Below are 116,678 nucleotides of genomic sequence, written 5' to 3' on the forward strand. Positions count from 1 at the left end.
GAAAGGCCTGGAACACCCACAGAGGGGGCATTCTCCTGAAGTAGAAAAATCAACCCTTTCATGCTGGAGTAGTTCTAATCCTGGACAGTGAGCAAAGGTCTCTGGAAACAAAATACTGGTGGAGCCACGGCAGCCTCGGGGTGTGGAGGCGGGGGGTGGGGGGGAGTTGTCCACCTGGGCAACCAAGTCTTTCCTTGCAGGACTGCAGGCTTGTTCATGGGCAGATCTGGGACATCCCTCAGAGACCTCCACCCCAAAATACTTGGTCCTGCACTATGCCAATGAGGACAAGCCAATACCACTGCGTAACTAATTCTTGTTCATATGACTTTGCTTGCGCCCTCAGGCTGGGGAGGCCTAGAGACATTCTGGGGACAAGAGTAAAACCAATCGTAGACATCAGTTACAAAGTCCCCATGTGCCATGAACTGTGCTGCAGCTTTACTTTCACCGTGTCATTGAAGACACATGAAATTTATACTGGGAAATAAATGTGTCCTTCAAAACCATTCTTCCACACTTCATTTGAGAGAGATTGGTCTTGAATGACAATCATAATTGGGAGTGGGCTATGGGGTGAACACATTTGCACAGCTCATTACGTCCTCAATTAGTATTCCGCTTTCCAAATGAGGGCAGTGAGACTCAGAGAGGTGAAGGAGTTGGCCAAGGTCACATTGTTGGCCAAGGTCACGCTGCAGGTGGGCCGTGACCTGGGTCTGCTGACTAAAGCTTTAGTGCCCTGTTGAGTACACAACAGCCTCCTTGCTGGCTTTCTCCTCTCTTTTCACCTGTGAGTCACCCGCTACTTCGCCCTCAGCTGCTTCCCTCTTCCTTCCTCCAGACCCCACATTTTCAGCGCCACGCTTTTGGGGGCCTATCTTCTTCTCCCTCTTTTCTCCTCTGCAGCATGGAATCCAAGATCTTGGGAAGTTACTTTGAAGTGCTTGGTTGCCTTTGGATGTCTCAGGGGTGAAACGGAAGGAGTTCCCATGTGGAACTCCCCGCAACCTTTCTATTTGAAAGAGAAGGCATTTGGTTAATGGATTGGTTTTGCTTTCAAGGGACTCTGAACATTCACAACTACTAAGTATTGTACATACAAGTTGCTCTGGAATATTCGGGATAATCACCTTGAGGAAAAGCCAGTTCAGGTCTGTCAGGGGCAGTCTCCAACTCCAGGCTCCAAGGTAAAAACCTTTCTGGTATCTGCTTCCTCCCACAGAGCATAATGTGGTGGCTGCTGTGGTGGCTTGTCAACAATAGCCCCCGATCTAAGGCCCGGAAAAAGCGGAGACTTGGCTCAGGGGAAGTTTGAGAGCCGGAGGATACAGCCTCTAGTGAACAGTGGAAGTGTGCTCCGCTGAGGTAAAGGGGAGGCAGCTTTTTATAAAGTCCGCGCCCTGGTTCCTGATTGGTCCGTTTTTATGTAAATAAGAATCCCTAATCACACAATTCTGATTGGTCCAAATCGCAAAGTTCTAACTGGTCATAATCGTGCATTCTGATTGGTCCTTCTGGAGCCACTCTGATTCGTAAGGTGTGAAAGAAACTACAGCTAAACAGTTTTTTGTTTTTTTTTTAATTGTTGTTCAGGTACAGTTTTCTGTCTTTTACTCCCATCCCAGCCCATCCCCCCAGTCCTCCCCACCTCCTTACCACTTCCACCTCGCCCCCTAGTTTTTGTCCTGTGTCCTTTACACTTGTTCCTGTAAACCCTTCCCCTTTTCCCCTGAAATTCCCTCCCCTCTCTGCTCTGGTCACTGTCAGTCTGTTCTCTATTTCAGTGTCTTTGGTTATATTTTGCTTGTTTGTTTGTTTTGTTATTTAAGTTCCTGTTAAAGGTGAGATCATCATATAATATTTGTCTTTCACCGCCTGGCTTATTGTACTTAACATAATGCTTTCCAGTTTCATCCATACTGTCGCAAAGGGTAGGAGCTCCTTCTTTTTTCTGCTGCATAGAATTCCATTGTGTGAATGTACCATAGGTTTTTGATCCATTCGTTTACTGATGGGCACCTAGGTTGCTTCCAACACTTGGCTATTGTAAATTGTGCTGCTATGAATATTGGGGTGCATAGGTTCTTTTGGATTGGTGTTTCAGGGTTCTCAGGATATAATTTATAAACCCAAGTCTCTAAACAGTTCTTATTAGAAGGGGCAGGTGTCAGCCCATTGGTTAAAAGAGGATGCCAGGAACTCCCTTAGAAGGGTTGACTCAGAAGGCCAGTGGACAGTCCCAGAGGCTGACAGCTGTCTGTGGCTTTCCTCTGAAATGTAGAGGGTGTGAGAGGCCTCTGTCAGCAATGGCTGCAGGATGCTAATTATGAATTTGAGCTCAGGTACCCATGAGGAGTCCTTCTTAGTAGATACATTCCTTCTGGAGTTTCACAGGCATCATAGAGGCCACATGGACAAGGCTCAGGAGCAGTATGGCCAGTCTTGTTCGAATGCCCCAAGATCATCCAAAGGACAAAGCAATGTAGACAGTTTCAGAGGAGCTGTCACAAGGCCTCTGAATAGCCTCATGTCAGAATAGCCTCATGAAACATTCTTTTCAGCCTCCATAGTTTCAATGATGCCTAGGACTTTCCTTCTGGCCCTTCCTTTGGGTTCACCTGCTGCCTATGATGTGAATTCACCATCCTTTAGAATTGTTGCCCCACCTCTCATGTTGCCTGTCATCTGGCCCCTTTTGCTTGGCATTGTCCTGTAGGACAAGGGAGCTGACTTAATCCACTTGGATCTGTTTTGTCCTTACCTGCCAACTCTGTTGCACAGAGGCAAGCCCACCTGAGCATGGCAGCAACCCCTGTTGCATACAGAAGGTCCGGCCACTTGTCAGCAGTTTGTTCTGGATGCCCTGGGAAGTCGTCCCTGCCACAACAGTGTCTCCCAAGAGGTTTCTGAATGCACATTCACAACCATCCAAGTCCTAGCCCAGTACCCTCCCCCAGCTACAAGTGGTCTGCCAGTGACTGGAGAACTTTTTCTTACTGCAGAACAAAGTGCAGAAAAAAGAATTCCCTTCAGATCTATGAATGCTCACGATTAATCACACTGCCTTCACCCCAGTGCTGCCCTGAAAGCCTTTGAGGCTGGGATGGTGGATACGTTTTGCCAGCAGATCAGCTAATAGTGACTGTCTGAAGAACTTTATGAAGAAAGATTCTGAGGCCAAGGCCCTCACAGAAATGCTAAAATCAATGAGTAATGTCTGTCAAAGCAGGGGAAGGCAGGTAATGCCAGTTCTCCCAGTTGGTATTTACCCACCTCTGTGGTTTAGGAGCAAGGCTGCATCTTGAAAAGCACACTTGGGGAATTAAAAGAGAGCTTTCTTAGTTTTTCCTCATGAATATGGCATTACCTATAAATTTACTTAAATCTATTTTCTAGAAAAAAATTAGGACTGGAGAAAATTAGTTTTACTTTCATTTGACTCCTTTTTAAAGGTTTCTAAATAAATCACCTGGAAATATTCAAGTTATGAATGTTTCTAAACCAAGAGGTCTTTGTAGTGTTGCTTTTGGTGCCTGAGTCCAGGCTTCTCCGCAGTGAAGTTTGCCACTGTGATCTCGGCACTGTCAGCAGCTGCCTAGGTTTGCAGGAGTGGGATGAGGAAGAAGGGAGTGGAGAAACTGGCCTCCCGAGGGGCTTTTGTGTGTCTGGCACTGTCTTTGGGGGGCTTAATTGGGATGACAGAGGAGAAGACACCATTTTTAGAGGGAGAAATCGAGACTTGGAGAGGTTAAGTAACTTGCCCCACGGTCAAACAGCTGATGTATGGCAAGTTTAAACCCACGTCTGTCTCAGAAAAAAATTACTTAAATAAATGCAATCTGATTTAAGTAAATGCAACAAAATCATGCACTAATATTTTGGTGAAAACAACAGTTGTGTAAGGTGTAGAAGACAACAGAAAGCCGATAAGCTAAGAAGCCCTGGAACAAAATTAAGTGAAGCTAGGAAGAAGGTTCGACTTTATAAATTCTGAATCACATGGAGTAAACATGAAAGAAGGCTGTCTAAAAAGTGAAGTCAGAGATATAGAATTACTTCCAGAAATACTGTTTTAGAACTCTCAAGTATATATAGAAACTTCTGAAATGGCTAGGGAAGAACAACTTTCCTAGAAAGAACAAAGAAATCCTGTGCTTTTCCTCACTGAAGAATGCATCAGGCCTCACTTGATTTTGGAATTAGATCAGCTACCATATGCAGAAAAGTAGTATTTCTCATTACCCAGAGACTTATACTGTCATTCTCCCTGGGTGTGAGGAGGTGTGGCAAGACCCCTCCTAGACCTGTTCAGGCAGGAGCTTGTCTGGAGAACCTGCCAGAATAGCCTCATGTTACTCATCTTCTCAAAACAAAACAAACAAAAAACAAACAAGAACAAAACAGCCTGTATTTTCACTGGGGTTTTTTTTTGTTTTACATTTTGATTTCTGCTCTTACTTTTGCATTCTCTTTTGTTTGCTTCCTTGGGGTTTCCTTTATTCTTCTTGGTCTAGTTTCTTAATGTGAAAGCTGAGGTCACTGAATTGAGTGCTTCCTTCTTTTCTCCTACAGCAGTTTGGTGCTATAAATTTCTCTAAGCATTCTTTAGTTGCACCCCACAAATTCAGGTATGTTGTGTTTTCACTTGCTTCAGTTCAAAATAATTTCCCACTAGTATTTTGTAACAGACCTTATTTTTAGAGAGGTTTTGCATTCACAGCAAAACTGAGCAGAAGGAATAAGTGATTTCCCATATATCCTCTGTCCTCTCCCAGCATCCCCCATGATCAACATTCGACACCAGGGTGGTCCATTTATTACAATTGATAAACATACATTGACACATCGTTATTACCCAAAGCCCATCGTTTTCAGTAGGATTTACCTTTGTGTTCACCCATACATTCTGCAGGCTTGGACAAATGTATAATGACGTGTATCCACCATTATAGTATCACACAAATAGTTTCACTGCTCTCAAATTCCTCTTTACTCTACCTATTCATCCCTCCCTCCCTACCAGTCCCTGGAAACCACTGATCTTTTTACCGGCTCCATAGTTTCCGGAATGGAATCTAGTTAGAATCACACAATACGCAGCCTTTTCAAATTGCATTTGAGTTTCCACCATGCCTCTTCATGACACATTTCTTTTCAGTGCTGAATAATGTTACATTGACTGGATGTGCCCCAGTTTATTTATCTGTTTGCTTACGGAAGAACATCTTGGTTGCTTCCAAGTGTTGGAAGTTATGAATAAAGCTTCTATAAACACCCTTGTGCAGGTTTTTGTGTGGTTATAAGCTTTCAACTCAGTTGTATAAATACCAAGGAGCATGATTGCTGGATTGCGTGCTAAGAGTAGGTTTAGTTTTCTAAGAAACTGCCAAACTGTCTTCCAGAGTGGCTGTAGCACTTGCATTCCCACCAGCAATGAACATTACTGTTGCTCTACATCCTCGCCAATCAAAATACTTTTTCATTTTCCTTTGACTCATTGATTATTTAGAAGTGCTATTTAGTTTCCAAATACTTGGGAATTTTCCAGACATCTTTCTCTTATTGGCTTCTAATTTAATTTCACTAGTCAGTGAACATATTTTCTATTATTTGAATCCTTTTAAATTATTGAGACTTGTTTTATGACCTAGAATATGGTCTATCTTCATAAATGTTCTTGGCACATGAAAAAAAAGTATATTCTGCTGTCATTGGGTGCAATGTTCTATAAATGTGAATTAGGTCAAGTTGGCTGATAGCGTTACCTAAGTCTTCTACACCCTGACTTTGTTTGCTTCTCCTACCAATTATTGAGAGAGGAGTATTGAAATTCCCAGCTGTCATTGTAATCTTGCCTATTTCCCCCTTCATTCTATCAGTTTTTGTTCCATTTACTTGAAGCTCTGTTATTAGATGCTTAAACTTTTAGGGTTGTTGTGTCCTCTTGATAAATTGACGCCCATTATTAAATGAACTTCTTTATTCCTAGTGGTAATCTTTTCTCTGAGATCTATGTTGTCCAATATTAACATAGTCACTTGAAGCTTACTTTTGGATGACGTCTTTTTCTGTACTTTTACTCTTTAAAAAAGAGACATTTGTTGAAGAAGATACAAGAAACACTGTACATAGGACAATGACGCCTCAGTCCCCTTCAAAGCAGGGCCTTGGGACCTCACACAGTTCCAGTCTCCATCAGCTGCCCCGTCTTATTTTCCTGAATCCATCGAAGTTCTGAAATCTCTTCCCTTTCAAAGGTGATTTTAGTTTTGGGAAAAAGCAGAATTGCAGGGTGCCAACTTTTAATGTATTTGAGTCTTTATATTTAAAGTGACTTTCCTGTGTACAGTATTTCACGTAGGTAAGGTCTCAGGTGTTTGTGCCTAATCTTTCAATCTCGCCTTTGGTATTTAGACATTTATGTTTTATGTGATCTCTTACATGGTTGGGTTTAATATTATCATCTTGATATTTGTTTTCTGTTTGCCATATCTGTTATTTGTCCTTTTTCCGTTTTTGTCTTCTTTTGAATTGGATATTTCATTGCTCTTCTATTTTGCATTCTTTGTTGGCTTATTAGTTATTTTTTTTAAGTGGCTGCTCTAAGTTCAATAGTATACATCTGTAACTTATCAATCTATATTGAATACTACACTACTTCACATGTACTACAAGAACAGTATAATTCTATTTACTCTTTGTAATTTTGTCATGTTTTACTTATACATTTGTTTTATAAACTTCTGTATATGTTTTTGCTTTAAACTATTCATTATCATTTAAGGTGATTTTAAAATAATCTTTTTTCTATTACTAGCTGATATCAATTCCACCTTGTATCAATTCCTGATGCCTGGAAAACTTTCTGTAATATATCAGGTATCTTGCATGTCTTTACCTTTATTTTTGAAAAGTATTTCTACTGGGTGTAGAATTACAAGTTGATGGCCTGGCTGGTGTGGCTCACTGGATTGAGTGCCAGCCTGTGAACCAAAAAGTCACCAGTTCAATTCCCAGTCAGGGAACATGCCTGGGTTGCAGGCTGGGTTTCCAGTTGGGGGTATGCACAAGGCAACAGATCAATGTTTTTCTTGAACATCGATGTTCCCCCCCCCTTCTTCCTTCCTTCCCCTCTCTCTAAAAATAAATAAAATCTAAAAAATATATATTTAATAAAAAGAATTGCAAGTTGACAAAATATTTTTTTTCTTTTCAGTATTTAAAGATGTCATTTCATTGTTTTCTGGGATATCATTGCAGTTATAACAACACTTAAATGTCATCATTTACTAGTTCCATCGTATGTGTTTTTGGGGGTCATCTTAAATTTATTAATGTTTCTTGCTTTGGGTTGTTTTCTTGCTTTTTTAAATTGGAAGAGTTTTTAAATTAGTGAGAAACTGTCTACTGACTACATCATGAGCCAAATACTTTGCAAACTTCCCAAATGACAGGAAAAAGAGAAAAGTTTTGGTAAGACAATGAGATTTGAGGAAAGGGGAGAAAAGAATTGACGTCCTTCCTTTCCAAAGGTAAGGGAAGTGGAGAAGCTGAGTAACGTACCTACCTCCTCAGCCACTGATCCAGGAATCCTCAGGGGGGATTCTGAGGAAATTCTTGATCCACCTTGAGTTTCTCAACATGCCATAGGGAATTGAGTGTGAAAAATGAGTATTTTTTTTTGTTTGAACTGTTCACCATTTATGATCATACAGCATAGTTAGTGGAGATTAATTTTGCCTGTTTTGTCCTTTATTTAAAGAAAAGCATACAGCATTCTTTTATACCTGGCTTTTTAGGCTCAACATAATGTTTCTGAGATTCATTCATATGTTGCATGTAGTTATAAACTGTTCATTCTCACTGCTTTAAAGTAGTCCATTGTATGAATGCACAAAAATGTATTTACTCATTGAACAGTTGATGGATATTTAGGTAGTTTCTGGTTTAAGGGTATTGATAATATTGTTGCTATAAATATTCCAGAACATATCTTTTGATGAACATATGTCTGCCTTTTATTGGATGTATGCTTAGAAGCAGAATTATTAGATTCCATGATGTGAATATTTCACTTGGGTAGTTCTTGCCCAATGGTTTTCCTACATGTTTGAATAAATTTACATTCTTACCAGGACTGTGTGAGACTTCTGATTACTTCCACATTTTGCTGACCTTCATAATTTCTTATACCTACTAAGATAGTCCACTAAGGAAATCTGTATCTCTTATGAATATGCAAGCTAAAGTTCTAAATAAAAGATCAGCAACTGCAATACTGATTTATAAGAAAAGAATAACACATTATGACCAAGTAGGTTTTATTCCAAGGACACAAGAGTGGTTCAACGTCAGCAACCCCACACACAATCTAGCTAGTCAACAGATTAAAGAAGCATAATATATGACCATACCAAAAGATGCTGACAATTCTGCAGCTGTTTCTAATGAAATCTATTGGTAAAATAGAAAATAACTTATTTAATAATATTCTTCACTGAATAGCAACACAAATATTCTAAAGAACTAAATACTTGAACTATTTCAACTAAAATCAACAACAGAAATACCTATCACCATTTTCACTCAACACTATAATAGAGTTTTAGACAACAGAGATTCTAGAAAAGGATCTGTCACACATTGGGGAAAAGTTCAAATATTTTTGTGAGAGCCATCATTACATTACCAGGGAAAGTCTGGAATTAACAAGAAAAATCTAGAAAGTATATTAATAAATTCGTTGTATTCAAGATAAGTACACAGAAAAAAATAGGCTTTTTATTTATAATAAGCTCTTAGAAATGGAAATGGGTTTTAAAATCCATTCACAATAATGACCAAAAAGCTAAGAAACAAGAATACATTTAATAAAAAAGATGCAGGGCATAAATGAAAAAAATGCTCAATACTTACTGAAGATGCAGACAAGATCTGAGCAAACAGAGAGTGGTATGATTTTCTTAGTTCTTAGAAGACAATATCATGTGTCAAATTCCCCAAAGGTAATCTGTAAATTTCATGCAATCTCAACCCCTAATTGGGTAAAATGATTACAAACTTCAAATGCATGAGAATAGCAAAGAAAGGTAGTAAAAAAAAAAAGCAGTAGGCAGGAGTGTGGGAGAGAAAAAGCTTTACCTTGCCATTTTATAGTCACTGTATACAAACATTGTAAGTCACTGTAATTGAATTCATATGATATTGCCATATGTAAAGAGAACTGAAAGTGAAACAGAAAGGTATATTGAAACATCCCATTATATACAAAAATTTAATATATGACAAACTTGGCATTTCAGTTCGTTGGGAAAAGAGAGTTTATTACTAAAGAGTGAGGAAACAACTGGCAAACCACTTAGAAGAAAGTACAGTGGGATCCATCTCTTGTATTCAATACAAAAACAAATTCCAAACGGAGTAAAGACAAGTGTGAATGTCACCAACGGCAAACACCAAAAATAAAATGCAGAAGCTATTCTAGATTATATGTGCCACCTGGGGCTGAAGACCTTAATCAATATAGAATACTTTGAAATTTTTATATATTCACAAATGTCCATATATTGCAAAATAATATAACATACTTGACTGTATACTAATATAAAGTTTTATATGGGAAAAGGAATTATAAATATGGTTAACAAATTATAGATTTGGGGAAAATTTGCAAATTAAAAGAGTTTATATACAATATACAAAGAGCACTTACAATTTTTTAAAAGATTGCAAATATGAAAATGTTAATAAAGTAAAAAAACGAATGAAAAAGTAAAAACTTTAAATGTGAATACAAATATAAATATGCAATTCCCCTTAAGAGTAAAATCCAAATGGCTAAGTTTTCTATGGAAAACATACTGATTAATGCGGTCAACAGGCAACTTACAACAGTTAGAAAAAATGTTCACAACCAAGAGTAGAAAGTCTCTATGTACTATACGAAAAGCTCCTACAAACTAGTTAAATGAAAAAGCCAAACACAATATAAACATGGACAAAAGTATGAATAAAAATAAAAATAAATGTAAAGGCAGAAGCAAGAATATAAATATTTGTGGTAGGCAGAATCTGACTCCCAAGATCTTTTGCCACTGGATTACTCCCTTGACAATGTTACATTTACAGAGTACAGAGACTTGGCAGATGTGGTTAAGATTGCTAACCAGTTTACCTTAACATACAGAAATTATCTAGGTGGGCCTACCCTAGTCACATGAGCTCTTTAAAAGCAGAGAGTTTTCTCTTGGTGGTAGCATAAGAGAATACAGAGGGGTGAGCACAACAAGGGTCTAATGAATCCTTGATAACTTTGATGATGGAAGTGACCACCTGCAAGGACTAGAAAGTGACCTTCAGGAGCTGAGGACAATGCCTGGTGAACAGCCAGCAAGGAAACAGAGATCTCTGTCCTACAACTGCCCTGCACTCTAGACTTGCAAGAAATCAAATTCTGCCAACAAAATAAACTTGGAAGTGAATTCTTCTTCAGGACCTTCGGTTAAGAGTCCCACCTGGCACACACCTTCACTTCAGCCTTGCTGGGCACCAGGGAGCCCAATCAAGCCTGCGTGAAGCTCTAACCCACAAGAACTACGAGGAAACATGAATTTTGTTTTAAGCTGCTAAGTTTGTGGTAATTTGTTATGCAGCAATAGAACACTAATACAATAGTAATTTAATTGTGAGTGAAATTCAAATGACCAAAGAACATAGGAAAAAATGTCCAGATTTTCAGTGGTCAGGAAAATACAAATAAAATAACACTGAGGAATCACTATACCGATTAAGAGGCTTTAAACAAACAAACAAAAAAATACAATAGCTACTGCTGGTGGGTATAAATGGTAAAGACTATTTTTATACACTTACTGAAGGACATAAATTGTCCCTAACTTTTTGGGAAACAGTCTGTCAACATGTGTTAAAAACTTCAAATCTACACATCCCTCAACCCAGCAATCCTTCCCCAGGGACTTTTTAAACCACCATGGTTGTGAGTATGTCCGCAGACAAAACTGCCATCATTGGAAAAAATCTGGTAACAAAGTAAAAGCCCACTGATAATGGAAGTTTAAGTTACCAACACAGAGTAGTATACAGCATTAAAAAGAATGCAGTACGAGCTATGAGATAGACTTGGAGGGGTTTTCGTAACATATTGTTGGATGAGAAAAGATGCAGAGAATATGTATAACCCAACTTATCTAAAGCAAACTGACCCACCAAAAAAAATCCCCACCCTTTATTTATAAAATTGTGTATATTACGAAATTCAAAATGAAGCTATGTATATATGTAGACTTATAAGGTACTCATAATACACATAAAAATTTAAAAGCAAGTTGCAGATTATGGGTAGAAGACAAAACCCCAGCCCCGCATGTAGTATGTGTATCTGTATTACTACGAACAGCAGCAGACATAACATTGGGCTACTACAAGGGAAGTGGGGTGAAATGGGGCAGTGGGTTATTAGCTCTGCATCGTGCCCTTTATTATTCCATTTATTGCTTTTGTGGTCTTTTAATTGTATTACAGTTCTCTTAATTTGCATCATTTTTATAATCTGAAAAACATAAAATCATCTCCCTCTCACGCTTCATTTTTCCTCAGCACTTACCACTAATATTCTATATATTTTATTTATATTACGTGTTGTTCCCCTGCCCACAGGAATGGAAACTGCATCCGGTAAAGAATTTTGTTCACTGCTGACACCAGCACCAAGAACTGTCTGGCACAAAACAGGCACTCAGATATTTGAGGAAAGCAATGCTTTGTGTATAATGTCTTCAGGACTACTCTCCATGTTCATTTAAACCTTATTTCTCTTAAAAACTTGATATTCTAGAAGCTATCGGGAGTGTGACAGAATCACATGGTTAAGAAGTCTGAATTCAGGGAGTGAATAAATTATTTGCTGGATGCTTATTACTGCCTGATTTTATCAGGTGTTTTATTTCTGTTACCTCAAACCAATCTAATTAGGTAGATCTATAATCCCCATTCCATAGACAAGGATCAACTCGGAAGAGTAAGCTTGTCTACAATGTCACAATAAATGTCCTCTGTCTGGGCCAAAATCCTGTTCTTTGCTATGTGCTGTGTTGATTTTAGAAGAATCATATTTGAGTTTTTAAAAAAAAGAGATATAATTTTACATGCTATAGATTTAATATTCTGAGATTTATTTAGTTGACTATTTCATTCTGTTGATTCACTACTCTGTTGATGATTCTATTAAGATTTTAAAAGGCATTTGATTGTGAAATAGAATTATCTACTCTAACTTGATTATTTTGCTCCTGAAGCAGTTAAGCTGTTCAGCTCAAGGCCACAAGCCACCTGGGCCCTGCTGAAGTGTAGCCGCAAACCAAGACAACACTGAACGTACTCCTAGGTGAGTTAACAGACATTAAGATAATTACCATCAAATCTTCAAGATGACCAGCAGCCCTGAGAACATTCTGAGAGATTTTGCCCCAGATTCCTCAACTCCAAAGCAAGCTCCCCAGGGGAATGCCTTTCTTGACAAGCTTCTACTGGAGGAGCTTCCTTCCTCCGTGGCTTGGGGACAACTCCTGTCCCCGATATGCTTTGCTCCAAGGCAGGCACAAGGGGGGCATTGCCCTGGGCACTGTTGCTACCTCCAGGTGAGTCCAAATCCCTCCTCACTTTAAGGTACAGACAGACCTCAATCTTAGACTCAGTTCTACAGATTTAAACACATTTGAGAGTGTCTAGGGACTGGCAGGGTTTGGGGGTTTTTTGGTCTTTGAGGAACTGTATATTTTGGAAATGTATTCTCTGATTACTCAACCAACAAATATTCACTGAGTACTTCCTATATGGTAAGGCACCAGGAGAGGTGCTAAGGGGAATATATATTTAATTAAAAAGAAAAAAACAACACAACACTCTGGTCCCTGCCTCAAGCAGATTATAGAGACTAAAGCAAATAACCATGAACTGTTTCATTTTGTTAGTTGACAAATGAGCAGTACTTAATATGTAAAATCTGAGCTGAGGATAGGGTAGAATCAAGGCATTCTGAATAAAACCCATCACATTATGGGCTACCCATACCTTAAAAAAATTCAATATTTTAAAAGATAATATGAAATAAATTTTTATCTTCCTTGCCAATTTTTGTACTCAAAATAATTTCTAAAAAATCAAACAAAATAAAACTTTTGTGTTTACATTCACGACACAAATCTGCCTGGATCTGCATACAATCCTCAAGTTCAAAAGTGAAATCATTTCTGCCTCCAGAAAGCAAGGTTTTAAAGGAAAAAAAAAGTATGCTCGCCAGCTTTATTGTTTTTTTTCATTGGAAAAATTAAGACGTGTGTTCCTAGGTATCCTACAGCAATGAGAAACGGGAGCTTATGGTCTTGCTTGTTCATAGGACTCTTTGAAAGGAGTAAGCTCAAGTCTGAACGTTTTAGAATTGGGAGAAAGCCTGGTTTCTCCGACCACGAGACAATGAAACTGAACAAGTGCTATTTCATCAAAGAACAAAGCTTTCACTTAAGTAAATTGTTAAAGGGTACTTTGGTTGTACCTGCACACTTTTAAAATCCATGCATGGCAAATAGGTTGAACTTAACCTTAATGTTGTTAGCTCTGAGGGGGACACTATTATTAGCATTGTTAGTATCTTAACGTTCCATTCATTTTAATGGACCAAATGCATAAGGTTCCATGTTTACCTGCAAGCCACACACAGGACTATCGCTTTTCCTGTCAGCAAAACGCTGAGACATTTACCGTATAGAAAAGCGTCCCTACATAGCAGTTGGGTATTGGGCGCGTGCATACAGGAGTGTTATTGATCAATGACGGTCAAAAGATATGTGAGATCATTGAATTTCTTCTTAAATATACCTTGAGTGAAATTACTCCATCAACAGGATATTCTGAAATATGTAGGTTCAACTCTGTAGAAAAAGATGTAAACATCTGTTTTAAATGCTTTTAAAAGCACTCAAAGTCATTCAAAACAGAACTGATCCAATAGAAAGGACTCTCCCATCTTTTCATGCGACCATCACGGACATCACATGTGGATGTTTCTAACACGGCTAGTCTTCATTCTGACATGCAGGTGGCGTGGCCTTCCTGGGCCTATGTCAATATAGCTTCCTAAAGTGTGATCAAAGCTGTGTTGTCTGACACTTGACCAGGGGGCTTCAAGAGAATTCCGATTATTTCCTAAAATCCTTTAGATAACAGGAAGCAATGACAAGTCAGAATTGGAATCACTCACTTTTAGAGGTCAAAAAGACCTCAGAGGTCAGGCTTTCCAACCCATTCAGAGAGAAAGGGAGACACTGGGTGGTGGGCCTTTCCTTCTCAGTGTGGTACTTCTTTCCCCACACCCCTGCCCAAGTTAGCCGGCACCCAAAGTAAACTTTCTGATGAAATTTCTTTTGCTCTAAGGTAAATTAATCTTGTTCATGAAAAATTTCTGCCCTGGTGCCACTCCCATAAAGAAGTAATTAAATGTTAATATACTTCAATATTGCAGCACATTTTATATACATCATGAACATTTTTATAACTCATGCTTAACATTAAATTTTGTTCTCTATGAAGCTTTTAATTAACATTTTTCAGTACGGGACTCTCATTTGTGGGTGTCCTTACCATTACCCTTAATTTGATGCTATTACATGAGGTAATTCAAAAATATCTTTGGTTTGAGGTTATAGATTGGGAACCTGGTATACGCACTGGATCTTACAAGGGCATGAAAAACTTTGGCACATGAATTAATAAATACTAACTCTAGTACTCCAAGTGCTATTTAACAGATGTTTTCCTGTGGGCTTTCCTTTACATCACTGGATTAATTATCTCTTTAAAGAGGCACATAGGGAAAGTAATGTAGAGTTAGGCATCTGGACCAGTCTTCATGTAAGGTGAATGGCTGAGTCACCAAGGACAGGAGAATTTCCTATGAAATAATCCCTTCCAATTAGCAGTATATCGCTGATACTGTTTACCCAGATAATCAGATCCGTCTTCAACTCTGACCAAACCACCATTACCTTTGGTCTAATAACAACTAGGACTAACACAGGGGTTAAGGGTTGGCAGGAACTAAGTGAAATTTGAAGTGAGTCATTTTTTTTTTTGTTTAGTGGATTTTGGACTGTTTGGTTTTCAAAGTAGGAAAAATACACTAAATTAAAATTTGTGTTCCAGAAAATAATAATTCAGTTTTTTTCAGAGCCGTATATCGGTGCTCCTCCTAGAACCAGAGTGTCCCATGCATTGGTAACTAAGAAATAACAAGTCGTAGTCATGTAGGGTACTCCACAGTGGTGGTGTTGGGTTAGACAGCGCTGCCGACTCCCAGGTTTCCTGGAGTACACCCTAAGTGCCATGACAATTGCAGAACCCCTCAAAACCTCAGTGGCTGTATTGGGAAACCCAATCCAAGTCAGAATACCACCCTGAACCTGGGCTGACCCCAGGGGTCCACCAGCCCATGAAAAACTTGGGAGTCCTATTGACCTTCTGAGCTACAGTAGTCTAAAATAGCTCTAGACAAGTATGTCTCAGTTCTCATTAAAAGGAACAAAAGGGACATTTCTGACACTACTGACAAATATGTATACACCAAAGGTATAATACTTATTGCTACAGCAGCATTCAAAACATCGAAGAACACTGGGTAGGTTTCAAGGGCACCAGAAGGGGTATCATTTAGATTCCATACAGTATTGTGACTCCAGATTGGAACAGAGTTTGGGGCAGGGAAGCCTTTGAAAACATAATGTTGATCTGAAGGAGCAAGGGAAAGGAAAGGGCTAATGCTTGTCTGTTAAGTAGCCAAATAAAGAAAAAAATTATATTTATATACATGCGTGTATAATTTTTAAAAATTATATAACTGAACACTTGAAAAAAATAAGCCCGTGTCCCTGAAAGTATCGTTGATCCAATCTTAAGGGGTATTTTTCACTTCACTGGCCTTCCAAAGGTCCAAACTCTCTATCATGATAAACTCCTCCACTGTTCTTACAATTAATAGTTAAGTATGGTTCATTATTTTGGATTCACAGCTACTTTGTCTAACACCCTTTTATTTCTCTGTACCCCTCTAGCAGCACCCAAAATAACAAAATCAGGTTGCATTAAAAGTATTTTTAACTGCAAATATGTTAGATTCCAAATCTGACAAATATTTCAATTCATGAGACACCTATAGCACATTATCTATATTTGTACACTTTATTTAAAAACAAGTAATACACGTAGAGCCACCAAAAAAAGGATATCTTAATTAGCTTATCCATACCCTGAATTTACAAAAGAAACTTCTTGCACCACAAAGATTAGCATTTGGATTAATTTACATTAATTGATATTATAACTGATATTTAAAATACCTGAAGATCAAACAATCTGGCCCAGGGTTCACCAGTTTGGGCGGGGGGAGGGGGTAGCATGTGGAAAAAAGGAGTTATATAGGAATCTGAACTGATGATGCCCTGAGGTCAGCTCTAGTAAACTGAAGTCGAGAACACATAAAATAACCGATAGGTTTCAGGACTACAAATAAGTGGTTCCTCCTAAAAACAGTTACTAGACCATACAGTTGGGATGAGCGTAAGGGATAACTCTTCATGGGGATTGGAAAACCGTGTGGAGAAGAGGGGTTGTATTTGTTTCTCACAAAAGGCAAACTTCAGCCAAACAAGAAAAGGGGAGGGAGGGAGGAATGCGACACACTGAAGACTTTCTGCTCGCTGGTAACACCAAGTTAAGCAGCCCTCTCTCCAAGTCAACTAAAATACCATTCTTGGAGACATTTTCAGAAAGGAGCTAATATACAACCAGAAAAAATCATTCTACATAAACAAGGCACTCACTGGTTCACAGCCTGTTAAAAACCCAGGCAGACATTACAGTTAACCTAAATTAAAATGAACTTTCTAATTTGCATCAGAGGGATGACAAACATGTGGTCCCAGTTAAATCAAATCTAAAGCTTGATCAGCAAAGATCCAGGAAATTCTGACCCCTAAGCACTACTTCAGGAATGCTGCTAGAATAAGTAAGTGGGATCTAGGATCTCTGATTGGCCTAATATTTGTTTTAAGAATAATGAAAAAAAAAAAAAACCCTGATGCAATCTGTTAAATAGTTTGTCAACCTTCTGTTCCTTATAGTGACATGGAGACCCAGTTGGATAACGAATACGGCCAATTAAAAAGCCTTCAGTGGCAAAGGTAAAAATTATTTCAATCATTTACCAATGACCTATCTTCTGTTTCTAAACACAGCTGTTAGTCTTCTGGACCATCCCCTAAAATGAACTTTGGGAACTGATACACTTCACAAAAATATACATATAATTTCTGCCAACAACTATTTTTGTACAACCTGAGTCCCAGTGTCAAACACTTAAAGGTCTGCAATTATATAAATAACTAAACAAGTAACAGTAATGGAGGCAACTGCTAAGTAAATACAACTAATGATTATGTACTTAATTGCCTTGAAATAGTTTCCAAAGAGTAAAGTAAGCTGAAGAAAATTATACTTAGAGCTCTTTTTCCATATAAATTCATTAACAGTTTGGCTCTTGGTTGAAAACATCACACAGACATATATACTAATCAGAGATTAACTATCTTAACTATCAGTATTAATGATAAATTTTAAGCAGTTCTTTCCAAAGAAAATCAAAATTAATTGTACGTCTTTCAATCTGATTTGTGACATCTTAGTTCAATATAACTTAAAATGACAAAGCCTGAGAAAAGCACCAACATAGATTTTTAAATTGCATCCAACCATCATTCCAGATGTCATAAAGGTTTGCTTTCGTTAAAATGGCAGCAATGACAAAGAGGTAGATATGAAAGATGCCATTTAAATACTATTCTTAGGTGGAATTTTAACTAGTTCTGGTGTTTATCTAAAAATAATTTTTACTAGTTGAATGTCCATTACATAAGAATTTCATGACATGATCTTGTATAAGGGGGAAATATATGAAATACTAAAAAAAAAAATGAGTTTTTAAAAATTACATTTACTTATCCAACATGAATGAGACCCCATAATTTTGGTGAGCCAATAATTTCCCCTTTTACCTGAACTTGACTATAATGAAATAAAGAGTTATTTTCTTCACTATTAAAATATTTAGGAATTCACATTCAGAATTCTTGGAAAGTATAAATGGCGCTCAGAAGAGCACAAAGACAGCGCATGAAATGTCCCCTGAAGTCCTAGAAGCTGAGCAGATACATTAAAAAGACATTACGGTCACAAATCGGGACCTTCACAGATCGGGGCATGCACACACACACACATTCCACACACACAGTTGTCCTCGCTCTCTCTCCCCCTCCCCCCCAAACTCAGTCCTCATCCTCACTGTAAGGCTGCATTTGTGTTTTTTTTAAAAGGCACCTCTCTCTCTAGCTATTGCCTTCTTGATGATACCTGTTTTTGTTAAAAATCCTGAATGTTTGATGGAAACAGTTCAGTACTGAGATTGAAATATTTTTCAATTCACATTTAAATAGCCAAGTTTTCTTACATTCAGATTTTAATAAACTAGAATGACAGTCTTTAAAACAAGCATGCTAGCCTATAATGAATATCGTATTTACAGTCATTTAAACATTTGGAACTCTGTATATTATACTGCAGAAGCAAACAGCACAACACCCATCACACTCCTCATTACCTGCTGTGTACACTACCTCCAAAAATGAAAATACAAAACAGTAAAATGCACCTATGGTTTTATATATATATATATATATAGCCTATATATATTATATATATTCTTACAATATATATAATATATATTTATAAAATTTACATACATTTTAGACATTTTCAAATAAATCTTCATCCTCTCCAACAGAAATTTATAACAATACTGAAGGAATGAAAGTCAGCTAAACAAAAAATTTCTCACAAAGTTCATTATCAGTGATGCAGCTCAATTTCTCCCTTTTTAGTCATAACTAAAATGATTATAAAATCTAAATACTTGCATAACGAATTATCTATTTAATGGCAAAAATTGATAAACCTGTTCAATAGAAAAATACTGAAGGTCATTATACCACTTATGTTAAATATCAATCTATGGTCCGAGTAGCAAATGAGCTCCATATGACAGCTGAGTTTTGAGAAGGGTGCTGTGAGCTCCCAGAGATGTACCACGGCATATGAAAATAAGGCAGGAACCCACATCTCTTGATTTTCATACTATTCCAATACATTTCATCCAAAATATTTACAAACCAAGCCCTATGAAAGCATTTCAATGACTGTTCAAATCATGGGGTTTTTTTTCATTTTGTGAATTTTGCTCGCCTTTTCAATAGGCTGAGGGAAAAATCAGACACGTGTATATGCTTCTATCAGACTGGAAGGCAGCTTTGGCTCACTGCTAGGCTGCTCTCACACAGCGCTAGTAGAGAAGAATCTCTGTTTCTATGTACAGTCTCCAGAGGCACAGCACTGGCTTCCTAAGGAACCTTCAACAGGTCCATCACTTGCACTATGGTCTACATATCTCTTGGTTGTTTTTCACTCACTACCAGAAAAATTTCAACCATGAGGTATAAAATGTAGGTGAAGAGACAGTCTTGGCTTTGAGAATTTCAGTGACATAAATAAAGGTGGTACTGAAGACCTTTAATTACCTTAGAAGGTAATTAAAGCAATAACTGGTAGAACAATAACTTTGCAGTTGTCCATCATAAACATGCCAAGGGTGGGCACCCAGCTAGAATTTTCCAGTATCCTTCTACAAATGTTAGGCTAGCAACACCGTTACTTTACTCTGTGAAGAACCAAAGGAGGAATTTACCAGACACAATGTGGAATGCCGTATGTGCCTGGGAATATAAACATTCACCCGGTATGGAGCTCGGCTACGGTGTGGTAGCTCATGTCCAGGTCAATTCATCTGATTACAGAAAAGAGTCCCTTGAGCCCAGTGTTAACCAAAGCACAGATGAAAGGACAAGGTATCGGTGTCAAAATATTAAAGCATATTTGTATAACAACCAAGCAAATTTAGCACAGGTCCTTCACTTTAAAGATACTTTGCCTGTATACTGAAGAATTCTAGAAGCAGACAAGCAGAAATTTTAAAGAAAAATTGTCAATTATCATCCACATCAATGCCAGAATAATTCTTCAAGAAGTACATATCATTAGAAGTGAAATTGCTATGACAATGGAATATGTGGGGATAGGAATGTAGGAATTGTACTAAAAAGTTAAAATATTTATGGACATGTATTTTTTTTTAAAGTCTGAAAGCCTATTATATATACATTTTGCCGAAAAGTTGGACATTAGTAACTTATTTCCAATTTCTAGATTGGTCTCTGACATTCTGAGCAAACAAGAGAGTGCGAGGAGAGGGGAGAGCTGCAGGGACGACGTCTGTGCCCCAGGGTCAGGGAGCAGGGTCATGGGCATCCCAAGAGCCGACAGAACACATGTTGGTCAGAGGCAAGGGGCTCAGGGAACCCTACTCCTTTATGACGTGGTTTTCCCCAGAAACGACACTGACTCACTGCCCATGAAAACGTGCCATGTTTTAAATTAAACAATGGATGAGGGGTAGGGAGGGGAAGAGAGAGAGAAAACTATTTATCCAATATTATACACTGAACTCTTCCATCCAGCTTTTCAAGAGGTTCTTCTTATTGGAGATGCTAATAGAGGACTTCTGGAGTATAAAACATTTGCTTTATTTAGTATGTTTGTAAAAGCAGCTGACTGAGATTAACCATACCCCTTGCACTGTTAAAACATAATTATGAACTATTTTTTGGTAGGTATCAGATCATTTGACTGTGAGAGACAAAAGGAAAGTATAAAGATCATCCGAGATGTGGTTATGTGGGTTTTGAGGAATGAGTACTTGCAAATGACTACAATCTCTTCAACCACTGAAAAGTTAAGATTTTATCAATATGAAATAATCACTCTGATACTATAAATATCATATGAATAAAGTGAATTTTAAAATTAATAGAAATTATTATAAAGATATGCCCTGCTTGCCCTTAAAAATAAACAGAATCTTACACCTGAATTAAGTTAAATCCTTTAGTAAAAGCAGAGTCTATCAACTATTCTTCATTATGTTGAGTGTTTCTGATAGTTAAACTTTAGAATGGTACCAAATGCACTTTCAAAAATGTAATACAATATAGATATCTGCTTACAAACTGAATGTTTAGCATTTCTGAATAATAATATATTTAACATATTATTGCATTTCTTTTTTCTTCCCTAATAGGTAAAATGCTTTGCCAGGTGCTTTATGTGACCAGCTGAAAGGAGAGCTAAATTAAAAACTCATTTTAACACTGCCTGGTCATTATGCATACAGAGATTAGTTCAGCAGATATGGTAAAGATTAATGTTTTGACTACCTAATGTGTTTAACAAGATTTCTCAGGGGAGAACTAGGACTAAATTTCAGCTTTTCCTCTACTCATTCCCAGCCATCAAGGTTTTTAATTATCCTTTATAGTGTGCCCCATTTACTCAATAGGGGACAAGCTAAACCTATGTTCGCTCAGGCCTGCCTAGCGAATTAGAACAACTTTAGAAATAAAAATTCCTACTTTGGGAAAAATTTGAAACAGTTTCAGGCTCACAGATTCAGCTGAGCTTGCAGCAAACTGAACAAACCTTAGTTTTAGAAAACAGTATACGAATTGCAAAACTATACTTTAACAAATGTTCTCTGTGCTCCTTCAGCAGAACAAAAGGGCAAAAGGAGTTGATTCTTGCCCTGGTCTCTTGTATCTCTTTTGTGCAGTCGATTATTTATAAAGAGCTAGAAGGTGAAGAGGATGCATTCTGTCATACAAAGACTTTAGCCAGTGCATCAGCTCCAGCACTGGCTATATAGCATTTGGATGGGTGGAAAGCTACATCATGAATTGATTCTTCAAACTTTTTCCGATGAGCTGTGAACTCTTGGATACATGTCTTACTTTCTAGGTTCCATAAACGTATTGAACAGTCATGACCTACATCAAAAGAAAAGAAATTGAAAGGAAAAATTACATTAACATGAAAATGATAAGAACAAATAAATAATACATAGTTGATGTACTTACTGCCAGACATCAAGTACAGGCCATTAGGATCAACTGCTAAACTTGTAACAGCTTCTAGGTGGGCTACCATCGAATGGATCAGTTTGCCTTTGGAAAAAGAGATCATTACTCTTTATTAATAGCTTTCCTCATCCTGAATATATGCCAATTACCACATTACACTGGTTTCTCCAGTCATCCCTTTCTGTGTACTTACTGCATCAACAGCTTTTTTTCATCAGCTAAAACAACAGTGTCTTTCCCCACTCTAGCCATGGTAATGATGGGAAACAAAAGCTCAAATTCCAGATTATATTTTTGTCTTTCAATCACAATATAAAAGTCAGTAAACCATGTACATTAACTAGAATTCAAACATTAACCATCTATTTTGTATCCTTTAGCTGCAGGCAAATTATATGGATTATGGGAACAGAAGAAGAGACTGAGACAAAGACAGAGAACAGAGAGAAAACCTCGCCACAACTTTGGTAGAAGCAATACATAGAAAGAGGTTGAGAATATTAAATTACTCATCATTCACAGCTAAGCAAAGTCAGTAAAAGTCAACACAGTTACAAAGCCAATGCAGACAGTCAGGTACATCCGGCTGCGAACACAGTGTTGTTCTCCCAGCACAGGTCTTCATGCATTTCCACTGGACTAATGAAATGTAATCCAGAAAAAACCGGGACAGCCCCAATTCAAGTCAATCAGGAACAAACAGGATTATAATGCAAAAAAGATCAGTCCATGGAAAAATGAATTAAATAAAACCAAAGGACAGGGGTTGTCCATCTGAACACTAAGGCTATTCAAAAACTGAATAATTTCAAACAAAATATAATGCTCCTATGCCTTTACTTCTACTTTCCTCCAGTAGTTTCACAGTAAACGATCATTTTTATTGGTATTTGAATGAAATTTTTGTTGTGTTCCTAGGGATAACCTTGACTCCAGGGCCAAAATATAGCATGTACTTACTATTAAATAAACCGAAATAACTCTACAAGCGATATGACAGATAGTCCTTAGCAGATTTGGATGACATACACAGAAACCGAGCTGGGAGAGTATCTGTGCTTCAACACCTACTCCCTGATGATGGAGTCACGAACAGGCACCAAAATCAGCCTACTTATAGTGGAGGGGTTTTTATTTCTTTAACAATAATCAATTTTTAATCAATTTTTACCTGTATTGTTATCATAGAATTTGATGTGCCTGTCTTCATGAGCAGTGATGCTGATGGGAAGAGTGGGATGGCTGATGACTCTATTTATTTGGCAGGAAGAGTTGGAGGCTTAAAAATAAAAAATGAAGGACAATACAAATTAGTCAAAGCTACTATTTCTTCCCACGAAAGAAATGAATACTCCCCTAAGAGACGAGAAAGTAAAGGTGATTTTAATTTGTTTTTAGTTCATTTATTCTGCAATTGTGTTCATAATTTCAGTGCTAGGAAACGAGAGCTGCCTGAGCAATGCTATACTGACAAACCCAGAGCTACCTAAGAAGTAGAATTTCCTTTTCCACGACCTGTTGTCTATGGGTACCACCTATGGCTTAGCCTAGAGCCAGTGCTGTTTCTCTTTCTATAATGTTCTGTGATACTTCTGCTACTTTTAAAAATTCCATCCTTACTTACTTGTACACAATTCTCAAACTTAAATCTCAACCATTTCTAGATACAGAGCTCTTTATTACATGGTTATCATGTAAAGATACACAAGACAGAGTTTCTTAACATTTTAACTTTCTTTTTTCATCATAACAGAAATTCACCATCTAACAATCCAACACATCTGGAATCTTAAAATAGTAAGCACGCCAAAAGGACTTATGCACCACTTAACAGTTTTTGAAAAGACTGCAATTATATGCACAATGGGACAGGTAGGACATATGTCATTAAACACATAATCACAGCGCACGCATGAACCAAGGTCCAGAAAAAGTCGTGACTCGCCCAAAATCATACAACAAACTCAGTAACTATTCTGATTGCTACATCTATCCCAACCAGACAGCTCATGCAAATCAGACAACTGCCAAAACTGGTACCTATACTATCATGAGTTCTTCCTGCAAGTCTTCTAGCAGAAGAAAATCAGTAAGAACTTAAGTTTAATTAGTAATTTATGTTAATATACCTTTTATAAGGAAAAATGTACATAAAGGTAACACTAATTTAACACATGTCAGAGTTACAAAAATGCATTATATGATCCTGGGAGAGGAAGGGATGTCCTTATAAAGTGCATTACTGGGACAACTGGCAAATTTGAATGTAATAGACAACAGCATGTGTCACTGTTAAATTTCCTGATTTTGGCAATGTAATGTGCTATGGCAGAGAATGTACTTGTTCTTAGAATTACATGCTAAAGCAGGAACCCCCAAACACGGGAACGCAGACCAGTACCGGGCCATGGGCTGTTAGGAAGTGGGCTACACAACAGGAGGTGAGCAGCAGGTGAGCAAGTGAGGCTTCGTTTGCATTGCCGCCTGAGCTCTGTGCCTCCTGTCTCCGTTCCTCCACCCAGTCTGTGGAAAACACTGTCTTCCTCGAAACCAGTCCCGGTTCCAAAGGCTGGGAACTGCTGTGCTAACTAAAGGACCAAGGAGTACAAGAGTACGATGTTTCTTAAGCGGTTCAGAATTTTAAATTATACACATATATGGAGAGTAATAAAGCGAATGTGACAAAATGTAGCAAATATTAAAAATTGATGAATCTGGGTGAAAAATAGTCAAAAGTTATACTATATTTTTGAAAATTTTCTGTAAACTTAAAATGAGTACAGAATAATGAGTTTCAAAACAATTTTTAATCAGAATAGATATCATGAATTTATATTCACATAATAGAAAACACAGGTAAAAAAATAGTGGTAATATTAGCCTACTCTATTGGATTTTCCTACGATTCCTAGAAATATGACACCTTCAAAACTGAAGATAGTTTTTCCCCATGCTAACAGCAGGCAGCCACCCAAAGTGTCACCTAAATACACAACGAAAAGTCACCTGACCATGCGGAGTAAGCTTTGGGTCAGTTACATCCAATTTAAATGGTCCTATACAAAGTATTTAGTTTCAAAATTCAGCCTATGGAATTTTTTTTTTGCCTCCACAGATAACACACCATTGAATTATATCCTCTTAAGGTCTAGCAGAAGAATAATGACAAAAAAGAAGCATTTTAATTAAAATATCCAATATAATCTGAAAGAGAAATTTCTGTGAATAGCTTCAATTACTTTGAAATCTGGGAAATAAGTGATAGAAATCAAATGATGGAAGTAGACAAAAGAAAGTTGTTATTTAGCAACTTAAAAGGAAGTTTCTCCACTTGAACAGTAAATCAGACAAGTAAGCAAATGCAAAGAACCCTAAAAATAAACTGAAGGCCTACCAGCCATCATTCTAACAATGAATTAAGACAATCCTCCAAATATATTTAAATTGCAACTCAGAAATGGTTTACCTTTTCACTGTGTTCACAAGCACCCAATTACCTGCTTGGATTACTTGTGACTTTATCACAGTCAAATTACCATTGACATCAATGAGAAGAAAGATAATTTAATCTGATCATAACAACAAAAATCCTTCATTGTTTTAAACTCTATATGAAATTCATTTTCACTCTGAAAAATGTTTGGTCTGAACTTTAATTTTTTTAAAAATCTGCTAAGTTCCAGAATAAAGCAACATAGTCAAATATAAATAGCTAAGGGGTAGTCACAGTAGAAAGAAATAAAAGACTAACTTGAGTTTGTTTTATACAACTTTGAAGTAATAAAACTGATAATTTAGGAAATGCCAGGACATATTATTTAACTCAAAATCATTATCACTTATTCCAATAGTACTGTCTTTGTACAAAACATCATGGGCAGCTTTCTGCAGCAAATGCTTCCAGGTTCAGGAAAAAAGTCATGTGATATTATAGTCACACATTTTGAAGAAAAAAATAGAATCTCACTCACCATACTTAATGTCTGACTAATTTGTAGAAGTCACTGAAAAAGCAACATTTACCACTCAAGACAGTAACTCAAAGAGAGTTACTACTCAAAGAATTAACTACAATCTCTAAAGGTAATTCTAAAAATGTTCACATCCTCCTTAATTTCATATTGGGATTTTACTTTATTATTGTCACTTTAGGTCATGTATTAAATGTGATTTTAAATTCACTGAGAGTCTAAAACCTACATTTATTGGCAAAAAAAAATTCAATTTTTGCTATTCCATAATCTCAATTTTGATTTTTGGTCTCTTTTATATCCAAATGTTCAAAGCTCTGTTCATGCCTTCTTCCCCAAACAATTCTCACAGGACACCAGAAGAAACAACGGACAACATATTAGGAAGAGAAAATAAAACCAAGGTGAAATGTAGGAAATTTGGGGGAGAAAAAGGCAGAAGGAACATACACACACCATAATAATTATTTTGAAAGCTAGCTCTCAGATTAAAATAATAATTTATGTGTATGTAAGTTTTCTTTATCAACTGCAACCTGAACTGTAATTGTCTGGATTAAGCCTAAAGATAGAAAGTAAAGGTTAAAAAGTCCAAAACAAACTAGTTCTGTAATATCTTCTTTACAATCTGTAAAATTATTTCCTGACTTCATATATCCAATAAGAAGCCTCAGGTTTGGGATTTTGAGAGGTACAACTTGACCTATACTCTAATCAGTAATGAACTGTGTCAAATTATATTAATAATATAAAATTTAGTTGATTTAAAAAATTAAATTATGAGAAATGAAAAATATTTTATATTCAGAATATACATTTTCTCTAAACAAAATTAAAAACATAATCTGGCACAAAATTAGCTTGACTCTGGAATAGCTCAAATGTATTTCAAATAGTGTAGTTATAAATGTGCATAAACTTAACCCAAAGACTTAAAACCAATAGTAAATTATTATATCCTTCTAAGTAACACATTCTGTGATTTAGCAAGCAGAAGACTTTGTAATGACAAGTATTTTTCATAGATGACTCTAGTAGTTATAATTTTAATGATGTTTAAAAATTTATCCAAACACAGACTATGGAAATACTATTATACATACTCATATCTACATTGGATTCTAAAGTCAGAATGCGTTGTTGTGTTTCCATGTTGAAGATGCTTGTATATCCTTTGCTGAATGATGCTACCATATGGCTCGGGTCACTGCTCACTAGATCCACAGAGGCAGGGATTCCCAATTCTACAACAGTCAGAACATATTCAAAGAGAATAATAATCAGAGGGTCTATTTAACAATGTGTTTAAAATATAGCAAAACAAATAGCAGCATGATTTCCTTAAGAGTAAATGATGTTTGATATTAGGATCAGAATTTGCTTATTGACACTCAATGTAGATTTCATTACTCTTACCTGTTCAGTACATCTTCTACCTGTTATCCAGCTAATACATATATGGAATGCAAGCGTTTATTCAAAAAATAAATGGAAAACATGTATGGACTACAAGTTTTGTTGCTTCTATCTCAACGTGGGGCTCAGAGTAGCATCGTGGGAACTCTTCCTTCTAAGGGCTCATCTCTTATTAGGAATTCTAACTTATCAAAAACATGGAATTTAAGAAGTAAATTCCAAATTGTTATTGGTAGTCATGAAAATATCAAATGCAGGCAGTTCAGCCTGGCCGGGGAGCATCATCCCAACACACCAATTTTGCAGGTCCAATCTCCAGTCAGGGCACACACAAGAATTAACCAGTGAATGCATAAATAAGTAGAACAACAACTCTCTCTCTCTCTCTCTCTCTCTCTGCCCCTCTCCTCTTTCTCTAAAATTAATCAATATGTTGTTTTTTAAATGCAAGTAACTTATCAAAACCTAGACAAGTTATCACAGCTAAAGAATAAAGGTTTTTTTATATATCATCTAAAATAAGTAAAACTTGGTTAAAATTTGGCACTTATTTATAAACATAAAAAATTGAACAATGTGTACATATGCATATAATCTGACTTTTTCATCTGGTTCAAAAATCTAACTAAAGCAAGCTGTTAAACAGTAAAAAAAAGTGTGTATATTGTAAAAGATATATTAATGGCCAATAAGCACACAAAGTGCTCAGAAGAATTAGCCAGCAAAGAAATGCAAATTAAACCACAATAAAATACTGCTACACACCCATCAGAATGGCTAAAATGAAATACTCAAAATACCAATGTTAGTAATTAAGGATGTAGAACAACAGAAATTCTCCTATATCGCTGTCAGTGATGCAACATGGCAAACTACTTTGGAAAAAATGTATCACATAAAGTTAAACAGATAATTTTACTTCTAAAGCCCAGCAATTCTACTTCTAGGTCTTTACCCACCTATAATAAAAACATATGAATGTTCATAGCAGCTTTGTTCAAAATAATCAAAAACTGGAAACAATGCAAATGTCTGTTAAGAGGTAAATGAATATACACACTGTGGTTTAATGAAATAAGCATTAAACAATATAAATAAAATCACTGATATCACAACATGGATGAATCACAAAAAACATTATAGGGAGAGTAAAGAGCCAGGTATAAAAAGAGTACACACTGTATGATTTCATTCATATGAAGTTTTAGAATAGACGAAACTAATTTATGATGAAAGAAACCAACAGTGGGTCCCTCTGGGTAGGCATGAGGAGAGGGGACTGGCTGAGAAGAACACAGAGAAGCTTTAGGGAGTTAAATAAGTTCTATATCTTGATCCAAGAGTCATGCATTTGTCAAACTCATTAGAACATTTCGTCATAATCTGGTTTTTACTATATACAAATTATATCTCAAAAAAATTTTTTAAGTGTACTTTCATCCAATACTATGTTTTTAAAATTTATACATAAGTTGAACATTCAAATAAACACATTTTCATTACTTCAAAAACCCTTCAAATTAAACTGTAAGAGTCTGCGGAATCCTTTATTTGCATGTTTGTTTTTAAAATAAAACACAATCCAGAATTTTATAAAATAATCAGTAAAATAATTGAAGAAGTATGTACCTTGATTATCATTAAATACACTTAAGGCTGGCGCTGCCTCGGCTGTATTCCACAAGCGGAGAGTGCCATCTGCTGAGCAGGACAGCAAGCGCTGGTGTGCCGCACTGTAAGCCAGACCCCACACTGCATCGGTGTGGCCGAGCAGAGGACCTCTCAAAACAGAAGGATCTACAGAAACCAGCAAGAATGTAAAATCAGGAGGAGAAAACAACTTATAAAGGTACTCAGATTCCAGAGAAAATAAGAGAACCTGATAACAGTATAAAATATGCTTCCTACTACTGTTCATTATTCTTTTTGAAATACTGCAATAATTAAAAATAGGCTTGAAATATGCAAATATAGTTTAAAATTTGTACATTAAAATTACAAAGTGCCTACTTTTCTCTTTTAAAAAAGTTAGGTAATTTGTTCTCCCTCCCTTTTTTCCTTCCACTTGTCTAGATATATTCAAGTCCATGTCAACACAAATCAATCATTTGAATTTAACCTACACTGAGAAATCACAACTCATATTCCCCGAAGAAGTAAACAGAGATCCTCCCCTCCTCTGACCCCCTTCAGCAGCACTCGGGATGTACTCCTTTAGGCCACTTATCCTCCAGTACTATCAATGGCAATTACTCCTGTTGAGGCCTCTGACAAAATGAACATGAACTGAGACCTACAGAATCCCCCAAATTCTCAAGCAGCAGTAACTGACATGAATGATATGCATGGGAAGGAGGGAAGGAAGGAGGGAGGGAAGGAAGGAGGGAGGGAGGGAGGACACCGGGAGTGGGTCACTTAGCAATGTTTCATGATGAAAATCATATTGGAAATTTTAATTATTAATCCTCACAATGATTCTGTGAAATAGTACTTTCAAGACGGCTCACAGATGTTAAGTTTAAAATGTTCTTGTCCTATATCCTCTCTCTGTCATACCATAAAGTATTTACTGAAGACAAACAGTGTAATAGGTGCTATGCTACACGCTGGGGCCACACAGATGATTAAGACACAATACCATCCTTGTCCTCCTCAAAAGGCCATGTGGTAAGTACAGTAATAGTGAGCAACACCAGTTACAAGGAGAGTAACAGGGATGAGTGAAAGCTTCTTAGTGACAATGACACCAAGCATGTGCAGATGTTGGACAAAGAATAGAGGAAAGTCATTCCTGTTAAAAGAGGCAGCACCGACAAAAGCACACAAGAAAAAATAGCCTGATTTGTAGAGGAAACAAGCAATTCAGTATTATTGGAGTATGAAGTTCAAGGGAGGTAGTAGGTAAGATGAGAGGGGCTAGTTTATGGTGAGATTTCTATGACATATTACGGTACTTGGGAATTATCCTGAAAGCAGTAGGGAACAAATGGAGGATTTCCCAGGGGCAGCAGGGTAAAATATGCATTTAATAAGGTAACTTCCCCCCACCTCCAGTGTGAGCCTTTTATTTATTTTTATGGCTTTTTTTATTGTTGTCCAAGTACAGTTGTCTCCATTTCCCCCCATCACTCCCCCACAACCCCAGCCATCCCCACTTCCTACCCTGGATCCTACTCGCCTTTGGTTTTGTCTATGGGTCCTTTATATATATTCCTTGACAATCTTCCCCCTCCCCTCACCCCGTTATCCCTTCCCACCTCCCCTCTGGTTACTGTCAGTTTGTTCTTTATTTCTATGTCTCTGGTTGTATTTTGCTTGCTTTTCTGTTTTGTTGACTAGGTTGCACTTACAGGTGACATCATATGGTATTTGCCTTTCACTGCCTGGCTTATTTCACTTAGCATGATGCTCTCCAGTTCCATCCATGCTGTTGTAAATAGTAGTAGCTCCTTTCTTTCTGCTGTGTATTTCATTGTGGAAATGTACCACAGATGTTTGATCCATTCATGTACTGATGGGCACTTAGGCTGTTTCCAGCACTTGGCTATTATAAATAACACTGCCATGAACCTTGGGATACACAGGTTCTTCTGAGTTAGTGTTTCAGGATTCTTAGCATATAATCCCAGCAGTGGAATTGCCAGGTCAAAAGGCAGTTCCATCTTTAGTTTCCTGAGGAAATTCCATACTGTTTTTCACAGTGACTGCACCAGTCTGCATTCCCACCAACAACCTCGCCAGCACTTGTTGTTTGTTATTTTGGTTGTAATGGCCATTCTGACCAGTGTGAAGTGGTATCTCACTGTGGTTTTAATTTGCATCTCTCTGATGGCTAGTGATGCTGAGCATCCTTTCACATGTCTCTGGGCCCTCTCTATGTCCTCCTTGGAGAAGTGTCTGCTCAGGTCCTTTGCCCGTTTTTTAATTGGGTTGTTTGTCTTTCTGGAGTGGAGTCCTGTGAGATCCTTAAATATTTTGGAGATCAAACCCTTGTCTGAGGTATCACTGGCAAATATATTTTCCCATACGGCTGGTTCCCTTTTCATTTTGCTGATGTTTTCTTTAGCCATGCAGAAGCTTTTTTATTTTGATGAAGTCCCATTTGTTTATTCTTTCCTCTGTGTGCCTTGTTCTAGGGGACATATCAGTGAAAATATTGCTGCATGGAATATCTGAGATTTTCCTCCCTATGCTCTCTTCTAGGACTTTTATGATGTTGCAACTTATATTTAAGTCTTTCATCCATCTCGAGTTTATTTTTGCATATAGTGCAAGTTGGTGGTGAAGTTTCATTTTTTTGCATGTAGCTGTCTAGTTCTCCCAACACCATTTGTTGAAAAGGCTATTTTTACCCCATTTTATGCTTCTGCCCCCATTGTCAAATATTAATTGATCACAGAGACTTGGGTTTATTTCTGGGCTCTCTATTCTGTTCCATTGATCTATGAGTCTGTTCTTCTGCCAGTACCAGGCTGTTTTGATTACTGTAGCCTTGTAATACATTTTAATATCAGGTATTGTGATCCCTCCTACTTCACTCTTCTTTCTCAAAATTGCTGCAGCTATTCAGGGTTGTTTATGGTTCCATATAAATTTTTGAAATGTTTGTTCCAGATCTGTGAAATATGCCACTGGTATTTTAATAGAGATTGCAACGAATCTATAAATTGCTTTGGGCAGTATGGGCATTTTGATGATATTAATTCTTCCAATTCATGAACATAGTATATGCTTCAACTTATTTGTTGAAGCATAATTTCCTTAATTTCTTCATAACAAGGTAACTTTGTACAGAAAACAGACTAAACAAGATCAAGATAAAGGCAAGGACAGTTTTAGTAGACTGAGAGTAATGATGAAGACCCAAGCAAGGGCAGTGGTAAAAGGGACAGAGCAAGAGTAAATTAAAAAACAGGAATAACATCAAAAACACTAAGTAAATAATAAGGTGTAGATAGTAAAACAGAACAAGGAAAAAAGGGATAACTCATAGGCTTCTAATTTGGGTAGTTCTGGTAGAGACACCAACTAATAAATACCGTATTTTGCCATGTATAATGAGCTCCTGTGTATAACTCGCACCCACATTTTTGGCCCAAACTTTTGGGGAAAAAATCTTTCATTTTAATATTTTAATTCAATCATTTATTTACTTAGATACTTGTGTTTTTTTGTATTATAAAGGAATTTTAGCATTTATTTTTTAACATATTATGGTACAAGAAATTTTATGTAATGAATAATTACAAACGCGAGAACAGATACAAGGTATTTCAGGTACTACCCATGTTAATTGCACATCCTTATTTTTCCCTCAAAAATTTGAGTGAAGAAGTACACATTATACACGGCAAAATAGAAAGAAGAAACAGCATTTGAGGGTATTTGTGGACAATGAGGCACCCACTGTAAAATGTTCGACAGGCAAATGTTTAAGCCTGAGGCTTAAAGAAGAGCCTTATGAGTCAACATCACAGAAGTGGATTCGATCTAAAACAGAATAGACTATATGGACAATGCAAAGAATGAGTCAGGGTATGGACCTGGATAAATGTCACTATTTAAAGTAAGAAAAATAAAAAAGGTTTATGATGGACAGGGAACAGAAATTGTCAGAGTTACATTTCAAAAAATCCCACAGTGGACAAATTTCAAAGAGGATGGAGTTGTCCAGTTTGAGAGCCAATATATATCCAGTAAAAAGAAGGGTTTGGAAAGTACCCTCTGGATCAGCACTGAAAATCTTGTATTTAAAATGGCATGACCAGAAGATGAAATACAGAGGGATGGTGGTACACAGGGAAAGGACAAGGAATTATACCTAGTAGTTGTGTTTTCTAGATAATACCACAAAGAGATGCAAATGGTGAAGGAAAGAGCCTAAACAGAAGCCAGAGAGAGAACCGAGTCAGAAAACACCTCCCCTTGCCCAGGACAGGGGATAACTGAAGTTACTTATATGCTGGAGATGGAAAGAGAACAAAGAGGGAAAGGCTTAAGATGAGAACGAGAGAGACTTGGCATGGGGTTTAGGAGGAGGGTAGTGTGCAGCCTCAAAGGAAACGAGAGAATGGGGTCAACAGCAAAAACAGAAGGGGTTGGCTTGGGGCAGAATGAGGACAACTGATTCTCAGATATATAAAAAATTGAGGAAAGGCACGAAACAGATAAATGTGTAAGAAAACTGGGGAGACAGGAGGTTGACTTCTCACAAACATGTTAAATTCCTATTAAATAAATGTTGGGAAATTTTTTTATTTACTGAACTTCTTATCTTCATTTAGGTTTGGCAATAAAATTAATCTAAAGTGATAATGAAAATAAAATATGGTTTAATGAAAAATGATACTTTATACCATTCTAGAATTTAAGAGGAAACCAAAACAGTCAATTCCTAAACCAGTTTTTACAAGGAAATTCATGCTAAAAACTAGTGATAGATTAAAATAAGAATTTGTGCTTCATGGTACTGTTCCCAAGACTAAAGGGCACTCCTTAATTTTTTAAGGCCTTTTAAATATTTTGGTGCCATGGACTTGAAAAGTCATTAGCCTCTATGCCCTCCAATAATTGATCAAGAAGATGATGCCAACGTGCATTTTCCTTCAAAGTTGTCTATTAGAATAGTGATAAAATATTATTACAGATCAATAATAATGCATCAAGTACTGTTCAGATGCCTAAAATGAGGAAAATAGTTGTCAATCAGGCCAGGATCTCCAATCAGTAAGACTCTGGATGGCAGGAACTGTTTTCTCAGGAAGAATATTTTTTTCTTTTTTCTTTTAGCATTATAGATCAAATTAGTTCCTAAATATAGGAGTCCTTTTGAACAATAAAAAGATATGGTTCTTTTTTCTGATTTATTTTTTTAAATATCTCATTTTATCTTTATGTGTGCTGTGTAAGCTGTGTGAAAAGAAAACATTCTATTCCTCTGTATCTTTGGAGACTCACGTACCATAGGAGTCATAGGGATCGATGTTGGGGTTGGTGGTGTTCCAGCCCTGGATCAGCCCGTCGGTCCCACCGCTGTAACACTGCTCGCCGTTGCTGCTCATCACCACACAGAGCACCGGCCCTCTGAGAGAGAAAATCAATTGCTAGTCTCAAAAATAATCTGATAATAGGACTTATTATAAGTAAGAATACTTAATTATCAAAATGCCTTTCTACTTTTCAGTGTTGTACAATGAGTAAAAATACTATCAAAGCATTGTTCATTTTTCTTCCTCTGCTAAACCAAAAGTTGATAAACTATGGCCTGAGGGCCAAATCCAGCCAGTGGTCTTAATTTGAGCAGTCTTCAAACTAAGAATAGGTTTTACTCTTTTTAAAGGGTTATAAAACTAAACTAAAATCAACAATATACAACAAATATGTGGCCTGGAAAGCCTAAAAATATTTACTGCCTAACCCTTTATATAAAAAGTATGTGATCTCTGTGCTACAAAGCAAGTGACTATGTGTGTACACACACACACACACACACACACACACTCCTTAAGCTTAACGGGAAAACAGAAAAAGCAAGTAATATCCTATCACAATAAAAAATTCTTGGATATTTTATATAGGTTATCTTTAAGGAAAAGAGGTCAGGATTTCTAATATTTTAATCTAATTTCCTCAACTTTATGAAAGATATATACATCATTTAAACATCATGCAAATAAAACCTAATTTCAGCAAGAATCCCTATTTGGCACTGATAAACTTATTTTAACAATTATCTGCCAGTTTCTTTTACACTTACAAAAAAAGCTACTAAATACAAAAAATTCATAATATGAATACATAAGTGAGAGAAAATAAAATATCCCAATGAGGCTGACGGACAGTGATGCTGATTTTTTACAAGGCACATACTTACTTATGAGCCCTGAACGTATAGATAGGCTCCACGTCAAGAGAGGTGCTCCTACGTCAGAAAGAAGAGAGGACTGTTACCACCCTAAGTCTCAGCAGGAAACAGTACCACTGAATTATGTCATAAATTCTAGATTCAGTTTCCAGTTCTGTTATTAACTAAGTTTAGGCAAATGATTTAATCTTTTGGAATTTCAAATTCCTCTATGTTTAAAATAAAACAAAAGAAATAGGGATAATACCAATATTCACAGGATTAAATGAGATCCTACAAGTACTGGTTTGGCCAAAAAGTCCGTATGGTTTTTTCTGTAAAATGAATGACACATTTTTCATTTCCACCAATAACTTTATTGATCTGAATATTTTGAGTATGTTGGTTATCTCCCACTATTGGCTTCTAGTGGGTAGGGGCCTGGGGTGCTGCTAAATATCTTCCAATGCATGAGACAGCCCCACAGCAAAAAATTATTTGGCCAAAATGTCAATAGTACCAAGAAACTTCACAAGCCACTTTTGATACATCTGATCAGTCACAGCACCTTCTCCATATGCTGCACATGTCTTTATTTGTGTTTCAGTTGTGTTTTTACCTTTCTTAAAATACAAAATAATATGCTAAAAATGTTGCATATTTTCTTCCATATTCAAAATAAAATAACTGCACAAAAATTCACTTTAAATGCACGCTGATATGACAGCTGTCACAACACAATCTAACAAAATTGTTTTGAATGAAGTTAAAGATAATTAAGCACTACTAGAACCATTGTACGAAAAAACATACCAGACTTTTTGGCCAATCCAATAAAACAGCCTAGGGGAGGACCATGCACAGAGAATTTCAATAAATGGTACTTTAATTCCTGGCATTTCCATGAAGGTTAATATATCTGCCCTCAATACCTGCAGAAACTGTCCAAGTCATCAGTTCATTCACTACTCAGAATGCTGAGTGTATGAGTACTGTATAGCACCTAAACAGGCCATGACTATTAATGGAAACTGGATTTAAAGTCAAATACCATTTTCTATAGTGTATTACAACTATTTTTATAGGTATATGATCTCTCTCAAGTCATTTCCAAAGTTTTAAGTTCAAAGGTAAACAGGCCACTGTTATTTACATGTGAAGGTATTATTACTAAGCTATCACCAGCAAGATAGCTTAGTAATAATTATTTCAATATTTTTCTAAAATTCAGTCAAGACTATATGGTGAGACATTCACATAGTCTCTAGTCTAATGTGGTGTTCATTGTGACCAAAGAACTAGAAAGACAAAAAGCACAATTTATACCCAGGAAGTGATTTTTCTCTGCTGCAGATATCTGATCCAAGTGAGGATTCACTTGGTTTTAGTAAGCTCTAGTCCATGTATGACTCACAGCAGGAATGTCCCTAATCATAGATATCCTCTACCAGTAATAAAACTTCTGTAATCTCCACCATTTAAAATTCATTCCTACTCTTCTAATAGCAGAAATGCCTGACACTATAAAAGAGCCCTTGCTGGCAGCTGCTGGGTTCTGGGCCACGTAACCCAAGGGAAAAAAGAGAAGAGCTCTAATAAGGACCCCAACAAGCAGGATCAGGACTCCCGTGGTGACTGGTAAAAGGGTTTATAGCAACTCACATCTGTCCAGATCCAGAGAGAAACCAAGGGGCCAAAGCCAAGACTAGCAGTTAAATGACAGCAACAACACTGCCTTTCAGTACAGACATATTGGTGGGTATGGAGAGTACCAGAAGGCCAAAAGGCAAGACCAAAGAGAGGTCCCTCACCCCTTCCAACCAGCTTTCCCTCCCTCCCACTCCTTAAGTCCAAGGCTCATAAACAGTGGGACAGGATTGGGGTGTGAGGTTGATGATTAAACATGCCTATCCCTGTTTATAGCAACAACAGAAACTTTCAATACATTCAAAGGGCTCCCTAAATAAGACAAACATTTAAAATACTGTATAAGGATTGTAATTAGGATTCACAAATCGTGGGAAACCATCACATAATACCATTTCTCCCTAAGTGTCAGTTTTCCAACCTAATACTAGATTGCTCGATTTTGAGTATGAAGGGAAACACTCTAAATTACATGATATGGTGAAGAAAAAAAAACACTAGAAGAGATATACAGACAATTTAACAGTAAATAATAAAGTATTTTTCTGCTGAAAATCTGTTAAAAATATGTCAAATAAAGTTAAAGTAGAATATTCTCACTTTTTGGCTGGGGCTGTTTTCTGTAAATTCCACATTTTTAATGTGTGATCCTCTGATGCTGTTATCAAAACAGGCTCAATGGGGTGGAAAGCAAGGGCTCGAATGCCATCAAAGTGACTTCTTAATGTAAACTTAGGGTTCCAAGTCTTCCTCAATGCATCTTTATTATTTGCTATCTATTAAAGAAACAAAAGGAAAAAACACCTATACATTTAGCTCGGCATTGGGAATATAACTACATTTCAACATTAATTTTTGTTGATTTATCATTAAACCATCACATTTTGCAATTTTCAAAAACATTATAATTTTTTAATGTAAATAACCAAACCAATAGGCAAATAATAAGAAAACAGGTAACAATTCAGTATAGAAATATGATCAGATAATAAATCTTCACTAGGATGATTAAAAAAGACAAGTAATGTCAACCTAAATTTTAGTAGAGACTAATTTTGAGTAACTGAAAAATTAAGTTATCTTTAAACATGTTAACATTATAGAATATTATTGTACTTTTGAGATTTTCGATATTTGCTAACAAGAAGTAAATTTTTCATCAAATTGGCAAAAAGGTTTATAAACTGGAAATATAAAATATTAAAATTAGAAGAAACAATTAGATGTTATAAAAATAGATACATCAGTAAAACACACACATCATTATACTGCTTTCCTTCACAGAAACTCCATCTCAACAACTAAAAAAAAAACAAAAAAGCACAATTTTTTCATTCCAAGTAATAGGACAACTAACAAGGTTTGTGTGTCACTTTACACTGGCACCATGCATAAACTCTTCACACTCCAAGGGTAATAATCATGCTAGGTTTAAGCAAGAGTGAGGATAGTACTCGTGACACGCTGGAGAAACAGTACCAATAACAAAAACCAAAAAGGTACTAACAACAGTTGCTATTTTGAGCATTATTCATCATTTTGAATATTATTCAAAAGACTCGGCATGTGTTAACTCAATCTTCATAAACTCTATGAGGTTGGAATTAACATTATCCCGACTTTACAGACTAAATATGTAAGAAAAAGATAAATTAAGTGACTTGCCCTCTAGTAAGCAGAAGAGTTAGGATTCAAACCCCAGCAGATGGGCTTCAGAGGGTATACTCTTAATATAAACTATAATTTAGAGCTCAGAAGTTTAACAACCTGGAGAAAAATTTGGGTGGGACAAGTCACAACTGGGGCAACAAGAGAAGACAAAACATACTATGCAATATATTATGTAAGAATTTGGGCTAGTTATTCTTGGGGGAGGGAAAAGCTGAGTTGCCTCCTATCTGCTCTTCTCAAAGAGCTAAAAGGCGTTCATATGTAAAAGCAATGAGATTCCTTCTGAATAGCTTAATGAGGTAGGCAGCCAGTAAAATGGTTCCCAATCAACCCCACCTACTTGTATTTATGCTTTGTATAGCCCCCTTCCACATTACAGGGTTGCTCTGTGAGACTAATAACAAACAGCAGAGTGGTAACAAATCACTTTCAAAATTCGGTTAAAAAACCTTCCCTCATGCGTCTTCTTAGTACCTCTCTTTGAAGGGCAATCACACTGGGAGAAGCCAGTTGCCCTGCTAAGACGCCCATAGACAGGCCCATGTGGTGAGGAACTAGTCTCCAGCCAACAGCCAGCAAAGAAACAAGGCCTTCCAACAACCACATGAGTGAATCTGGAAGCAGATCTTCCCCAAGTTAAGACTTCATGTAAGACTGCAGCCCTTCCCAATGTCTTCGCTGCAACTACACGAGTGACCTGAAGCACACAGCTAAGCTACCCCCAGATTCATGACCCAGAGAAACTATGAGATAAATATTTGTTTTAAGCTGTAAATTTGGGGCAATTTGTTATACTGTGACAGATTACTAATATGCCTAATAAAATTATGAACTACTTTTAGAAACAGAAATACATAACACGAAGATTTCCATTAATTAAGAACTATGAAAAAAGTGAGCTTTCTCTAGAGCTGAAAGAGGACTGAGTTTCACTACATACTGAACAAATCTTTGTGGGGTTAGTATTGAGGGAACATCTGCGTGGAGCCAAGAGGAACCAGACCACTGGGACTAACTGTACTAAGCACAAGTAGAAAAACAGATATAAAAATAAAGAATTGGAGAACCAACAAAATGGTGAAGAAAAGCCAGGTCTGCATCAAGAGGAAGACAGAGGCCTAAGGAGAACCTGATATTTGGAATTTTTCCCCCAACGGTGTTTCCTGATTCCAGGATGGATGGCTGAGAGGTGGGGCTGTGCTTTTGACAGCTCGGCAGTGCAATGGGGCACAAACTGGTGTCCAGGAACTGCCCAAAGAATGGGGCTTGGTGACCTACATTGCTTTGGGTTTTGATTTCAAAAGGCTGGATCCAAGATATAAGCATGAACTGTAAGCACACAAGCCCTTACAGGGACTATAGACTAGCTTTATATCAGCCCCAAAACTGAAAACGGAGTGAGGCAATACAGATTTCCAGTGGCTGCAGAAAACCAAAGAAGCAAACTAAAATATGCTCTCTGAGGGAAGACATCATCTTAGATCTAAAGTTATTCTACAGACAATTTTTCAAATATAGTTATTTGGGCATAATAAAATATGTGTTCATACAAAATAATACAACATAAACGAAAACAAGCAGAAACCACACATAATAGTAACAGGAATACAGGTTTCTGATTCAAATTTTTTTTTAAGATTTTATTTATTTATTTTTAGAGAGGGAAGAGGGGGAGAAAGAGAGAGAGAGAAACATCAATGTACGGTTGCTGGGGGTTGTGGCCTGCAACCCAGGCATGTACCCTGACTGGGAATCGAACCTGCGACACTTTGATTTGCAGCCCGTGCTCAATCCACTGAGCTACACCAGCCAGGGCTTTGATTCAAATTTTATAATAATCATGCAAACTATATGCAAGACAAACGACAAAACTTAAAATTTTGGGAGAAATCTGTAAACGATGAAGAATTCTGGAAGCAAAAGATATGAGACATCAATTGATGAGCTTAACTGCAAATTACACGAAACTAAAGAGAAAAGTAGTGAACGGGAAGATGGGTCATATAAAAATCTAGATTGAAGTATGGAAAATCAAAGGATGTGAAATACTGAAAAAGGGAAGAACAGACAAAGGATATATAAAGAAGACCTAACACTATAACTAGAGTTCTAGAAGGAGAAGAGAAAGAGAGTGATGAAAAAGCAGTATTTGAAGATAAATGGATGAAAACTTTACAAAGCTGATGAAAACATAATACTAAGAAGATCTAAGGTTACTAAAAAGGTGGCTAATATTTAACCTTCAAAAAGGTTAATGAGCTTTTTCTGTGCTGTTAGGGCTCTTGCAAACACGATGGATGTTCCTAAAACCCGCTGGTCTTTCTGTAAGAAGTGTGGCGAGCACTGACCCCACAAAGTAACACAGTTCAAGAAGGGCAAGTATCTTCTATATGCACAGGGGAAGCGGCACTATGATAGGAATCTGAGTGGCTATGGTGGGCAGACTAAGCCAATTTTCTGGAAAAAGGCTAAAACTACAAAGAAGACTGTGCTGAAGCTTGAACATGTTGAGCCCAAATGCAGATCTAAGAGAGTGTTGGCTGTTAAGAGATGCAAGCATTTTGAACTGGGAGGAGATAAGAAGAGAAAGGGCCAAGTGGTCCACTTCTAAGCTTCATTTCTTGTTTTATTAGGTGACAATAAAATCATGAGGATATGTTCACTTCAAAAAAACCCAAAAGGTTAATAAATATTTTCACCAATATGTCCCCTACAGCAAGGGATATAAAGGAAAGAATAAACAAATAAGACTTCATCAAAATAAAAAGCTTCTACATGGCTAAAGAAAACATCAGCAAAATGAAAAGGGAACCAACTGTATGGGAAAATATATTTGCCAATGATACCTTAGATAAGGGTTTGATCTCCAAAATAGATAAAGATCTCACAGGACTCCACTCCAGAAAGACAAATAACCCAATTAAAAAATGGGCAAAGGACCTGAGCAGACACTTCTTCAAGGAGGACATATAGAAGGCCCAGAGACATATATGAAAAAATGCTCAGCATCACTAGCCATTAGAGAGATCCAAATTAAAACCACAGTGAGATACCACTTCACACTGGTCAGAATGGCCATCATAACCAAATCAACAAACAACAAGTGCTGGCAAGGTTGTGAAGAAAAGGGAACTCTACTACGCTGTTGGTGAGAATGAGGACTGGTGGGAAATACTGTGAGAAACAGTATGGAATTTCCTCAGGAAACTAAAAATGGAATTGCCTTTTGAGCTGGAAATTCCACTGCTGAGATTATATGCTAAGAATCCTGAAACACTAACTCAAAAGAACCTGTGTATCCCAAGGTTCATGGCAGTGTTATTTACAATAGCCAAGTGCTGGAAACAGCCTAAGTGCCCATCAGTAGATGAGTGGATCAAACCATGGTACATTTACCAGTGGAATACTACACAGCAGAAATAAAGAAGGAGTTCCCACCCTTTGCATCAGTATGGATGGAACTAGAGAGCATTATACTAAGGGAAATAAGCCAAGCAGTGAAAGCAGGTACCATATGATTTCATGTGTAAGTGGAACCTAGTCAACAAAGCAAACAAGTGAACAAAATAGAACCAGGGACATATAGAGAAATAAAGAACAAATTGACAGTGACCAGAGGGGAGGGAAGAGGGGGATCATGGGGAAATGAAGGGCAAGGGTCAAGTCAAGGAACATGAATAAAGGGCCCATGGACAAAGACAACAGTGGGGAGGACTGAATTTGGTGGGTGGGGAGTGGGTAGGGTAGGGGAGAGCAATGGGGGGAAAAAGGAACAACTGTAATGAACAACAATGAAAATAAAAGGTTAATTGAAAGAAAATTAATCCTTGGCCTACAAGACAAAGAAATATCAGAGGGGAAAAAATCAGACTATAATTGAAAGAACAATGAAATAACATATATCGAGTGCTTAAGAAAAAAAAAAGAAACCTTGCCAACTAGAATTCAGCATTAGCGGCAAGTTAACCCACCTGGGTGAAATAAGGAACATTTAAGAAAACCAGGAACATTTAAGAAAACCAGGAACAGAGAACTGGGCACTAGTTAGATAGATCCTCAATGAAGAAAGAAATATTAAGTGTTCTTAGAGTAAAAGGAAAGTGATCCCAAGTGGATAGGCACGCAGGGTAGAATGGGAAAAAGAAAAATGGATCATGTAAACAGATAATCCCAACTGAATATCGAGTGTACAAAATAGTATCTTGTTAAAGATCAATGTATAAATAAAATATGTAACAAGAATGACATATACATAGCATGGGAACTTTTTAATATAGAGTTAATAGTGCTCAAAATGTATGTGCTTATAAAATTTTGATCAGGATATGTGTTGTAACCTCTGAGGTAATGATTAAAAGAGTAATGAAAAGTGTATAAACTTCAAGTAATGGGGGAAAGGGAGAATAATAAAAAATAATCCATCCCAATATTGGCAAAAGTAGGATAAAAAGAAACACAAATAGATGCCATGGTTAAATCCAAAGATATCAGTCATTACTTCAGAAAGAAATGAACTAAATGCTCCAATTCAAAAGTCTGTCAAATGTTAGATGGAAAAAACAAAAGTCAACTAAATGGTATTTTTAAAAGACATACATAAAACACAATACAAAAATGCTGGGGAAAAAATCTGTATCGCAAATGGGGAAAATGGAGTACAAGGAGTCTGTTTAGATTAGGTTATTATGTAGTTTAAGGTAAAGAAAAAATGGACTAGGGGAGTAAAAGAGAGAAAACTGTACTTGAACAATGATTAAAACAAAATTAAAAAAAAAAGAAGCATATGGATTTCTTCTGTTTTTGGAGATAGAAACCAAACACCTACTAATGGACTTAGCAACAGAGAGTGAGAGTTTTGGATGTGCAGGAAGAGGAGTGAATGGTGAGGGCTCCTCCTTGGAGTACTTTCTTATCGTGTCCATGGTCTACTTGGGCATCTGGCCGACATGCCCCACATGCAGCAGGAGCTACACTGTATTCTCCAACAAAGACAATGAGGTAGCAAAGTGAGAGGATATTAATGAAGACAAAAGACAGGTTGTAAATAGCTTATGAAATAACTATTTTCCGATATTTATTATGATGAACAAGTATAAATGCATTTACAATAAATGTGTTTGGGATTCATAAAGGTATAAAGTCTTCAATTTTAGTCCAAATCACTGATGGGCGAGTCTCAATATCTGCAAAGAATCCTGTACACATCCCTGCCTAGTAACAGCTAAAATCAGTTCTCAGCAGGATATTAGCATACTAAAACAGCAAGGCAAATGATACAGTTAGGCAGGCATGAATTTCAATTAACTACTGATGCCCTAAAACATAAAACAAAACCCAAATTTAGTAATGGGAAAGGGAATTCCTTCCTTTATCTAAAAGCAATAAACAAGCTATACTAACTTACAGGTTTAGATAATTTTAATCTCTATATGAAGTGGAAAATATTATTTATCTTTATAATATATTCAAGTTTTCAAAGTTTGTAATTAAAACGAATGAAACACTATACCTTTGCTTCTTTATTGCCATAATTTTCCATAAAATTAACTTTTTCTTTCAAAAATGAGTAAAAACAATAAAAACAAAACTATCACTTACATCGTAAGTTAGTGTATCTGCTTCATTGGCGACTGTAAGGCCTGCCAATTCTCCAAGTCCCAGTTCATTTTCAAGAGCTTCATCTGCTCCCATGATGAATGACTTCCCAGAAGAAGGAGGAAATGTGAGTGCTTCCACTGAAAGAAGATACAGGAAACATAAAAACACTTCTAAAGAGTCAACAATTAGTCTCATAAAGGCATGTTTGATTGTTTTTAAATGCTTTTAAACACAATAAAATTCAGTGTGCGGAAAATCTTGAAGAACTGGTTGCTTTTTCCACATACAACCATAGCTAAACATATCATCTAATTATTGTAAGAAAGTAAAACATGAAACGAACCCAATAGTTTTGTTCTTTTTTTTCACTGCACAAAAAAAAGTGAATCAGTTTTCCTCATTTGATAATTCATGATAATTACCCAAATTATTTCCATGGACTATTAAACAGATATAACAAGTGATTCTGGCCATTACAGGTCTGATTCAAACAAAGTTGTTACTTCTATAATCTGGAGGAATATAGAAAATTTCAGACCTCCAGCCAAGATGGGGGCATAGAAAGATACACTCTGCTTCTTCACAAAACCAAAAGAAGGACAACAACAACTTTAAAAACAAAAAATAACCAGAACTGCCAGAAAATCAAACTGTATGGAAGTCCGACAACCAAAGAAACATTCATGCAGACTGGTAGGAGATGCAGAGATGGGCAGCCAGAGTGCAGAGGACGTGCAACAGGGTGGTGGCTGGAGGACCAGGGCAGGCAAGGTGGCAGCTGTCAGACTGGGAGGTCTGACATTTGCATGCAGATAAACCAGTAGGAACAACCGGGGAGTTAGACAAACCATGCAACCCAGGGTTCAAAAGTGGGGAAATAAAGCCCCAAAACCTCTGGCTATAAAATCCTATGGGGGTTGCAGCAGCGGGAGAACCTCCCAGCCTCACAGGTTTGTTGGAGAGACCCACAGGGTCCTAGAACGTACACAAACCCACCCACACAGGAGGCAGCACCAAAAGGACCCAATATGCTTGTCGATAGCGAGAGCAAGTGGCATTGTTCCCTTTCAGAGACCCCTCCCCTCAACATATAGCACCACAACTCAGCAATATGAGTTGCTGCACCCTGGTGAATACCTAAGGCTCCGCCCCTTACAATGTAACAGGTGTGCCGAGGCAAAGAAATATGGCCCAAGTGAAAGAACAGATCAAAGCTCCAAAAACAGAACTAAGTGAAGAAGAGATGTAGAATGAAATAAAGCAAAATATACAGGTAACCAACAGTGACGGGAAGGAAACTGAGACTCAACTCAACGATTTGGTCCAAAAGGAAAAAATATTCAACCAAAACAAATGAAGAAACAAGAATTCAAAAAAATGAGGAGAGGTTTAGGAATCTATGAAACAACTTTAAACATGCCAATATGCAAATCACAGAGGTGCCAGAAGGAGAAGAGGGAGGGAAAAAAATTGCAAACTTATTTGAAAAAATAATGAAGGAGAACTTCCCTAATCTGGTATAGGAAATAGACTTCTAGGAAGTCCAGAAAGTTCAGACAGTCCCAAAGAAGTTGGAACCAAGGAAGCACACAACAAGGCACATCATAATTAGATTACCCAAGATTAAAGGATAAGGAGAGAATTTTAAAAGCAGCAAGAGAAAAGGAGACAGTTACCTACAAAGGAACTCCCATAAGGCTATCAGATGATTTCTCAAAAGAAACCTTGCAGGCAAGAAGGGACTGAAAAGAAGTATTCCAAGTCATGAAAGGCAAGGACCTACATCCAAGATTACTCTACCCAGCAAAGCTATCATTCAGAATGGAAGGGCAGATAAAGTGCTTCCCAGATAAGGTCAAGTTAAAAGAGTTCATCACCATGCCCTCATTATATGAAATGCTAAAGGGACTTGCCTAAGGAAAAGAAGATCAAAAACTATGAACAGTAAAATGACAATAAATTCACAACTATCAACAACCAAACCTAAATACAAAAACAAACTAAGCAAACCACTACAAAAAGAACAGAATCACAGAAATGGAAATCACATGGAGGGTTATGGGGGGGAGGAGAGGGGAAAAGGTACAGGGAATAAGAAGCATAAATAGTAGGTACAAAATAGACAGGGGGAGGTTGAGAATAGTACGGGAATTGGAGAACCCAGAGAACTTATATGTATGCCCGTGGACATGAACTAAGGGGAGGGGGGATGCACAGGATACTAGTGGGAGGGAGGGTGCAGGGTGTAGGGGAATAAAGGGGAGAAAAACATGGGACAACTGTAATAGCATAACCAATGAAATATACTTAAAAAAAGAAAATTTTAAATGAAAATAGTTACAATTGTAAAATATGCCTATGAGGCAAACTCTTAGATGGCGACAGAAATCAGGATTGCCTCTGCAGAGGAAAGAAGGGGCAGTGATTAGAAGGCAGCACTAGCAGGATTTCTAGGGCCCTGGTCATGCTCTGCTCTGCTCCTTGATGCAGTGGTGACATGGTTGGGTTCACTTTGTAATAATTCACTGAACTATACTTTCGTGACTTGAGCAGTTTTCTGTAGGTATGCTATATTTCATTGAAGAATGTTTATTTCAAACAAAAAAATTTTAAGTGTCCATTTGAACACTTTTCTTTAGTTTCCAACTATGTTTCAAGATGTCAGATTTATATGGTGATAAATATACATATCCTTAGTTTATAATACTGGACATATCAACCTGATCCCTTTGGTCATTATCACAGAAGAACCAGTTAAAAGTAAAATGCCAAATTTATTATATAAAATAATGATTTTACTTAATTTGGACAATAATAAAACATCACTTTTTTCCATTGCAAATTATTCTGACAAACTCATGGATGGTGTTCCAGTAGCATTCTGTAACTGGTTACTTTACTGATGACAAATATTTGAGTTAATTAGATGAATTTAGTAGTTTAAACTTTGACTGTTAAAGAAGTAAATTAAGTCTTCCTTAAAATTAACAAATCAACTTATCAGTCTGTGCAGAAACTCTACTTAAAATTCTTGTAAGAACAAAGGAGAGTACAAATTAAGACATTTTCAAATCACCATAAAATAAAGCAAAAATGATTTCAAAAAATGGGTTTTACCAGAACATACCATATATCCTCTGCGGGTATTCAAAGAACTCGAAACATTTACAATTGATGAGGGGATTGTTTAAATCAGAAAAGCAATTTTTATGTCAAAATTTCAACCACATGATTCATGTAACACTATAAGACTAGGTCTTCAGTCCGGTGTTTTGTTTTGTTTTCATTTCTAGTATTTTCAGATAGCTTTATTCAGGAGTTAAACAAAAATTACTCTTCAAATAAAGACTAACAGTTGTGGAATCTGGCCATACATACTGTTTGGGCTAATTTAGCTGATGCGCTAGAAATGGCCAAGCAGAACCTGAAAACATGACCAATGGCTAAACCAGCAGACTCGAGGGCTGAAGAGAGAGAAAGCAACAATAGGCACAACCTTATTTCATTGCTAAGATTTTCTAGAACTTACTATAGTGCCGCTTAAGTGTGGCTTTCCTTCTTAATACCATAACAAGTTATAAATGTATATAGCATAGAGGCAATGGAAGCTTTATCTGAAACTGCAAAGACAAAATTTAGAGTTGTTTTTAATGTTTATACATTCCTTTTCAAGTCTTAAAGATTAAAGTTGGAACCAAAACCCACTGAATGTAAGAAAACCTACATTTGGGGAATATATAGATCAAATATTGGTAGACCACAATTCCTCTTTTAGAGAGTCCTTTCTAATAAGAATTTAGATATGTACATCCAAATGTTTCTTGTGCTCCAGAGTGTCTTAATTACTCACCTTCATCTGCCCTATTTATTTCGTGTTCAGGAAGCCTGGAGCTGCTAGGTCTGGAAGGTGAACCCACAGATGGTTGCAATGAGGGAAGTTCATCAACATCTCTTAAATTAGCAAGCATATCTTGTAGTTTTGACCTGTTGGGTCCTAGCCCAAAAAAGGTAGGGAGAGAACAAAAGAGAAGAAATAGAATTATCCAACTGCATTAAAATGGTGCCATAAAACTTCATTCACAAGTCCAACATTCACCTTGAAAGCCACCCTAGTATATTAAAAATTATTTTCCAAGTTTTCAAATTACTTTAAAAGTTTATTATTTCTTGAAAAGACTTATATTTTACATATACTGGTATTTTAAAAATTAAGGGAATAACATCACTGTTTATATGGACAAACGCTCATATGCAATTTAGACCATTAAAAATAATATTCTATACTCCTGGCATGTTACTCTAAATTCAGACAGACAGCACAGATGGTGAAACTACTGCTGTGTACTGAATTAAACAGTAATATCAGTTTTTGTTTGTTTAAATTAAGTTGCATTCATTGCCTTACATCCTGAAGCTATGGTACCCAAGGTGAAGTCTCATGCTCTGCTGATTACTTACCAGAAATTTGATTCTTCATTCTCTCACATCCCTGTTTTGACTGTTTTATATAGGATAGAGGCTGAAACAGATCTTCGGTAGTTTTTCCTGTTATAAGTTTAATTAAGAATGGGAAATCTTACCCATAGTCTGTTATGTTTTTTTCCCTAAACCAGCACAAGCAATATTAACTAATACCTAAAAATATATTTCAAGACAATATGACTGGAGTACACAATTTGACTGGAAATATTTCTACTTAGAACATATTAAAAGAATTCAAACTTTTCCAATGAAGAAACAGTTCAATTAATAATATACGGTGAATTATGAATTAATTCTTCATTTATCAATTCAAAGCTTTGCTTCGGTTCTCTTTTTATCATTGTGACTTGTTCCTGGACTACCATTTATCCAGGTAATATGAACTGACAACGCAAACACAATGTGCTGAACCTCAGTCTATAGTCTATCTTCAGTAAAAGACATTAAAACTTCTCCCCACACGAGAGGGGGACCCAATAAAAACCTGGAACTTAGTTATTAAAAATTGTGTATTTATTCTTACACGTTTAAACCTCAGTCACTTTCGAAGCACTCTCCATTTGATGCAATACACCTATCGAGACATTTTCTTCACTGCTCAAAACAGTTTTTAAATTTGTCAATTTTGATGCCTTTCACTACTACTGGGTTGGTTTGTTTGTTTTTTGTTTGTTTGTTTGCCTCTTCCAAGGGGCAAAATGTTTCCTTTGAGGACTCTATTCATCCAAGGAAACAACAAAAAAAGTCACTCAGGGTGAGATCAGGTGTATAGAGAGGGTGGGGCATGGGGGACGGCTAAACACTCAGTACTGTGTGCACAGGTGAGCTTGTACAACCATTCTGAAATCAGCAAATACATTTGCTGAAATACATTTGAAGAAAGAGTCTTCAAAAAAAATTCACTGAGTCCGAACACAGTCTCTCACAACAACGCCAGCAAGTACACTGGATACAGATGGGTTCCTAGAACACTCACCTAGTGGGGAAGCCTGTACTACAAAGGGCCCACCCTTCAGAAGATAATTCCAGATTTTGGGGGTCCCCCTCACAGAGTCATTTTTCCTCATCATGCCAAAAAACTTTTTGCTGTATGCATGAATAGTGATCATAATCTCCACATTCAGGAAATCTAGTAACTTCTATTAATAGGAATACTGTTCCAGTCAAATGGTGCAGTTTTAGATTTTAAGTGCTGAATTTCAACTACAGTGATGCCTTGATATAATTTGATAAGAACAGAATAATCCAAATAGTAGGTGGATTCTATATATGTCCTATATCATTCCAATCTAAAGATCTTTTACATTTCAAGACATTCATTATTATAGGATAATGACTTAAAGAAATATATCAACTTTAAGCCAGTCTAAAAATTAAAATATTCTCCTTGTTTCTCATGTATGATGTACAAATTTTCCACAAAATTTCAGTTAAATTGCTTTCATCATGATTCTGAAAAACCATAACAAATCATGCCTCACTACTGTTTGTTAAGATTAATTTTTATCAGTTTATTTGGATAAAAGGTACAAATATTCTCAATGTTTTAATATTTATATTGATTTAACTTATATTCAGGTAACACCAAATAACATCATCTCTCATTTATGTAATGGCTGGTATGATATAATATCAATAATGGCCACTGTCTTTTAACCATTCAAGCTAAATACCTGTAAATTCTAAAATATTTTAAATAAAGATTTAAATGTTTTCCAGTAATTACCAGGTTGTAAAAGAATGTCCTAACAGGAATGATTGGTCTTTGATAAGCTTTAGCATCACTATAAAAAGAAAAAATATATATCCTTCCAGTCCTTTGCAACTTTTAAATACATGTTTCACTAACCTGAATTTTAATCTCACCTTACATCACTTTAATATCCCAAAGGATGAAATTCCTATTGCCATAAAAAAGGACCCAAATTCATAATGTTAATGAGTGGAAGCACAAGGAGATAGTTTAAGCTTGCTCTCCTAAGAAGATAAATTTAAGGTTTTCAGGGATGCTTGAAAGCTATTGTATTTCCATTAAATTTACATGCTTAATTAGATCTATTGCTAAACTTTATTAATACTTTTAATGAATTATGTATGATTCACAGGGCTAAAAATTTAATTTTAACTTGTTTTTTTGATGTAGCACACATTTTATTGGAAGAAAAAAAAAAAAAAGGTCATTGGTAACATTATAAATGAAACTGGCCAAAAGTGTTAAATTAGAAAATAAGTAGTTTTCAGAAATTGTATATCTGTGCCCTGTATAGCATATAGTGGTGAAGCCACATGAACTGTGTGTTATGAACACATAGAACATTCAGGGGTAGAAATTAATGTTCTGTCTCCAATTTTATAATTGATAAGCAGTAAGTTTGGTGGATTGCCAGTGAGTCATACTAAATGAGATTTAAAATTGTCTAAAACTGTGAACAGTGAAAAATCATTATTGTAATTAAGCGCATACATTTTTTAAAAATCAAATTATCACTATGTTTAAATACATAGTCCCACTTTCTCATGAGGCTGGGGATTCATTATTAGAATATCATATGCATAGGTTTGTTTTATTTTGATTTTTTAAGTTCATAATTAAATAGCTAACCATTTAATTTCAACCCCTGAAAGCAGGTGAAAAAGAAAGAGGTCAGGAGTAGAAAGAAAAAGAGTAAGTAGTTTTAGGAAAACATTGAAAAAAAAATGGGGGATATGAAAGAGGCAAGATTTGTGAAATATAGATACAATGTTTTCCACTTACTCTTCACCCCCTTTTTCCCCTTTCTCTCCTTTTTGTATTGTTCCTTGAGTTTGGTAATTACTCCCTGGTCCACATTCCAAGCTTCAGGCATGAGACACTGGTCTTCCTTTTCTAAATGGAGTGAAACAAATGAAACAGCCTTTTTCAATAAAATACTGAACACCGTAAGTCAATTCACTGTCATGTCAATAAATGACACAATAAACATTTTCCCTGTAATAACATTAATTTTTAAAAGACATTACGTATATGTCACACAAAATATAGTATCTAAGAACAGCAACCAATTCTATTTCTTAGGTAATTATCAAATTTCTCTTGAAAGAGACAGAAAAAACACCCTGAAAGATATGAGTGACTTTTAGTAAACTGAGCCCCAAAATGCTACAATCAGGAACCCCTCATTTTAATCCCATTTTCTGAATTCAATTAGGACTGAATCACAAATTTTTTAAATTAATTTATGTAATTAGAGATTATTACTAAGAGATTATACAAAATAGTCTTCAATAATCTTTTCATCTCAAAAATTTTACTTTTTTGGCATGTGCTCATCAACACCTTTATTTTACACGACTCAAGGAACACTTGAAAACTCCACAATCAACCTGCATTCAAAATTAAAAACAATTTGATTTGTTAGTTTATAAATTCTTTAAAAAGAACACAAAACTTCTAGTAGAAAAGAAATTCTAATCACTAATTTTCACTCTTTCAAAAGAAAATTTGCAGAATGTTACATATTTTATACTTACTATAAAATAATTCATATACTCTATAATGTTATATGTTAGTTCAAAACTCTCGTTTGAATTCAACACTGATATATCCAACAGCTCATTCTACATTCCCATTAGGAAGTCTAAATAGTATCCCAAACTAAACATAGAAAGCCAAGTTGCCATAGAAAGCCAAGCTGCCAAGTCCCCACCCAATCTGTTTCATCCACAGGATTCCCCATCTTATTGATGGCAATTCCACACTTCCTTTTGCTCAAACCAAAACCCTCTCTCTCACCCAACATCAACTATTTCAGTAAATACTGTTTTCTCTACCTTCAAAACACATCTAGAATCTATTATTCAGCATGTCTACTATTTCTCTAACCACACTCCCTCTTGCTAGAATTACTGCAATAGTTGTCCTCTCTCCCCACCAAGTCTATTATCAATACTGGTTGCCCTGGGTTCTCAACATGGCAGCCAGATAATTCTTTAAAATAAAAATCAGATCCTGCCATCCCTGTGTCCAAATCCTTCCCATGGTTCCCCATCTCACCAGTGGTCTCTGTAACCTTACATAATTTGGTCACTTCTTACTATATTGCCCTTAGAAAAACTCTGCTCCAGCCACTCTACTTTCCTTGAATTCCTCAATCATACCAGGGCTGCTGCTATCTTAGGGCATTTATTCTGGCTTTATCCTTCCTGAACACTTTCCCCAGATACTATATGCCTAACTTCCTTATCACCTTCAAGGTTTTGCTCAAATGTTACCCTCTCTTGGCACTTACATGACCACTTTATTTTAAATTGCAACCTGTCTCCTCCACCCCACATCGACACCAGAACTCTTTATCCCCCTTATTCTATTCTTCTTTTTCTGTTTTCCATAGCATTTACCACCTTCTGACATACTATACCATGTATCATGTGTATTGCTTATTGCCTATATGTTCTTAGTAGATTGCAGGGACAACAGAGATAGGGATTTTCACCTAGAAGACTGGCAAATAGAAGGCATTTGGTCAGTATTTGGTGAATGACTGGAATAAACAGTAATATGTCTATTTTTAACAAGTTCCAATCCACAGTTTTAAAAAATTGGTTATACCCTGGCTGGGTGGCTCAGTTGGTTGGAACATCATCTCATAGACCAAAAAGCTGCGGGTTCAATTCCTGGTTAGGGCACATAGCTAAGTTGCAAGTTCAATCCCCAGTCAGGGAGTGTGTGGGAGGCAACAGATCAATGTTTCTTTCCCACATCAGTGTTTCTCTATCTCTGTCTCCCCCCACCCCATTCCTCTTTCTCTAAAATGAATAAACATATCCTTGGGGGAAGATCATAAATAAACAAACAAATAAACTGGTTATCAGGCCTGTGAATATACTAAACACAATTAACAAAAAAACCTCAACATTTTTATAGACTGAACTATTATCTATCAATAAAAAGCCTCTTTTTCCAGAAAGATCTAGCAATTTTCTTGGGGTAGGTGGGAGTGGTGGGGGGGAAATGGAGACAACTGTACTTGAACAACAATTAAAAAAAGATAAAAGAGAAAAAATTAAAAATAAAAGAAAAATGTTAATTCTCATCAATCAGATCTGAATAATTCATTAAATTGGGAACCTTCTGCATACTAAAATGCCTTCAGGGTTTTTTTTTAATATTAGTCTTAAAAAATCAGCCTTATCATACATAATCTTAATTAGACTCATATTAACAATAGCAATGGAAGGTCATAGAAGATGTGTGGTAAAATCTATTTTTGGCAGAAACTAACAAGATTCTTAACCTAAACTTACTCACTTTTTAAGGGGGGCTGGTGAGGGATAAAAGAAGCACTTAAAATGGTTTAAATGTCCCTTCAACTACACAGGAATGGAAGCATCTATGTGTTGTTAATTGCTTAAAAGTAAAATGCTTTGAATTAGAATTATAAAATCCATGAAACACTGATAAAGAACCCTCCAGCTGACTGCAAGATTCCATTCACTCATATTCATAAACAGAAATGTTCAGTACTTTACTAAAGAGTGAGACATCAGATGTGAGAACAGCCACTCATGTTTTCACCAGTAACTTCATAGCAAATTAGGTTAAATGTACACACATGAATCATATAATATAATGGGCCATGACTCACACCTTAAAGCAAAGGAAGTTACATAAGGAACAATGCAGCTGTCTTTAGAGAAAAATGAATCCCAATAAGAGCCAAGTATTATTTATGCAGGTGTATGACTCCTCAAAGAAAGACCACTGTGTAGCACAGTGGACCTCGCTATATTGGCAGAATTGCCACCTGAAATATCTGAACAACTTGATATATAAGCTCATTAGGGAATAAGACAGGAGAGAGTCATTTCACTTTAACTTCCCCTGGGTTCCAATCTTTGTTCTGTTGGGAAAAAAAAGTCAGTCACTAAATAGTCATTATATTCTTCATACTATGACTTCAAGTAATTATCCCAAATAATTCTTCAAATATTTGCCACAAAAAAGAAAAAGAAGTGGTATTAGCATTATCAGAATCCCTGAAGGGAAATCTGCCATTAAAGTGCATAGATTGTAAGCTAAGGGTGTTCTAAAGATAAATATTCTCTCATTCCAAAATACCTGTTAGGTGTTGAAAATATTAAAAATGATTAGAACAATTTGCACACAAAAAAATTTGATGTTTTCTATAAACTGATGTAACCTGACTAGAATGAATAACTACTAACACTTCTTTTTTGCACAGATGATCCCACAGATGACATCTCTAAAATCTTCCAATGCAGCGATTTTCAACGCTTTTCATCTCGTGGCACACATAAACGAATTACTAAAATTCTGTGACACACCAAAAAATACTGTTATTTTTTGCTGATCTGACAAAAAATAGGTATAATTTTGATTTATTCACAGTAGATGGCTATTGTTGTGTTGGTTGTTGTCATTTTTTTATTTGACAATCTAAGGGAAAAGAAGTCAGTGCCCCCGACTGAAGAATCAGGCACTGCACGTTTTACAGCTTTGTGTGGCACATTGGTTGAAAATCGCTGCTCTGATGCACTGTCATACTCAATTTCCACAAAATCTAGATTTGCAAGTTCTGTCTGGGCAGAAAGTAGAGACCATTCTATATATAAATTCAAATTATTTTCATACTGCATCATTTGTCTTTTTTTTAAATGAGGTAATTAGTTGTGTAAACTTCTTTAAATACCTAACACACACACATATACCCTCTAGACAAAAGGTGACAGTAATAAAAAGTTCATAGGATGTCCAACATTTCAGCACTGTAAGAGATTCAAGTGTTCTTCAAGGTGTTGCCCTCTGAGTAAAATATTAGTTCCTTTATTTACGTAAGTTCTCTGGTTGGACCCATCATCCTTCCTTACCCCAGTCTGTTCCATCGCCTGCACTTCTAGATTCACTGTCGCCTTCCTCTGATGTAACCAAGAAGTCAAATTCCTTTAGAGCTTCTTCTGTATCTCGATCTTCACTGCTATCAGACAATGCTTTTTTCCTAACAATCTAATGAAAAAAATATGCTAAATTGAAATATATTATGAAATTAATTTAAATAAAGGGGAAGGTATCCCTTTACCATTGTAGGAGGAACCCCAATTATTTTCTTCCAAAAATGTCTTTGTTTTGTTAAATAACTATAATACCTATTCAGCAGTGGGAAACACAGATGTCACTTTAAAAAAATACACACATTACACATTCTAAAGTAGTAATTTAAATTTTGTTCAATGATGGCTTGTTTTAAATAAACTAATGGAAGCACATATTGAAAATACTGGGATATAAGACATGCATTTAAATTACAGATATATCCTTAAAATACTGTATTATTAGAACCACAACCTAATCTTGTATTTCTTGAATGCAGTCTGTGCAGTGTGCAGACATTCTAATCCAACTGAAGAAAGAAAACACTTCGTAAATCATTGCAAGAACTTTCAGAATATAACCATGATAAATTTTAGCTCTAATACATCATTGCCTTACAAAACTTACATTCACAAAAAGTACAAACTCAGTAATTCTTGCCTCAAGACTTAGAAGGTATTCTGTTGGTGGCAGGGTGTTGGGGTTCACATTATTATTTCTGCTATCCCAACCTTGCATCAATATTCTCTAATAACTCTCTATATATTCAAGTTTTTCCTAAAATACTGATGTTTCAAAGTGAGACTTGACTTAGATTTAATAGAAAATCTAGTAAGGGCTGTTATGTCTTATTTTTACGTATTTAGGAACATCTCTGGAATCACAAAACCAGTTGGAAGATTAAAACTTAGGCTTAATACATGCAGAGATGATTTTTGAGATGCATATGCCAATACTATTTATGAATTATCTCCTTTTTGGTCACCACCACCAGGACCCCAAAGAAATTAGGACAACTGCTTTGCAGCTTCTTTTGATTAAATGGACTCAGTATCTCACCTTCTCCAGACCTCAGCTTCTTTACTTCATGCCAAGTAAAAATAGCATCTGATCAAACTTTATCATTGGACTATTTTGAGTGGTTTAAAATTATAATGGTTCCTGGCATAGCTCAGTGGACTGAGTGCGGGCTGGGAACCAAAGTGTCCCAGGTTTGATTCCTAGCCGGGGTACATTCCTGGGTTGCAGGCCGGAACCCCCAGCAACCACACATTGATGTTTCTCTCTCTCTCTCTCTCTCTCTCTCTCGCTCTCTCTCTCTCTCTCTCTCTCTCTCTCTCTCTCTCTCTCTCTCTCTCTCTCTCTCTCTCTCTCTCTCCCTCCCTCTCTCTCCCTCCCTCCCTCCCTCCCTCCCTTCCCTCTCTAAAAAAAAAATTAAATAAATAAAATCTTTAAAAAAAAATTATAATGGTTCAACAAACAGATCAATGGAACAAACTGAAGACTCTAGAACTAGATGCTAAGAGATAGCATTACCTGACTTGGTGGCCCTGTTCTCATGCTTGTGACTAATACCACTTGTCAATCACAGTACTTTTCTTTTTCTTTTTTAACAAGAGGAAAAAATAACCAAATTTAATTATATGTGCACATAGGGGAACCTCATATACTTGAGAGCCAGAGACTCCACATACATGAAAAGTTCAGGGACAGGAAGAAAAAATGAGGTGTATATATATGACATTTAAAAAAATTATTTTATTGTTGTTCAATTACAGTTGTCTGCATTTACCCTTCACCAATCCTCCCCCACCCCAGCCTTCCCCACCTCCCTGCCTTGCTTCTACCTGCCCTTGGTTTTGTCCATGTGTCTTTTATAGTTGTCCCTGAAACCCCTACCCCCTTCCCCCATTATCCCCTTCCACCTCCCACTGGTTACTGTCAGGTTGTTCTTAATTTCAATGTCTCTGGTTATATTTTGCTTGCTTGTTTGTTCGTCTAAGACCGGATGGAGCCTCAGAAACCCTTCTCAATGCAGCACTCCAGGATGCCACTATCAACAGAAGAAAGCTGGCACAGTGCACAAAACCTAATCTGCCTTAACTGTTCTGGTATACACAAAAACTGAATAGGAGAAATCAAGGATTCTTTAATGATGCTAGAATAACTGGTTTAACTATTTAGAACATTACCCTAAAATCAAGAAACACTTTTATTTTTACAGCATTTCCGAATACCAACTAGCAAAGCTATTAGACAAACATAAACAGCAAGATCAATTTGACAGAATGTGAACAGAAAACCCATGCTGAAGGCGTACTCTTTTATAAGTATTCACAAACCAGATTATTAGCATATGGTAATAATCTGTTCTAATTTTCCCTGGGCAGGCATACTAAGGTAGAAGTGTCTCTGAAGAGTTTATACCAACAGAGGGTGCTGATCTCCACAGTACCAGATATAAATGCAATGCCTAACCCACCTTCCTTTGCCTACAGGCTTGATTCCTCCCTTTTCATGACCCTGATGGGTCATCAGATAGAATTTGGAGGGATCACCACCAATATCCTATAGACAGAAAATCTATGTTCTCAATGCCTGACGAAGAAAGGACAGGGAAAATACAGAAGTATCTGGAACTGTAGGTGCAAAGTCTGAATGTATTGCCAGCATCAGTTCATACTAAATATGGCATTAAGTCACAAAACTAACTCTTTGGGAAAAACGTTTCTAGGTACTCATCTCCTTTATATAAATTAACAAAGAAGGAAGATAAATGGCAAGTTGAAAACCACTGTCCATTAAGTATCCCATTTAAATAAATAAACAAAAACTCCTGTATTTTTAATAGCTAGACATAGAAGAAAAGTAAACTGTGGTTACCAGTGGAGAGCAGGATTAGTAAATACGAATGGGTGCAGTTTGTTGTAATAAGTACATATATTACGTTGCTTCTTTATAGCCAAGGTTCCATCCCACTCCTACCTTCATTGAGCTTATGAATCAGTTTAAGAAATTAAGTCAAACACAAAAAAGTTAAGGGTTGCATATGGTGCTAAGGTTAGGGAAAGGGATAGGCTGTCACTTTGGAACACATTAAAAGCAGTGTAACACAAATGGGGATGAGATTCTTTACACTGTGACTAAAACAACAGTTCATGATTCTTAATCCCATTAGCCTTTCTTCCCAAAGTGTCTGAATACAGAGACAATGTTGCTGCTTACATTATCCTTTATGCAGTTCAAAATTGATCACATTTTATATGCATATATAATTTCAAGATCATTATTACACTTAACAAATGATACGGTGATGAGAATACTGGTAACAATGGTAAAGAAAAATCAGATGAAGAGGGTGATCTTAGGGAAAGAGATGGACACAGAGAGAAGAAAAATGATCCAAAATATAATTCAAAGAACAATCAAAACTCCAACAAAGGGCAAAGAGTAAGAAAGAAGGAACAAACAGTTTTTGAAAACAACCAACGGCTACTAAGAGCTGTAAGTTTCTGTATTTTCTTAGTTGAATCTAATAAACTATTTTGATTAAAGAAATAAAATATTTTTAAAAACCTCTTTGGTCTACTAAACATTTTAATAGGATAATTTTCAGCCATTCACTTTTTATATATAGTACTACAATAAATCTTCTAAGTCATGCATATTCATCGCCAGAGTTAGATTTTTTTAAGTCCTTTTGGCATGTTAGACTATTAGATTTGTAGCTGTGAAAATTAACATAATATATCATACTAGTTCACAAAACTATTGTGAAAAAGCAATTATTTGTTTAGAAATATTTTTCCTGCAGAACTACAAGAATTTTTGAGTCCAATGTTTCAATGGGGTTAAGTATTTTTACATTAGCTGTGTCTTCATTGCTTGGTCACAGAATTGCTATGGCCTGCACTAACTGGAAGACAGCATATTTGCAAATTCGGTTACTTAAAAAGAAACCAGTTTATAGTTAGGAATTTCTAGTGAGACCATAGGTAATGATCACAATAATCAACTTACAGATTTTTAAAATATCTAAACTGATATAATAACAAAAAAAACTTAAAGCATCATACTTAGTTATTATTTACCATTGAGCTATGAATACATTATTTTCACAGGAAAATAATATCTCAATGCAATTATCTCATAGAAATCACAAGGGGACACAAAATTTCTAAATTATTAGGACAAAAAAAGTTCCATGCAAGTTTAGGCATTTTCTTACACTACAGTAACAAAAAGCACATGTTACTACTACTTGTTTGGATAATAAAAAAGGGGTAACTTCTTAAAAGTTCAAATAATATCCATGGCAGGGCTGTATGAGCAGAACACAACTGAATAGTTAGCCAGGGAAACAATAATCTAGAAGTAATAATTTGAGTCTCTGATGGAAGCAGATGGAATAAAAAACAGACAAGTTACACTTAGAAAACACTGCATAGTTAAACATATTGATACTGACACACAGGCTGTCCAGACCGCTGGGAGTGGGTTGAGGCAGGAAATAGCAGAGGATGCTGGGGGAGATGAAGGTAGGCCATGAGGGGGAACCTGGGACACTTCCGCACTGAGCCACACTACTTGGGGTACTGAGGTTGTTGAGTGCAGTCAGATAATACTTTCCTGAATCACCCAGGGCCATGGCAGCAACAATGAGTTTCACAGCTCTGCGGCAGGTGGGACCACGCTGCCCAGGTAACCAATGCACACTCCCCCACCCTCAGGCAAGATGATGACAGGAGGAAGTTCTCGACACTGAGTATGTACAAGGCTAACAAGATAACTAGACAAAGTCCTCCTACCCCTTTCGGGTACCAGATTGGGAGTGGGACTAGGGGAAGGCAGGCACAAGCACAAAAGAAGTTAAAATTGTGTGGGGGTACTGGACCAAAGAGGTCTATCAGTCTAGCCTGGGGAAAAGAAGAGATTAGTTGAGAAGCAGACCACCCAAAGTGAGTAAAAGTTTAGGAAGTTAATTGGTCATTCTGAGAAAACATCTGGTCCATCACAAACCTGAAACTAATATAAATACAGGGAAACAAAGGAAGTTCTATCTTGCTCGAGGCTCGCTGCTCAGGACCTGCACTTGGACCCTAAACTGTCCCTTCCATGGGGCCCATGACCTTAGCAGTCACGTGGACCATGGCCTCCAGGAGAGTATCCCTCTCCCATGCTGACCTGGTGGAGCATTCACGTGTGCTTTCATGCACTCTCTGGCCTGGGAGTAGGGGACCCTAGAAGTTGCATGGCCAGCTCAGGCGGTGCCAGCTCCATGCACAGTCTCCAGCAGGCAACCCGAAGTTGGACAGAAATTAGGAATAAGCTGAGTTACCTGGATGATCACTTAGCAGCCACCTCAGGTTCTAAAAAGTGGTACTTTAAAATGGAACAGGAATTCTGGGTACTGCCTTTTGTCTGAGTTTTGTGGAGTCGATAAGCTTTGAGACAGGGAGTCCCCCATGGTCCCAGATTGTTCAGTTTTCAAATAAAAACCCTTTTCCTTTCTTACAAGCCTCTGCCTCTATATTTTGCCTTTTGGTGGCAGGGGGCAGCTGAACCCCACTTTGGTTCAGTAACAATATCATTTTCATATATAGTGTCTCATTTATTCTTCACAGAATCCTCTGGGGATAAGATGGATCTGTATTATAATCCTCATTTTATAAACTAAAAAGCTAAGCCTGAAGGATTAAGCATAGATGATTAGTAACAGAAATGAGACTTAAACCCAAGGATTTTGACTTAAGATCTAGTCTTTACATTACCTTACATTCCTCTTCCTTCTTCTAAATAAAAGTAGAAGAGGTTATATGAGCATTTTCCTAGATAAAATAAAGCATACCCTTGTCTCTTTAAAAAGAGGGAAGAAAAAGGGAAAAGATAGGAGAGAAATAAGGGAGTTAAAGAGGGGAAAAGTAGGGAGAAAGAAAGGCCCTGGCTGGTGTGGCTCAGTGGATTGAGCACGAGCCTGCAAATCAAAGGGTCTCCAGTTCGATGCCCAGTCAGAGCAAATGCCTGGTTGTAGGCCAGGTCCCCAGTGTGGGGCATGTGAGAGGCAACAACACACTGATGTTTCTCTCCCTCTCTCCTTTCTTTCCCCTCAAAAATAAATACAATCTTAAAAAAAAATAAGTAGGGAGAAAGGAAAGAGGGGAGTGGGGTGGGGGGAAAGGAGATGGTAGAAGGGGACAGAACACAGAAGGGAAAGGAGAAGAAGCAATTTAGAGACATCTCTTATTGTAGGAAACTACCAGGGAGAGTCAATAAACATAAATATGTAAACAAAACTCCACAAAAACCCTAAACAAGCTTGAAGAAATCTAATGGAAGAGTTTGAAAAGTCTGTAGAACTTGTCTGCCAAAGCAACCCTGACAAGAGCAAAACTGCATCCATTAGTTGACGGCTCCATAATGGGTCTGTCAGTTCCACTGTCTTACAGCAACCAGTAACACTGCACTGTCACCACATTCACCAGCTCCGCAGAAGCGTTCAAAGTTTAATGGAGTAACAAAAAGTCAAAGAACAAGGCAGTAACAGAAAGCTGCTATACTAAAAGTATTCTTGACTTTGAAGTCAATATTAAAAATTCTTTTAAATTTCCCCAAATTCATGAAAGAAAAAGTTAAGGACTTAGGTTGAACGACATGAATTATTTTTAAAGTATGCATAATAGTCCCTAAAAATATTTATATCTGAGTTACCCAACTTACTGTTGAAGTATCAATAATGCTTTTCTCTCGTCCATCAATGTCATCATCTTCATCTTCATCACTGAAATCTGCAGTTACGTTTTCAGGGAATTTGAAATTATCCAGCACAGAGGCAGGATCCGTTAACTCGGATTTCCTGGTTTAAAACATGTACATCTTGCTCAGTTATTTTTTAAACTAGCCATAAGAATTGGTCTGTGATATGATACACTAACTTCTGTTTATATTGTAACTATGACCCCTCAAATCACATCATGAACAACACTGATTCTTATCCATTATATTTCCTTCAATTTTAATTGGAAAAGCAATATAGGAAGTGATTACTATTTAAAGTTTTTTTCAATCCTACCTATTTAGATTAATGGTAACCTAATGTAAAGAACTCCCGCTTCTGAATCAGAAGTGTTTTGATCCTAAGTTAACCTTCACCTATTTCTTCAAAAAATTTTTTCTCTGCCACTACTTTTCTCTATTCTTTTCCTCTATGCAACTCTTCCTATGACACATAACTCAGAAAATAACTAGAAAATATGTCATTTTTCTCTGATGAAATCTTGTATTTCTGAACAGCTAAAGAGTGGAAAAAAGCAAATGTGTACATAAAATTACTAAATACAATATAGTAGTCAAATCAACATTACAACAAAACTTCATCCTATTGGTGAACATTCAACTTTTGGAAATGATTTCAAATACGTAAGCTTTTAATTTAGTTCTCTAAAAATAAATTTAATAAACAATTTCTTAATGGCTAGAAAGGATGATTTCTCTCTAGTTCATTAAAAAATGTTTTAGATTAGAAGGCTTTTCCATGACAAAATTTATCCACAGCTATGAACAAAATTTTCAACACAGATAATAAATTTCAAATCTGCTCTGAGCTATGTTTTAGGTTTCCCCACCCTATTCTTCATTTCTAATAAATCAGGCATTCAGAACGATACCCTTGTCAGCTTCAAAAGGCAGGTCAAGGCCAAAACACAAGATAACTGGAGTGGTCTGAATTTTCATAAGGTCTTAGAATGACTTCACACTTTAGGTAAAACTATAACCAGGAATAATGCCTACACTGTCCATGTCTACACAGAAAAACACTCTGTGCCTCACATTTATGAAAGCAATTTAATGTAGTTTTAATTACTAATGAATACACTTAAGAAGACTCCAAAGACATCTGTTTACAAAAGTCGTGTTTTTGAACATTTACCTAAATCTTACAATTTCAGTTTATGTCCTAGATAACAGAAATTATATTCTCACTAGAACAGCGATTTTCAACCTTTTTCATCTTATGGCACATGCAAAGTAATTACTAAAATTCTGCAGCACACTGAAAAATATATTTCTGACCTATCTGACAAAAAATTGGGTGTGATTTTAATTCATTCACACTGGACAGCTATTGTTGTGTTGGCTGTCATCATCTTTTTTATTTGACAATCTAAGGAAAAAAAAGTCAGTGTCCCTGACTAAATATCAGGTATTGCATATTGAAAGTCACTGCACTAGAACATATCGAGAGTTTAATTAAAACCATTCTTCCAGACTAAATAAACATTAAAATAAAGTAACATCATATTTAGACTTTCACAGAGATTTTGGCTTTTTATTTAAGAATCCTGTCAACTTTTTTTTCAATAAAGAAGAATCGCCTATTTAACTTTTCATGACCATTTTTAACAGAATTACATATAACTGTATGATACATGATCCAAAAAAGCAAAACAAAGTATTTCAAACAGCTATTGAATTTTTCACACTTACTCTATCAATGAAAAATATATACTTAAAATAGACATTTTTCAAAGGAAAGATGAGTTACATCATTATTAGATAAACAAAAGTGGCTAAAATAAGGTTTACTTCTAGAGAATCTGCAGTATTTATATGACTTTTGGGTAAGAGATAATGAAATTTCATTCTTAAAGATTTGAACTGAATTTCCAAAGTAAGATCTTTTATGAAGTTCTTATAATAAGTGACTAAGCTTCAAGGCATTAAAACCTGTGTTAAATCCAAAAATTTCAAGCTAACATCTTAAATTAAAAATCTTGAAATAACCACAAATAACACTAATCACTACACGTTATCTTCTACCAAGTGAATTTTAAATTATTGAACTAATTAGATTTCTGTAGCAGTATCTAACAGTACAAGTATCATATCACCCATAAACCAAATACATTTAATAAAAATTAAAATCATAGCTAAAATACTTTCCAGATAAAATACTTACCCAATCATTGCTGTGTCTTTAATTTCACCCTCTGTGCCATTTATAACTGAGTCCTGATTTTTGTCCTCTTCCCTGTCAGTGACATCACTAGAAAAGCCCAACAAAGCTCGCACTCGTTTAGACTTCACATCTAGAATAGTATCTGTGTAACCCACCTCCTGCAGATACCTGTGTATGAAAAGGATCCTTATAATTCTGCCATATTAGGTCAGCATTCTATAACTCAATACGTAAACAAAAGTATTCTTTTTAATTCACTGCCTGCATAAAAGTTAACAGTATAGTACTATACTAGTATGACTTGCTAACAAATAATCTTCCAGCTGCAGATGGAGCTGTCTCTTGCAGTACCAGTCTCTACGGTCACTGAGAAAAATCAAAGAACTAGACAATAGACCATTCATTATATTTATCAGAAGAAGATGTTCCTTAACAGCACATTCTTTCTTCTAGGCAGTTTTGGAGTAAACTCACTCTCAGATACTACTGAGTTACTATTTTATAACAGTAGTTATCATAACCAATAGTCTCTTTACATTTCTGATGTACAGTGTCACTGGATCAACTGAAAACTAAAGAGAATATTTCTAGCATATATAGTTTTCTCCGTGACATACAAGAACATAGCATATTCCAGAGTCACTTCTATGGAGAAGTTTCTAGCCTGGGGCAACTGTAAAATTAAAAAAAAGGAGATCATAATCGAAATATTCAAATGTGGAATGTGGGGTATCTGGGTGCATTGGGAGGGGGGCATGTTGCAGAGAAGCAGCAGCACAGAAAAAAAAGAACATCCTTTGCATTTCGAGTAAGACCTAGGTCTTAAGCCCATTTCTGCCACTTTTTTCCTGTTAGTTGAATTCTCCTGAACCTCAGCTTTCTTCCCCCTAAAAGAGGCACACTCAATACAGTGTCTGGTATATACAAGGCATTCAATATGCAGTAACAAAGAAGATGACCAGCCCCTCACCCAAAGTGGTAGTGCCAGGAACATGAAGAAGGCAATGTCACTGACTGCATCATTAATAAACATGACAGACAAATGCTAGACATTAATGTAAGTAAGCATCAGACTATGGGATGAAAGAAAAAACAAAGGTAGACAAGATAACCACTCTAAGGTCAATTTGTTTCAAGATCTGGTATTAACAGTTACTACAGCTCAAAGGGATACCTTACAAAGATGTATGACCAAAATGGAGTAAGTGCAACCTTTCAAATAAAGACACTTATTTTTCAATCCTATTCAATATTTATAGAAAGGGTTTAATTAAAACCTGGGTAATAAACTTCTAACTTTCCTAAATTTAATCAGTTGTTCTTGCAAACTAACAGAAAGGTATGTTTTTCCATTTTTAACAAATAATATTTGACACATAACTTCATTTTGGTAACAAAATCACAATACAAATAATTGTTTGAAAAACTGCACTTTCCATAGATAAGCTGGCTTTACTAAACAGTTACTTCCTCCTTCACTGATGAACTGTCACCTTTCCTTTAAGGGGAAGATTATCAGTCTTCAAAAGTTTTTGAAAATATCTCTTGGATTACTTACTATAATAATTTCTCATTTTAAAAAACCCCAGCAGATTAAGAACACCTATTAAAGGAAAATGCAAAAATCATATTTAACACCAAAGTGAGGATACTAGTGAAAACCCCATTTATTAAATATTAGTGAAACTGCATTTTCTTCTAACATCAAGTAGATGAAAAATAGATAATAAGGAGACGTTTCACTATTCTCTTCCCATCATTAAAGGGAGTGGCTGGCATACATCCACTTTGGAAATCACAGATTTAGACTATTTACAAGTGACCTCAAAAGTCGAAAACAGACAGCAAATTTCACTTCACTGAAGCACAGACCTGAATGCCAGTTTCAAATGTGATATGCAAGGACCAGGCAGTGAGCTGGTGTGGCCCTAGCCCACCATCTGACATCTGAACCTCAACCCAGCTCTCTTCCCTCTTTACAGTCTCAAATAACCATTTCATAGGAGAAAGCAGATGTTAGTGCAATAGTGGCAAATTGGGGAAAATCAAAAAGTTGTTCAATCAATCAAAAATAGGAAGTTTAAAAGCAAACAAAATTTAATACTGATTAAACATATTAAAACTTGTATATTCATGTATAAAAGATGCAAGAGTAACTTTAAGAGAATTCTTCAAACTATAAATTTAAGTATACAATAAAATCTAAAAGCTTAAAATTGTACTTTTTAAAAAAAATCCTCACCTGAGGACATTTTTTTTTCATTGTTTTTAGAGAGAGAGAGAGAGAAAGGGAGAGGGTTTAAAGAGAGGAAGGGAGGGAGAAAGAGAGAGAAAGAAATATCAATGTAAGAGAGAAATGTTGACTGGTTGCCTTTTGTATGTGCCCCAACTGGGAGCCAAACCCACAACCTAGGCATGTGCGCTGACCAGGAATTGAACTCGTGATCCTTCGGTTTGCGGGACCACACCTAATCTACTGACCCACACCAGCCAGGACAAAACAGTATTCTTTTTCATGAAGCTAAAATTATGAAAAGAATTTATTCTTAATAATTCTTATTAATAGTTAACAAAAAATAAATTCCACTATGGGGAAAAATGTTTAATATGAAAAAGGAAAAGTAATTCACTTAAGCTTTTCACAACAGCAGTATAATAATGTGAGATAAATTATTCTACTGAGTTGGAAATACAAAACAAAACATCTCACGAAAAGTATAAGCTTCTCCTCTTCAGTTTGACCATGGGTTACTTACTGTCTGAGTAGTTGTCGACCTTGTTTCCACATTAACTGGCTGTTCTGTTGTGGCTGGACCTCTGTTTCATTACCTTCATCTAGAAGACATTAAATCATAGTAAAACTGACTTGTTATATACATTAGAGGTCATCCTGATTCATAAAAAACATTCCAAAAAATTTATTAGGTTAAGAATATGTAAAAGTGCACTGTAAAGTATGTTTTAGGACAATGTAAATTATGTTTTTAAGTTGAATTTCCATAACAAAACTCTAAATTCATTATTACTACTGGATTCCTCTCAGAGTGGTAGAACTAAAATAAGTATATTTTCCAAATCTTTAGGCAGCCTGAGAATTTTCCTCCAGAACAAAGACCTACCCAAATCAAGTCAGACTGTAAGAGCCCAATAAAAGTATTAATAAAGCACCACATGAAAATTAGAACAAAATACCCTGAGGAATGGTTGCTTTTTTTAAAGGCCAGTTTGATTAAAGAATAGATAGGAAGTGATGTCAGTCCAAATCTATGTCCTTCACTAGTTATAAAAACCTTAAGTATTCTTTTTAGACAATCTTTGAATGAAAATCTCATAGACCTTGTAAAGCTTTAAATTCATTATTTGGTAGAAGCTGCATCCTTTCAAGAAGGTGGAAAAAAAATACAGCCTTCTCCATAGTAAGTCTGGACTAAAGAATTTCTAAACTACACTATGGCTCTACTTTAAAAATACAAGAAAAGCTGACACTTTCCATCAATCCTGATCCAGTTATAAGAAACTGTGATCTTTATAGGGTTTTATTCAAGTGAAGATATAAGAAAGACTGAGAATATTTGTTTTATCGCATTTGATATCACTTACTGTGTTTCAGATGCTGTGTTAAAAATGTATAAATTATCTCTACAAATTCAGAAGACAGGTGTTACTACTAGCCTCATTTTAAAGATAAGAAATGAGTTGTACAGGTTAATTGTAAGGTCTCTAAGTTAGTAATAGAGTTGTAAGTGTTGGAGTCAAGTCTGACTCTAGAGCTTACATATTTTTCTCCACATTCTACCACTACAATTTTAAGAAATTAGAAATATATGTAAATTTAAAAAATCAGATCTTGCACTTTCATTTTTCTTCTAAAATGAAAAGTGCAAAGCTCTGTGATACACCAAAGAAATAGCGGTAGAGTAGAGAGAGGGTGGAAAGGGAAGTCAGGGGGCCTAAGTTAACTCAAAAAGGAGAATTACTTTGGGATAACATCAGAGAGTATACATTTCTTTTTTTTAAAAAGGCAAAACAAATGTCTCAATACTAGTGAAAAATGATATATCTTGTTTCCACTGACCCACAAATTCAGAAACTGTGTGTATACAATAATATGTCCCAATATGTCCTCTTCTTAAGCCAAGTGAGTAACCAACCTATACTTGCCAAGAAAGAACATTTACACTGACATTTCAAAAAACTAAAAATGTCAGATATGAAAGCACTTTCGAGGTCATCTAATTCCCCATTAGAACAGGCCTACGTCCTTTCTACACCATCCTCAAGTATACGCAAAACTGCCTTTCCCTAGTTTGGCAGCTAGTGACGTTACTGAAGTGTGGTACAAACAATCAATGGAATACTGATAGGAACAAGGAGCAAACTACTGATACACATCCACAGAGGTCTCAGATGCATTACGCCAAGTGAGAGAAGCTAGCATCAGAAGGCTACATTTTGTATGATTTTGGAATCCCTATGACTTTCTGGAAAAGGCAAAACTACAGAAACAGAAAACATGTTGGTGGTTGCCAGATGAGAGGGGAAAGGAAGGGGTCAATTATAAAAGGCAGTGGTAACAAGACTGCACATATTTGTGAAAATACTAAAAAAATGAATAGTACTGTATGCAAGTTATACTTAATAAAAAATAAACCAAATCAAATAAGAATGTATTTTCAAACTCTTAAAAAATCTATATTCTTTTATTGAGATCAAATCTGACTCCCTGAGTAACATCTGGCATTCACCACCACCAACAAAAAAGCCGGAGGTTTAAAGAAAAAAAAAAAAACTCTTGCATATGTGAACTTGATTTTTTTCTACACTTTATCAAGGCTAAACTAACAAAACTCCCAATGGTTAGTAAGTAGTTATCAACTACCAGAGTCATTTTTACCTTATCAAGTTAAAAAAGTGACTATACAAAAGTGAGGATTTTAAAGTGGGTAAGAGTTATATTTCTTGGTAGTATTAAAAGCATTTGACTGGCCCTTCTAGTCAACTTGGAGTAACAAGGGCCAAACTTACTGTCCTGGTTGAAACAAGTATAAAACAAATAGATGAAACGATAGCTAAGGGACAAGAAAGGACAGCAAAGGACAGTGATCTCTGAGAGAGGCTCTCTGGGGGAAAGGAAACACGGTGAGCCCTGCAACGGCTCCACTTTCCTGCCTTGATAGTGCTGCCAGAGCACACCACAGGGAGAGAAGCGAAAGCAGTATCTGAAGAAACACTGGCTGAAGAGTGTTTTATGAAAACTATGAACCCATAGATCCAATAAACTCAACAAGAAACACTGGTTGGGGAGTGGGGACCATCAAGCCAAATCATAATAAAATTGATGAAAACCAATTAAAGATAAAGAGAAAAATCTTAAATGTAGCCAGAGAAAAAAGTCACATTCTACACACCAGAACTATGGTAAGGATAACAGAAGATATTTCTCATCAGAAACGACGCAAGCAAAATAATGACTTTTTCAAGACACAAAAGCTGAAAGAATTCATTATTTGCAGCCCATACTACCAGCTATGTTAAAGAAAGTCCTTAATAAAACAGAAGGAAAATGATACTAGAAAACATGGATCCATACAAAGGAACATGAGTACTGAAAATATATACTTTTTATAGCATTCAAATCTCTTTAAAAGAGAATTAACTGTTGAAACAAAAATAATGCAGTGTGTGGTTTGTAACACAAATATAATAACTGCACAAAGACAGAGAGAACAGATTCAAGTACACTGTTATAAGTATCTCATATGACACATGAAATGGTGTATTATCACCTAAAGATAAACTGTAGTAAGTTTATAAAACCTAAATCAACCACTTAAATAACAGTGTTATACAGCTAATAGATCAACAAAAGTGATAAAAATGGAATCATAAAAATTATTAGATTAATCCAAAAGAAATTTGAGAAAGAAGAAAAGGAAGCAAAGAACAGACTGAACAAACAGCAAGGTGGTAGCCTTAAATCTAACCATATCAATAGCCACATTAAATGTAAATAGTCTAAACATCTCAATTAAAAGGCTGAACTTGTCACTCTGGATAAAAATATATTTTAAGTATCTGGCTTCTAATATTAAATAAGAAAAAATATGGAAGACAAATAGATTTTAACATAATCTGGGGTAATATTCTCTTAAAGGGGAAATGTGAGGGTTTGGAAGTGGAACAAAACAAAACAAAAAAGTCAGAGGGGAAACTAATTTTTTTGTGAAAAATATTTTAGAAAATGTCTGTCAGTGTTAGAAATCGTAAATGAATAAAAGAACAAGAATGGGAAAACCCCTGCGTCTTTAAGCTTCTTCCCATTTGGATATACTATCTCCTGCCCTTCTCTCCTAGTCCCACTTTATCAGCTATCTACAAACCCCTTGATAATAGTGCTCCAAACCAGGCTCACATGCTTCTTCCACAACCAAACTTTTACGTCCTCTTGTGTGAAGAGATCACCCATTCATGTGGGTGATCCACTTGAGCTTCTCTAATAGAAGCTACCACCACCCTCTCTAGCTGTCATACCTTACTTAGATCTTGTCATTACAAAGAACTGTCACAGACACAAAATCACTCTCTGAGCGTATCCTTCAGGTTCAGTACTCCCCATTCACTAACTCTGATTTTGCTGGAACTTTAGACCAGAGGCCAGCAAATTACAGCATGTGGGTCAAATCTGACTGACCTGCCACACCCACTCATTTATATATTGTGGCTGCTTTCATGTTACCGCAGAGAGCTGAGTAGCTGCAACAGCAAACATACGGCCTACAAAGCCCAAATATTACTATCTGGCCTCAGAAAAAGTGTGCTGACCTGTTCTAGATCATAAGCTATCCCCTTATTCTTAGCCATTTAGGCTCCTTTTATCTTCACTTCCTTCCCTCTGGAGTTTTAGTTCAGTCTATCATTTCAACCACTCTTATGCCAATGTACTCAATTTTCTTGTCCCCTTGTCTCTCCATGAATTCAACTATTAACTGTTTTCAGTATATTTATAATAAGTGTACAAACCAGTACTTCTGTATAGACTCATGGTCACACACCTCAACCTGACCTTAGCTTTTCTCAATCCTACCATTTCTTAGCAAATTTGTCCTGCTGTTCATTCATAATAAACCTTCTCTACTTTTTGTACACCTCTCACACACTCTTAGCAGATAATCTTGTCTTGTACATAAAACTATATTAGTTACCCACCAACATAGTGAAACCCAACACCTAACTTTACAAGCTCCTCCTGCCATTCTCCAGCTATGATCAGAACCCAACCCCTAGCACTTCTTTAGATACCTTCCTATTTTTTATATCTTTCTCCTCTTTGTTTGCTCCTCCTCTAAGAAGTATTTCACACACACATGGACACACACACACATTCTTTGACCCCTTGCGTCCTGTCAGCTGTTGCCTTCTAATCTCTCTCCTTCACCTTCACAACCTAAGCTTCCTGAAAGTTGACCACACTTAGTCTTCATTTTTTCACTCATGTCTGTGTTTCCGTCCTCACCTCTCTCCTGAAACTGCTTACAGTAAAGTTTTCAGTGACCTGTTTGTCACCGAACCCTAGAAATATTCTTCAGCCCTTCAGGCATTAATCAATACTGTTGAAGAGTCATTACTTCTGAAAACTGTCTCTTCATTTGGCTTCCACTGGTTTCCCTCCTACCATTAAGACAACCCTTATGAATTTCCTTTTCAGGTTTCTATTTTTTATCAGTTTTTTAAATGTTGCCATCCCTCAGGATTCCATTTTAGGTCCTCTTCTCACTCTGCATAAAGTCTCTGGGCGAGCCTTCCACTCCAGTGACCCTCAGTGTCATCAGTACTAAACGGTGAAGCCTTTCAAATATGCATGTCATGCCCATACCACGGGCCTGAGCTCCAAACCCACACACCTGTCTACTTGCCATCTTCACTTGATTGCCTAACAAATCCAGAGGTGAACCCACCATCTTCCAAATCAATGTCTAGCCTAGTTTTTTAAATTAGAAGAATGGGAGTCATCTTTGATCCTCCTTTTTTTTCTTCCCCTACATCCAAATAAGAACTAATTCCTGCCCTGACTGGTGTGGCTCAGTTGGTTGGAGCACCAACCCACAAAGCGAAAGGTCACTGGTTCAATTCCCAGTCAGGACACATGCCTGGGTTGCTGGTTTGGTCCCGATTGGGTTGCATTCCAGAGGCAACTGATTGATGTTTTTCTCTCCCTTTCTCCCTCCCTTCCCCTCTCTAAAAATAAATAAATAAAATCCTTTAAAAAAAAAAAGAGGATACTCTCAGGAGAAAAAAAAGAATTCCTATAGATTTTACTTCCTAAATATTTCTGAACACACCCACTTCCCTTCAACTCCATTGTTAGTACACTTGCAAGGTACCGTCCTCACCTACCCAAGTGGCTGTTAACAGCCCTCTAACCAGTCTTCACATTTCCAATTTTACTACTCTCTATCTAATCCATCTTCCAGATCAAAGAGCAAATCTGAGAACAAGAATCTGAATTAAGTCCTTCAAATGCCTTCTCATAACTTTTAGAATAATGTGTAAACTCCTTAACATAATTTCCAAGACCTTTTAACACATTTTACCATCTGTTCCTTCCCTCCCCAGCTAACTCTCTAGCTGCATCTATAAATACTCATTCCCCGCTCCCAATACTAACGACTTGTTTCATTTCTCAAATGTGCCATGTTCTGTACCTCAGAAGCTTTGCCGCTAATACTCCGCCTTTCTCCCACCTCTCGTTTAACAAATATTTAGCCAGTCTGCTTTCTCTAATTCTTACTTGTCCTTCAGATGTCAACTTTACCGTCACTTCCTGCAATAAGCCTTCCTTGACTACATAAGGCTAGATTTGGTTCCCCTGCTACTGTGCTCTGTAACACAAAACCTAATACCTTCCCCATTATACACATCATTTTATTAGAATCACTTTTTTCTTATCTCCTCTGTAAAAATCCAATAGGGTATTATCATCTTACTCACAAAATTTGGTGCTGGGTATATCAAATATTACATATTAAATATTTGTAAGCTGAACAGGTAGTTTGAAAGATCAATAGATAGAGTGATCATAGGTACTAACTAGGTACTGTACAGTAAGAAAATAAACCTGGGAGTTAGGAATTATTTCCAGAATTTTTCCCAGTATACCAATAAGGAATGGAGCAACCTCAGAGAGATTACATAATTATCACAGGTATTTAAAGTGTCAAAGAGTACACTCAAACTTACATGTATATGATTTCAAAGCCCAACTTTTCCTACTGAACCACAATGTTTACTTATAAACATGTTGTATATATTGCAAATAGGTCTTTATACTCCTAAATTGATCTAAAAATTAGGAAATAAGCTTTTTAATGTAAAAGTACTGATTAAAATCACTCCTTCAAATTAGGCAATATACTTTAACTTTAGGACAGTCTTTAACAAAAAGTCTAGATATAAAAGAAAATATATTTTGTCTTTTTAAAAATTTAAGTACACCTCAAGTTAAAAGAAAAGACACCAAAGTAAGAAAACAATTAAAAAGCAAAAGAAAAAATATGCTAATCATCAGGTATCACTCTCATTTTCATGGATTCAATATTCAACTGTGGAAGCATTTAATAACATTACTATGCTGAACTATAAAATTAGCAGCACATTTAGAACTTATTTTCTAACATTCTTTATATACTGTCAAAAATACAAGAAGTGTTGTAAAATGGGAAGAATATGAATTCTAGAGTCAGACAGACTTGGGCTCAGATCCATATTCCCATTACTTAATAGCTGTGTGACCTTGGGCAAATTTCTCCACTTCTCTGAGTTTAAATTTCACGTAGTTAAACTGAGGATAATACTATCTTTATAGAATAACTATTTTAAGAATTAACACACATAAAGTCCCTGGTACAAGGCAGGTATAAGTAAATGATATAAACAATAGTTGATATCTTCAGCTATTTGATCCATGAATTTAATCTAAAATTATGTCAGAAACACACTCACCTGAAACATGGTGGTAACTTCTGAACAGCTTGTCTTACCTTTCCCTTATACCTTCTAATAGGTAAATTATATCTATATTCCTTAATATCTAATTGTTTACAGGTACTATTTTTGTATTGTTTGGTGAGGTAAAGAGAAAGTTAGGAGAAGAAAAAGAAGAAATAACATAGTCCTGGACAGGTGGCTCATTTGATTGGAGCATTATCCCATATACCAAAAGGTTGTAGGTTCAATCCACAGTCGGAAGGCAACCTTTCAATACTTTTCTGTCACATTGATGTTTCCCTCCCTCTTTCTCTCTCTCTAAAAATCAATAAACATAGCCTCAAGTGGAGATTTTTAAAAAAAGAAGAAATAACACACAAAAAATAAATGTTTCAGCAGTTAAAAGACAATCTGGTTACAAAAAAAAAAGAGAGCGAGACAGAGAGAGAGAGAGAGAGAGAGAGGTGATCTGGTTACAGAATCTGCAGAGGGTGACAAAGTCCAAAAACAATTTTACACCTGAAACTGAGGGATTAGGTTTATGGGATGAGGAGGTCTCCTGTACTTAAAGTAGAAATCTCTTACCTCCACAGCTCCTACTTTCTCTTTCAGGATTTCAGAGCATGATGTACTTTGTACTGCACATCTCAAAGTTCTCATAAATACTGGAGAGATCCAGGAAGAATTGGTTATTTGATGCATATTAGTTACCCCATGAATTCTAATCCTTCCAGCAAGTGTAAAACATAAGCAGAAAATGGGGAACTAAAAGAAAGGGGAAGGGAATAAAGAAAGGAAGGTGGTGGAAAATGATCTAAATGACACTACATGATTAGTGCCAAAATATAAGTAGGTCAGCAAAATTAACTAATATGCAAATAACTAAAAATTAATTTGTAATTATAAATATTGTTGCTACAAAATATTGGATATTAACTTCTTTTTAATCACTTGAACTTCCTTTAAAATTAGCTTACCAGAATCATAGCTTGGAGGCTTCATATCTCCCTGATTCAATTCTGTCCCATATTTCAACTTGTGGTATTTGGCTCTAACAAAGAAATGAGAAAATACAAACCATCTTAAAACATATTTAAATAAACTTTGAGATATGTAATAGGAGTAGTCATCAGTATGCAGCAGTCCTAGCTAACTTTCAAAGGCCCACAGCTTTCCAAGGTGTCAAAGCTATAATACAAAAGCGTCTGCCATTATTATTTTGTTGTTATGCCATCAAGCGCTATTACAATAAAGGACTAACACTCGGAACTATACATCTTCCTTCTGTACGTACTAATGAACTATATTAATACTCTAGTTTTGTTGTATTTAAATTTTCTTGATGACTACCGGAGTATAATTCTATTATCAAAAGCAGGAAATAAGTTTGGTTTGTAAAATAAACTTATAAAAGATTAACCTTTCTCAAAATTGAGTTTTTTTAAAAGAAAAATCATCTATAATACTCTGTGCCTTGTCAGGCAATTATACTTGCCAAGTATGCATTATATTTAACAATCCAAAGGAGGCAGGGGAAACCAGCCCAAATAATGAATGTTGAATAAAATATTCTAGCAGGAATGAAAAAACTTTTCCAAATAGTCAAAGTACCCTTTGCCTTTTCAGGACAAACTCAAAAGAACTATGAACAGGAATTCTTGTCTATTTTCTTTTAAAGGTTATATGTATGTTATTATTTCTGGTTAACCTGATTTAACCATCACAGATTTAACCACCTGAAACCAGAAAAATAATCTAGATAAGGTAAAAACTTTTAAGGTTAAGTAAAAATGGCCATACTGACTTGATGTATTAGTATATTTTGACTTGTTTGTGTCCCCAAAATATTGCAGCCATTTACAATAGCTATTCAATATAATGAGATTGAGATAATAACAATAATATGAAAACTTAAGTACTAAAGAAGTAATGAAAGGGTAATATAGCCAAAATTGAAAGTTATTTTTTTGAAAGTTATTTTTACCCTTATAAAAACCTAGTTGAGCACTTACTATAAAGTTTTTATATTTCAAGGAAAGTACAAAGAAAATGAAAATTGTTTGCTCAAATGTATGAAGTACTAGAATTCTTCATATTATTTTACAGTTACAACAGAAAAAAAATCAATGTTTTATATGTAGAGGAATCTTAAGAAAACCTATAAAAATTATAGACGATTGATGTTCTATTTCTTAGTGTAGGTGGTAGGTACATCAGTATTTTTTATCATAGTCTTTATTTTTGCATATATATAAAATGTTTTGTAATAATATGTAACCATTAAAAAGGAAAAGGAATATTTGCTAACACAGACTGATGTCTAAGCTAAGTAAAAAGAAAGTATAAAATACTATGTACATATGTGTTTCGTATGTATGTTATATATACTTCATATGCACTGAATATTTCTGGCAGGATACATGATACATAATATATCAGTTAAAAAGATTTCCTTTTGGAAGGGAAATCAGTGAAATGATTCAGAAGGGAAACTACTTTGTGTTATTTGGCTAATTAACTATATATATATCTATTTCTTTTAAAAATTTTTTTGTCCCAAATTATTCAGAACATCTTTTTCTCTATCCCCAATGCTCCTCTTAATCAAATATTTCATCATCATACTAAACATTTCCTAGTCTATTTCAATGTATTTGTCATAATGTTGATTTTAAGAGGGTAAGATTTATAAACATTAATTTGACTCAAAGTAACAATACCTCCTCGAAGTCAAAACAGCAACTGAAAGTGACTGGCCTGAGAACCGAATAGAAGTAGCAATAAAATTTTATGATGTTAGTTTATATACTTTTGTTATATACATATAAAGAGAAACATTTTCAAATACAAAATACTGTACTATAGTGCATTCTAGTGGTTTTAGGAGGAATCACAACAGCTACAAAAAGGAATAGAAAATATTCTATGCAATATATGTAACAACAATAAAACACTATGAATTAATACTTTATAAAAAATTAGACAAAGACAAACTAAGTACAGAACTGCTGTGTTTACAAACTCTGTTCCCTTAAAAATAATTTGATTAACTTTAATGAACTATTACTGAATTCTCATGATATGACAGGCACCGTACTGGCTGCTAGAAACAACTGGCAGTTTGTCATCAGTTATAACGGCGGAGACAAGGAGATGCCTAAGACACAGAAATGTAACTCAATAATTATAGCAACTGTTATAGAAACTCAGATGAGGCATTATCTCATTCTGGCCATGGTGGTGTCAAGCAGAAGTACCAAAAAGAAGGTAACACATGAGATTTTAACTAACCCTCAAAACACTATTAGTTTCCTAATCAGACAAATAAACTCATGCAGAGGATATTTCTGTCTGAAGGAACATCTTCAACTTCCTCTAAGTGTAAAAAACAACAAACAAACAAACAAAATGAAGTGGATCAAAAAACAGCTAGCAGTGTGCATGTGTGTGCTATGTGTGTATGTGTATGTATAGAACTGGAAAGGAGCCTGGATGTAAAAGGTTTTACCACGAAGAATTTTTGAATTAGCCAGATATTTTTAAGCAGGGTATAACATCTATGTTTAAAAAAATGAGTTCAATGGACATGGAAATGTTTAAGGGCTCTAATTCACAAAGAAATTATTTGTATTCCTTTATTATACTTCAATAGAGCCATTACATCAGGAATAATCTCAAATCATTCCATGAACTTCAAAAGATACAAAATCAGGTACTCTTTTCCAGGAGAATCCCATTAGCTTAAAAAAAAAAATCTTCCCTAGACCAGGCCAGTTCTTTATCTCTTCTGTTCTCCAAACTAAACTACTTGAAAAATAAGCAACTATATCTGTCTCCACTTTTTTATCCTTCTCACCCTTCAACCTACTGTGATCTGGTTTATGTTCCTGCTACCTCACTGAAGCTGTTCTGGCAAGGATACCAAGACACTCCTCCTAACTGGCAAATCCAAATGACTACTTTTAGTATACAGTTTACTTGGAGTCTGCAATTGTCATACTCCCACTTTCTTTAGCTTGCTTCAAATAGACTGCTCTTTCCTTCCTTTTCCAACCACTGTCTTGTTGGATCTTCTTCCTCTGCCTTTTCTTCAAACATTTCCATTTCTTGTAGTTTTCTTTTCCCACAATATTTGTTCTTTTCTCAACTACTCCTACATCTTTACCTACAATATTGATGTATACATGTCTGTCCATGAATCCTCTCCCATATTTGCCTTTAAACCATTAATTCTTATCCTTTAATTCTTAATTCTTATCCTTAATTCATTTGATAACTTCCAAAACATACTTCAAGCTGGAAACCTGAGAATCATTCTTAAATTATCTTTCTTCCTCATCCCTTATACCCAATCAGCTTCCAGACTGTTATGGATTCTATCTATTAAAATGTTTCAGAGTTGATGCCTCCTCTATTCCTGCAGCTACTATGTTATCATTTCTCATCATACATGATTAAAATCTTCCTGCCCATATTAACAGACTTTTCCAGTCCATCCCTCACATTGAGGTCAGGATGATCTCTCTAAAATCTATTTCACACTATTCCGTGTTTAAAACCTTTCAATCACATGACAATTAAAATGCAATATGTATTCCTAGCCTGGATTGTGGACCAGGAAAAAAACCCCCATAAATATCATTATTGGGAACTTTGGTAAAAAAAATGATATGAAGATCGTCATTGGAACACATAAATATGGGCTACGTTAGATAATACCAACATTAAACTTCCTTAGTTTGATACTAATCTGTAATTATACAGCAGAATGTCCTTGCTCTTAGGAAATGTAAGCAGAGCAATTCAGGGGAGAAGAGATGTAATGTCTGCAACTAAGTAGTAAATGGTTTGGAAAGAAACGATGTGCTAGAATGTGCATGATAAAATTAAAAATATACTAAAAATGTGGTCAGACTAATGAATCTGGGAAAGTGGTATATAGGTCTTGCAACTTCTATTAGTTTGAGGTTATTTTTTAAAGTTTTTGAAATTTTCAATATTCCCTATTGTGTGTAAGATAAAAGTTTTAATTTCTTCGTTAGGCTTTCCATGATCACTTATCAAATCACAACTAATGTCCTTCCCTCCAATGCACAGTAATTACAAATTTCTGAACACACCAGACTGTTTTATTCCATGAGAAACATATCCTTTCTACTTCCTGAACCTTACCTATCTGCCAAACACACTATTTTTTGTAATGATGTTCAAGTCTCACCTCCTCTAATTACACCCTCCTTTCTACTTCCACCTGCCAGACAGAAATAACCACTCCCCTCTTTGTGACTCCACTCTGGGCTACAGACTTCTCCCAAAGCACCCATCAGACTGCACTGCACCGTGTGGTTTCCAAGTCCGTCTCCAGTTACTCTAAGCACAGAAGGGCAAGGACTATGACCTATGTTTACACTCAGCCCCACCACAGTGCTTAAGCTGGATGCATAGATTAGTATGTTTAATGAGAAGACACACACACTCACACACAATATTCTTGATTACTGTGGTATTTGTGTATTTCAATTCTTCCATCTCACGAGATACTATACTGTACCAGTAAAGAATACAGGCTTCGGAATCAGACACACCTGAGAGACCTGAAGCACTGCTCCACCGAACTCTACAACTCTGCCCAGTCATTTTGTCTCTAAGCCGCAGGGCCTGGTACATAACATTTAATAAATAGTTGCCATTTTAATATTACTCTCTTTTTGCTTATGCCTATAACTTAGAGAGCTTAAAACATCAAATATTCCCAAACTACTACTTTTGAAAGTCTTTTTCCCATCTCTCCAATACAGTGTTCTTTTCAATCAACTTCTAAAGGAAATGAACCACTTATTTTTCACTAAGAAGTCAACCTGTTTTCAATCTCTTATGCCATTTAAAGATGCACATGAGGGTGAACACAAGTTCTAATAAAGTCTTCTTTATTTCTTGATATTCATAAATATCAGCTGTTAAATGCTATTTTATAGTAGTTTTGCGGCAAACAGCCCATTAATCAACATGAAAATAATAAGAAATACATGTGATCACCAACAATAAAGCAAAATAGAGAATTTCAATACCATCTATCAAGTACTCAAAACAAAGAACTATTTCGCACTGCTGACATATACAAAAATCCAAAGACCATCATCTGTTAACGCAAATGAACCTAAGTCATACGAAACTCTCATCTGTGAATTGTCCTTGACTTAAAACCCAAGTTTAGTTACTTGAGTATCTCAGGCACCAGCAAACTAGAAAGGTAAGATTTGCTTCTGGAGAGATACCAATAGATAGCTGATAGCAAAGGAACAAAATACAAAAAATGTCTATAAAAAGATTCTCAACATAGTCTGCCAGGAAAATTTTTTACAAAGAAAATACATCAAATTGAGTAATATTAGATAACAGGAAAAGGGCTATAAGCATTCTAGAAATCTCCTTTACAACTCAAAAACTATTTCAATTCTATAAAGAAATGGATAGTGCCCTGGCTGGCATAGCTCAGTGGATTGAGCGCGGGCTGCGAACCAAAGTGTTGCAGGTTCGATTCCCAGTCAGGGCACATACCTGGGTTGCAGGCCATGGCCCCCAGCAACCGCACATTGATGTTTCTCTCTCTCTCTTTCTCCCTCCCTTCCCTCTCTAAAGAATAAATAAATAAAATCTTTAAAAAAAAAAGAAATGGATAGTAATAGTTAACTATATGTTTCTTAAGAGAGAACAGAGTAGGGAAAATGTTGCTAAAATTGTTCAAATCCCATAAATCAGTTTACTGGTCATTAATAATAAACATTAATACAATTAAATTAGCATATTACAACCATTTATAAATGTCAATTACAGATAATACTTCTTGAATTCAGAAGTATAAAGTATTAAAATTTGGATTTGTTTTAGGAATGACAGAAAAATTATTCCAATATTTAAAACTATCTTCTATTTTACATAAATTACCTTTCCTGTTTAAGCGCATACTCCAGCATTTTGATCCTTCTCACAAGATCCTTCTTCAAATTTTCTTGACCTTTCCTTTCCCCCTGAAGAAAGGCAATCTGGGCCTGAGTAGGAAAAAGAAAGACAAAACTCAGTTTAGACCAAATATGCTTTTTTAAAAACTCAGTTAAGAATATTTGGAAGACAGGACAACTAGATGCAAAAACATTTCTTTTGCATATCTGTCACAAACTATGTAAGTATACTGCAAGAAAAAAGGTTTAAGGTCTGACTGGTGTGGCTCAAGGGATTGAGCACCAGCCTGTGAACCAAAAGGTCACTGGTTCAATTCCCAGCCAGGGCACATGCCTGGACTGCGGGCCAGGTCCCCAGTTGAGGGCATGCGAGAGTCAACTGATTGATGTATCTCTCACACACCAATGTATCTCTCCCTCTCTTTCTCCCTCCCTTCCCCTGTCTCTAAAAGTAAATAAATGAAATCTTTACAAAAAATACGGCTGAATACTGGAAAAAAGGTTTAATTAATTTTTTTAAAGAAAAGGATATCTATACACATTGTATTTCAGGCTAGGGAGGTTACAAGGTATAGTCCATATCCTTAAGAGTCTACAGTCTAAAACAACCAATAAATGCAGACATATGCAAAGCATACAGTATAGTGTATTCAAGTGTTTGTCTCCCAAAGCATTGGGAGTTCTTTCTTTTATAAAGAGTGAAGATGGGAAAAGAAAAACAATTATAAGTAAAATCATGAGTTCTTAAAACACCCTTGCAAAGTAAAAGTTCTCAGAGCTTCACCACATATTTAAATTTATGATGGACCCCTGTCAAGAGACTTTATACTGGACCTCCCCTACAAACAATAAATAGCTGCCTTTCCTCAGGCTCCACCTTTCATTCCAGCCCTACCCCCCACTTAATATGCAGGAAAAAAAGAAAGTGAAAGCTGGAAAAGGGAAAATTATAGATAATGGCCCTCTTTAGTTTCTTCCCGAAGAATTATTGTACTAACAAATAGAACCCCTACATTTTAACATGACACAAACTGTAAAATTCTTGTCTTCAGTGAAAAAGAGGGCAAGGAAAGAGCTGATCTTCAGAATAACTAAAAAGACATTTAGGCCCTGACCAGTTAGATTAGTTGGTTAGAGTGTTGACCAAATATGCCAAGGCTGCAGGTTTGATCCCCAGGCAAGGCATATACAAGGCACCACCAATGAATACATAAATAAGTGGAACAATGTTTCTCACTCTCCATTAATCTCTCTCTTTCTCTAAAATCAATAAATAAAATTAAAAAAAAAACATATTTAGGATTGAAATAATATCTTCCACTTAAGGAATTGAAACCATGTCACAAACACTGATTTGCTAAAGTAACTCATAACACTACTGAGAATAGGGCAAGAGGTCTACTTAATAATCATCAAGGCTATCAATTCCCACATGCTTTCCCCTCCCATTTTTATTATATTAACCCAGGCAACGTTATTTATATTTCTATAGTGTCTTGCATTTTATTAAGCAAGAACTACATTAAATGGTGACCTTACCACAACCCTAAGGAATTGTGGGGACTGTCCAACTAAGTTTTAGAGAGCAAGCCATTAAGCTTACTTCTACTTAGTTTGAATGACACTAATTTTTATTTATTCAGTACAGAAATGAACAAAAAATCCAACTTGCAGAGTTTCATAACTTACAGTTATTGTGATGTAGGTACTCTTGCATTTTTGTTCTCATTGCAACAGGCTCTTAAAATTTTAATTGCAATTAAAAAATATTTTTATCTTATTGAAATAATTAAAATAATCTAAAAATAATTCAACTGCATACAAAGGAAAATGGCATCAAATATATATATAACATATATATAACATATAACACATATATGTTATATATTTGATATATATATATAACATGTATATAACATATATCAAATATATATAACATATAACATATATATATATATATATAAAACATCAGCCCTGGCTGGCATAGCTCAGTGGATTGAGCGCAGGCTGCAAACCAAAGTGTCGCAGGTTCGATTCCCAGCCAGGGTACATGCCTGGGTTGCAGGCTATAACCCCCAGCAACTGCACATTGATGTTTCTCTCTCTCTATCTCCCTCCCTTCCCTCTCTAAAAATAAATAAACAAAATATTTTAAAATAAATATATAACATCTGTTTAATAATCATATAAACCTTTTGAAATTATTTATTCTGTAATAAGATCATTATTTTATATAAGCATAACAACAATAATAATAATACATGCATTTAAAGCTGACAAAAATTAAAGACTTGTCAAAAAAGCACTACAGCCCAACCTGTTTGTCCAAACAATGCTTTGGCACAAAATTCTATTCTTCAAAATGGCTTTAATAAAAACAATACTGCAATCAGTATAATTATATAATCAAAGTAATAATAAAATTGCTTGCGAGTTTTTCCCTCTCTACACCCTTTGGCTAGTTTTGTATTTCCATCACTGTCACTGTCCTGGATGATTCTGAAACTTCAGCTTCCAATGTCCAAGTCTTCACTGTAACTCATTCCCCAACCCACAAACTATCTCCTTATGCTCCCAGTACACTTGCTTTATCGTCCTATGAATTCACATATTGGGTTAGTTAAATAGTTAACAAAAATAGAAGATCCATAATTGTTCAAGAGAAAGATTACAAAAAGGGTAGAAGCACCTAGAAGGGAAACAAAAAGGTGTAATACTAATATGTGTGATTTTCCTTGATGGTAAATCACAGAATACCTTTGTGGTTATTTCCTGCCAAAGATACATAACTGGAAATCAGTCATAAAAAAACATCAGGCAAATTCAAACTGAGGGACATTTTACATGAACTTTCTTGTAAAACTCAAAAGTATCAGGTCCTAAAAGTCAAAGGAAAAGACTGTTTCAGGTTGAAGAAAACTAAAAAGATATGAAAACCAAATGTAACATGATTCTGGACTGGATTTGGCTATAAAAAACATTATTGAAACACGAAACATGAATGAGCTCTCAGGATTAGATGACAGTTAATACATCAGTGTTACTTTCCTGATTTTGATAGCTATATGTGGTTACATAGGATAGTACTTGTTTATAGGAAGTAAACTCTACAGTATTTTGTGGGAAGCAGCAGGCCATCAGGTTGGCAGGCAACCTGCCCTCATATGGTTCAGGACCAAAATAAAAACTTCTTTGTTTTGCTCTTACAACTTTTCTGTCAATATAAGATTTAAAATCGTTTATTTTAAGAAGGAAGGAAGGAAGGAAGGAAGGAAGGAAGGAAGGAAGGAAGGAAGGAAGGAAGGAAGGAAGGAAGGAAGGAAGGAAGGAAGGGAAAAGAAGAAAAGAAAAGAAAAAAGAAAGGAAAGGAAAGAAAGGAAAGAAAAGAAAGAAAGGAAAGAAAGGAAGAGAGGGAAAGAGAGGGAAAGGAAAGAGGGGAGGGAAGGGTAAGAACTCATGGACACAAGCAACAGAGTGGTGATTGCAGGCAGAGGGGGTGTAGGTGGAAGAGAGAAAAAGGGGGATAAATGTACTGGAAAAAATACAATAAAAAATAAAATAAAATCTTCTATTTTGAAACAAACACTATCCTATGCCAACCTACCTGATGATAAGATACAAACAATACATTTTAAACAAGCATCATGCATAATGATGAAACCCAAAAAGTAGTGACATTCAGGAACAAAACAAGAATGTTCATTTATCACCACAATATTTAACATTGTTCAGGAGGTGGTAGCCAATGTCATTAGATAAAAACAAGTAAGTTCAGACTTCCAGTCAAGATGGAGACATAGGTCAACATGGCTCATTCCTCACACAATCACAGCAAATTTACAGCTAAATTAGAGAGTATCACTCGGAACCGTCATAAAAATGAGGTGTATGGAAATCAAACAACTAAGGAATTAAAGAAACCACACTCATCCAGACAAGTAGGAAGGATGGAGGGGTGGAGACATGGAACCAGCAGACCCCAAACTCAAGTGTGGTAGATATAAAACAAAAGGACACCCTGGGAACAACAGATTTCAGCCCCAAACCAGACCACCCAGCACAGGGTTCCATCGGCAGGATGATTAAGTCCCCATAGCTTCCTGCTGTAAAAACCAGTGGGGGCTCAGTCAGAAGAATCTGAAGGATTCTCAGGCCTCTCCTCTTAAAGGGCCTTACATCACAGATTCACTCACTCAGACTCATTCCCTCTGGGCTCCAGCACCAGGGTAGCATCTCAAAGGGCACCAGTGGTATACAGGGAGGAACTTAAGTGTCTGGCACCAGGGCAAGAGCTGGGGAAAGCTTCCTCCCAGACAGAAATGCAGATAGCAGCCATTGTATCTCCCCCACACAGACCCACAGTACAGTGGCACCATATCTGAATCTCCATCAACCCAGCTCACACGGTAAGCCCCACCCTGACAATTACTTATGGGTCTGCCTCATCCAACTTATGGACCCACCCAAACTGGTAACAGTGGCTTTTACATATGTAGGACTGGGTAAGGTGCAGGCTTAAGACCTTCCTAAATCCACTCAAAGGACCATAGCTGAGCCCAGCAGCCTGTACCTCTTGTTGAGAGGCCCCAGGCCCAGCACTAGCAGTAGCCATCTGCAGATCACTTTATAGCTTATGTCAAGGGACCCCAGACAGAATACAAATGGATACTGATCTTGGCCTGCACCACCTGGGAAACCCAAGGGCCTGTGCACACAGCGGACAGTTACACAACACATAGGAACACCATCCCATCACCTCCACAAGCCATGGAGGAAGACAGCTGCAAGTCAGAGCCAGTCCCACCAACTGACTGAACTGGGTAAATCCCTCCCATTGACCTACTGACAGCCATCAAGACTCATCCAAAAGAGGGGGGAGTACTCAGCCCACACAGAGGGCGTACCTCAAGTACACAGCTTGGGACACAGAGGAGGCTGTGCCACTTGACTCTACAGGACACCTACTACATTAGGCCATGCTACCAAGACATGGAGTCACAATATCTCTACCTAATACACAGACACAAACACAGGGAGGCTGTCAAAATGAGGAGGTGAGGAAATATGGCCCAAATGAAAGAACAGAAGAAAACTCTAGAAAAAGAACTAAACAAAATGAAGATAAGCAATCTATCAGATACAGAGTTCAAAACACTGGTTAAAAGGATGCTCAAGGAACTCAGTGGGTACTTCAAGACCATAACAAAGACCCAGGCATAAACAAAGGATACACTAATTGAAATAAGGAACAATTTACAGGGAATCAACAACAGAGTGGATGAAGCCAAGAGCAAATCAATGATTTGGAACATGAGGAAGAAAAAGACATCCAATCAGTACAGTAAGAAGAAAAAAGATCCCCATAACCGAGGATAGTGTAAGAAGCCTCTGGGACAACTTGAAGCATTTCAACATTCACATCGCGGGGTGCCAGAAGGAGAAGAGAAAGAGCAAGAAATTGGAAACCTATTTGAAAAAATAATAAACAAAACTTTCCTAATTTGGTAAAGAAATAGACATGCAAGTCCAGGAAGCACACAGGGTACCAAACAAGACAGATGTATAGAGAACCACACCAAGATACATCATAATTAAAATGGCAAAGGTTAAAGATATAGAGAATCTTAAAAGCAGCAAGAGAAAAGCAGATAATTACCTATAAAGGAGTTCCCATAAGACTGTCAGCTGATTTCTCAAAAGAAACTTCGCAGGAAAGAAGGGACTGGCAAGAATTACTCCAAGTGACAAAAAGCAAGGACCTACAACCCACATCACTCTACCCAGCAAAGCTATCATTTAGAATCGAAGGGCAGATAAAGTGCTTCCCAGACAAGGTAAAGCTAAAGGAGTTCATCATCACCAAACCATTATTATATGAAATGTTAAAGGGGCTTATTTAAGAAGATCAAAACTATGAACACTGAAATGGCAATAAACATGCAACTATCATAAACAACTGAATCTAAAAAACAAACTAAGCAAACAACTAGAACAGAAACAGAATCACAGCTATGGAGAACACTGAGATAATGGCCAGTTGGGTGGGAGGTCTGGGATAATGGGGGAAAAGGTGAAGGGATTAAGAATTACAAACTGGTAGCTACAGAACAGGCAGGGGGATGTCCATGTTAAGAGCAAGTATAGGAAATGGAGTTGCCAAAGAACTTATACCAATGGCCCGTGGACATGAACAAAAGGCGGGGACTGCCAGTAGAGGGTAGAGGGGGACAAAAGGGGAAAAACTGAGATAACTGTAATAGCACAATCAATTTAAAAAAAAGAAAATAAGAAAAACATGTAAATTTAAAATTAGAAAAGAGGAAATAAAGTTATTATTATTTGCAAATAATATGAGTGGATATGTGGAAAATCCAAGAAAATGAACTATTATAAAAATAGAGGAATGTTAGTAAAGTAGCTGCATATAAAGATAATAAATTGAAACTCATGGGCTTTTATAAAAACCAGTTAGATAACATAATGAAAGAAAACAATCCCATTTATATGAATAACAAAAGTGATAAGATAATTAGAATAAAGAGCTAGCAAAGAGTATTTTAAATGGCACCAAGGAGCAAAATAAATGTCTTGAACAAATGAGAAGCAAAGCAATGTTCCTAAAAAGAATAATGCATTACTATGATTTTATTTATTCCTAAATTAATCTTTAAAAATTATTCAAGCCCAATTAAAATACCAAGAGTGTTTTTAAAAGCATCATACATCATGATTCAAAAGTATATATGGAAAAAGAAATAAGCAACAATAAACAAATTACTTAAAAGCACTAAAATATTTTGAAACTTATTATAATTCTATAAGTCACTTAAAAAGTGTTACTGACACACAAACAGATACACATATACATGGTACAAACAAGCCAAAAAGAAACCCAAATATATACAGGAAATTAGAGAAAGCTAAAGGTAACACTGCAGCACATGACTGGGAAAAATGTGGATTACTCAATAAATGTTGATGGGCAGCTTTCTGAAAATTATTTCTCAGATCAACTCAAATGCCACATGGATCAAAAATTTTTGAAGGAAGGAACTTCAAAATATTAGAAGAAAAGGTAGAGTTTATTTTTATTTTAATAATTTCAGGGTTAGGAATGACCTTCTGAGAATAAGACAAAACCAAAGCCATAAAAACTAATAAATTTCACCTCAAAAAAATGAAATATTTATATATGGCAATAAAAAAGTTGCTGAGTTAGTATCATGAGAAATAGGACAATTCTTTTTCAACAAACATCCAAAGAAACAGGAAAACAGTCATATCACAAATAATAAGAGTTTACTTTTCTTAATGTATTAAAAGCATCTACAAATCATAAAGACCAGAAACTTAATAGAAAAAAACACACAAAGAACATGTCGATGAAGAAATACAAAAGGCTCAAACATATTAAAAAGATGTTCAATCTCACATGCAAAAGAAATGCCAATTAAAATTATAATCAGTTAATATTGTTAAATGAATAAATTTGAATATTTGAGATTTACGACTCAGAGCCTCATTTTTAGGTGACCCCAAAGTCTCATCTTAGCATTTTTGCATACATAAGAGTTCTGGTCTTATGCCCTAACTAGACTGGAAGTGCACTGTGAGAGGGAATGTGGTGCTATCTGTCTTTCCTATATTCTTCCTAACAAAAATTTGGACCATGGTATGTAGTAGGTGATCCCTGAACATGCTACTGACTGAATGAGAATGGCTGATTTTATTTTCTCATCAGGATACAGCTAAAAACACAATCATAAACAAAGAACTTGGGAGAAAATAAAAAATGCTAGTGTGTACTAACTGGTCTGTCAGCTTGAGGGTCTATATAAGATTTCATGCCTCTATGGGGTAAAGAGCTGTAGTTCTGGCACAGCTCTGTTCCTCACTCTTATCTGCCCGTTTGCTTTATTCTGGACACCTAACATGCCACAGATGGTGTAAGTTGGATTCTCCAAGTGTTGTCCCAGAGTAGCAGCGTTAGCATCACCGGGGTGCCGTGTAAAAATGCAAATTCTCAGGCCCCACCCCAGAACTTTTGAATCATAAACTGAAGGTGGGCCCCACAGATGAAAGATGCATTTTAACAAGTGATTCAGATGCTTAAGTTTGATATCACCAAGTTATGACACTGTCTTTAGGAGAAAGGGCTAGCCAGAGGCAATGACTGTATGCTGGGAAAAAAAAAAACAATAGCCTCTATAGAACACTCTTCCCTCTGATTTCACCGGCTCTAGTGTAGCTCAAATGGCACCTCGTCAGCAAAGCCCTTCTTCCACACTCAACCCTCTCAGGCGCTCCACGTCCAACTGACCACCCTTTCTCACAGCACTACTACCACCTAACAGCTTAAGAGTGCATTTATTTATGACTGTCTGTCTTCCCCCACCATTTAACTTCATGTAGAAAGGATCTGCTTTAATCAATGTTGCTTCTCCAGTGCCTAGAACAGGACCTGGCATGAAGTAGGCACTTGAAAAACATCTGCTAAATGAAAATACAGATCACTAATGCCAAAACCCAGACTCACGAACATTCTAGTATCAGCCTTCACACCACAGGCCCTAAGCTGCCAATCATAACACCTTTCCACAGTTCTAGTAATTCCAGGTAAACAGCAGAGCCTCCCCTACTACACAATAGACACACATACACACACACACATAAATCAAAATTTAGGGACATTACTGCTAGTGACAAAACAAATAAAAAAGAGCTCACAGTCCAGTGAATGAAACATGTATGCTGAATAAAAAATATGTGGCATAGGTTGTGTGCAACTGGAACCAGAAAAAGAATTACAGACAAGAGTAGTGACTATACAAATAAATACAGTGAGATGCCTATTTAACTCTGGAGTCAAGTACAGAAGTGATGTATTTTATTCTGGCATTAAAACTCTACAGCTAGGTTTATCTTTTAATAAACTAGTGACTTTTCTGAAATTTCCTCATAAAGTTTCTGTGTCATTATTTTCATTTACCTAATATTCCTTTCAATTATAAATTTTTCTTATTCACTCACTCATTTTCAGAACATAAATTTCCAGAGTGATACATTCCCATACATTTCTTCTTTCCCATACATTCTTGCTCAAGAGACAACAATACCTTTAAAAGGACAAACTAAAAAGAAGACATGCGATTGAGAACACAGAAGTTCTAACAACAGAGGGAAGCCAAACAAAGTTTTAGATTAGGAGCTGGCTCACAGATCTAAATAGCAAGTAGCCAACACTAGAGCAAGACAGGAAAACTCTAGGAATAAAATCAACAGTTTTAAACAGGGGGTAAGGGACCTGTGAAACTATTTGGTAATTTTGACCACACATAAATTTGTATTTAAAGGCTACTGAAGTCTGTGAAAGAAAAAAAAGTAGAGCAAAGTTCAAAGAAAATTAAGCCATGAAAAAAATGAGGTAATCATTAACTCTACAGAAAAAAAAAAAGTTGCAGAGGAAAAGAAACAATACTAGCATACTATTTGGCTGGCACATAAGTGGATATTACTTATGTATATTTACATAATAAACATTAATTTTAAATATTTTGATATAGTAAAGGGATAGGAAGTAGAGCCAAGAAGTAGAAGGGTATAATATAGCTAAATCCTCATCTAGCAAACATAACATTAGTGGTATTATTTAAAACCGGCAAGGAGGAAGTAGTGTAAGAGCACTGTTTTGAAACATGAATAAGTAACAGAAAAGGCAATTAAGAGTTTTAAAAAATGGGAGTTCCAGCCAAGATGGAGGCGTAGGTAGAAACGCTTCGCTTCCTTGCACAACAAAAGAAGGATAATAACCAATTTAAAAATAATAAACAACCAAAACTGCCAGAATAGCAAACTGCGTGGAGCTCTGACAACCAAGGAGTTAAAGCAGCATTCATCCAGACAGGCAGGAGGGGGCGGAGATGGGCCGCCCACTGGGCCAAGGGGACCACATGCGGGAGGAAGGGCTGGCTCACCAGCAAACTAAAGACTCAAAACCTCAAGTGATAAAACACTGTGGAGGTTGCAAAGGCGGGAGAAACTCCCAGTCTCACATGAGAGTACGTTCAAAAGTGGGGGTAGAGCAGAGCGAGCACTGTTCCCTCTTGGACCCCTCCCCTACAGACAGGGCCAACCAATAGGGTTGACCTGCCCTGGCAAATACCTAAGGCTCTGCCCCTTTACAACTTAACAAGCACACCAAGACAAAGAAATATTGCCCAAATGAAAAAACAGATTAAAACTACAGAAAAAGAACTAAGTGGCAAGGAGATAGACAACCTATCTGACAGAGTTCAAAACACTGGTAATGAGGATGCTCACAGAATTGACTGAGCTTGGTGACAAAATGAAGAAAAAAAAGAAGGCTACACAAAGTGAAGTAAAGCAAAATATTCAGGGAACAGTGAAGAGAAAGAAACCAGGACTCAAATCAATGATTTGGAACAGAAGGAAGAAATAACTATCCAACCAGAATAGAATGAAGAAACATGAATTCAAAAAAATGAGTAGACTTAGGAACCTCTGGAACAATTTTAAGTGCTCCAACATCCAAATCATAAGGGTGCCAAAAGAAGAGGGGAAGAAATTGAAAACTTATTTGAAAAAAATAATGAATGAAAACTTCCCCAATCTGGTGAGGGAAATAGACATACAAGTCCAGGAATTTCGGAGAGTCCCAAAGAAGAACACACCAAGACACATCATAATTAAATTGCCAAAGATTAAAGATAAGGAGAGAATCTTAAAGCAGCAATAGAAAAGAAGAGAGTTCTCTACAAAGGAGTTCCCATAAAACGGTAAGCTGATTTCTAAAAAGAAATCTTGCAGGCAAGAAGGGGCTGGAAAGAAGTATTCAGAGTCATGAAAAGCAAGGACCTACAACCAAGATTACTCTATCCAGCAAAGCTATCATTTAGAATGGAAGGGCAGGTAAAGTGCTTCCCAGATAAGGCCAAGTTAAAGCAGTTCATCATCATCAAGCCTTTATTATATGAAATGTTAAAGGAACTTACCCAAGGAAAAGAAGAAGATCAAAACCTTGAACAGTAAAATGACAACAAACTTAACAACTATCAACAACTGAACCTAAAAAAGCAAAACAAAAACAAAAACAAGCAAACAGTAGAAGAGGAACAGAATCACAGAAACGGAGATCACGTGGAGGGTTATCAGTGAGGAGGGGGAGGGAGGAGAATGGGGGAGAAGGTACAGGGAATAAGAAACATGAATGGTAGGTACAAAATAGACAGGGGGAGGTTAAGAACAGTGTAGGAAACGGAGAAGCCGAAGAACTTGTATATATGACCCATGCACATGAACTAAGCAGGGAGGGAATGCTGCAGGGAGTAGGGGTACCAGGCAGGGGAGGATAAAGAGGAGGAAAAAAGAATTGGACAACTGTAATAGTTTAATCAAGAAAATATACTTAAAAAAGATTTTTTAAAACTTCAATGATAAGTTTTCTATGAGGTTTTGACAACTTCAACATTCCATATTTTAGCATTTTGTGCTTCTCAGTTGTCTAACTTTAAGAATCTAAAAAGGTAAACTTTAATTTTTAATGAAAAAAGCATGCTTAGTGATAAGAAAATCAGAACTATCATTCTAAATTCTGAATAATTGAGGCATTTCCATTTTATTAAAGCAAAATTTTTAAAAGCTTTAAAATCACAAAATATTGGTAATGCAACTATAAACAAAATCAGAAATGTAGACTGTAAAGTAATAATTATATTTTATTTAAAATAAGATTTATCTTCATAGAAAATATTTAATTCACTTTCTACTTAAAAGAAATGTGTATAAAATTTGAAAGTATGTGCTTTAGAAAAGAAAAAAATGTTACATGACACCGATTTTAAAGATTTTTCAGGACATGATGCCAAACACATTTCCTGGCAGTCCATATTTAAGACACAAAAGGAACAGAAACCTACACTCACAACTACCCAAACCCATGTACCATTTGCTGCAACTAACCTTAAGCTGCAATTATGAAGCCAGTGGCATCCCTGAAATGAGCTCTGTCAGAATGACTTGGCAAGGCCCAGGTAGTGCTCTACAACTTGCTCTAAAAAGCTCTTACCAGTGCAAATCATAAGGCAGAACTAGCTAGCCGCAAGAGGAATAGATAGACTGTTCTCTACATAGTAACATAATATTGTCCGTTTACAAGAAACATTGCAAATATCAAAGATGTCTGGGACATACCACCCACCCTTAAGGACACAATTTAGCTGGGAGACAGGACATACATATACAGACATATATTTAATACATAGTCAGTAACAACATAACCTAATATATGATTCATTCAAGAACCATTTATTAAGCAGCTACTATGCTTCAGTCACTCTGCTGGACTTTAGGGAAACAAAAACGCCCTGAAGTGACTCATAGTCTAGTGAGGAAACAAACATGCGAAGTGTGAGATAGGTGGTATAACTGAGATTCAGTTGAAGTCCTCGCCACTAATTCTCTCTTAACTGAGCCTATGGATTAACCAGTCTTCTCTAGGCCCCCTGTAAAACTCTGCCCAGAGCACATATTAAATATTCACACGTAGAGCAGGCTATTCTTTATAGTTTATCCATACACTTCGGTTCCCACAGCAGTGTTGTATAAGCTCACCAAAAGTCAACTGGTTTCCCTCCAAACCTGCATATGACATGCATGCTTGTTACTCTGATTAGATAATTCAATTAAATATTATATAAGCCACAGAACATGGGTATCAAAAAAGACTAGGTTGAATGCTTTGGAAAGACAAGATAATTAAGGAGATCTACTGAAAATATCGCTGTCAAATTAGATATGGGTGAAACAACTAAAAAAGACTGGGAGAAAGGTCATAAAAATCTAGGATTTTGCACTTCGTGCTTTACTCAAGGAAATCCAAAACCAGAAATCATAAATAATTGTATTATGTATTATATATTATTATATGTACTACAAATGCATTAAAATTGTACATAATTCAAGAAAGTCAACACAGATCTCCCATCAGCTTTCTAAAAAAAATGTGAAGGGTCAGTTGGCTTGGTCTTACACTGGCAAATAATTATGCATTTATATATATTTTAACTTAAATTTAAAGTATCATCTTAACCATCCTTTTGAATTCATTGCCTTACCCCCAGTCTGGATGGTGTTGGATAACAAAGCTTCTCTCATACACACAAGCATGAAGCTTCCTTGTGTCTGGAGGTCAGAGTGTTTTCCCAAAATAAGTAAACTGAATCTTTGGAAGATTATTAGAAATTTATCCCAGCCCTGTACATTGACTCAGAACATGAGAGAACAAGAAAAATATCAAAATATTTCCTTCTACTTACCACGCCTAGGTCTATCACTCAAACTTTTCTTATGGCAAATTATTTAACTTATGCATAAATTAGGGAATGATTATTAATAGCTACCACACATAGTTTTACAAAGATTAAAATAGATTATACATGTAAAGTGCTTAGCACTGCACCTGGCACAAGGTAGATGCCCAATAAAGTGAAACTATTATTGTTTTAGGAGGGAGAAGAAGAAAGGAAAGAGAGGAAACAACAGAGGAAGTACTGGATTCAATTACTGGGACCATGGTACCATCCTCCCCAACTGACTCCACTTTTTCAAGCTCAGTGAGTGTGCTGACCCAGATCCACTGGCTCCTCATTTCCTCCTTTCAGCTTTGTATGACTCCACGTTCCTTGGGAGCAGGTTTTAATTGTGCCTATAATTTAGGATCCTTTGCTTACTACTTCACCTTCTCATTTAGGAAGTATAAACAAAAAGATTGAGAACAAGTCCCAGACTGGGCTGTAATTTTCCACCAGGTAAAGCAGGTATCACCCTTGTGGAATCTGCCACCGTGTTTATTTCTCCTAACTAGATATGCTGGTATTGGATCCAGCTTGTGTCACATGCAAATGAGCGCTAATGGAGCCTGTGTGTAGAGTAATGAAACACTCCCCCTGGACCTTTTCTTAGATCTCTGCAGTGCACTCATGCCAAGAACGTACTCACCACACCCAAAATACCTATTCCACCCAACCTTGCGCAATATTTCCCAAAGCTCACCTAAATTCCAGGACTTGCACTCACTTATTTTCTCCCCATTTTATCTCCAAAACAAAATACCTACTCACTTTTCCTTGTGCCACACTGCTTCTAGCTAACTCTACAGTAACTTTTGCTTCTTACATATCAGTATTTTCTAATATTCCATTATCTTGTTCAGATAAGGCACTTTTACAATAAAGGTTAAACAGCATTTAGTCTGCCCCCAACAAGTGGTTTTATTTTCTCAAATACCTTACTGCATAAGAGCAAAGATATGGTTAACATTTTATCCTGCTCAGACACAGTGTATGTATAACAGGTGGGCTAAGAATTACCTAATAACCAAAGTACTACACAAACTAATAATATGATCAATAAACACAAACTATGTAAAATACACTCACACACACAGAACTTAATTAGGCTGCTTTCAAGGCAAGATGAAAAGATCCAAAGTTGCAGATGTTTTTAAAAATAGACATTTTATTTCAGTATTGAAAGCCTTATACAAAAATAAATAAAATTATTAAAATAGAGTGACACATTGATACTCAGTTTTGAGGAATACAAATTGTGAAAGACTTTCCTGAGCCCCTTAAAGAATTATCCTCCTTGAAAAAAATTATCCTACTAAGTTGTTCTACTTGAAGAAAAACTTGAAATAAGTGGTAAGAATTTAAATGATGACAGCTATTCAAAGCATACTTAATCACCTACATATTATAATTCACTTGGCTCCTTCAGAGCAGGAGCCGTTCCACAGGACCAACGGAAGGAGAAGATGTAGCACGTGAACAACGCCCCGGCCTGGGCGCCAGACACCTGGGATCTAAACTAAGTCAGCTCACAGAGTGACCGAAGACCAATCTCTTCACCTCTGTGGCCCTAACTAACACACAAGAGATGAGACCACCTAAATTCTAAGGTCCCTCAGGAGGTACAATATTCTCAGTTCAACGAAGGGGACCGAAAAGTGAGACTGGAGATATGGAGGGAGGCGGGGGGAACGCGTGTGTGACGTGCGTGTGTATGTCTCCATCCCAGCCAGCACCGGAATTCTACCATTACAAGCGCTAAAATGAAGACTACAGACTATACACCCTTTAGAAATTAAGAACACATTAATGTGTTCAGTGCGGTTTCTCCCTCCTGTGTGTCTGTCTCTCCTTCTCCCACCTCTCTGGTCCCCCCTCGGATCTCTTCCTTTCTTCTACCCCTTCCCCAACTCAGAACTGTCTCCCAAACTCCAAATTTTCTTCTATTACTATCTGAGGGCTTCAATGCTTACAAATTATTACCACCTATTACCTCCATCTCTGTCCTGCCCCTACGCACAATATGATCAGTTTATTGTCCTTAAATCACTATCAATAGGGCAAAAAGAATGTAAGTAGCTACTACACAAAACAGATCACTAAGACCAGTTCTTGGCTTCTAAAATCTGATTGAAATAAATAATACAATCAAATGAATTCTGTCCACAGAAATTTCAACCAATGAAAGCAAACCACTTACTGAGCACATGTTATGGGCAATATACTTTGCATATTTTATCTTGACAAAATCTTACAACTACTCTGCTTAGTGGGTGTATTATCATCTACAATTTGCAGTTAAAGCCCCAAAAATTACAGAGCAAAAGCGATGAAGCTGTATGACTCCATGACCCACACTTTCCACAGCAAAATTATGATGATCAATAGATTGTTTTGTCCAAACAGTCAACAAAGCAAGAAACTCCGAAAATCCCAAGGGCAATTATTTCTAATAGCTCAGAATTGAAACACCTTTCAGAGACTGATCAATAAAGGAGTCTGTTTATGTGCTTTGAATTCTGCTTAAATTACTAAGATTGTGGAGAAAAGTTGTAGGCCTTCCTCTACCACTAGAATTCAAAGTAAAGAAAGCTTGGATAATATATAACCTTTAGGGTCAAACTGGTACATCTCTTGATAAAGAAATGCCATCAGTGATATTTCTCCCCAGATAATTACTGGGTCCATTATTATATGTCAGTTTGTGAAAGTAAGATTATAGAGAAATCCACTTGTACTAATGAAGCCTAGAAAAATAACTGCCCTACAGGAAACAGATAAAAAATTCTGGATAAAATATTTTTATAATCATCTTAAAAAGCAAAGCTTAAAAGATAGTAAGGAATTATTTGGCCAAAATTGAAGAGAAATTCAGAACCTAGTGAAGTAAGAAAACAAAAGCCACTTTTTCCCTTTGGGTGCTGGCCAGTCAGAACAAATCTGAACTTTAGTTTGGACAGCCTTGCAGGACCCAAAAGGCAAAAATCAAAGATCAAGACCACGTGGAGTGGAGAGTCCAACAGGAAATATACCCCACATTTTGCTGAGACCCTAAAAGGGTTTATAGCACAAAGCAAAGGTGAAGCAGATGGATATTGACCCTCAAATGTATTCACAACCAAAATTTGCATCACCTGGATGGTCCAAAACTTCAAGCAATGAATTTGCTTTAAAGTAATTCAGTCTGGTAAGGGCTCCAGAAACTTTCTGGAGAAGCTATCTTTATTTGAGACCTCAGAGTACTCTCATACTTTTTCAGGGACAGTGAGCAGCACACAACGGTAACAACGCATACAAAAAACCAAGTCATCAAAGAAAGAATCAGCCCAAACAACATACCACAGAAAGGTACCTCCAATATGTCCCAGAAAGGGGCATATAGGAAGAACAGAGACACCAACTATAAAATAACTATCCTTATTAGGTTTAAAAAAAAAAAGACAACTGAAAAATATCTGCAGGAAAAGGAAACTATTAAGAAAAGATACAGCAGATTTAAAAACATTTTTTTGTCCTCACCTGAGGACATTTTTGCATTGTAAAAAGAGGGGAAGGGAGAGGAAGAAACATTGGCGTGTGAGACAATCACATACCTCCCATACCTGCCTGGAGCAGAAACCATACCTGCCTGGGCCAGGGACGGAACCCCCCTTTGATTACCAGATGACACTCCAACCAACTGAGTCACAACAGCCAAGGCAAGATTCAGCAGATTTTAAATAAGCAAAATTACAAACAGGGTAGCTTTAAAAGATTAGATTACACTTAAGAGAAGATTAATGGACTAGAAGATACATGGGAATAAATTATCCAAAATAAAGCAGACAGAGATAAACAGATGGAAAATGTAAAGCAGAAAAATGCCTAAGACACAGTCTGAGATCCGAAGGAAAAGAGAACAAGATAGAAGAGAAATCCAAAGAGATAGTGAGTGAGAATTTTACGGAACTAATGAGATGCCAATGCACACATTCAAGAAGCCTAACAAAGTCTCAAATAAAATAAAAAGAAGTGTAAACCCTGACACATTACAATGAAATACAGAACACCAAAGTCAAAAAACCTTAGGTGTAGCCAATAAAGTAAGCTAGAAAACAGTAAAACACAGTGAAATCTCCATGCCTCTTGCTTTAAATAAAAAGAAAAAATGATTAAGTATTCATTAGTGAACAATTATTTCAGAAGGTCCTAAGGATCAAACAAGATAATGTACTTGAAAGGTTTTCAATAAAAAAAAACTACACAGGTGTTTGGAGATTTAAGTGAAAGAGCTTGGACAAAACCCACTTCATTCTCGGTATTTCATCTCTCTCGGGATCTCATTTCACCTGTGAAAAAAGGATGTGACTGATTATTTCCAAAGTGCATTCCAGCCCAAAGATTACTCTATCATCTTGTCTCTTAGTCTAAGGGAGGTGATTCAAAGTACAATAGCCTATTGCCTAAAAATAAAATGCTAGCTATCATCAGAAAGAACAGAAACATAACAGAAATTATACCCTAAATTCTATAAAAAGCCATCCATACCTGGAATACCAACACAAGCGTTGCAACTGCCGAACTATACGTGTAAAAACAGGAAAGGACAACTAAAGCAGTTGTTCCCAGTCTTTGTTGTATATTAGTACTACTAGGGAGCTCAAAGGATACTAATGCCAGGGGCCCTAATTCCTACACTCTAATTTAACTGGCCTGGGGCAGAGCTCATGGAATTGATTTTTGTAAAAGATTTTATTTATTTATTTTTATAGAAAGAGGAAGGGAGGGAGAAAGAGAGGGAGAGAAACATAGATGCTCAAGCGAAACCTTGATCAGCTGCTTCCTGCATGCCTCCAGCACATCCCCAATGGAGGACCTGGCCCGCAACCCAGGCATGTGCCCTGACCTGGACTCAAACAGGCTATAGAACCAGCAACCCTTACTGAAGGATGACGCCCAAGAGCACTGAGCCTCGCCAGTCAGGGCAGGAAATTAATATTTTTAAAAGTTCCCCCAGCCCTGGCTGGCGTAGCTGTAGCTCAGTGGATTGAGCACAGGCTGTGAACCAAAGTGTCACAGGTTCGATTCCCAATCAGGTCACATGCCTGGGTTGCAGGCCACGGCCCCCAGCAACCGCACATTGATGTTTCCCTCTCTCTTTCCCCCTCCCTTCCCTCTCTAAAAATAAATAAATAAAATCTTTAAAAAAAAACTTCCCCCCGATTATTCTAAGATTGCAGCTAAAGTTGAGAAACACTAAAATAAAGGGACAAATATTAGGATATATTTTAAAAGAGTAAAACCTCCACAATCTTTCCAATATATAATTAAAGATTATAAAATTATCAAGGATGACCACAATAAAAACTGAATGTTTACAAATACACCACCATACCACAGAGGAGTGCAACAGCTCCAAGTTTATTTAAGTGCCCAAATAAAACCAAAAATTAGTTTTACAGAATGGTTAGTAAATGTATATAATTTGTTACCCAAGAAGTCATGCATGGTTAAGACAAATGCAAAAATGTTAACGTAAATTTTAAGATAACAAACACACACATAGTGAGTTATTAAGTAAAGCAAGTACATTTGAAGTATATTATCAATATTTTGAGGCTGGCTCCTATGAAATATCCCTTAGTGCCACCATCAGATCCAGAATATTAGACTGCATCATTCCAGGATAGCACTTACATGCTCTAACTTTAGAAGAGTTGATGACTGAAATATTTGCTTTTCTTTTCTGTACAAAGAGATATACAAATTTAACATCATGCACTCGGTACCATTTATTTGTTTATTCAGCACTTACTTTGTGTTATGTATCAAGCCTCTGCTAGATACTTTACAACATCTCGTTCAATTCTCACAAGGTAGTTTATTATCCTCATCTTACACACGAGGAAGCTAAGGCTCAAGAGCCCAGAGTTATGGCAAATATATATTTTTGGCACAAAATAAAAGTTAAGTCTTAGTGCAAAGATTTAAATCGAGATCTATGCTATGTTGCTTCTCACTGTAATTATAAGTAATAGTTATAATAAAAAATAAACTGTTAAGTGTCCATCGTGTCCATTTAAATGCTCAGTAAGTCTTGTCAACAGTCCCATGAAGATGCTCAGTCAAAACACTTCTGAGTCCTGTTTTCTCAAATCCCACATTCTATCCTCCAGCGCATCTTGCTGAGTCTACCTTCAAAAATGTATTCAGAATCCATTATATCTTGAATGTGTATCAAAACATATAATCCCGTTTCTCATCACTGACACTCTAGCTCATCTCTGGCCTGGACTGCTCAGCAAGCCTCCCAGTGAGACTCTGCCTTTCCTACGTCGTCTCCCCTCCACGTCTACTCAGAATCCTAGCGAAGGGCTCTGTTCAAAGATCACATCACTCTTTTGCTCAAAACATTTCAACAGTTGTCCATCTTGCTGAGGTAAAAATCCCAAGTCCTTACCATGGCAAGACTCAGTATCTCTGACATCATTTCTTCTACCTGCCTCCGCTACTCCAGCGAAACCTGCCTCGCTGCTCTTCGGACAATGTAAGCGTGTTCCTCTCCCCTGCTGTTCCTTCCTCCTAGAACACTCTTTCCTCTGATTTCACCCGCTCTGGTCTTGCTGAAGTGGCACCTCGTCAGCAAAGCCCTTCTTCCACACTCGACCCTCTCAAGCGCTCCATGTCCAACTGACCACCCTTTCTCACAGCACTACTACCACCTAACAGCTTAAGAGTGCATTTATTTATGACTGTCTGTCTTCCCCCACCATTTAACTCCATGTAGGAAGGATCTGTTTTAATCAATGTTGCTTCTCCAGTGCCTAGAACAGGACCTGGCATGAAGTAGGCGCTTGAAAAACATCTGCTAAATGAAAATACGGATCACTAATGCCAAAACTCAGACTTACCAACATTCTAGTATCAGCCTCCACACCACAGGCCCTAAGCTGCCCAATCACAATACCTTTTTCACAGTTGCAGCATTTCCAAGAAAATAACAGAGCCTCCCCTACTACACACCAGACACACTCCCTGCCCCCAAATCTAGGGCATTAACATTTACTTTTTGTTTACACGCTTGTTTTCCCATAAGTCAGTGATTTTCAAATACTGCGCCTTAGGTTCTCATTGCCTCATAAAGTTCTTTCTTCCTGCGATTCTCCCCACTCACTGCTAAGCTCTTCTGTGCATTTCTAAGAAAACTTAAACCCCGAAAATGATAAACACTGATTCTTCTGCATTTTGTTTGTTCCAGCACTGTGACTAGACTGCATATCCTTCAGGTAATCTAGCCCAAAGTGTGTCACACCAAGTTCTCTCAAATGCAATGGATCCCATTTCCAATTCTTTTCACAACTACAAAGCCCAGTAATAATTTTGACCATTCTTTTCCCATGAATTACCTACTCTCATCTGCATGGTGGTGGGGGGTGGGGAAGAATGATGAAAAGTAAAAGGAGAGTCACATATTAACTCAAATGGGCCAGGGAGAACAAAGTGACAAGTAAGTTTTTACCATGTGACCAGTTCTTATTCTCAAGATCTGAAGGAGGAAGTGGTGAAGGCGGGCCAGGTAGATAGATGAGCGCTCGGATTGCCTTTCACAATTCTGCCCTGGCAATCTGAAAGAGCAAGACTGACAGGTTCCTAAAGGGAAAAATTAGACTTAATCTTAAAGGTATAATCTTAATCTTGGTGTTAAGGACTGCAGAAAAAATTTAAAAATTAAAAGGAAGACACCAAGTATCATGATCACTCATTCGACTCTTAATTCCTATTGTTTTTCTAGGAAAATTCTAATGACAAAAGAAAAATAAAGGGATATGTTCAAATTTAATGATGTTGATGTAAAGATGTGATTTTTGAAAATACATGTTTTATGTATTTTTTATATATTTCAATAACGCTAATAAGGGAGTCAAAAACCTCAGGTTCTTGCAAACTCTCTCCCCCCAAAAATACATAACACTTGCTCTGTTTGGAAAATATGACACATTTTTCTTAAGTTTCTCCATGGATGCTTAATATAATTTGAGCACAGAACAAAAGGTACTATAAAAATGCAGTGTCCTTAAAATAATTAGCACCAATGGGAAACCTATCTTAAGTTCAACGTTCGCCATAAATAACCCAGGATGCTGTGTGTGTGCATGCAAAATTGAAGAGTGGCTACAGTTACAGGTAAATTTAAAAGTTTAAACACAGTGGGGTGACATGGGTTGGAAATTCCCAAACTTCCACAGGTAGGAAGCTAAGAGTTGTTTTCTTGTTTGTTTTTGACCAAATTATTGTGACTAATCTTACAGTCCCTAAATAGGAAAAGAAATTAAAATTTAAGTGATCCCACATTAAAATCATCTCCACAACTTCACAACAGTAAAGTTAAAGCCTGCCTTTAACACTTCTTGAAGTCTGAAATCCACAAACTCATTCATGGAATTCATTGCTAACAAAGGTGAATTACCAGTAAATTTGAATGAAGCACTTAAGTCTGATGGTTACTATACAGACATGTACACAGACTCATTACAAGTATCAAAATACTAGATACTAAAGTAACACAACAGTAGGAAGGAGAAAGCCACCAAATAACAGAAATATAAAGAACAAGGAGGAAGCTCAGAAAAGATGGGTCACTCCCTCACCTCATTCAACTAGTCTCAGAGGTCTTCCCTGACCACCCCATCTAAAATAGCGGCCCCTACCACACTCTATCCCTGTACCCTGATTTATTCTTCTCATAGCAGTTGCCACCATGGGTCAGTATATTATTATAATATATAGTTGCATTTACTGACTGCCTCCTGACTAAAACGTAAACTCTATGAAGGCAGAGGGTTTGTCAATTGTGTTAAACCCGAGGCCTGGAGGCACACACCTGCCACTAAATGAGCCAATAACTAAGTGATGAAAATGAAGTTCAGAGAGGGTAAAGGATTTCCTCAAGGTCACACAGCTAGCAGCAAACCAGCCCAGACTATAACCCTGGCTCCTGGCTCCTTCCACTGCCACTTGAACTACACCAAAGCAGCCTACTTCAGCACAGATTCTACTTAACAGACTTCTCCTTTCCTTTTTCTTAAGTGCCAAAGAAAATACATGTTACCAAAAAAAAGTGACACACTGGTTAGCATTTTAACATAAAGTGTTTCACCAACCAAAACTATACTATGATTTCATAAGCATCTAGGATTAGCCAGCAACGCTGAAAGGCACAGCCACTCACAGTTCTTTACTTTCCTTGTGAAACTGGTGTCCGGCTTGGAAGTTTTACGAACAGCCAGAGAAACCTGCTTAGCAGTTCAGAATGGCCTGTATCAGCCGCACTTTCATCCTTCTAGGAGGCCACCATAGCTCCTCCCTGGATATGCTTTACCTTGCAGGTTATACAGGAAATGTAACCAACTTTAAAGCCCCTTTTAGTTCTTTTTAATGTAAAAGTCAATCTCACAAAACACTGAACATAAAATTAATCCTCGGGAAGTTTCAGAATCTGAGAACAGGAAACCGTCTCTGAACCTGACTCTGATCATCTAGGTCCTTCATTTAAAATCCATGAATCTGAAATACCTAAAAGAAACGCGGGAGGGGGTGAGGGAGTGGGAAGAAGAGAAGAAACATTTACATATGTAAGAAGAGGCAGATATTCCTAGTAACACTTTCCCCCAACGTCAGCTTCTCGCCTCAAGTCCAGGCCTCAGAGACACAACTTCTGTTATCTCCTTTGATCACCTTCCTCTCAGAAAAGCCAAGCGCCAATACCTGCTGCGGGAACGTCTCTAGACCTAGGACTGAGGATGGATGACTTGCCACGCGCCTTTCAAAGCTCCTGTTAGCCCAATTAGTATACTGAAAATGAAGACGACCTAGAATGTGGGATGCTAAGAGAGCTGAAACGAGACAGAGTTAAGAGAAAGAGGGAGCAAACGAAAAGGAGCGGGGAGGATAAACAACGCATCAGGGCGGGAGTGGGAGCCCGGGTCAAGGAAGTGGGGGCAGGCAAAGGTGAAGGGGGGAAGGGGACCGTCCTGGGTGCGAAGGGTGGGAGCAAAGAGGAGGGGACCAGCGAGGGCTGGACGGGGAGGGGGAAGGGTCCGGGGCGGGGCGAAAGGGAGCGAAGAGGCGGGATGAAGAGGGCCAGGCCGGGAGGGTCTTTACCTGCAGCTCCGCCCGCTCCACCTCCCACTGGGCTCTCTCCACCTCGAAGCGGGCCCACTCGTGCTGCAGGAAGTGCAGGATCCCCGGGAGGCTGTACTGGGCTCGGGCCGCCCCCGCCGCAGCCGCCCCGTCCCCGGCCGTCTCCGCCAGAGGCCCGAGACCCTTGGCACCGGCAGCACCCGGGTGGTTGTTGCTGAAGAAGACGCCGGGACCCGCCTGCTCGTCCATGGCGGCCGCAGAAGCCCGGTGAGCTGCCCAGCGCCTAGCAGCCGAGGCAACGGCGGCGGCCAGCAGCGCCTCCTCCTCCCTCCGCCGCTCCCCGCCCACACCCCAGTCAGCAGGGAGCTGCCGCCTCGGCGCGGGGGCCGGCCGAGCCCGGGACGGGCCGGGAAATGGGTCAACTGCGGCGCGCGGGCGGCCCTGGGCTTGCTGGGAAATGTAGTCCAGGGGCGTGGCGACGGAGAGCGTGGCCGGGGCGGCCCTCGGGCTGCGAAGGGCTGCGGCGCGCCCGCGGCCCCGCCCGCGGCAGTTGGGGTGGCCCAGGCGGGGAGCGCGCGTTTTCTTAAGGGCTGGGCGTGGCGCAGCCGGGCGGGGACCGGAGGTCTCCCGCACGCGGAAGTCCGCGGGCGGCGCTCCCCGTTGCGCACCCACACACGGAAGTTATTAGGCCGAGATACCAGCTCGAGCTGCACAGCTTTTAGAGCTTCCTGGTAGTTCTGTTAAGAAACAAGCTCAAAGCGAGCCTCATCGGTCGAGCTCCAGGACTCAGACCTCTCCCTTTGGGTGTTGACATCTCAACTGAAAAAGTGCAGTCAATCTGCGCATTGCTGTCGCATCTCCCCTTTTCACTCAGGAGTTCAAACCTGTTGCCGCCTCGGTTTTCACTTAACATGAACTCTGATCACCTCTCCTTGTCTGGTTTGTTGACGCCTCATCTGAAAAAGTGCTCCGCTGAAGTCGCTTTCCCTTTATAGTTAATCGTGCAGTAAATCTTATCCAAGGTTATGTTATTTCGGTTTCCTTTTACCTGCCTTATTCCCGGGCAGTTTTTACTCAGTTCGACTCAACAAATATTTGATTGTTGGTTATATCTGTAGCTGGGGATATAACGATAAATGACATTTCCTGTCATCAACGGGAAGTTGGCAAGTATATAGTCAATCTCACAGTGCCTTAAGGAAAACAAAGCCCCTTTCCGCGCCCTAGAACTGTTTTAGGTGTCCAGGCACTTCTCCAGTTTCACTTGTCCAGTTCCCAGTTTCTCCACGGTTCTCCTGCAAACTGGCAACAGTATTAGGCTACCAAAGGAACACCAAAGTCCTTTCAGCTGTTTCTCTGTAAATGTTATCCTTCTCCAAAGTCCCTGAAATTGTCACCGTGAGTCCAGACTTGAAAAAGGTATAAGAACTGAAGATGAAATCAAGCGCTTATTTAGTCTTCATAACAAGTTATTTCTAATTTTGTTTTGTGGGATGGACTCCTGGGATGTCAGGTCTGATCGCCATTTAAAAAGTTAAAGATACAGCTTTTCGTCTGACACCCAAAAAAGAAAATTTTTAAAGATACAGGCTGGTGAGTGACATGTCAGGGAAGCACATCCTGTCCCTGTCCTCTCCCCCCTCCCTTCCCATGGCTACTTGTGGAAAAGACAGGAAACACATTGTCTCTGCTCTGTCTGCAAATAAAGATGGCAAACTCTATTCTCCCACTTGTTTTATTTTTTATTAGCTGAATTTCTGGGGATGACGTTGGTTCACAAAACCATACGGGTTTCAAAAGAAACTCAATAAAACAGTCCACACACTGCGTACTGTGCCCATGCCCCAAGCAAAGTCTCTCCATGCCCATGCCCCCAGGCTCTCCTACCCCCATTTGCCCACCTCCACCTAATCACCACCCCCCTTTTCCTCTTGGCTGTCACCACATTGTTGTCTGTGTCTATGAGTTATGTATATATGTCTGTCGGCTAATGCCTTTAACTTCTTTGATCCAATCCCCCACCCCTTCCCTTCTGACAGCTGTCAGTCTGTTCCACATATGCATGCCTCTGTTTCTATTGTGTTCATTAGATTCCACATATAAGTGAGGTCATACGATATTTGTCTTTCTCTGTCTGGCTTATTCACTTAGCATAATAATCTCCAGGTCCATCTATGCTATCACAAAAGGTAAAATTTCCTTCTTTTTTGCCGCTGCATATCGTATTCCATTTTTTGATCCACTCATCTACTGATGGGCACTTGGACTGTTTCCAGGTCTTGACTATATATGCTGCAATGAACATAGGGATGTGTATATTCTTTCAAATTTCTGTTTTATTAATTCATTACTTATTGTCATAAGTTTTTTAAACTCTCACCTGAGGATATGTTTATTGATTTTAGAGAGATAGGAAGGGAGAGAGAGAGAGAAACATCAATGTGAAAGGGAAACATCAATCAGTTGCCTCCCATATGTACCCCTGACCAGGGATCAAACCCACAGCCTTTTGATACGTGAGATGATGCTACAACCAAATGACCCAACCGGCTAGAGCCAATAAAAGTTTGATGTGTGGGCAAATCCCCAATGTCTTAATTATTTGGCTGTAGGTATCCTTTGAGATACTGCCCAATACTCTCATTTTACAGCTCAGGAAACTGAAGTTCAAATAAGTTGAGACTTGTCTACAATGAGGCTTTGATTCAGTGGCACAGGCAAAACTAGAAACCATTATTCCTGCCTGCTAGTTCACCGACCTTTCCATTAACACTGCCTCCTTTCTTATCAGACCTACAAGAATTCTAAGAGGACAATAATGCAATAATGGCATTTTTTTTAATTTGAAGGATTTAAGTAACCTTGCAGGCTTTGAATGTTAAAAGCTTTTTTTTCTGCAATAGAAGACATTTCTGACAATTCAGTTAAATGTTCATAATGCACTATTAAACAAAATTAAAATGTAGTGGTACCTGTTTAAGACCCCATAAGTCCTTTAGCTAAACTCACCAAAGAAAAAGAGAACCCAAATAAAATCAGAAATGAAAGAGGAGCTATTACAAGTGTTACTACAGAAATACAAAAGATCGTAAGAGACTACTATGAACAATTATAAGTCAAATTGTACAATAAAGAAAATGGATACATTTCTAAAAACATAAAGCCTACTAAGACTGAGTCATGAAGAAATAAGAGAATTTGAACTAGTTGAGGGGACTGAATCAGTAATCCGAGACCTCTCACCAAAGAAAAGTCCTGGACTAGACGGCTTCACTGGTAAATTCTGTCAAACATTCAATGAAAAATTAATACTAATCCTTCTCAAACTCTTCCAAAAAAAAAAAAACAGAAGAAGAGGGAACTCTTCCACTCTTATTTTGAGGCCAGCATGGCATACCCTGATACCAATACTAGACAAGGACACAAGAAAAGAATATTAGAGGCCAGTATCCCTGATTAAAATAAATGCAAAAATCCTCAACAAAATAAAAGCAAATTAATACATTAAAAGGATCAAACACTATGATCAAGTGGGTTTTATTCAGGGATGCCAGGCTGATTTAACATCTATGAGTTAGTCAATGTGATACACCATATTAACAAAACGGATGAAAATCATGATCATCTCAATAGATGTAGAAGAAGCATTTGACAAAATTCAACATCAGTTATGTTAACAAAGCAGGTATAAAGGGAACATAACATAACAAAGTCCATATATGACAAGCCCACAATTAACATCCTATTTAATGGTGAAAAGCTGAAAACTTTTCCTCTAAGTTTAGGGACAAGACAAGGATGCCCACTGTCACCATACTTAGTGAAAGTCCTATCCAGAGTAATTAGGCAAGAAAAAGAAATAAAAGTCATCCAAATTGGGAAAAAAAGAAGTTATACTATTTGCAGATGACACGTAAGATACATAGAAAACCCTAGACACTCCATCAAAAACTGTTAGAACTAATAGGTATGTAATTGTACGGGATACCAAATAACAAAATTCTGCTACATTTCTATACACTAACAATGAATTATCAGAAAAAGAAAGACAATAGTCCCATTTACAATTGCATCAAAAACAATAAAATACCCAGGGATAAATTTAACCAAGGCGGGCAACATAAATTTAACCATATTGAAAACAACAAGACATTAAGGAAAGAAATTGAAGACGACTCAAAAAACTGGAAAAATATTTCATGCTCATGGATTGGAAGAATCAGTGTTATTAAATTGTAAACAGTGTAATTTGTAGATTACCAAAGCAATCTACAAATTCAACACAATCCCTATCAAAACTCCAATGACATTTTTCACAGCAATAGGAACAAATCCTAGAATTTGTGTGGAACCACAAAAACCCATCCACTTTGTGCTTATCCATCTTTCACATTCGCTGTATTCAACACGAATTACATTTTTTAAGTAAATTATTTATTGCATATAACATATGAGGTCTGTCCAGAAGGTACACAGCCATGTAATATGAGACATAGAGGTCTTATTGAAGAAGATACAAGAAACACTGTACATAGGACAATGATATCTCAGTCCCCTTCAAAACAGGCACCTTGGGACCTCACACAGTTCTCCCAATTGCCATCAGCTGCCCCATCGTATTTTCCTGAATCTCATTGACTATCTGAAGTCTCTTCCTTTTCAAAGGTGATTTCAGTTTTGGGAAAAGCCAGAAGTTGCAGGGTGTCAAGTCTGGACTGTAGCAGGGCTGAGTTGTCTGGGTTATTTGGTGTTTTGCCAAAAATCTCTGCATGAGACATGATGCAGGAGCAGTCAGGTTGTCGTGGTGAAGCTCCAGTCACCAGTTGCCCATAGATTTGGCCTTCTTAATCATCCGAATATTTTAATGCAGATTCCTTGCTCTCCTCGCTCAGCCATTCTGAATGTGATGGCCACACAGTACACATGCTCACTCAATGGCATCTACCACCCCCACTGACTTGTACGGTGAGGTCATCATCGTTCACACATGCTCATACCAGTCCACTGTCCTTGGCAGCCAGGTCACATCCATATTCACAACAAAGACCCTTCTCAATAGGTGTTCAGAAAATACAGCAAAAATGCTTTTGAATTTGAAAAAAGTATTCTAAAAAATTAATAGCTAGGAAGGACACAGCATTTATAATGAGTTAAACCTAAATATTTTCCACTCTATGGTTTTCCAGATTTAGAAATCTTGGACAAATGGTTTAAACTTTTTCAGCTGCAGTTCTCATTTTTAATATGAGAATAATATTTACCTTATAAAGTCATTATAAAGATTAAATGAGAGAAAAAATGTAAATCCCTAGCATAGAGCCAGACAGACATACAGTATATACTGAATGATAGCTTTTATTTTCAGAGTTCACAAGACTAACTGAAATAACATGTAAAATTTACATACCAGGGGCTCAATTATTCCTTTTGCTTTCTTATTCCTTATGCAGAACTTTAACTCTGCAGAGTTAAAATAAATTTTTTGAAAAATAATGTCCATGCCCAACCAGTAAGCCTCAGACCTCAAGGTGTTGCTGATTTCCTGATTGTTTTAATAAAGCCAGTGACGCAAAAAATAGTGTTTCCTTTCCATGCACAGACAGCAGCTGTCAAAATGTTGATGTACATTGATAATTAAATAATTGGAATGTTTGCTATTTTTGGTTTATACGTGTATGCTTTGTGTGGCAGTGATTATAGTTCTACAAAATGGCAAATAATTCACCTGCTGTCTTTTTTGTATCTTTTACTAAAATGAGTGATTTTTCTAAAGGTTCCAGATGACCTGTTATTTGTGTCTCTAACTGGTAAAAGAAAAGGCTTCGAATTGAACTGGATGGCCTTTTCAGAATTCTGCCAAGAAAAAATAAGAGTAGATAATTTGGCAAGAAGCTAGGGTAAATGGAACTCTGGGAAAGAGGAATGTGCAATAGCCCACTGTTTGTCGTCCTCTTCCACCTCTGTTCACTTCCCAATTTCCCTCATCTCTCCTTTCTGCCCACCCTGCTTCATGGGGCTTGGCCCTGCCTCTGTGGTTCCTCAGCCTCCAAACTTGCTCCCTATTCAGAACTGGGTTGAGGATACAGCCAATCACAAGCTGGGAAAGTGAAGGGATTCTATTTCTGAATTTCTTCTTTGAGTTCAATAATTAAATCTACATCATAGTCTTGTGAGAGAATGGAAAAACAGCCTCTATTATTTATTATCATTACTATTACTATTACTATTTTCTTTTGGAAGAGTAGGGTCAAAATTAGAGAGTTGCCTAATTTTAATTTTAAAATTAAAATTTTTAAATTTATTTAAATAAGGTTAACAAAATGAAATTTAATTGTGGTGGCTAATATTTAGAGCAATAAATGCTTCAAATCTAAAGTCAGGATAGCCTCAACAAATCTAAATATCTAACTCAGGGAGACACTAAACTGATAGGGGGCTCTGAAGCTTACCAAGACTTCTCTGGGAATATTGATGGTGAGCAACTTAAGATTCTGTCTCTGTAAGCACACATAAACTGGGCTTGAACATTCTTTTTCTTTCTCCCCATCAACGCCACCACTTGCTTCTTGACTTCCTCCTTAAAATTTTAAGTGAATGAAAGCCCTACATAACAGATTGTTTTCTTGTTCTACCTTTTTCTTAAAATAACCATGCCCCCCCCATTTCTAAGGCAGGAACTAAACTTCAAATAATTAATGTAATCTCCATTGCATAAAAATAACTGGGGCGGGGGCTGGGGAGAGGAGAATATTTTTTATAGGCTCTGTATTCCTGCCAACTACTCAATAGAGACATACTCGTTTCCATGTGGAACCTTCTTTCAGAAGAAAACACCCAATCTTCATTCGGGTTTGAACTGCCCGGAATATCACCCGCCCCCCCCACCCCCCCCACACCAACTCCTGTCTGATTGTCCTTTACCATAAATTAAGTCCGTTTTCAAAAGAATTCAAATGTGGTATTTTTAAAAATATATAAACAAACAAACAAACATGGTGGAGGGTGAGGAAGGAAATCTGGGCTTTGTGCCAGGAAAGCAAGAAAAATGAATCAGGTTAAGGAGGTCCGGTACATTTTTGTTTTAATTTTTGAAGACCCACGTTTTCTTACCTTTCCAAACTAGATTTAACTTAGTTTACATGTACTTCCTTTCCCTCCCTCTGTTCTGCAGGCCCTCGACATCCTACTGTTTGTTGTTCAAGGCATGTTAATTTTAGCCTTTGCAGTTGTTCGCTGTAATGGCAAATTCTACCATTATCCATGTTATCTGCTTTCCCAGATTTCCCCCCAGCTGCAGGACATGAGGTAACAAGAGGAGTGGTTTGAACCGGCTCATAGACACTTCCATGTGAGCTCACAATGTGTAACTTTATAACCAAGGAGTGTTCAAGGTAAAGAGCCAATACACACCTTTTCATTACAGGAACAAAAGATAATTTAGATGGTAGTTTTTAGTTTATGGCTGGGACCAAATTAATGCTGCAACATTTTTATGAGAATGTAACCAGATGAAATGTGAAACGAGTATAAATTATCTAGAAAAGGGTGGAATGGAGCTTTTTAAGCAAAATTTAAGCACTTTATGTAGAAAAAGTACATAGTACATTTGATAACTTGAAAGAAGTCCAATACAGCTAACGATAAAGAACAAGAGGAAAGTAGTAACAATTATTTTTATAGCCAGTACTTATTGAGCATATACTCAATTAGAATAAGGTATTTTGAACTGGTTCCTTACAACATCCCATGAGGTAAGTACTAATGTTACCTTCATTTGACAAATAGGGACACAACAAATGGCCGCAGGACCAGAAGAAATAAAAGGCAAGGTGGCTTGAGGGTCACCAATGGCCTTTATGGGTAAAGTAACCAACTGAAGAGTTTTCAGCAAGGTATCAGATTTGAATATATAAAGTTCATTTCAGTTTCTGAGTGGGAAATACAGTATTAGGTGACACTTCTAAATTGTTTTCTAAAGATCAGACACTGTTTTAAAGTCCTTTCAAGTATTAACTCATTTAATGCACAGCTAGTCTGTAAGATAGGTATTACTATTGTTCCATTTTACAGATGCAGAAACAGGCCCAAATAGGACCAGTGACTTGCCCAGGGTTACACGACTTGTGACAAAGCCAGATTCCAACCCAGGTGCACTGACCTAACCGCCCAGGCCAAACACTGCTTTACTGCAGTCACATGTGTTGATTTGGATTAGGATGCAAGTAATGGCAATAATGACACGTGGAAGGATTTGAGCAGGTATTTAGGAAATAGGGCGGTGCACTAAGCATAGTGAGGGAGGAGTCATGGATGAAGCTAAGATTTACAAGAGGCTACCCAAAAGGTTAAAAGACTTGCACTGTTTGCTGGGAGATCATGAGCTGAGAAGCAACTGTTAGATAAGGAGGTGAGGAGCGCAAGTGTAAATTAACTTGAGTTTGAGGAGCTTCTGACTCAACTAATGGTGGGTAGTCACATATGCAAGTCTGAAGCGGCTAGGGCTCCAGACAACCATATGAAGGAATCTCTGCATATTATTCTCTATCATATCATAATTCATACTATTCCTTCCTACTTATCACAAACCCGTGGTGATTTTCTCTCTCCAGGCAGAATGTGAACACATGGCAGATTCTTTGTGTCTTGACTGGTCTCTATTGTATTCCCAATGCCTGGCATACAGTAGGTGTCCCATAAATAATTGTCCGATGAATGAATAAAAGACAGCATTAGAGAATCTTATGAAGTCTTTGACAAACAGGAATTCAAGTTCTCATTGTGACAAGAAATGCACTATCATAAGGCAATCATCTTTAAATAGCTCTCTTAGGAAATTCTCTGATCGCACCCCGCTTATTTGAAACATTGACCTGTTGGAGTGGTCTGCCAACTGGCCCCCTTCTCTGAAGATCAATGATCATATTGCCCTTTTTCACCCTCCATTCTTCTGTATCACTTCTCGGATACACACCAGTTTGTCTTTGACCTTCACATGTGGCGTTAAACGGCGATCCTTCAACTCGCTAAGCAGCCCACTACGCACACACACTGAGGCCCCACAGTGTGTGGAGGACGACTGTTACCTTCCTTATTTTAAACAAGCATATTTTTACTAAAAAACAGCCCAGCTCTACTGAGGCTTTTTTTTTAAAGATTTTATTTATTTATTTTTAGAGAGGGAAGGGAGGGAGAAAGAGAGAGAGAGAGAGAGAGAAACATCAATGTGCGGTTGCTGGGGGTCATGGCCTGCAACCCAGGCATGTACCCTGACTGGGAATTGAACCTGTGACACTTTGGTTTGCAGCCCACGCTCAATCCACTGAGCTACGCCAGCCAGGGCTGAGGCTTTCTACTAGCTTCATAAAGCTTCATAGTCAACTAAAATGTCATTTTAAAAAATGTCTAGGTATAACAAAATACTTGTGGAAATTGAAGGGCACTCCCAAGCATTTTCTTAGAATTTGGAAAAGACCCAGTTTCATTTCCCATCTGTTATTTGAAGAACCATCACAACTAAGATTAAGCAATATGTGTAAAAATTCAAACCTGTCATATTTTTATAACCTCTTTAAGGAACTACTCCAGAAAATAATCTGCAAGTTTTCCTTTTTAAAAAGTCAAATGCAGCATTATTATTAAAATGTAAGTAGCTATCAAAAAAATGGAGAGATTTAAAGAGAGGATAAGTAATCAGGAGTGAGAAGTTGGAAAGGTCAAACAAGATCACTTAAATTTTCATGGATTCTTTTGACTCACATGCAAAGCTAAGGGGAAAAGAACAAACAGAAGTATAGAGTATATGTGTATGAGGAAAACAATGCCTGAGACGAAAACCCCCGAGTTCCAATGGCAAAGGGGACAGGTCACGTGGACAGGGGACCAAGGCTGTGGATAAGATTTCCTGAGGGAAGAGAAACAATAGTCATACTGGTCGCTTGTGCATGCATGGTTCTCACGCTTGTTTAGTGACTTAGCTCAGAACAATTTTTCTAAATTATGATGAAGACATGCAGTTCCCATTTATTTAAGTAAAATTTTGTGAAGTCCATAAATAATAATGTTATAAGCTCTTAGAATTATAAATGGATGTTTAATGATTGACTCGGGTTTTAAAATGAATCCATCTGATGCGAAGCATTTAAGGCAAGACATTTATTTATAGCTGTACTCTAGCCATTTCTGGCACCAACTTAAAAATTCCAATTAAGAATGAAGAAAATGTGAAGCACAGTAATTCATATAATTAAATGCATTTTGAAAACTGGGCTAATTATATCCTTCCTTGGCATTGTTTGAATAAAAAGAAGTAAGGGATATAAAGTTCTAGCGCAGCGTCTGACACTCAACAGAAATGGCAGCTCTTCTTGCAAGTGCCAATCGGCAATATTTCAGCTGCTGTTTGAATGTAATGTATGTTATACTGTCGTGCTGTGACAGCCGTTTCATATACATGTAAAAACTACTTCTGACTAAATAATATGATGTCCTGGTATTCATGGATTGGCCACAGAGTCATTCTCTTGATTTTAGGGGGGGGGGGGGTGGGCAGGGTAAATAGACAGACATATGCACTGTTGTAGATGTGCAGAAGATTGTGGAGAGAATAGTTAGGAAAAGCTCCTCTCACTTGATAGACGGGGAAACTGAAGCCCCCACAGGTTTAGGTTGTCCAAAATTCTTTCCCTGATGGCAGAACCTACTTAGGGCTGGGACACTTGATTTGGGAGCTGTACCATGATATTATTAATAAGAATTTGGAAAGCAAATAGAGGATACTTTATTTCTTACAACATTAAGACTGTTCAGAGTAAGCTTCTGAAAGAATCCACTGGCTATCATGATGTTCCTCTTAGCTTCTTAATTTTGGATATTCTTAAATAAATATGCTTACTTGGGTTAAGAAAATCTCACGGTCGGGCAATGGAACAAACTGAAAAATACGATTTTTCCAACAAATATTTTATAGATATAATCTTAGAAAACAAGAAGTGGTGTGGAAGAGTTTGGGGAAAGTATAAAGATGTGCTGGGAGGGGCAAAGAGAGGAAGAGAAAGCCTAAGGGAGAGAGGGAGAAGGAAAATGGCACAACTGTTACCAATGGATGACGGAGTCTACTGCAAACTGGGAAACAAAAATTCTACTGTAGCCCTGGCTGGCGTAGCTCAGTGGATTGAGCACGGGCTGTGAACCAAAGTGTCGCAGGTTCGATTCCCAGTCAGGCCACATGCCTGGGTTGCAGGCCACGGCCCCCAGCAACCGCACACTGATGTTTCTCTCTCTCTCTATCTCCTTCCCTTCCCTCTCCAAAAATAAATAAATAAAGTCTTAAAAAAAAAAAAGATTCTACTGCAAAGCGGAAAATTATGGAAAAAGTCTGGGGGGTACCAAGAACAGCAGAAAATAGCCAAGTCAAAAATGAGCATACTTTTTAAGTAGGTGAGTGAAAAGGTGTTATGCCTACAAGAAAGAAGGAATAGGAAAACAGTGTGGCAGGGCCTTAGTGAGCTGAACAGTTACCATTGAGTAGGGAAGCCCACCCCCAGCTGTATACCCAAGGGAAATAAAAACATATGTCTACCCCAAAACTTGTGAACAATTTTCACAGAAGCATTACTCATGATAGGCAAAAGGTGAAAACAATCCAAATGT

General features: G+C 37.0%; 1 protein-coding gene and 1 pseudogene across 3 annotated transcripts; one reads left to right on the forward strand and one right to left on the reverse strand.

Moving 5' to 3' along the window:
* Positions 1 to 10,539: 10,539 nt before the first annotated feature.
* On the reverse strand, positions 10,540 to 111,276 carry STRN (striatin). Of its 3 annotated transcripts, XM_036027854.1 has the most exons (21): positions 110,803 to 111,276; positions 109,103 to 109,109; positions 105,051 to 105,296; positions 81,530 to 81,633; positions 75,562 to 75,635; positions 67,357 to 67,435; positions 64,601 to 64,768; positions 62,362 to 62,497; positions 55,644 to 55,779; positions 51,532 to 51,642; positions 48,753 to 48,839; positions 48,145 to 48,288; positions 44,295 to 44,431; positions 37,626 to 37,801; positions 35,409 to 35,456; positions 34,497 to 34,618; positions 29,165 to 29,332; positions 27,223 to 27,363; positions 23,320 to 23,427; positions 22,146 to 22,232; positions 10,540 to 22,055 (listed from the first exon to the last, which is right to left on the reverse strand). In XM_036027854.1, exons 3-21 carry the CDS (start codon positions 105,276 to 105,278, stop codon positions 21,886 to 21,888), a joined length of 2,424 nt encoding a protein of 807 aa, XP_035883747.1. In that variant the 5' UTR covers positions 105,279 to 105,296; positions 109,103 to 109,109; positions 110,803 to 111,276; the 3' UTR covers positions 10,540 to 21,885. The 3 variants fall into 3 exon arrangements, with proteins under 3 accessions (XP_035883747.1, XP_028370184.1, XP_028370185.1); XM_028514383.2 differs by lacking the exons at positions 109,103 to 109,109; positions 110,803 to 111,276 and having other exon boundaries at positions 105,051 to 105,475; XM_028514384.2 differs by lacking the exons at positions 48,753 to 48,839; positions 109,103 to 109,109; positions 110,803 to 111,276 and having other exon boundaries at positions 105,051 to 105,471.
* On the forward strand, positions 40,563 to 41,369 carry LOC114498467 (annotated as a pseudogene).
* Positions 111,277 to 116,678: the final 5,402 nt, after the last annotated feature.

Source organism: Phyllostomus discolor, chromosome 6 (assembly GCF_004126475.2).
Source record: "Phyllostomus discolor isolate MPI-MPIP mPhyDis1 chromosome 6, mPhyDis1.pri.v3, whole genome shotgun sequence".
In the NCBI taxonomy this organism is placed as follows: Eukaryota; Metazoa; Chordata; class Mammalia; order Chiroptera; family Phyllostomidae; genus Phyllostomus; species Phyllostomus discolor.

Bases quoted from the DNA above. Each gene is read 5' to 3' on its own strand.
- STRN (XM_036027854.1), bottom strand. From the start codon at position 105,278: ATGGACGAGCAGGCGGGTCCCGGCGTCTTCTTCAGCAACAACCACCCG. The intron at 75,636-81,529 runs GTAATTTATGTA...TTTCTTTGTTAG, and splicing joins TATGCGCTTAAACAGGAAAG to AGCCAAATACCACAAGTTGA. The intron at 34,619-35,408 runs GTAAGTATGTGC...TTTCTCTCTCAG, and splicing joins TATACGTTCAGGGCTCATAA to AGGGCCGGTGCTCTGTGTGG.